The sequence below is a fragment of the Gymnoscopelus microlampas genome, assembly GCF_963454915.1.
Source record: "Gymnoscopelus microlampas genome assembly, chromosome: 21".
NCBI lineage: Eukaryota > Metazoa > Chordata > Actinopteri > Myctophiformes > Myctophidae > Gymnoscopelus > Gymnoscopelus microlampas.
Window position 1 is genome coordinate 14260435 of NC_139958.1, and position 144179 is coordinate 14404613.

Sequence of the window (144179 nt, forward strand, 5' to 3'; positions counted from 1 at the left end):
AACCCCAACATCCCTATTCTGGAGGGAACATTCGCCAAAATAGCAGATTACGAGCTCAACACCAAGTACAGTGTCAACAACACCACGTCCGTTTTACTATATAAAGTATACTATAAAGGGTCTAAGTGGTTAAGGGTGTTCTGAAATGTATTAACTAACAAGAGCTTGTGACTTACATAATAACTAGAACTATTGGATCCATTGGAACACAGATTCTGTTTTTTCCATTTCCTGAAAAGTAACGTTTTTTTTTAACATGCAAAGGTTTCCACCCGACAGCGAGTCAGCGACAATATTGTCCACGGTCCAGGAGTTGGTGTGTGTGTGTGTGTGTGTGTGTGTGTGTGTGTGTGTGTGTGTGTGTGTGTGTGTGTGTGTGTGTGTGTGTGTGTGTGTGTGTGTGTGTGTGTGTGTGTGTGTGTGTGTGTGTGTGTGTGTGTGTGTGTGTGTGTGTGTGAGAACTTTATTGGCCGGTTAAAGCAGCAACAGCTTGTAGTATTTTGTTCACGTGGCCAAAGGGCCGGGCATCTTTGTAGCTATTTATAAAGTCCAAGAACTTTGACATTCCTTTCCCTCTTCCTCTGCTAACCTGATTCTGCTCCGTTCCACTGTGTGTGTGTGTGTGTGTGTGTGTGTGTGTGTGTGTGTGTGTGTGTGTGTGTGTGTGTGTGTGTGTGTGTGTGTGTGTGTGTGTGTGTGTGTGTGTGTGTGTGTGTGTGTGTGTGTGTGTGTGTGTGCGCGTGCGTGCATGCGCTCCCACCACAGTGCTCCAGCAGCTTTCCTTTGTGTTATTCCTCCTCCCTGTTAAACATCCGGAAACCAGTAGTGGTGCTAAAAATAGCACTGAGTACAACTAAAAATAGCTTTCTCAGGCTGTACTGCGTGCGTGTGTGTGTGTGTGTGTGTGTGTGTGTGTGTGTGTGTGTGTGTGTGTGTGTGTGTGTGTGTGTGTGTGTGTGTGTGTGTGTGTGTGCGTGTGCGCGTGCGTGCGCGTGTGCGTGTGCGTGCCAGAGGAGGAAGATAAAACATGTTTAAAAAAAAGGAAGAAACGAGAACAGAGTTTAAGTAAGCAGTGCTGACCTCCTACTCCCTTTCAGTCTCTTGTGTTTTTTTGTTTTCTTCCTCATCTTCACCAGTGCATCCATGAATCAGTCACCGTTGTACTTTGTAGTTCCACAGTGGGATAGTTCACACATTTAACCAGTGGTGGAAGAAACTCACATGTTTTACTGAAGAAATACTATGTTACAAGTAATAGTCAGGAATTCAGAGTAAAAGTACAAAAGTATTTGTCAAAATGTACTTAAAGTACCAAAAGTGAAAAAACTCGTTATGCAGAATGTCCCGTTTCACAAGTTATCAAATGTCTAAAATCCTTTGAAAATTGCAGATCTACAAGCTCTTAACGCGTCGGATTACGTAAATGTACGTATATTTTAGGTCTCCATGCATCGTTGTTTTTTTTTACTAATATGTCCTCTGTTACTATAGAGTTTTTATTATAATATTTTGAGTAGTAGGATTACTGTTTTGTTTAGATTTTTGTTAAATGCTTCACCCCAAATAGATTACTCACTCTATGAAGCCTTGAATTCATGGGATTTCTTTTTTGTTTTTGTCGCATTCCTTATCCTATAATAATCCAATATAAAATAGGAGACCAATCCTAACAAGAGCAAAACTATTTTAAAAACATTTTTCTTTGAACCCGGATCATCAGTAGGCTCATCAGTGATTAACACTGTGAGAGTTGTTTTGGAATTTATATCATTCTTCTATATCGTTTTGCATTGGTCTCCTACCGCAGCGGTCACCGCAAATATTGAATTGCTGGCCCAGGAATGCGACAAAAACCAAATAAATCTCCATGAATTCAAGGCTTCATGAGTTGAGTAATTGATCAGGTTTTAATGATCTTGTCACCGCATCAGATTAATTTGATAAAACGTAGCTCAGTGGATATAGCACTGACATCCTGCAGACATATTTTGGACTTGCGGTTCAGAATACCCCCAGAATACCTCATGGATGTCTCCTCCCTCGTGTCCAAGAGGCTTCTGTGATTTATAATATATCAACTTAACTCTTTAACTGCCAGAGTTAAAACATCGTCTATAGCTGCCCTTGCCAGCGATTTAGAGCGTTTTTACTAACCTTTGAAAAATCATAGAATATTATTCTTCACAACGATCCACGCGGCGATCGCCTCGAAAGATGTAGGGGGGTCTTGGAGAATCTGGGGGGGAAAAGCATGCCGTCGCTTTGATCCGTTCTATAGTTACGTATGGGCAGTTGAATGTAAAGCATTTAAAAATGTGATTTTTATAAATCCTATCATAATACTAAACTAAATCACGTGATTTCTTGGAGTACTCTTTTTGGATGACCCTGGGATCATTCACAGGCTGCGGAAGAGTGCCCTCTATCATAAACCTCTGAAAACACCACATGACGAGAATCTCGTCATTGGCGGTCTGAGCCTTGGAGTGAAATGACGAGAAATCTCGTCATTGGCAGTCATTGATAATCACATGCTCAATCTCGGTCAGGTGATTTATTTAAACCACCTTAAAACATGACAGGACGTCATGTTGCTTGCTCTGTGCGTCAGACTCTGAGCCCTGAAATGGATACTGATGACCTGGCAGCCCTCTGACCCTCAACCCGGCAGCCCCTCAGGGGTGAGCTCCCTCTCCTCTACTCCTTGTTTGCACACTTGCCATCATCCAACGTCATCCAACATCATCATCAAGTATGCTGATGGCACACGGCGGTGATGGTCCTCCTGATCATCCATGATGACGAGTCAGCCCACATAGGGATGAAGTCAGATCACTGACACACAATGGTGTCATGAGAACAATCCTCGCCCTCAATGTCAAGAAGACCTACAGGAGCTGATTGTGGACGAGAGGAGGCTGAGAAGAGAGCTCAACCCCATCGACCTCGATGCCGTTGCAGTGGAGAGGGTCAGGGACTTCAAGTTCCTCGGCATACATATCGCTGAGGACTCAAAGCGAGCTGTATACTCCCTCAGACGGCTGAAGAAATTCAGTGTGAGCCCCTGCCCTGCATGCTCAAGATATTCTACATGAACCCCATCGACGAGAAGCATCACCACGGCACCTGGTATGGCAACTGCACCGCTCTCGACCGCAAAGCACTACAGAGGGTGTTGCAGATGGCTCAGTGCATCGTAGGAGGTGAGCTTCCCTCCTTCCAGGATATATATACAGTATACAAGAAGCGGTGCTTAGCCAAAGCTGAGAGGATTATCAAGGACACTCACCACCCCAGCCACAGTCTGTTCATGCCACTGCCGTGGCCGCAGCCAGGCAAGCCATGCCTATGTATCAAAAGCCATTCCACCAGACTATGGCAGCGCTTTCCACCTGTCAACCATCAGACTGTTGAACAAGCGCTGAGCCCTGTCGCCTGGTTTAATTCCATTCAAGGCTAGTGAGGAGCGCCCTACGACTAGCGAGACATACTGTATTACTGTATACTTCATGGCGCAACGGTATTGCGCGCCGAGAATAGCTGACATACAAGCTCACAACCGCATCTCGGATGCGACCGTTGTTTGGGATGCAAGTTTGATGGGATGTAAGTTTTGATGGGATGCATTTTTACACGTGAGTTCTGTGGCCCCTTTTCCATTGCATCTTATGAGCGGTTCATTTGGTGCCGGCCTGCGCGGGCATACTGGATCTTATCGGTGTGACGTTGTCTGATAAGGGGTCTATATGGATCATTTTTACAACACAAATCCGGTACGGGGGTCCCTGGCACACTATATTTTCAGATGGGGGGGTCCGCGGACAAGTACAAATTAATTTGGGGGGTTCTCCTTGACATGAAAATGTTTTAGAACCACTGGTTTAGGAAGGAAGCTCAAATAAGCAACACTTTAGAAACAAGCCCCCCCAAAAAATACACAACCACCAATATTTACAATTAAGCGACTTCACAGGAAAACAAGCCACTTATAATAAGCAGACTTGGCAACACTGGATAGAAGGTCTGTGCAAAACAATTAAGACACAGCTGAGGGTCTAAGAATATAATTTTTCACAGTAACTGTATCATATCAATGATAGAGTCCCTCATATCACTATGCGTCCCAAGTATTAAAGTTCCCTGGCATCACGGCTGGACATTTTATTCTGTATCTGTCACTCATGCATCACTGCTATGTTCCCATAGCCTGCAAGGATGCCTTTCCAAAGTCACCGAGGTGCATGGTCCCAGATGGCAATCACACTTAATCCATGTAGCGTTTGGAAAAATGTCCTTCCCATACCTGAAAAGGACTGTTGCTAGAATTGTTAGTTGGTTGCTTAACAACAGCCCAATCAATAGCTACAGTTTGGAAGTCAGGGAGGTTAGGCTGTTATTAGAGACCGTCTCATTTCGCGTTGTCTTCTCCCCTCCACACTGTCTGTCTCTCTGAAGTCACACGTTAGGTTTATCAGAAGAGAGAACTCACACAAGATACAGGATGAACAAGTTAAATTGGTAGTGATGACACAAAGAAATTAGCAGACAAAATTGGAACTGGAATCCTATAAAAATGAACCTGATACATTTGTACTCTCTCCTGATTGGCTGAAATTTGGCAAGCGTATTAAAGAGCTGGAGAGACAGGGAAGCCACTGTTACTGAACAAACACTTTATATAAATGATTACTATCACAATATAGTGCGTTAAACTTTTAACAAAAAACTTTTAGTTTTAACCAAAAAATATCACTTAGGCCTACCCTAGCTACCTTTAATACCAAATCGCGTACACACACACACACACACACACACACACACACACACGTGTATATTGTGTATCAGTGACTTTGAAGTAGAAGACAGGATAGTGTAGTTTCTGTCAGTGTTGAGGTTTAATGGATGGACCAGGCTGATGAAGGGTGAGTGGGTGGGGGGTGGTGCTGGTGGTGGGGGGTAGGGGGGTTGTCGGGCTGATGGGGAATTTGGGGGGCGGGGGGGCGTACGGCAGTAAAAAATAGCCTTCTACGGTTATCCCTCAGACCCCCGGCCGGTGGCCTCGCCCCCTCCTACAAGGAAAACAGGTGGAAATTACTTGAACGAGTGGGATAGTTGCACTGCACCAGCCGCTGTGCTCTATGCGCGCGCATGTGTGTGTGTGTGTGTGTGTGTGTGTGTGTGTGTGTGTGTGAGAGAGAGATAGAGTAGTAGAGTAATGGGCTGTAGAGTGGCTCTACTGGAGCCAGACTACATAGTGTACATGCTGTACATACACACAATGATGATTATTACCAATACAGACTTTAGACAACTTACTGTAGTCTGTAGGACCGCTCACACTGAGCACTAGAACTACCAACGATGACTACAACTATTAAAAATATAGTTTTAAACATGTTCTAACTCAAGTGGATGACAGAGTTCACACCACAACTATAACAAATACAACCGTAAACCATATAGTTATAGTTATTATTATAGTTGTAGTGCTCATTGAACACTGGACCTGAACACAAGTTATTTGAATGTTCAACCGATACTTGTTTAGTCAAATGATTCTTGTAATTCTCTATAGTCAGTGAATAAAGTGGGTTTTATCCCGTTTCCACTCATTTTAACATTCCTGTCTTTACCTTTAGGTACATTTTGTAGTCCCTATTAATATATATTTTTTTACTTCATAAAATGTGTTTTGTTTTGTTTTTGTAAAGTCTCTTAGAGTACCTAGAGAACTAGAAAATACTAAGGTACCTAGAGTACCTTAGTATTTTATTTGAATAAGGGTCTGTGAATTCAAAACAACATTGTGCTGTATAGTTGTAATAGTTAACTATGATTCTATGTTCAAATGTCGCTTTTACTGTTTAACACTACAGCCACATGGTTGTATTTTTGGTCAGGTGGCGCCCTCTTGTGTTTGGAAATATGAGGGATGCTTATATGTCATTTATTTCATAATTTTCATGTTTAAATGTCATTTATTCGCATTCCACTGGAGCCATGACTCTATTTAATTTGATTATTTGAGCACAGTAGTAGCCTATATTTTAATTTATAAGTTTAACCACTTTCAACCTGGTTTCGAGTATGACATTTGTTTTTGTCCTTTTTAAAAACAATTTCTAGATCTACAAGCTAACAATCTGCTATTTTATTTACCATGTGACACCAGTAAATCAGATCTTCCATAGATACAAGCATGTTTCTAGTGTATGTGTTTTCTCATGATAATGATAATGAATTTATTTGTACATCACTTTTCTAAACCATTTACAACAGTAGATGTGTCATAGGCAAATAAATCCAAGAGAAACACTTAACACAAAGGTGTGTTTTCAGAAGCCATTTGAAAGAGAGCACTGATTTTGCTCAGATCCTCAGCTAGGGCGTTCCAAAGCCTAGAAGGGCCCAGTCTTGCCTTACCCCTTATGCCTAAACTTTTTAGACATCTTTTACTATTTTGAAAAGCATTTTTAAATAGTTCAAATACAAGCTCACAACGTGTCGATGTAGATCGGCTATTTTAATTTCTTTTAAGGCGGCGCTTAAGATAGGGTCCCTAGGTGCCTTGGCCGCAAAGGCCTGATTACCCCAGGTATAGCGAGGCGAGTCTTAGGAGCAACCAGGAGGGCCTTACCTGAGGTTATAAGGCCGCACACCGGCTTCTAGGGGACCAGCCTGTCCGTAATGTGTGTGTTTGTGTCTACCTAACAGACTCTGATGATGTTCACTGTTTCTTTGTGTCTCTACCTAACAGACTCTGCGTAAGAAGGGTCTAAACGGCTGTGACAGCCCCGACATTGAAGCTGATGACTCTGCCGGCCAGAGCCCGGAGTCAGAGGAGAAATACCGCAAAATCAACGAGGACATTGACCTGATGATCAGCAGACAGAGACTGTGTGTAAGTTGATCTCATCGGATTTATTATCATTGGTGTATTTAACTTCATTTTGGATTCATATCACATGATCTATTTGCAGTGGTTCTCAAAGTGGGTTCCGGGGACCCCCAGGGGTTCCTTGAGGGGGTTCCAGGGGGTCCCCAGCAAAATTTGTTCATATAGCATCAAATCACTTTAACCACTTTAACCCCATATTTGGTATTTGAAAATAGCCGATCTGCCTAGCTTAAAACGTGTTGCAAGCCTAAGGCTTAAGCTATTTTCAATTTAGGGGTCCTTAACATGAAAAAGTTCTCATTTAGTTTGCAATCTGTAATCGTTTCATGTGTTTAATCCATATTATTTCTGTGTGTCTGTCCAGCAAGCCCTGCCACCCTCCAACTACGACATGGGAGTGTCCATCCCGGGCAGCAACAGTGGACTGCTGTACTCTCACCCTGCCATAGGGGGCGCTCTGTCCAACCACAACCTGCTGCCCCTCAGCCACACCCACCCCTCTCTGCAGCGGAGCAGCATGTCTCCACATCGATCCCCTAGCACTGGAAATGCTGGTATGAATCAGTGTTCATTTTGCCGACTAAAACTACGACGAAAAGTTTTTGTAAACTACCTTTTTTCACTGACAAAAACTAAACAAAAAGTAAGCTATAATGACTAAAACCATGACTAAATAAATTGCCGATTTCGTCAACAAATAAAAACTAGACAAAAATGTTAGGGAGGGACTAGTGGAGAAGAGATCCAGTAGAACTAAGACAAGTCCTTTTATGCCTGGTTGCGGCCCACCCATCTGACCACTTTACATGGCAGCCGTAAAGTGGTCAGTTGGGTGGGCCGCGAACACCAGTGGATTAAATACAAAGGTAAAGGTGTTGAATAACGTTGTGTGTCTCCTTCTGTAACTTCTCAACAGGACTGATGGGGTCAGAGCTGCCCAACGTGGTGGTCTCCAGTGTTGGTAAGACTTTAACTTATTCATAAAGCTATAATAACCCATCATATTAATGTATCATATATTGTAGCTTAGTTTGAAAATCACTTTTACACAATGATAGAGGACTGTGTACAGACTGGCAGAGGTGGGACCAAGTCCCTATGTTGCAAGTCCAAGTCGAGTCTCAAGTCTTTGCTCTCAAGTCCCGAGTCAAGTCCAAGTCAACACAGCCAAGTCCCAAGTCAAGTCCAAGTCCTCAGCTTTTTGTTTCGAGTCCCACACAAGTCCTTAGCATTTTGGTTCGAGTCCCACACAAGTCCTAACCTTTTGTTTCAAGTCCCAAACAAGTCCTAACCTTTTTTTTCGAGTCCCAAACAAGTCCTAACCTTTTGTTTCGAGTCCCAAACAAGTCAAAATGTTAATTCAAGATATGTAAAGATTTACATAAATCATGAGCATTTTTCACAATTTGCATTTGTTTTAAAACATGGGTTCTTCCAGGCCAACAGAACGCAGATACTGTACTTTTAATATCCTCCTTGAGGACAGGGTTTAAAAGGGCCCTTTTTAATGAATATAATGTAATTTTGTACAATCTGTATGGTAGAGTATGTTACTACAATATAACTTATACAATCAGGGTGGTTGTATTTTGTCTCCCTGCTCTTCTATTGAGACATTTAGATAATGTCAAAGGCCATGTCTCATCTAGACACAGGATCTGACACAAATTCAGTGTATCCTCTGATCAAGCAGGCAGGCTCTATTATCACGATGGTGATAATTCAAATCCAGGGTAGAAGAGGAAATGTATATAGCGCTGAAGTGGTCAATGTATGTTTTGTATTAATAACCAAAATCTACAAAGTAATTGGTACCTAAAATTTTCAAATAATTGTAGTGGAGTAAAAGTAGGCTAATATCTGCCTCTCATATGTAGTTGAGTAGAAGTAGGTAGCTGATATATTGCACTTTTACCTTAGCGCTAGGTATACTCTTGGTTGCTTGTTTTTGCAGAAAATGCACTTAAGACTTTTGGTGATTAGTAGTTTCGTTCCCTACCTATGTTGAATGCACTTACTGTAAGTCGCTTTGGATAAAAGCGTCTGCTAAATAATGTAGAAGTAAAAGTACTGAAAATTGCAAATACTTCAGTAAAGTAAAAAATAAGTCAAAATTGTACTTAAGTAAAGTACTTGAATAAATGTACTTAGTTACTTTCCACCACTGGTTATAGTTTGCACTTAGCACGCAGTAATGTTAATGTGAAGTATAGGTCTTGCCTTGCATACTGCTTTTCTCGTCTTGTCTATCTTTAAAACCGAAAGCTATAACTGCTGGAGTTGACATTTTATTCCACCTGGCTTCAGTTCCAGCAGCGACGGCAGGAGTGAAGCCGGTGTGTTGTTTGTTTGGTAACGTGCAACATGTGGGCCAGTGTTGCCAAGTATCGGGAGAGAAACAAGCAAACCGACTTCCAAAAACAAGCCAAAAACAAACCAAATTTTGTCCAAAGGTTAGGGTAAATAAGCAGCTTTGGCAACACTACACTAGGTGTCACTGACGGCCGGGATTTCTGACTAATAACATTATAGTTGATGCACACTTTTTTAAACATTTTTGGCTTGCTTAAGTGACTTGAAAGTGACTTGAAGGTGACTTGAAAAGACTTGAATTTTCAAGTCACGAGGGCTCAAGTCAAGTCAAGTCTCAAGTCTTTAGTGTTCAAGTCAAGTCAAGTCTCAAGTCTTTGGCATTCAAGTCCCAAGCAAGTCCAAGTCTATTTTTGATTTGGTCAAGCAAGTCTCAAGTCATCAAAATCGGGACTTCAAGTCAAGTCGAGTCTCGAGTCTCGAGTCCAAGTCCCCACCTCTGCAGACTGGTGATTTTTTTTTTAAATGAAAGTGCATACTGAAGTGAAAAATGTGTGCATGCCGTGCACAAACTAAAACTGCTCATTTAATTTGGCCTAAATATCATATCTATATGACCAAATTTGGGCACGGTTTCAGCCCCATCAAAGCCCTATTGTTGGGGATGTAGGCCTACTTGTACATCAAGCTACCTCACACTACAGAAACAGGAGATAGGCTCCTGCCCCTGTGGGCCACATGGCTCTGAAAAGCTTACTTACTTATAATTCAACCCTGCACCTGCCAAGGGATGTATATATACCTTCTTATCCTATATTGTACCTGTAAAATAATCAAACCTCTCTCTTTCTCTGTTTCATCAGGAAATGGCAGCTATAGCAACCACTGCAGCTCTCCAGGGATCATGTCTCAAGTGGGCGTGTCTAAGAACATGCACGCTAAGAGCCCTCCCTCTCTCAACATGAACCGCAAGCCTGACCTTCGCACACTGCTGCCCCCCACCGGCACCAACAAGAACAACATGCCAAACATTGTGAGTTTTCGCTGCACCGCGAGAAAGATGGTGTATATTTAGAAGGATACGTCATCCCGATTGTAGACACTAGAGGCGAAATGGCACACAAATGGCATTCAAAATGTATGCGGCGCGGCCACTTAGGAGACCATTAAATGGTCTCCTAACTTGGCGCCATCAGACGGCAGGGTTCTCGCAAATGTCCTATGTTTACCGGTGCTAGATCTCACGAGAGTCTGTTGCTAGAAATGAATTAGCATTTTTGCTAAATCCGGTGTACTTACATTACATTGATATGTATTGCTCATTAATATGCGGTGTCTAAATAATAAAATAAAGTCAAGTAAAAAGTTGGGAACCGCTGTTCTGCATAGTAAAATCCCAGTGTTAATGTGACTCCAATGAGATGGCACAAACTTTGAAAATCAAGACTTTGTTTGATTAAAATCTATTGAAACATAATTTAAACAATAGTTGTGAGATAGGTGTGAGACATGTTGTATCTTGCTCTAATGACTAGATTAGATGTCTAACGGCCTGTCAAAGTAGAAGTGAAATAAGTTAACCTTTTACATTTTGTTTGTTCTTCCTATAGAATCAGAGAATAAATCACTCCCAGAACGCTCAGACGCTGGCTTCTCCTGTGGTTTCCATATCCCAAACTCTCCCTGGTCAAGCGATGGGCGGGTATCCCTCAACACTGACCAGTTCCTATGGGACAGGTGGGTACAACAACACAGAGGTTTTTAGTGCAGCAGTTCATTTCGTAGACTATAACTATGACGAAAAAATGTTCGTCGGCTACCTACTTTTCCTGACTAAAAATGTTTGAGAGGGACTAGAGTAAGTCAAGTAATTTTATGCTTGGTTGTGCGAGTGTCACACTCAGAAAATAGCCGATCTGAGTTTGTAGATCAGCTATTTTCAGCACACAGCTAAGGCGTCATCAAGGCCTGCCAACACAAGATTAAATCAACTGTAGATTTAGTTGACTCAAATATTGTAATATTTAGTCTAACTAAAACTAGACTAAAAATAAAACATTTCAGATGACTAAAATATGACTAAAACTAAATAGAACTTTATTCAAAAGACTGACTAAAACAAAACCAAAATTAGCTGTCAAAATTAACATTGGAGTGACGTTGTTGGTACAGTGTTTGGTATTAAGTCCATGTGTGGTGTTGTGTGTGTACAGAGTACTCTCTGGGAGGTGACATGTCCTCTCTGTCTGGGTTTGGAACCTCTGGACTTGGATCAGCGACACACTGGCAGCAACAACACTTACACACTTTACAGCACTCAGCACTAGGACACATGGGGTAAGATACACGTGTGTGTGTGTGTGTGTGTGTGTGTGTGTGTGTGTGTGTGTGTGTGTGTGTGTGTGTGTGTGTGTGTGTGTGTGTGTGTGTGTGTGTGTGTGTGTGTGTGTGTGTGTGTGTGTGTGTGTGTGTGTACTACACACGCCTAGTATTTTCGACAACTTATTGTTTCTATGATGACATGCCCAGATTAGGGATGCTATAGGGGGTTTCTTGTCATTAAGAAGTTCTCTCTCCTCTCTCCTCAGGAACCTGTGCCAGAACTCCAACCTCAACGTTCCCTCCGGCCACCAGAACCTCCACATCAAATCTGAGCCGGCGTCCCCTCCCAGGGACCGCAGCGGCATGGCCAGCAGCATGCTGGGAGCTGGAACCACAGTGGGCTACCCGACCGGTCGGGGACCGGCGGAGGCGGGGCGTTCGCCGGGCGACAGCGCGTCCAGCTGTGGCAGCTCCTACGACGGCAACGAGGACCGGGAGGAGCATCACCGGGTGAATGACAACCTCCTACTGCAGCCTCTGTCCAACCAGGAGGAGCAGCACAGTCCCTCAGTGAAACGCATGCGTCTGTCAGAGGGCTGGGCCACATAATGAGACCCTGGCCCAGTAGGCCTACTGTATGCACAGTAAAATCCTTAGGGGGCTGTGTCCACAAGGGAGCGCCTTTTGAGTTGGCAGTGCCAGTCTTCCATGTATTTCTATGGCAAAGACAATCTGCCATTGTATTTCTATGGTAAAGACGCGCTGGTGCGCTCCTCTTCCCAGCGCCCGACCATCGCGCTTCGACGCTCCCGACGCCCGGAGTTTTTTTGGTGCAGCGCCCTGGGCGCTTCAAGCTGGTATAACACTTGGGGTGCTATATAAAGAACGAGGCGTCTCTTTAGAATATCAACGTTTTACTGTCTTCGTTCAACGTGTACAGAACCGGCAAAATCTGCACAACTACAAACCTTTTTTCTTCTCTCCACTCTATCCCTCTCTCTTGTCCTCCCGCTCTCCCCCTAGCGCTAGACAGAGGAACTTTTCAGTTTTACACTGGAAACAGTTCACCTTTTGGAAAGGAGGGCCGGTCGTTTGGTCCTCCTGATTGTATATGTAAAACCCCGATAATTTACAATCCGACGTTGAATCGTTACCACAACCACGAGAAGTCCATGTTTACGTTGTTTCTGCTAAGTTATTTGTACTAGTAACGCAGGTGACAGGACGTTTGAGCAGTGAGCACCTCAATGGTTGATAGGTTGGAACAGCGCGGGCATCACACTGTGTGTGAGCGCTATGGACATGATATCCAAAGCTGTGTGTGAGCGCTATGGACATGATATCCACACTGTGTATGAGAATTGTGGACATGATATCCAAAGCGCTCTTCAGCTCAAAAGACGTTTACCAATGGAACCAAATGGACCCCATTGGTACACTCTTCAGCGCTAAAGCTGCAATCCAGAACTTATGAATACAACATTATTTTAACCATCTGTAAATGATAAATGGTGCATTTATATGCAGAGGTGCCTTTATCCAAAGAGCTTTACAATTTTCATTAATACATTCACCCATTCACACACTGACAGCAGAGGAAACCGTGCAAGGCACCAACCAGCTCATGGGGAGCAGTTAGGGGTCCGGTGTCTTGCTCAAGGGCACTTCTTCGACACTAACACAGGGGGAATCGGGGAACCGAACCGGGAACTTTCCCATTCCCAAGAGGCCGATCTACTTCCTGAGCCACTAACGCCCCCGTATGGTAGAGTAGGTGTATACAATATAACTAGCACACGGTGGTCTCCCCCCTCCTCCATTGAGACATTTAGACCCTGGTGTTTGGTAGGAGGACACCTACCGGTTGACAAGTACTGCCGGAATATTTCCCCTAGGCAAGACTCTTTAATGGGAGCAGCATTAATTACGTATGATTTCAGGAGATGTCAGTTTATGTCCAAGACACATCTGTGATATTGTGACATATCAACTTAACAATCACATGCTCATTCTCCGTTATGTTATTTATTCAAACCACCTTTTAAAGCATGACAGAGACGCTAGCGTCCCGTGCCTTCTTGCGCCTGAGCTCCAAAATGGATATTGACGACTGTTACTGCTGTCTGTTGAGCAGAGACACATTTAGAAAGCGAGGAGGCTATGGGTTCATGACCATTCTTACTTATTCTTATTGAGCAATATGAGCAATTTAGTGTAGGCCACTTATTGAAATGTAAATGCATCTCTTTTTCTCACCCTTTCTCTCCATCCCTCCATCCCTCCCTCTCTCCTCACCGCTCGTCTCCGTACAAATAAAACTCATCCGATACAATAGGTTATATGAATAATCTGGACCAGGTCATTTTTTTTCCAATGCTGAGTCTCTCAGAAATGTAATCTTCCATGTTGAACATAAGTGTTGCGTTGAATTTGGATGAGTTTTCATTGCGAGCAGCCTAGAGTGTGCGCATTGTGAATCCACTGTACGCGTGCGTTTTAATCCAAAATAATGCACTCTCATAATAGTAAGGAAATATCTGCGCTGTCACAGCAGTGGATTTAAGACCAGCTTAGGGCTGGTCTAAAGCGTATTTAATCATTTTATGACTTTTATCATTGTGCCTAAGATTAAGATGCACAAAGGACATTTTGGTAATTAAACAACGTGGGGCACTGAGAATGACTTCTGCGTTGGTTGGAAACTTGCGATGACTCCTAACGTTCCGGTTTTTGCACTGCTTCGCGCTGGCTGCAAGATAGCTGTGCCCTAAGGATTTTACTGTGTCAAACCATAGTTGGGACAGGGTTGGTTTTGGGAGTTTCCTTACTGTGTTGTTATGATCATATTCTTCTTGTGCTGAGTGGGAGTGCTACTGTATACGTATAATGGTGACTTGTATTTGAATTGGAGTAAAAAACAGTGTGAGTCTCTAATGATATATTTTTGTTAGTCGGTATTTTAGACTACATTGACATCAGGATGTCATTATACTGGATTTGGTTGGAGCTGGGAAGGATATATATGATGCTTGTTTTTTTGTGTGTGTGCAAGGGCTATAAGTACAATAAAGTTAAATGCACATTAGTATACGTGTGCACGTATATACAATAACAAACCTAAAAGAAAATAAGTAATCCTGGTACTATGTAAGATTGAGCTACAGTATAGCTTAGTAGAACAGGTAAATAACTCAAGTAGACAGCCTGCAATTCTGATCGACTTGTACAATGGGTGAAAGGTTGGTTCACCCTTAAGCCTGACTTATACTTGGTCGTATACGACTGAGTTATAAATTAGACATTGCATGTCATGTTGCAGGTTCAACATATCTGTGTAAAAAAAAATGCATTATGGATGGACGGGGTTCTGGGGCAAAATGTAAGACAAAGAGAGAGTAAGAGAACGAGTATACAAGAGAGTCGAGACAATAGTACAGAAGATGAAAGATGAAAGAAAGAGTGAAAGAGAAAGTACTGGTGAGGGATGAGGAAATGAAAGCCATTCGCAGCAGGTTGCACTGAAAAGTAGCAAAAAGGACAAATCAAAGAGTTCACTTGATGTGAATCACTTCTTAGAGCTTATGTTAGCAAATTTATGAAGGTGTCGGCAATCAGATAATTATACGATGTTTGAAATGTTTGACTTTATTTTCATATGACAAAAAAAATAAGTATTTGTGGCTTTATTATATAGAATAAGCCAGTGTATGTGGATATAACTTTGCAAGTCATCGGCAGAGTTTGGATCAAGAACAATATATACTGACAGACAGGACAATGATGCATTTTGTTTTGTTTTGTTTATAATGTAATTTTTTGAAACCTTATCTCTAATAGTTGAACCAATTTGATGAATATTTTAAGAAATATCTGTGAGATAAGAATGTGTTTATTTCTATTTAATTAATTTAGGCAATTATCAAAGGCAGACAAGCAAGTGCAGGTGCACGTCATTTTCTATTAAATGTACGTATTATGTTTAGTCAGATTTAATGTATGTAAACTAATTTAAGCTACAAAAGTTCCCCAAAAGCAACCATGTGCCTACAGATATCAGCATTCTCTCGAGTCTGATTTATACTTCGTTGTACGACGGTGTCACACGCTGAAAATGTCCGATCTACAAGCTCACAAATGTAATGCATCACGATGCATTGTGAGCTTGTAGATCTGCTATTTTTAGTTAATGCAAATTGAATTGTTGTAGGCCGAGATTTGATGTAATGTAATTGTGACATTTTTCTGTATTAACTTTGTGATGATTATTAAAGTGGTATACAATGTTTCTTCATGTGTCAAAGGGCATTATGAACGTCTGCGCATCAGCATAACTACATCAGTGGTCCGCGGACCCCCAGGGGTCCTTGAGGGGGTTCCAGGGGGTCCTGCATCAATTCTTTTTGATATAGCATCAAAATCAGTTTTAAGCACTTTAATCGTATACTGTAAATAAGATATTTGAAAATAGTATCTACAAGCTCCACAATGTCTCGTTTTGAGCTTGTAGATTGGCTATTTAAAAAACGGAATCTTGAACATAAAAAAAAAATCACACCTGTGTGAAGGTAGCGGCGCCTGTGATACATTTTGTCATCAATATGTGTTTATAATGTGTTTATAGCCATGTTCTGACCAATCAGAACGTTTATATAGAGATCTAATTCTATATTCATGACATCATAGTGATGTCATGAATAGTAACATAGTGATGTCATGAATAGTGACCAATCCCAACGTTGATGGACCTGACCAATCAGAACGTTGGCGAGCCTGACCAATCAGAACGTTGACGGACCTGACCAATCAGAACGTTGGCGAGCCTGACCAATCAGAACGTTGACGGACCTGACCAATCAGAACGTTGACGCAAAAGCCAGGTATAGAGGGCTACTATCCGCTCTATACCTAAAGGTATAGAGCGGCTAGCGCCGCTAAAAACACACACACAAATCTTGTATAGGGGGTCCCTGGCAGAAGATCTTTTCAGATTGGGGTCCGTGGCCAAACACATATTAATCTGGCGGGGGTCGTTGACATGAAAAGGTTTAAGAACCACTGGTGTACATAACAGAACTATTCATTATTTACATGTACATATATATACCTATTTATTACGAACATCTACACATCATCATAGCTATTCAGTGTTTAGTACAGTGGTCCTCAAACTGTGAGTCTAGACCCCCAGGGGGCAGGTCCCCAGATGATTTTGGGGCGGGTCCCCAGATGATTAGCTTAATGTGCAACATTGTTTTCTCACTCAACAGTAAACAAACCAACATACAGTATAAGTCCATACAGGGAACAGATATGTGCACATTTCTAAAGTGACAATTTAAAGACTTCTAAGACCTTTTTAATATCTCTAAAATGGAAGAAGAAAAAAGACCTTTAATGCATCAAAAGTAATCAACAGACTGTACTGTAAAAAACATGATATTGACCATGATATTGACATGATATTGACATGATGTTGACCATACTGACCATGATATTGACATGATACTGACATTCTTGATATTACAAAATATATTTAAAAACTGTGGATAAAATAAGACCAAACTACAAGGTTAAAGCTGCAAATAAAAAAATAAAATAAAAAATAAAAATAAGAACATTTTCTCTCCTTTCCCGGATTTGAACCCGGTTTCCTGCGCAAGTGCTGCAATTCAGGGGATAAATTACATATTTATATTGTATTAACATACTCTACCACACAGATTTAATACAATTAGATTGTATTCGTAAAACAAAAGTTACATAGTATTTCGTTGTCACTTGCATTTTCCATGCCAGCGTGCTGCGTGGCACTAGCAATAAGGTCAAGCGTTTATAAACAGAAGGTTCTAGGTTCAAAACTCAATAAACAACTAAAACAACTATGAAATCAAACTGGTGTGATAGAAAAAAAATGGTTCAGATGCCTCAATAAAAACAAACAGCCATTCAAACTGAAGACAGGGGGGCCTCAACTAGATAAAACAACTGTCGGATGAAATTCTGCGACACAAAAATAAAATGCTTTAAAAATGTGATTTATTCAAATCCACCTTTTCTAATATCGTCCCTCTGCATGTAAACTCCAGATCTGTATCTAAATGCTAACTAAAGTTATGCACGCTTCTGTGGTGTGGGGGTTCTTGCTTCAAAAAGTTTGTACCTGGCTTTAATCTTCTTGAGAGCATGTGTTATGACCCTATAGGGTCATATATGTATTTTCCTGTGTGTTGCCTGTGTGTGTAGGTATGTTTCCCTCATATTGGTGTGTGTGTGTGTGTGTGTGTGTGTGTGTGTGTGTGTGCGTGCGTGCGTGCGCGCGTGCGTGTGTGTGTGTGTGTGTGAGAGTGTGTTTGTGAGTGTGATTGAGTAACTGAGTACCAGCTGGTGTGAATGGTGAATGAGTGGTGGCTGAGTGTGACTGGCTGATTAGTAGGTGGAGCCTGCTGATGATTGGCTCATGTGACCAGGCTGGGGACTATAAGTATGGCTGTCCTATAAGCTTCGGTTATTTTCCTCCTAACCAAGTTCCGAACACCAGTAGTTTATTTCGTTCCTCACCAGTCACCGAAACAAAGCCGTCGAACATAAAAGGCTTGAAACGAGGGTCCACCTCCACCTCCGACTCAGCTTGGATGTGATGCAAAGAAACAGACTCAATCAACCCAATGCCTGTGGGAAAATTGCTATTAGGCTGCCCCCTTTTTCTCGTAGCAATCAAATGGCCTGGCTCTCAGCAATAATAACAGTCGTGGTTCTCGGTTGCTGGTGTCATGGTTTTACGCGCCACCTCGGGAGACCTTCTTTCTGGTGTCGCAGTAAAACCATAACATGTTGGGGCAGAGAACACACTTTTATGAGTTAAAATACACTCATCAGCCATGACTGCACCTTTGGTTAATGATAATACCTTTTGCACATTAATATACGCCACAATTCGTTCGGGCAGGCATTTCTTAAATTCTTCAAGCAGAATTAATTCCCGCATCTCAGTCATAGTATTGATTTTAGAAGCCTGGCACCACTTATCATATAATGTGCTTTTCTCGCACGCAAAGTCCACATAACTCTGGTTATGTAAGTTGTGTCTCAGGCACCCCTAGACTGGGGCATAACAGCATACAAGACAAGTGATAAATTATGAACCATGATGGCACAGTACCCAACTCAAAGCATAGAATCTGCAGAAGTAGTGTAGTGGTTCAAATCCACCTTTTGCAAGAGCCTGCAAGTAAACTCCACTCTGTATCTAAATGCTAAATTGTACTTGGCTCAAATTTTTCAGTGAACGCAAGACAATGTTTAAAGTATAGAACGTTGTGGTACAGTAGTAAGATATTGATATTTGCAACATAGAGTCTGCAGTAATAGATAGTTAAAATCCATCATTGACTACCTGGCTCTAATCTTTCACTGAAAAGCACATTGAATTCTTGGTGAAATCCTTCTTTCCAGCGTGGCTTAAGATTTATCTGTTTATAAACCGAAGTTTATTGTTTATTTAACAGCATTTGGGTTTGAACGAACCGTTGAACGCGCGTCTCCATCTGGATTCCAGGCTACACCTGGCCCTCATCTCGAAAGAACTCTTTTACAGGTGGCATCAGAGATGTTGAAGGAGTTTACACAACATCAGTGTGACAACAAACTTGTTTTTATTGAACTGCAAATACTAGCAGAGTTCTGATACACCTTGATCACATTCAAAGATCATTCTGAAAAGACTTATCTTATTTTATTAAACTGAAGCACAGTTTCTTTACATCTAACATAAAAAGGTACTGGATTTAAAGATGTATTTACTTAACATAAACATTCAATTGAAAGTAGAAGAAACACTAGAATGATCAAAAACATGACATTCGTTTAAGATGAAAGTAGCTTCCAGACAGCAAATCACACTGTACAAACATAAGTTTAATTATCTAAAAGAAAATAGCAAACAAAAAAATATAATTATTTTAAAAACAAAGATTTCATGAAAATAGGTTGATAAAGCACAAGTTTACATTAAAATCAAATTGAAAATATACAAAGAAAATAGTTAAAGGCAATGCAACAGATAATTTAAAGCAGCACTATGTAACTTTTTAACAACTATATAGCATATTATGTCCCACAAAATTACAAAGTTACATGTTTAAGCAATAACAATCATCCTTCCATAAATATATAGACTCAGGGGGGGTCCCTGCTAGGGGCTTGACTGTATTACTAGGTATAGGGGGAAACGAGTTTCATCCTGGCATTTGCCAAGGCACCAAGGCAGAACTGCCAGTAAAAGAAATTGGCCAATCACAGCGCTATATCAATGTTATTTGTGTCCAAAGTGGCCACTGATACCCCAAACTACATAGTGCTGCTTTAAAACTCTGGACATTCAACTGATGTGGAAAAGAAAAACCAAAAAACTATGCTGCTTGACCACACCACTCCACAAATAGCCTACAGGGACATCACAAATATACATTTAATTTCATATTTAACAATAGAAACGTGTCCACAGTATTGCAAATATAGGTTTTGAATATAGGCATTTACAATGTACATTTATGGCCAATATTGTACCATGTACAGTCAATACTGTACAGTAAGTACAACTAGCAATTTCATCTATTTACTTAAATGTTAAACGGGTGGGCACAATAAGCTAAAGCTTCAGCCTACACCGTTTTGGTCTGTTTCACTGATTCATATCAAATGAAGGCATTGTATTAAATTGCTATTAATGACCAATGGCCTTTTTGTTTTTACTTTTCTCATTTTAAGTCATTTGCATATCATATCATTATATATAAAAATAACTAGACAACAATATCTAGTTGTCTAGATATTGTGTAGTATGTACATAACTGACGTTGTGTGGCTCATCTGTTGCCTTACCTTTAAAACTACAGTTGTCATCAAAGTGAATAATCATATCTAAAATACACGTTATACACGTTATAGTACAAGTTATTGTGCTAGAATGAGGCAACTGTAAAATAAGGTGTTCTGCATACATGTTCTGTGTGTACGCACACGTGCGAGCTTGTGTGTGTGTGTGTGTGTGTGTGTGTGTGTGTGCGTGCGTGCGTGCGTGCGTGCGTGCGTGCGTGCGTGCGTGCGTGCGTGCGTGCGTGCGTGCGTACGTACGTACTGTACGTACTGTGGCGGTCCGCCCCCTGATTTTATTTTCACGTCACGTTCATTCACTAGTTCCACTCCCCATTTTCAAAACTGGTCAACCTATCACCTCCCTTCTGTCTCCGCACGCTCTCCACCCCGCTCCCTTTGAAGTGCAAACCCGGAACTCACCTCGCTGGCTCCGTCACTGTCTGTCTGTGTTTGTTTGTGTAGCGTCTGTGTCTCACAACTGAAGAGGCTGCGTCCATTCGGCTTTGTGTTGGCCTATGCTAAAGTGTTTTTTAGCGTCCGTGCGTCGCGAGTACAGTCCGCGTCGGGAGGACCTCCGTTGGATCCGCGAAAACGAAACCAACAACAAACGAGACAAACAAACAAAGCGGACGTCGGCGAGGCGACAACAACCGCGGATCAGGACCGGCCATTAATCCGGGATTCCACGCCACGGTACCAAAGGTAAAGGGGAGCCTGGTTGCTGGAGCTAAAGTGTTCTTTGGTGCATATAGACCAATTATTTGTTTACTAACATTGAGACTGGACGCACAGGTGATTGTTTCACGCAATCAATTCCCAACCTGTTGTTTTGGGGTGCGCTGGTTTCAGCACACCCCAACCCCCTCTTGTGTGTTGGCTAGTGAGGTGCGTGAATTGAATTGAATTGCGTCCTAGCAAGACCTGATAGAATGGGTTTCATTGCGCGCATACGGGTTCTTATCAGTGTGACGTCGTCTGTTAAGGGGTCTATTAACAGGCGGAGCGCGGAGGTCGGGAGGAGTTTGGAAGGGGGTTATTTTTGTTTATTTTGGGCGTGAAACTGTTTTCTAAGCAGCATTTATTTTTGGATTAACTGAGCTATTAACTGTGGGTATTTTTGTGCGTGGAAGTGGAACTGAACTGAACTGAGTTGAATAAAATCCTACAAGGTACTTTTTGAGTTTAAACAAGGACTGCACTGTGTGTTATTTTCTTTAATGTGAATGGTATTGAAATTGAGTGTTGAATTGGGTCTTTTCCTCTTTGTGACGTTGTGGTGTGTAATGTAAGGGTTCATGTTGTACATGCAGGTTGCCTGACTGATATAATATGTATCCTTGTGGTTGGTTCGCTGTAAGGTATTCACTCTAAACAATTTGTCGGTTGAAAAGCCGGCTGGCAACCCAAGCAAATGTGAATCTAAAGAGTAAACCGCTACAGTACGTACGTGCGTGCGTGTGTGTGTGTGTGTGCGTGAGTGAGTTTGTACATGGCTATTGCATTTGTATGGTTATACACATTTAAATGTTACGCTGCATTTACTGGTGAAGATCCATGTGACTTTATCCACGTGTGTTGGGTTGTCCTAACGTCTCTACCCCTAAGGAAGGAGCTGAAACAAAGAAAATAGATACAGCAAACATTTTAAACAGGATACTCTGTCATTGAACCTGCAGTATAATATGTAGTCAGGCATTTTATCTACTGCTTTTCCTTAACTGTGGAATATAAAACGGCGTATTCACCTCTCATTCACTTGTCAGAGTTTTGTCATTCATTAAGTTTAATTTTCATTCCATCTCAACAGATCACAAGATATCTCTGTTCATTGGAAATTCCCTCAACAATCACTTGGCCTCAAAATATAATTAATTCTGGACTCTGATGTTATTAATCAGTGTTGTCATTTTTGTACAAACTATATGAGAATACTTAAAGATCAGTCCACTGAAAATCTGGTTTTAAAGAGTTTTGTTCAATGTGAAGTCATCCAAAATATTATAACTGCTATGGCTGTGAAAATATGATGAATTCACTTTAAATCTCCTCCTGGTTGTAGAAATTTGTAAAAAGTCAGATAACCAGCTTCTGGTAATAATTTATGTAATTTAATGTCATCAGATTTGATTGAATCAATGAATTGTCATCATGTCAGCTGCAGTGTTGATCAGTTGGTGAGGTAGTTACAACAGAAAGATGCCTCTCTAATATATAATTTTGAGTTGATGCTGTAACTCCAATGGATATCATTCTGTTCTCCAAAGGTGAACTTACTTGTAAGCAGTGGGAAACACAATTAAAGGGAGGGGGAGAGGGGAAGAGATTTTTTTATATTAAAAACCATCTTCACCCACATTATAATGGCATGTGTTGACACTGTGTTGTTTGATGTTATCTTAAACATTCACCAAACTATAATGAATCAATGTTTTAACAGACATATGATAAGATAAGATAACCTTTATAAATACCTGATTGTTGTTGGTGGACACAACAACAGCAGCAGTAGTTCCAGGTACTGAGAAAATAAGAGCAGCATGTCATAAAAATATCAATGAAACCAGTATGGACAGGTACTGATGATGTGCATACAGTGCAGTGTAAAACAGAGTCTCAGGTATAGAACGAATAAAGCACAAGTTTATACAGACCTGTAGGAAGTGATCGGATCAATGATGTATACTGATGACAAAAATTATGCCATCATTATACGTCATTGATTCCTTCCTTTCTTAACAACATTGTAAGGCTGGGGATCAAAATAAAAACTGTTCTAATTCTTTCACGAGAAAGGCTTGTGAAAGAGGTGGTGACAGTGTCACAGAGTAAACTAACTGTCCTGTGAACAAGAAGTTACTGTGCTCAGCAGGGGGGAGCTAAAACCTTTCTAACAAATCAAGTGATATACATCTGAACCTGTAACAATGATACACCTAATGTTAATATTCTACAATAACATGTGTGGAAGATGGAGGAAAATGTGATTAAAATAATTTAGTTGGATATTTAAAAAGTAGATACTGTAGCCTACCATTTCCATAGTCGTCAGAGTGGTTGATTACGCCATAGATACTTGTGTTGCCTAAAGGTAAACAAATAAGCATTAATGAGATATTTATTTTGTTATTTCACACATGGTTTTAATTTAGTTAATTATTCTGCTAATTAGGACAAATTAGCAAAAGATCTAACTGGCAGACTGTAATGCACATCTAATTCTAACACACAGAGAAAAAAAAGCGAAGAAAAAAGCTTTTAGCAACTGACCTTCATCGGGTAACAAGTGAGGTGAAGGTCAGTTGACCGAAAGTTTGTTCTTTATTAAATAAACTTTTGTAAGTGAAGACAGTGTGTATAACCACCACTTCTTTTCTCTACGTTAGATGTTCTCAGCTACGCACCTGTAGGTGCATAGGAGGTGTGTGTGCAAAACAACTTTATCTGCTAAATTTGAAATTCTACATGAATTTAGATTCGAAACAGCTATCCTTGTCAGAATAACTTGTCAGAAGTGTCCTTAACCGGCACTCGTGTGGCTCAGGGGTAAAGTTTGAATCAGTCGTGGTGCATCTGATTTGCACGAGTGTCTACTGGTTCAAATACTGACCGTGCTGCAGTGGACAGTACGTATCATCATGTGCCACACTTTGATTGGTCCTGTGGTATGCAGCTGAGCCCTGATTAGCTCCCTGAGACTGATTGTGTCTGTAATTAAAAGATATTGAGTAGAAATGAAGTAAACAAGATGGAATGTATTGCTGTTTATTTGTTTATTTATACAGATCCCCATTAGCTGACTCCTTAACATCAGCTAGTCTCCTGGGGTCCAAGACATTAATATATATTAACAACAAAATAAAATATCACAGTTTATCACAAAGAAATACTAAATACAACAACAACAAAAATCCTTTTTATGTTATTGTATGTTTTGAGTGTACAGTATATGAAGTCGAAGTTTCCTTTTAAAACGGGCTTTTTCTTTGGTGTTACGAATGTCACTTGGAAGATTATTCCATAGTGCAATTGACCTACAGTATAAAATGCAGCTCTCTTCATGGAATTGGACTTCGGTAGAGGTAAAGTTATCTGTCCACCTCTAGCCCCACAAGTGGAATATGTGTGGATATTTGAGCAGTAAGTTATATTATTATTACAAAACATTGGAGTCTGGGTGTTAATGACTCTATGAAAATATGTAAGTAAACTAGCAGATAGTCTTTCTTTGACACTTGGCCAAGTAAGACTTTCATGCATGTCTTTCACAAGTGTCATGTTGATGAATATTAGGCAGAGATCAGTACTGTACTTACCTGACACTACATTGATCTGTAAATGAAAAAAAAAGTTGTACATAAGTTGAATGCATAAATCTTTGAACCTTTAAATTGCTATGCTATGATACTATTTTATGCAGCGTTGCTCAGTGATTGTAATCTAGATGTAATCCATTTAATGTGTTATGTTGCAGTGACACCTTTAGATGTTCTGTATCGACACAGCAGGACCAGAAGGATGGTCAGTAGAATCACAACAAGAAGTCCCACAATCAGACCCACGACAAGTGGAGAAATTAGTTCTCCAGTCACTGCTAGCAAAGAGAGGTTATTATAGACAGATTTCTTATTTACAAACATAACGTGGGTGTGTGCAAAACCGCTTTGACTGACACACACTACAGCTGTGTGTGATTAGAGTCAGGTACAGTATAGCAGCGAGCTGCAGTGCATGATCACATGACCTCAAGTACAAGTCCATCACAAACTAAAGAAAGATGTGATCCAGATATGCTGTAAAGCAGAGTTTCTCAAACCTCCGGTCAGGACCCATTATTGGGATGATTTCTTTTACAATTATTATTTAAAAAAAATGTAAAAAAGGAAATTATAGATTTTTCTTTAGATTTATTTTAGAATTATAGACTATAGATGTTCACTACTTCTTAAAATTATATTTTTATGTTGATTTTTTACATTGAGGTACCCTTTCCATCTCTAATTGTAACATAGCACTATCTTTTAAGTATACTCACGTCTCACTGCCATCCAGCTCTGTGGTGACTCTCCTCCAGAATAGTTACACTTGTAGAAGCCCTCATCAGACTTAGATACAGCAGGTATGATCATCTCTCCATTGGTTTTAGCTTGGACCAGTTCTTCATTTCTATAAAAGTCCAGGTTGGAGAGTGACAAGTCTGTTTTGTGTTTGCAGTGAAGAGTCACGGAATCTCCCTCATTCACAGGGTGAACAGGACTCAACAGGATGACAGGACCATCTGTAAAACAGTTAACACGTTAAAAACAGTCCACGTGTTAGGATTCACACTGAGCAAATGTAAAAGCATGTTTTTGATGGAATGCTGCAGTATTATTAGGTAGTGAATGAAGTAACTGGACGCACCATGAACTGTGATGTTGACAGCATTGCTGTACTCTCCCAATCCAGACTCACACCAGTACACTCCGCTGTCACGTGTATATATGTTTCTGGTCCATGTAGATCCATTCATATAAAGTCTAGCCAGTTGAACAGTGAACCTCTTCATGTTCCATTCAGTAGAGTTTCCCTCACAGCTCAGTGAGACAGACTCACCGATGAAGTGCTGAGTGCTGTTGGAACTCACGGTGAGAGAAGCTGAAGAATGAACATCTAAAACAGAACGCAGGACAAACACAGGCACATCAAAAGGACATTTGAATTCAGGAAAAAGAAAGAACATATATTAAACACCCAGAGTATCCTTTTTGTTAATAAAGCATTGAATGGTTTGGGGCCAAAATACATTTCTGATCTTGTGTTACTGCCTTATGCTACCTTATACTGACTCACTACTGCCTTTTGAAGCCTTGTTTTATAGAATAAAAGAGAGTAATGGACTTCATAATTCCTACTAACTCAAAGCATTTGAATGTTTCTGTACAGTTCGGCCTACATTTTGATGAAAGCAGTGATAACACACAAGACTGATTTGATATAATTTTTCAACGTTTTAAACTTTAGAATCTAAAGTTTAGATGGTTGCTGTAACAACTTCACCATTAGGACTAAATGGCCCATAATGCCAGTTGAGGAAGCTAAGTAATAGGACTGGATGTGTGTGCCAAGTTTTGTGTATTTTGTGCCCGGGCAGGCAGATTTCCTGTTTGGAAGAAGTTAGAAGAATCAGAATACAAAGGGGACCGGCAGCGTACAGTAGTAGCCCAGCCCCAAAAGGTTGAAAACAAGATCAGAGAATGTGAAAGAACTACAAATACAAAATGGGGGAACTGAGGAAGAGTGAATGATGAATGATGAATTATGAGTCATACTCACCACCAGACCACACAAACTGACGTTCACTGTACTCAGTGTAAAAAACTGGGTCTCCTCTCGCAGCTTTACACGCATATTGTCCTGTGCCTGTAGGAGCATGAATGATGTAGGAACCTTCTACAGTTCCATTGTCGCTACCAGGTAAGAGCTCTTGAGTGTAGGAGTTGTCTGGTGGTTTAGGAATGTCCCTGTACCAGTAGAAACTCAAGCCTGCATATGATTCTTCACAGTCACAGCTCAGAGTCACTGAGGCTCCAAGAGTCAACCATCGAGCAGACAAACTCAGAACAGGCTGTGTGTCTGTTGGGAAGCATATTTCTCTGAATTATTATTATATTTTATTTGACATGATATGTGTCTATAGAGAATATTGGCATTTCATGTATTGCTTGGAGGCTGCACAAAAGACAGTTTTCAAGGAGTGGGGACTATTCTATTCTATTCAAGTGTCACGATATTCCGTTAGAGACATTTTCTATATATAATGAGATATATTCTGACTTACATGACACAGACAGTTTAACAGCATCACTCCATCCTGTTGAAGAGTGCAGGCCATTTTTGGAACGGCCCCTACACCAGTAGTCTCCTCTGTGAGACCAATTGACACGGTTGATCCTGAATTCAGCCTGGTTCTCTGGTTTCCTTGAAGAGCTTGTCTTCCATTGATAAATCCAGTCCGTGTCTCCTCTCTCCTGTATCTCACACTTGAGAGTGATTTTCTCTCCCCAGAATAACTGAGAGCAACTGGGCTGCAGGATCACAACAGACCTGGCCACTGTTTACATTAAGAAACACAAATTAGCATGCAACATGACTGCATATAGATCTGCCTGTCAAAGCCATTTAAATTACTCACGGCCAATTGTGTTCATGGATATTGAATCACTGTATGCTGTGTAGTAAACTGGTTCTCCTCTCCCTCCTCTGCACCGGTAGATTCCATCTTCTGACACTCTGATTGGTCCATCAGAGTATTGTTTACCATCTTGCATGATCAGTGAGTCTGTGTAGTTTTGGTACCAGTAGAATTTCCATCCAGTTGAGCCCTCAACAGAGCAGGTCACTGTAACACTGCCCCCTACTGGTATGTCTGTTTGGTCAGCTTTCAGTGTGGCCTTTGGTGGAGCTGTTGTTCACATAAAAAGGAAACACTTTAAACTAGAACAGACAGTACCTGGATAAACCATGGGTTACACTGAGTTTAATAGCCTTTTAGAGGAATGTTTCTCTAAAAGCATACATTCTTTCTGTAACAGTAGGAATACAGATGACGAGGTTACTTTCTTTGACAATTGTGCTAATACAAAAGGAATAGCTTCTGATGAAGACCAAAGCACATCAGTCTTGAGGTCCTTACACACAGCGCGACATGTGCCCAAAAATATACTTGTGTTCATGTCATGAGCGGATAAAGCAACGTTTTTGTCTAATGTATTATTGTTTTTCTTGTTTTGTTTTGTTTTGTTTTTTCAAAATGAGGTAGATTTTTCACCTCAAGCGTTAACCTGATGCAAAATATCTGCGGACACGCTTTGGGATTGTTTATTCATCATGCTGCTGGTGCATAAAGATATTAGACTGGACTGTATTTAAAAGTATAAATACACAAAGTAGAATTAATAATAATAATAATAGATTTTATTTATAATGCACTTTACATTTGTAAACATCTCAAAGTGCTACAGTAGGCGCATAAAAAATAGAGCATTTGAATGGAATTAATAATAAATGAGATATATTCTGACTGATTGATTGATTGATGCACTGTATTTAGTAAGACATGAGAACAACAGTACATGGAAGAACAAATTCACAATACAAGGTCTACTAAACAGGAAGACTCATTAAGCACTGAGCTTGTTTAAGATGAGATCCCCATGCACACAAATCATGATGACTTACATGACACAATCAATTTAACAGCATCACTCCATCCTGTTGAAGACTGCAGGCCATTTTTGGGACGGCCCTTACACCAGTAGTCTCCACTGTGAGACACAGAGACACTGTCGATCCTGAATTCAGCCTGGTTCTCTGGTTTGTTTGAAGAAGAGCTGGTTGTGTGCCATTCGTAAATCCAGTCCGTGCCTCCTCTCTCCTGTATCTTACACTTGAGAGTAATGTTCTCTCTACTGAATAACTGAGACCAGTTGGGCTGCAGGATCACAACAGACCTGCCCACTGTTTACATTAAGAACATTTACAAATTAGTAATTACCATGCAAAATTACTGCATATGTGTTTGTATAGACATGTACAGCAATGATTCTAAACAGAATAAAACAAGACATACAGTAAGAGTCTAATAACAGCCTGGTTTCCAATCTTTAGCTGTCAATAGCAACTTATTAGTTGTGCAAGTCTTGATCAAAGTTGCATAAATCACAGTGTGGTGTTAAAGGTGGTTAAAACAAAAAGGATTGTGTTAAAAGTTGCCCTATATTCTGATAATAATCAAAAATAATAAAGAGTGTTTGGTCAGTAATGGGTCTCCACGTCTCTCCAACACAAAAAAATATGTTTTTAGGTGGGTCACCAATTTCATCCAATCAGGAGAGAGAACCATTTTATCAGCATACATTTATAGTGTTCCAGTTCCAATTGTGTCTACTGCTCATTTCCCTGTCATTACTTCCAATTTCACTTGTTTATGCTGTATCCTGTATGAGTTCTCTCTCCTGTCACATTTGAGGACCACATCATAAACATGGACCTCTATGGAGGCCTCCCACAGGTCACGGACAAGGTCACGGAGACTGGGCACTGTGTCGGGCACCCAGACCTGAACTAGCAGTGCATTACTTTCATTTTTCAATGAAACAACATTACTGTTCATTTTCAGCATGTACTGTATAAATGATTATGAATACACATAGACCAACCATATTCTAGATGACCTTTAACCAAGCCCAACAATTCTAATTGTGCAATACATTTTTAGCTAACAGTATTTTATTTTTTATTTGTTTAAATAACAAAGCAAATACAATTACCAACTCTGTCCATGGTGACTGCGTTACTGTATTCAGTGTAGTAGATTGGTTGTCCTCTCCCGCCTCTGCACCAGTAGATTCCACCTTCTGACACTCTGATTGGTCCATCAGATGTTTGAACACGTTGCTCGATCAGTGACTGTGTGCTACGTTGGAGTTGGTAGTAGTATTTCCATCCAGATGAGCCCTCCACAGAGCAGTTCAGTGTGACACTGCCCCTTACTGGTATGACTGTTTGGTCAGCTTCCAGTGTGGCCTTTGGTTTATCTGTTGTTCACATAAAGAGGAAAAACTTTAAACCGCAAGATAACACTGAGTTTAAATGTGATGTGAGTGATACATCTTTTGTTAAAATAAGTGTTAAATAGCTCTATATTAATAATAATAATAATAATAATAATAATAATAATAATACAAATAATAATAATAAAGCTTTATTTATCTATGGCACCTTTCGAAACACAGTTACAAAGTGCTTCACAGAGAAAAAGATAGAGAAAAAAACATTCAAAACAAAAAGACATTACGCAGCAATGCAGTAGGACACAATGGGTAAAAAACATTTAGTGAATAAAAGCAACTTTATAAAAGGGAGTTTTCAGGAGGGATTCGAGCCGGGCACAGACTCTGCGAGCCTGATCTCTAGAGAGAAGGCATTCCAGAGAGTCAGAGCTCTGAAAGCGGTGGTCCGATCACCTTTTGTTTTTTCTGGGAAAATTGGATGTCGAGGAGAGCTTTGTGTGAGGACCTCAAATTGCGCTTTGGTTCATATGGCTCGAGTAGGTCGGAGATATAAGATGGGGCCAAACCAGAGATGGCCTTAAAGGTAATTATTAACATTTTAAAATCAATTCTGAAAATGATTGGGAGCCAATGTAGGGATGCCAGAATTGGTGAAATTATATGATCGTACTTTTTTGAGCCTGTCAGGACCCGGGCTGCAGCATTCTGAACCAGCTGTAACCGTTGAATCGACTTATTGGAGAGACGGGACTACAGGGAGTTACAATAACTAGTCAAGGCGTGAATAAATGAATGTGTGAATTAATTTAGTTAAATCGGGGTTGGATAGGTAGGACTTGAAGGGCCATCTGTCCGCCGTCTGTTTGTCAGTCAGTGTGTCTGTGAGCAGCTAATCTCTGGCGTGAAAGTTTGCACATACACTGCACAAGATGTATGTGTCTGATTTTTCAGATTCCATTCCAATTGGTTATATGACTGGCTTTCAAAGTTTCAAAAGTTCGATTCTGATTGGCTATACGATTACCTTTCAAGGTTTGCGGGAGAGGCCCATTTTGCACAAAATGCCACCAATCATGAACGCAATGTCCCATCTGATCTGCTCCAAATCTAAATCCCACATTTAGGGGCCTCCAAACACAGAGTCAAAAGCCATTGCACGTTGACCCATATGGCCGCCACGCATGCTCCCCATGGTTGACACAGCCCTGGGTAGGCAACCCGGCCTGGCGAGGATCTGCACCCAGAGGAGCGCAATCTTCTAGTGAATTGAATGAAAACACTCCAAACCCATACCTAAAGTTAACCATCTGTAACCAAGTGTAAGGATGTTTAGCCCTATTAGGGGTAGGGCTCTAAGGATGGCTAGGTATAGCTCTGTGGATTGTGCAGTTGCAAATAAGATATCTCAAACATGACCGTCTGGATTGTACGGCCATGGAATGTGATGTGCAACTTCATGCTCCCCAGAGGATGTCCCCAACTGACATGGTTATCCACATTTTTTCCTCTAGCACAGAATCTAGGCTATAGGGCTGTTAATGTGGCTTTTAGACTATTTCAATGGAAACAGTTGTGTGAAGAAAAAAAACCCAATAGAATTTCCATAAAGAGCATGCCATACCTTTAAAAGAAATAATGACGGTATTGCTGATTTTGGACTGTTGTTGGTCATGCTTGCGTCGACCTCTACACTTGTATTCACCACTGCTGTAGTTCTCAGAAGGCTGCATTACATATTCTTGTTCTTTGCTGTAAATCTTGATTTTGTTATTGTACTTCGACCATTCATATTCCCAGACAGAGTCACGTCCTTCCTGTATCGTACAATTCAGAACACGAGTCTCTCCAAAGAAAAGGTCAGGCCATGGGTGTATGCTGAGAACAGGCACAGGTTCTGTAGAAGTAACACACACACACAGTTAAGTTGAGTAATTCTTTATTGATCCTTGTGGGAAATATAATGTATATAATAACTCAGTGGTTCTCAACCTTTTCAGATGGCGTGACCCCCCAAAATAATCAAAGAGTTGAGGCATTACATTTAGTTTGACTCGTTTCCACAGATAAATATTGTGAAAATAGCAGATCTACAAGCTCACAACGCCTCGAGGCGTAATGGTCTTTTTTATTTTCTTTCTTTTTTTTTATTATAAAAAAGGCCTTAAAAGTCCTTAAATTCTGGGGGCCGCCCAAAAAAATCACATTGGGGACCCCCCTGGGGGTCCTGACTCACAGGTTATGAAACACTGTCAAATAACTCACCAGAGACAGTGATATAAACTGTGTTGCTGTATTGTGTGTAGTATGGCGGGTCTTTTCTCCCTCCCCGACACCAGTAGCTTCCACTCATTGAGACACTGGAGGGATGGAATCTGTAGGATGAGCTGTCTGACACCATCACTGGTTCAGAGTTTGTGTTGTCTCTGTACCAGTAGATCTTCCATGAAGCTGTACTGGCTTTCACAGTACAGGTGAGGGTCACAATCACATCGTTTGACGTCAGTACATCTGTTCTGTCTGATGTCAGCGTAGTCGTTGGTTTATCTGTTATTTAATGACATAGAAATAAAATAGAACTGTTTTATAACTAAAGGGGTTCACGCTCGCACGTGTGGCACACACGCACACGATGATGATGATAACTAATAGTAGTGAAAAGGTTTGATAAATAATGAGTGCCTAATAACAACCAACTAATCACAGCTAATGGATAGAAAATACATTGAGGGAAAAACTACTAAAACACTATGAAGTAGCCTACATTCTTTTTGGCTGCCATCAGGCTAATGAACAAGCACTGAATACACTGCCTGGACTATATGGCCACTTGCCTGTTGCTAAATGGACCTACAGTATGACAATGCTTTTTGCACTTGAGCCATGTATGCTGCTATATTGACCGTTGCACCTTCATGAACAGTAGTTTAGTTTTAGTATAGATTTTGTATTGTTTAGCTTAGTTTTTAACCGGATCACATCAAGGTGTTTTAACACTGAGTTTTTATGTGTAACTCTTGAAACTGTAGTTGCTGTGTTGGTTTTTAGCGCACAATCAATTTCACGTGCCTTTTACTTTGTGATTGGTATTGCTGATAATAAAGTTGAACCTTGAACCACTGAGGAAATGTCCTGAGAGGTCAACGGTCACATTGCTAGAAAATAAAACGATTCAGTGATGTCATGTTCATCATGTTTTATCTTGAGAAATTATTGTCAATAATGCATTTAGTATGTCCTGAAAAGATGTCCTGAGAGGTCATAGGTCACATCAACAAAAAAAAAATCATGTTTTATCATCAGTAAAAACACATTTAGGTCATTTTGAATGTAAGAACTCTCACCAGCCTTATTTACAACATACCCTTGCAATTCATGTGTGTGGAAAATGGAACATGTATTGGAAATGCTTTCTATTCTTTTCTGTGTATGTATATTAATAACGTAACATTGTCACAAAGAGCTTAATACAAAACTGACAGAAATAAATGTAGTAATTGAGAGGAAGTGCATGACAAGTGAATAAAGAGAATAGATAGAAAATCAATCTTCACCTTGACTGTGTCCGTAGGAGACGAAGTTACTCATCAGCACTGAAATATATTTGATGAGACAATATCAAAAAAGCAAGCTTCATTCTTTTACTGTATCCAAACTCAGCATCTTAACTTTAACAGAATGTTGTTTCTTTCACTGAAATGCATGGTTGAAATTGTTGTTCAATAGACCTATAGTAATAATAGTGATATACTGTGATGTACTCACAGAGTAGTTGAATAGACCTACTAGTTATATTAGTGATATACTCACAGAGGAGCATGCAGGGCCACATATGACCCATCCTCTCGTGGGATGAACACCTCTGAAATACCTTTCTACTATATTCACACTGAACTAATATAACGTACTGCTGCGTGAAACAGAGAACTAATATGAGGGGGAGCTTTCAAGCCACGATCTCAGCATATTTTTGTGGATTCAGATCTGATCTTCCTTCCTCTTGAGGTTTAGTTGAATATGTGAGTTGCTTCATTGCAGGTCTAAATAGATTTGGTCGTGTCGTGGTGGTTTAGATATAGAAATAAATATCTTGCATTAATCTTTCGTGACGAGACTCAGTGTCACTACATGGTCATTCACAAATTTAAAAAAAGATAGCACAAACTTGTCTTGTATGTCTCTCCATTTCTGCATTATGTACTTTTGACCTTGACATCTTTTAAACCAATAGTTCACCATGTGGTTGTATCTGAGCATTTAGGTTATTTGAAAATAGCCGATTTACAAGCTCATATTTTTATACATTTTATTTGAAAACTTGTGAAATGGGACATTCTGCATAATGAGTACTTTCTACTTTTGGTACTTTAAGTACATTTTCCTCTCCATCACAATAGTGTAGTTTGGTGTAGTTTTTTTGTGGCAATACTTTTATATTGCTACGTGATTCTACGTCTAACTAGATTAATAATGTATTATTAACGAAAATTTGTGAAATTTTTATATCCTTTTTGATGCTTTCTTCTTTTCTCTGGCCAACCTTTTTTTTGTATAGTTCATTGATTACTTTTGATAATAGTAATTATTCTTTTTTTCTTTTTAGAGGTATTAAAAGCAAGGGTCTTAAGTCCTTAAATTGTCACTTTAGAAATATGCAGATACCCTGTATACACAGACTGTGTGTTGGTTTGTTTACTGTTGAGTGAGAAAACAATGTTGCACATTAAGCTAATCATCTGGGGACCCCCCAAAATAAGTTGTGGAGCCCCCTGGGGGTCCCGACCCACAGTTTGAGAACCACTGCAATAGAGAGTAAATTCATTCAGTGAGAACTAGGCTGGCAGATTCTCACTGGCCACAAAACGGAACAAACAGCCTGGATGTCAAAACCACAGTATCTGACACTACATTTATTTTGAGCTTGCATGTGCAAAAAAAATTGTGACATTTTAATTTCCTTTTTGATGCTTAAAAAAACGTTTCTTTCTTGGATTAGTAAACATATTTATCAATTGTTTTTCAGTTTTGTTAAATCAAATTAGGAAACTAAACAAAACAGAACATTGTTCTGTTTTGTATTTAAATGGGGTAGGCAAAATAAGCTTTGGCTTCAGCCTTCACCTTTTCGGACCATTTTATGGTGCTTTACTGGTATGTAGGCTACTGTAGGCCTACTATACTTGTTTGTCTAAAAAAGACAGAAATAAACTGAACTAAAACGAAACACCAATAAGCGGACAATCAACTGGAATGGCAACACTGGACCCTTTTAAGTCAACGCTGAAGAGACACTTGTTCAATTTACAATTACAATTTACAATTTACAATTTAGGTATTTAGCAGACGCTCTTAATCCAGAGCGATTTACAGTAAACACAAGGTAATACATCAAATGCATAGAAATAGTAATCTACTAATAAACTAATACATACGTTTAGGAACCGGAATCGTTAAAATCCTAAATGAGCCCAACCTTGAGACCATGTTACCACATGATGTCCAACGTAATAAACAACAGGAGAGAGGGAGCTGGATTTGAATCAGTTTGCTGATTGAATTTGCTTTTTTTTAGAGCAATTTTGAGCCAAGATGGCAGTTGTTACGTTTAGGCCACATAAAGTGGTTATCTTTACCTTTTAACCACCAAAACTAGCGATACATATTCCTCTAGCACTCATGACCTTTGTCCAATACAAGCTAACAAATTAACTGAAAAAAAGAAAATAATTTAAAGCCATACCATGTAACTTTTTTCAATTAAACAGTAAAAAGTTGTTTTTGATATATTCCACATAAATAACCATTCCACATAAATGTGTCGTTGATCACTTCTCTCAAGTGAGAGAAGTGATCAACCAGTGCATAGAAATAGTAATCTACTAATAAACTAATACATAAGTAAACCAAGAACCTATCATCAGTCTAACCATAGAATATCCAACAAAAAAATCAATAAGCTGTACATTGAAACTATACACACTAGGATGCCAGGTCAACAATGACCTGGCACAGTGGCGGAACAACTGAAAGCCGGGCCGGGAGGCAGAGCACAGTGATCAGGCCCCCCCCGTGCCACCACGCACGCGCGCTGCGCGCGCGTGCGTGGGTGCACATCGCGGAAAATTTTGCGGGTTTGGGTCGGGTCGGGTCACCTTTAGGGGGGCTTTTTGCAAGCCCCCAGAACCCAGTGCTTGCATTGAAGCGAAATGGACATGCTGGCCATTCGTAGGTACTGCAGCTTAAACGGAATGGGGCCACTGTGCGAAAACTGTTTCGACCAATGGGCTTGGCTCACGAGCTTGCGCACACGCTTGCGCACAGGGACGCGCACCTCTGTGACGTAAAACGCGTCACTTCTGTGACGCAGAACGGATCACAGTGGCCCCAAATAGGCTACGCCCATCACACTTTACAACCCGGAAGAAGGGGTGAATTCGCTTCACGCGCTGGGTGAGCAACTCAATGCAAGTGGACGGGAGGCGATATCCGGTGCCCTCTCTATTATTTTTAACTCTATGGCTTTTTGTCACTTTAATATTATTTTAATGATGATAATAATGCTTTAATTAAATGAGAGGCGGAGAGGCGCCGCGGAGAGGTCGCGGCCCCGGCCCGGTCGCGGCGACCGGGTCGGGGCGGCCGGGCCCTCCAGGGTCGCGGGCCGGGAGGCGGCCGCCTCCCTTGCCTCCCCGGACGCTCCGCCACTGACCTGGCATCTGTCTACATAACTATCTAAATTACATTTAGCCTTTGCATAAGCCTGCAAGGGCATCAAGGCTAGGGCCAGTGCTACGGCCTAAAATGGAGTCTGAAGAGGTGAGTCTTCAGATTACGGCGGAAGATTGGGAGTGAGTCTGCAGTTCTAACTGCAATCGGGAGTTCATTCCATAGTTTGGGAGCCAAAAGGGAGAAGAGTCTGGGACATGTGGAGCGTTTTAGCGAACGTTCTGACAGGTTCACACAGGATTTTGGCAAATAGTTTGTTCAGTTATGTTGATGTTAGCATCGTTGTTATTATTATTATTATTAATAATCTGCAAAATGACAAGATGATGTTCCAATCCTTTGTGTAAGAATTGTAAGAGTTGAGGCATTAAATTCTGTTTGACTAGAGCTGATCTACAAGCTTGTAGAGCGGCTATTTTCAAAATGTTTGCTTCTTTTCTCTGACCAACCATTTTTTTTAGTATAGTTTGTTGATTACTTTTGATTATTATATATTTTTCTTTTTAGAGGTATAAAAGTCCTTAAATTGTCACTTTAGAAATGTGCAGATACCCTGTATACACAGACTGTGAGTTGGTTTGTTTACTGTTGAGTGAGAAAACATTGTTGCACATTAAGCTAATCATCTGGGGACCCCCCAAAATCAGTTGTGCACCTCGGAGTCCCGACCCACAGTTTTAGAACCACTGCAATAGAGAGTAAATTCATCTGTTGACTCATTCTATAATGTTATAGTTACTTTAAAATGCATTGAACAGCATTATGAGTGAAAACACATTATATAATAAGCTACAACGTTAACAACTCATTCAGTGCCAGGCCTTTTCAAGCTTGTTGATCCCTGTGCCAAGGAATAGGCTATTATTTTACCTTTTCAATTGGTCACAGAGTGTTTGTCTTCAGTGTGATTGTTCCCCTGATGGTTGCTAATCACTGAGTCACTTCAGGTGTGGTTTCACAAATTTCAACGAGGTCATTGTGACCTCGTTGACATTTGTTTTTGATGTTTGAAAGTGCCATGCCTCACTCAGAAATACAGCATTTACAATGGGAGGAAAAATTCGATTTTTTTCTCCGTTTCACTTTTAACAATGAAGTGGATGGAGCAAAAACTTTTCGAAAATGGTTTTCTCCTAGTTCCTTTGAGATTAAAAAAAAAAAAAAATATCCCCAAAAAAGAAAAAAAAGGTGACGTCAAAAGACGTCATTGGCACTAATGGCCAACTGAAAACGGCCGTCAAAAGACGTCATTGGCATTGAATGAGTAAGTGAGAACTAGGCTGGCAGATTCTCACTGGCCACAAAAGGGAACAAACAGCCTGCATGTCAAAACCACAGTATCTGACACTACATTTAATTTGTGCATGTGCATTTATGCAAGAATTTGTTTGTAAATGCATTAATTTCTGTAGATGTGCATGTGTGTTCATGCATGCTCTTTGCATTACTACCATACAAGAAGAGTGGGCACTAAGGAAGAGTGGGCACCTCTATGTACATTTTACATTTACAAGTTATGTAAGTATACATGATGTGAACATGCACGGTACATCATTGTCAGACCTACATTTATCCTTAAACTTCATGTTTATGCCCAAAATGATTGGACATATTAGGCCTACATGTTTTGGAGCAATTTGTAGAAATATGACTTTAATTGTCGAATGTTCAAGCATGTTCTTATCATGTATACTTTATATTTCTTTAAAAATAAATCCAAATATTAGAATTTCTTTTAGACATTGTGTAAAGAATAGCCAATTTTACATCGAGTTGACTGCCCACTCTTCCTGTTACCAGATACATCAGAGTGGGGTATAAGGAGGCATAATGAATAATGACCATGGACCACAAAATAGTGTGAAGTTTCACATCATTGCATGACAGGAAGACAGGCGTCACTGTACAACCGCAGTGTTTGTGAAAAAAAACATCAAACTAGTCTTCTTTGCTTCTCTCTGCAGATGGATTATTCCACAGTACAGTACGTATTAAAGGACCACTTCAACCATTTTCAACCTATCTTCATATAAATGGTCCTAACCAATGCTCATTATAATATGGTACCATTTCTGTCTACTCACTGTGTGTCTCAGGGGTGGGCTGTGACGGTTCAGAACCCTGCCTACCAGTGACATCATCGATGGGGAATCGAAGCAAATAGGTAGGAACTGCAGGCTTTCTATTCCTGGAAATTGTCGCACACCAAACAGCTTGTACAGTAGATCTGCTATTTTTGGCATGTGACAGTGTTATACGACTAAGTGTAAATGGGGCCTAAATCAGAGCACACACACCACACCAACAATGGAACATGTGCCTATGGCCGACGGTCAAACACTACATGACAAGCAACAGAGTAAAGTAAACAACTTTTAATAGATTAGTATAGAGTACAATGAACAACTACATGTCATGTCAGTTAAAGGTTGCACTTAAGCACTTTCAAGCTGGCGTCCCTATTTTTGGTCATGATGTCATCACAAGTGAAAATATTTTTTTGTTTTTAAATTCCCAATAATAAAAAAAATTTAAACACCATTTTTGAGTCAGTATTATTGAACGCCGTACTACATTTTGCATTAATTGCAACCTTTGGTCTGTCTGTTCTGTGTGCAGCTAGCCCTCATCTCGAAAGAACTCTTTTACAAGTGGCTTTAGAGACAACATCAGTGTGAAAACAAACTTGTTTTATCATTATTCTTAAAAGACTTATCACAACATTTTGTTAAGCAATGTTAATTCAAAATAAATTAAAAATATACTGTAGAAGAAACACTAAAATGATCAAAAACATGTTAAGATGAATGAAAGTAGCTTCCAGACAAACATTAAAAGTTTAATTATGTAAAAGAAAATACTAAACAAAAAATATATTATTATTTTAAAACTAATATTTAACTAAAATAGGTTAATAAAGTTTACATTACAAGGTTCAAAAAAAGATTTACTTAAGTGCAATTAGCCTACTCATGTACTGTAAATGTAATTAATTACTGTCCACCACTGGTGAAGATCCATGTGACTTTATCCACATACGTATGTCATGTTGGGTTGTCCTATCTCTACATATAAGGAGCAGAAACAAAGTTTAATTAATTGAGTAACATTTTCATTCCATGTCAACAGATCACAGATATCTTGCTCTCTTGCTCACTGGAAATTCCCTCAACAATCACTTATTCTGGACTCTGATGCTACTAATCAGTGATGTAATTTTTGTACAGTGTGATACGAAAATACTTCAGATCAGTCCACTGAAAATATATTTTGTCAATCTTGTATTTTTAAATGGTTTGTCCAATGTGAAGTCTTACAAAATGTTATAATTGCTATTGTTGTGACAATGTGATTAATTCCCTTTGACCAACTCTCCTCCTGGTGGTAAACATAATTAAAGTGTTTCAGATAACCAACTTGCTGCCTGGTAATACATTTAATATCTAAATCTTCATGTCAGCCATGCAGTGTTGGTGAAGTCATTACAGTAAAAGCAGAAAGAGGCCTCAGTCTCTAATATATCATTTTGAGTTGATGCTGTAGTTGAACTCTAATGGACATCTTTTCCCCAAATATTGAGAGTGTGATTTTATAAAATAAAAAGATAAAAAACATATTCACACACCTAATAATGTCGTCCAGCTCTCCATGTCACTGTGTTGTTTTCTGTGATCTTAAACATTCAACAAAAGTATAATGCATTTTCATTCCATGTCAACAGATCACAGATATCTTGCTCTCTTGCTCACTGGAAATTCCCTCAACAATCACTTATTCTGGACTCTGATGCTACTAATCAGTGATGTAATTTTTGTACAGTGTGATACGAAAATACTTCAGATCAGTCCACTGAAAATATATTTTGTCAATCTTGTATTTTTAAATGGTTTGTCCAATGTGAAGTCTTACAAAATGTTATAATTGCTATTGTTGTGACAATGTGATTAATTCCCTTTGACCAACTCTCCTCCTGGTGGTAAACATAATTAAAGTGTTTCAGATAACCAACTTGCTGCCTGGTAATACATTTAATATCTAAATCTTCATGTCAGCCATGCAGTGTTGGTGAAGTCATTACAGTAAAAGCAGAAAGAGGCCTCAGTCTCTAATATATCATTTTGAGTTGATGCTGTAGTTGAACTCTAATGGACATCTTTTCCCCAAATATTGAGAGTGTGATTTTATAAAATAAAAAGATAAAAAACATATTCACACACCTAATAATGTCGTCCAGCTCTCCATGTCACTGTGTTGTTTTCTGTGATCTTAAACATTCAACAAAAGTATAATGCATCACTGTTTTACACACCTGACTAGTGACTACTACAGACATAAGATATCAACTTTATCAATATCAATACCTGATTGTAATTGGCGGACACAAAAGCAGCAGCAGTTCCAGGTACTGAGAAAACAAGAGCAGCATGTACATCACAGCAAAAGATAATACAGTTCAGAACAACCAGTATGGTCAGGTACTGATCACGTGCATACAGTACAGTGTAAAACAGAGCCTATATGGTAGAACAACGCTTGTGCAGGTTGCACAAGCGTTTATACTGATTCCAGAGTTAGACTGTAGGAAACGATTGGATCGATGATGTATTTTAAAAAATGACCCTGTTTGTTTCTTAAAGGTCTGGGGATCAAAATAAAACACACTTTAGACAACTTTTCATTCATGGAAATGCCTGTGAACGAGGTGATGACACTGTCACACAGTAAACTAAACTTTAGATTGAATACTTACTTATTAACAGTTTCCAAAAAGTACAGAGGTACGATTATACAATGGTGCTAAAAGGATAACACAAAAAGCCCTAAGGGCTTGTTTCCATTGTGGTCCATGTGTATTGAATTCATCACTGTGCTGAACAGAGAACCTACCCAACCCAATAAATTCAATTTAGTTCATCATTCTGCAAATTAGGATTGGTTCAAAGAGTATAATACTGTACCATTTTCATAGTCTTCATCAGAGTGGTTGATTATGCCATAGACGCTTGTGTCACCTAAAGGTAAACAAATAAGCATTTAATGTGGTGTTTATTTTTGTTATTTCAAACATAGTCTCAATTTAGTTAATTATTCTGTTAATCAGGACAAAGAAACACAAAATGACACCAGGGGCCACATGTGGCCCTTGGTGACAAATACATATTAAATTGGCGGATTGACATAAAAAAGTTTGAGAACCACGGGTTTAAACAACATTAGGAAACAAGCCCAAATAAGCAACTACGCTTTAGAAACAAGCCCAAAAAAACCACAGCCACCATTATGTACAAGCAAATCTACAGAAGAACAAGCCCAAAATTGATTATAATAAGCAGACATGGCAACACTGGATGCAGGCAGAATATTGAATATGCTGCAGCCTTTACTGTGTTCAGCAGGGGGTGCTAAACTATTTCTAACAAATCAAGTGATATACCTGAAAATGATGCATAGTACCCTTATTTTTAACTCTGGAAAACTCCATTTTCATAGTCATCATCAGCGTGCCTGATCACGCCATAGACACTTGTGTCAAACGTGGATTCATGTTAGTTCATCATTCTGCTAATTACGACAAAGTAACACAAAACTAGTTCCAAGAATGGCATTCATGAATGAAGATGTATTTTTAATTTGAAGTTCTAAATTAATTTAGATTCAAATTAGAGCCAGATGTCCCTGTCAGAAGAATTTGTCAGAAGTGTCCTTAAGCAACATGATTAGCTCAAAGACTGACCATACTGCAGTGGGCAGTACACATCATCAGGAGTCCCACTTTGATTGGTCCCCTGGTCTGCAGGTGAGCCCTGGTTGGTTCCCTGCGGCTGAACAGGACTGTAAATAAAGATATATCATTAACAGAAAAAAGTTTAAAACAAGATGGAATGTACAGTTGTCATGTTGATGAATAGACAGAGATTAATACTGTACTTACCCAACACTCCATGGATCTGTGTAAAAAAAAGGTTCTACCATAAATATTTGAAACAAAACACGCAGGCCACACTGTTTAGACATTTTCTCCTCCATCACAAAACCTGTGAATGTGGTGGCACTTAGCCTGGTTCCAGACCATAGACCCCGCCCACTCTCTGAGTGAGCTCCACGCAGCTTCAGGCTGATAATCAGGCTAGGCAACACTGTCACACAGTAAACTAAACTGCCCTGTGAACAGAGAACCTAACCCCCCCACCCCACTGAGAAGTTAAGGCTGCAGCAAACTCCAACCGACACTGAACTTTGTTAGGTCAATAAGAACAAAATTCAGATATTTAAGCAAATAATTGAAGTGCATAAATACTATACCGTTTTCATAGTCATTAGCGTGCCAAATACCAGAGACACTTGTGCTTCCTAAATGTAAACAAAAATAAGCATTAATTGTGGCGCAGATATTTGTAATTTAAAATGGATGGATTCTATTTAGTTCATTATTCTCCCAATTAGGACTAAGCAACACAAAACTAACTGACAGACTGTAATATACTTCCAAAAACAAGATGTCTTATTTATTTTGATTTATTTTTAATTTAAGTTATACATTAATTTAGATTCAAATTAGAACCAGTTGTCCTTGTCAGAACCAACATGATTGGTTCACAGACTGACCTTGCTGCAGTGGGCAGTACACATCATCAGGAGCCCCACTTTGATTGGTTCTCTGATCTGTAGGAGAGAACTGATTGGTTCCCTGAGACTGAACAGGTCTGTAATTAAAATATAATAATATATTTAGCAGAAATTAAGTATAAAACCAGATGGAATGTACAGAGATTAATACTACTTACTTACCCGTCATTACATGGATCACATACAGTATGATCTGTTTGAACAGTATAGGACGTGCACGCTGTGACATAATGAAATAAAGCATTCATTATATAATATTGCACATGCATGTAGAATATAGACAAGATATTGCACACGTTATGCTACACAGGTGTTGTATACAGTATTATTATTGTGTTTTAAGGTGTTGATCAACACTTAATAGGCTGTGTGTGTGCGTGTGCGTGTGCGTGTGCGTGTGCGTGTGTGTGTGTGTGTGTGTGTACCTCTGCATTTCTTCCAAAGACACAGATGCAGAATCAGCAGAAAGATGGAGACTCCAGCCAAAATCAGGGGGTAGAAATACGGAGACAGGTGATCTGGTTGGCCGTTGTCTTTGGTGGCCGGAGAATCTGAAGCTGAATGAGACACATCTGTAGATTCTTCTTAACCACTTAAACCCTAATGCTTGACCAGGTTCCCTCCAGGGCTATACACTACTAGTAATTCCCTCTAAACTAAATGTCTTAACTGAAAATAGAAGACAAAATCTACAAGCCCAGAACGTGAACTTGTAGATGTGCTATTTTTGCTGAATGTTTGCCCCAGAATGGTCAATAAGAACAAAATCACGTCAAATATTTAAGCAAATAATTGGATTTGATAAGCACATAAATACTGACATAGTCACTAGCGTGCCAAAAGCCATTGACACTTGTTTCCTAAAGGTAAACAAATAAGCATGAATGTGGTGCGGATATTTGTAATTTCAAACATTGATTCAATTTAGTTCATCATTCTGCAAATTAGGATTGGTTCAAAGAGTATACTGTACCATTGTTATAGTCATCATCAGAGTGGTTGATTATGCCATAGACACTTGTATCGCCTAAAGGTCAACAAATAAGCATTTAATGTGGTGTTTATTTTTGTTATTTCAAACATTCTCAATTTAGTTAATTATTCTGTTAATCAGGACAAAGAAACACAAAATTACACCATGGTGACAAATACATATTAATTTGGCGGTCCTTGACATAAAAATGGTTTGAGAACCACTGGTTTAAACAACAAAAAAAATACACTGAAAATGGCCGATCTACAAGCCACAACGTATCACAACGTGAACTTGTAGATGTGCTATTTTTGCCGAATGTTTGCCCCAGAATAGGGACGCTAGGGTTCATATGGTGAAACACACATTTGAAGGTGATGTGATTTGCTTTTATTTTCAATTCTGTCTCATGAGTAGGGAGTAAGCATCATTGCAAATCCTAGCTTGCATTGACCGGTCAACTGTCATATCAGACCTAGGGGTTATACAGCACAACCTCTCAGTACTTTTATCAGTCCTCATGTAAAGTGTGTGTATGCGATACAAGGATCTCACCTCTCACATCCATCCAGCTCTCTGGTGACTCTCCAAGGTCAGAGATGTGACACTTGTAGAATCCTTCATCAGACTTGTTGACATTGTGGATGGTCATCTGTCCTGTAGACTCAGTCCTGATGAGGGATCCATCTTTATAGAAATCAGCTGGGAGGTCAGAAGATGATTTACTAGCTATCTTAATTTTCTCCCAGCACCAGCAGTGCAGAGTGACATCACTTCCTTCCATCACAGGAAGTACAGACATTGCCAGGATCACCTCTCCGCCATCTGAACAATGATAAATAACATCAGAATAGCAGAGCATTTGACTGAGGTTACATCCCTCTGAACAACACTATCCCAACATGATGAGGTTTGAACATGAAAGACTCAACAGAACACTGAATTATAATACAAAAAAGAAGGTTGATTTATCTGAACGTACCAATCACTGTCATATTAACAGTGTTAGTCTTTCCCCCTGAAGACTCACACCAATAAAGTCCGCTGTCAAAAGAACGCTGCAAGGATTTGACAAGACATCCTGTGGTGTTCATCTTCCCCCAGTAACGACCACCATCACACTCAGAGGTTTTGTTTTCGATGCTGAGCCTCTTCACTCTCCAGCCAGTAGAGTTAAACTGTCTGTCCTCACAGCTCAGAAAGACAGACTCATATTTAAAGAACTGAGACCTGTCAGGACTGAATCTGAGAGAGGCTGTGGAGCAGAGACAGTTGATTTCATGTACTGTATGTTAAAATCCAAAAATATATAATTATATAAATATGTAATATATTATCTGTTGATAATTGCGGATTATTTGAACAGCTGTCTCATAATATCACCAATGTTTTGAACTTCTGCTGAGAGAGAGACCATGGAATTGATCATGAGACAGACAGACAGACAGACAGAAATACAAAGACAGACAGAGTGTCAGTGAGTGCTTTACACTAAAGGATACTAGCATGGATTTGGAATAGTTGAATTACAACCTCCCCCTCTTGTTCTCTCTCTCTCGGATCAATGATCTACTCATAAACTAACATACTCCATGTTTCTTTTCAATAAATAACTTTAAATCTATGTTGTTGAAGGTGATGTGGTCTTTCCTAGTGGAGTGTGTATCAACAGGAGGGTTGGAACACATCACAATGGCTTGTCTCAAACTACCCATAATGCAATGCATTGAAGTTGTCTCACCATCTGTTTGAGCAGGTCCACAGCAGACGAGGAGATACACCACTGTGTGTGAGAAAGAGAGAGAGAGAGAGAGAGAGAGAGAGAGAGGGAGGGAGGGAGAGAAAGAGAGATACAGTGAGAGAGATACATACCGTAGATCTTATCTTATTTAAACTGTTATTCAAAGCTCTAATCTTTGTTTAATATTCAATCATATGATTGTCTTGCAGCAAACAGGTGATCTAGAGCACATCCACAGAGAACAAATGATCCACACACCTTTAATTCCCTGAAATATGAGTAGATCTAATTCAAAGAGCAATCTACTTGTCTTTGTTTGGTAATCTTTGATTGGAAAGCACTTTGGGTCAACTGCTGTTGCTTTTAAATGTGCTTTATAAACATGAAGACTTGATTTGTGTTTTATGTGTTGCCTTTAATGTGTAACAGAGTAAAAAAAATGTTTTAATGTTCAGTTTTTATGTAAATGTTTGTATATGTGGTTATGTTGTAAGATTTTGTACTGCTACCTGGACAGGGCTCCCAGGAAAGCAAATAATATATATTTATATTTAGCAAATCAAATTAAAAAAAAGCTGAACATTGCTATGCTATGTGTCTGTCTATAATGCATAAGCATACTTATAATGCATTATAATCTGCTTATAACAATGTATAATTATTATTAATCGAACTCATAAATACTCATAATGCTTTATTACAACAATAATCATAACACAGTATACATTATTTTATAATATGCATGTATTATATTATTTGTAATACATGCTGGACACTCGCAAACTTTATGGGGCAAGGATCATATTATTGTAATTAAGTATTATTATTATTATCAAAGTAATGACATTCCTGAAGGTGTAGGCAAGAACTTTGTGTTGTTCTAGCATAAATTGAAAACTATTTATTTTACTTTAGTTATAATTGTACTATATTACAGTGATTATATAATGCATTATAACAATCATTATAATGTATTACAAGTATGATAATTAACATCCTCGCCAGTGTTTGTGGAAAGAGCAAATGTTCTCTGATGCTCGACTAAATAAGGTTTTATGGTTAATGTAGGCTGAAATAAGATAGAAATAAAGTATACTCACATGATGTATAGGTTGATGCAAAAGTCATGCTGACAAACTGATTGAAACTGAGTGAGTGAGTGATAGTTACGTTGTTTGACAAAGACCCTTCTTCTGGTGGGCTGAAGGGTCCATTTCCTGTGTGGTATAGACACTCTGCCACCCACGCACACACCACACATGCACACACGCACACGCGCACACACACACACACACACACACACACACACACACACACACACACACACACTGCCCCAAATTACCACATGCACATTCAGAATACTGTTTATTTGATACTTTTTAACGTCGCTCCTGTGTCAGTATATTGTTTATAAAAAACGTATAACAATTTTAAGTCACATGCACAGCCTGGCAGAAGTTGTGTATTTGGGTGCAGATGTGTGTGTGCGTGCATGTGAGTGTGGACATAGCGCACACAGGCAGAGGCAGGTGACCTTCAGAAGTTGAAGCAGGTTTACAGCTGTTAATGACACAAACAACAAGTCCAGTAACAATCTCCCATACATTTAATTTAGATGTCATCATCTGGCTAAGGGAAACTACCTATCCAAGGTTGTCAAGGAAGTCACACTTCAACCACCCTCAATCTCAACACCAGAGCCTCTCAGGGTTGCATGCTTGGCCCTCTGCTTCCTTTACACATATGACTGTGTGTTGCCAGGAATAGCTCCAACACCTTCATCACGTTTGCCACAATGGAGGTGACCAGTGACGAGAAGGCCTACCTGGAGGCGGCATTGTGGTGCAAGGACAGCAGCCTCTTCTAGAACATCAGTAAAACTAAGCAGATCATGGTGGATGTCTGTACACTGCAGCAGAGGACCGTCCTACACCCTCATTTTCATCAGTGGAACACCAGTAGGAGGGTGAGCAGGTTCAAGTACCTCACTGTGTACATCATCACTGAGGTACTTGTCATGGACAACACAAACTGTGGTGAGGACGTACGTATAGGCAGCACCTGTACCACCTCAGACAGCTGAAAAAGTCTCACAGAAGGTCCTGAAATCCTTCTACTCCACTGATTCTCAACATCGGGTCTGGTGACCACCAGCTGCTCCAAATGGACCTTTTTGGGACTGTAACTCTGAGTGTACAAATGGAACCAGTGAGGTCACACTTAAGGTACGAGAGCAGGTGCTTGAGCAGCACAAAAATAATGATGTGATAGTTTGTGATGATGCAAAATGGGAAGCGCCTGAGATGCCTCACGGCTCAAGGCTTAGAAAGAGTTTTATTTTTTTCAGCTGTCATAGCCCTAAATTAGGACAAAAGACAAAAACATACGAATTGGAACAGACGAAGTGACTCTCATTCTATCTACAGCATATGCCTCCTTTTTGCACATTTGATTGAACACTGCTGCTATTGGATAGATATTGTATTATATTATATATTAAGATAAGAGCCAGAGATAAGCTACTGTACCTGTCTAGGACAAGACCCTAACACTAAACTCTATTTACATTACATCCAGAATGTTATATCATTACTGTATTTTTTTTATTGCATTATCTACATACTACTTTTTTCTTATATGGTATTCAATTGTTAGCATATTAGCATAATTTTGTGGCACAAGTCCCATCAAAATTCCACTGCTTGTACTTTGTTAGTGACAAATAAAACCTGGATGCTGTAAAGATCTTCAGTGACGAAAGCAGGTTGTGTGAAAGCATACAGTACATTATTCTGCTAAAAACCACAACGTTTACTGCAGTGGAATAGGCTACTGTAAAGCACAGTACAGATGAACAAAGATCAAGAGCTTCCTGTCACACAACCCTAGTTTCCACCAAAACGTGTAACCACATATGAGAACAGAAACGTTCAGCTGCAAATTGTACTTCTAAGTATGACGGTGTTGCACACCAAACAGAGCTACAGTAGATCCGTCGTTTTGGCATGCGACAGTTGTACCCTGTACGTTGTAGCCTACTGTTGTAAATGGGGCCTAAGCAGTAGAGCACAAACACAAGACCAACAATGGATAATGAATGAACATGTGCTTATGGTCGGTGGTCAAAAACTACATGACTACACGACATGCAACTGAGTAAAGTAAACAACTTTTAATAGACAAGTAGTAGAGTACAATGAACAACTACATGTCATGTCAGTTCAAGGTTGCACTTAAAGCACTTTCAATCTGGCGTCCCTATTTTTTTCATGATGTCATTACAGGTGAAAAAACATTTTCAAATGTGTCACGTCATGCTTGTAGATCAGCTATTTTCATCATTTTTGAAAATGTGTTAAACTATCAAATAAAGCGATTAATCACTTAAATACTTTTTAAATATATCTATTTAAATGAAAATGTGCTTATTTTTATTTTACATTTTCACCCATAATGCCATGCCAAAAAAACAGGGACACTACATTGAAGGTGTGTTAAGATTTGCAAACGGTTAAGCATGTACTTCAGCATAAATATGGCGCCCCCGTGTGGAGCTCCGAGGGTATAACAATATATCCCATGCTAGTATCAAGTACTATCCTACATACACCCTGCCAGAGAGCAAACACAGTTAACAAAATGGACATACTGTACTGTACACCTGCTACTTCAGTATAAAAACTGGATGTTCAGACTAGGGCTGGGATCCGGAACCCGATCCAATATTGAGGACACGGAATCGGCTCCATCACATTTGGAACCGTTTCCGGAACCAAACGTTTTAATTTCAAGGACCACCATAACTCTGAGAGTTCACTCTCAGAGTTACAGACCTGTAAGGGTCTATTTGGAACCCCCTCAAGTAACCCAGAGGGTCCCTGGACTTCACTTTGAGAACAACTACAATAACATGTATGCAATACTGTATGTATGATTGAATTTGTATTTATAAAAAAATTATAATGGAGGCCAAAATTATGTAGATTATTTTTTTTAAATATAGGAATCGTTAAAGGGAACCGTTAAAGAATCAGACGTAAAGAGGGAATCGTTAAGGAACCGGAATCGTTAAAATCCTAAATGAGCCCAACCCTAGTTGAGACCATGTTACCACATGTTGTCCGACGTAATAAACAACAGGAGAGAGGGAGCTGGATTTGAATCAATTTGCTGATTTAATTTGCTTTTTTGTAGAGCAACTTTGAGCCAAGATGGCAGTTGTTACGTTTAGGCCACATATATAACAACACAGTGGTTATCTTTACCTTTTAACCACCAAAACTAGCGATACATATTCCTCTAGCACTCATGACCTTTGTCCAATACAAGCTAACCAATCAACTGAAAAAAGAAAATAATAAAGTCATACCATGTAACTTTTTTTCAATTAAACAGTAAAAAGTTGTTTTCGATATATTCCACATAAATAACCATTCCACATAAATGTGTAGTTGATCACTTCTCTCAACAACACTACTTTAGACGTGAACGTCTGCCGGTTTCTGTCCCCGACACTCGTGTCAACATGACGCAGGCACTTGGAGGAAGTGCTTTGGAAACGCAAATGTTTTACTTAATTTATATATTTATTTGTATAAGTTAATACATACGGTTTGTTTTGTTTCTTTCCAAGCTAACATCCGCTGGCGGACTAGGCTTTATTCCCAACTTCAAACTCAACTTTAGTGTCACATCACAGGTTTACAGGTGTAAAAACAAAGTGGGTACATTTTCTTTGTCGTTACAAGCTCCCATCATTTGCAGTTTTCAAGACAGGGGAAAAGAACAGAGATAGAGCTCGTGTTGGGGGGCGGTGCTTCTGTGTTAGTTTTTAATGGACTTCTGGGAATCGCAGTTCGACCTTACACCGTTATGACCACGTAGCTATCAGAGGTGTCGCCAAAAAGACTACAAAAACCAAAAGTTACACAGTATGACTTTTAATGACTATGAACATAAACATCAACAGTGACTTTAAAACTGCGGCGACAGTTTTAAAAAAGGGGAGAAAAATCAATCTCTTCAGTTTGGAATGGTATTCTCTACAGTAGCAAAAAATAATAATAATAATAATAATAATCACCTCAATTCGATGATATCATACATGGATTTGTAGGCCAGAGAGCGATATTAAACCGTTGAGTGGTGTAGAGTAGAGCATAGCATGGCCTATATTAAGAGAACTAGCAGGCAGTCCACAGTATTTTACACATGCCCACCAAGACACCCTGGCAGCCCGCTGTATATCAATGCGTTGGATTGTGTGTGCTTGCTTGCGTGTGTATGTGTGTGTGTGTGTGTGTGTGTGTTGGGAGGGAGGGCATTAGGGAGTGGCTTATGGAGAAAAAGGAGGTTGCAGTTGAAAGCAAAAGCCTAAAGGCCTGATTTATACTTAATCGTGCGGTGGTGTCCGACGCCCCCAAAAATAGCTGATCTACAAGCTCACAACGCGTCACGTGGGCATTGTGATAAAAGTAAAAATCTGACCATTCTTACAACGAATGAGATCCTCGGCTAGCGGCTTGGCAACATCTTCAAACAATTCCATTTGAGAGGTTTTAATTCCAAACACCTGAAGGAGTTACTGCGTCTCGTTACACTCTCAGCTTTAAGGCCATCAGGAGCTTGCAGCGGAACTGTGATGTTGCTGAACCATCTCAATACAACATTCCTCATGAGCTTCTAGATCGTCTATTTTCGGCGCGGACACCGTAGTACGACTCAGTATACGCGTTAAAGGCATAAAGAAAGAGGGGGTGACATATAAAACTTTCTCTGGCCAAAGGGGTGTGTGTGTGTGTGTGTGTGCGTGTGCGTGTGCGTGTGCGTGTGTGTGTGTGTGTGGAGCAGAAGCAGGTGATGGCATAAGGAACTGTGTAAGTGGTACATGGAGATGACCGGGGGGAGTTTCTCCAACTGCATGACATGGGGGACATTTTGAGGGCAGTTCTGGGGGACAATCATGGGGCGCCTGCCCCCATTTAGAAGGTCTTCCTGTGGATGGCACGCGCTCTGTCCTCCTCGTATTCTCTCTTCGACACCCACATCTTTTTAAAGGTGTCCAACGACGCCAGAATGGAGCCGCTAGAGATGAGGGGAAAAAAACATGGAAGGAGAGGATAGATGTGATGATAAATCCTGAACGTATGCATTAGCATTTCATAGTGTCGTACTGTCATATCATTTTTTAAATCAGGGTCGGTTATTATGTCCACATTTTTTAATAAGTAACACAGGCTTCACACAGGCTTTCGGCAGCTAGTTGTTTATTTTGTTGATGTAAAGTATTCTTGGGTTTCATGACAGGTGCTATATAAATTCAAGTTATTATTACAAAAACGATATTGCTTATTTTGGTGCCTGAGCTGTGTGACTGCTAAAATGGCAGTTTTTAAAAAGGTCCGTTCATTTTAGATTTACTTGTTTCTTGTTCAGTGTATAATTAAAGTTAAATGTTCTTTTCATATTGAAGTTTAATGTATATATATTGTATTAAATGTTTTATTGATCAAAACATAATTTGTAGTTATTGTATGTTATTTGTTTGCTTGTAAGTTAAATGTTATATAGAAACCTTAATAAAATGTATTTATTTTCAAATTGATTAGAAACTGAAAGGCAGAAATGCCATCTTACCCGATCCAAGTGGAATACAGCCTCTCCTGAGGAGCAGAGATCTGGACACAAACACACAGCACAGGTCAGAGGTCACACACATTGATACAACATTCAGTAAATACAGTAGCGTTGAACGGTACTAATACCAAATGAACATGATCAGACAAAAACTTTATTTGCTGATCAGATTATGGTACAAAACTAGGGTGGGAGAACCCTAGTTAGTTTAGCCAAATCCACACATAGTAAAGCTGCAATGCATTACTTTTATTTTGTGAATAAACACCTTATTATTTACCAATCTGTATGGTAAGGCAAGGCAAGGCAACTTTATTTATATAGCACTTTTCATACACAGGGCAATTCAAAGTGCTTTACAGAATAAAAACAAAATCATAATACAAAGTGCAACATTGCACTTTAAAAAGAAATGGAGAATATAATAGATACAATTAAAATAAGATAAAGGAGCAAAATAAATACTCCCACCTTTTATACAAAACATGATAATAATAAAAAGTGACATTGTCATTTAAGGACCAGGCAAGACCTAGCTATTCTTAGCCATCATTGGGTAGGGTAAGCAATGTTAAATAAATATGTTTTTAACATGGACTTAAAAACAGCTATGGTTGGGGATTGTCTAATGGAAGCTGGAATATTGTTCCAGGTTTGTGGTGCATAGTAGTGAAGTATAGTAGAGTATCTTCTTTTCCTTTCAGGGGTCTCCAGACTCTCCACAGCAAATCATCTACCTCTATCTCACCCTGTCCTCTGCCTCCTCTTCTCTCACACCAACTAACTTTGTGTCTTCTTTCACAACATCCATAAATCTACTCATTGGTCTTCCTCTAGGCCTCCTGCCTGGTAGTTCCAACCTCAGCATCCTTCTACCCACTCAATAGTCTCCCTGCTCTTCTATTGAGACATTTACATCCTGTGGTCGGCTAGGACACCTACTAGTTGACAAGAGGTATTGCATGAAATTCAAGGCGGAATTAATCCTCTGCTCAAACTAGCTTTCCGTTATAGCTCAACAGTTGACATTTCGGCGCTTGTGTGGGGTGTGGGGGGGGTACCCCAAATTCAAGTCCCAGGTAGGACAGGAAAGTGACGGATCACAGCTTTAAAAAGTTTTTAGCTGGGATGGTTCAATCAGGTGTACACCTACCTTGATCTTGACGTCTTTGGGTGCGAGCTTCTTGACTTCAGTGAGCAGTCTTTCCCCAAAGCCTGTAAAAGACCATTTATAATTGTGCTTTTAGGAGATGCTCTCTTACTTACAAAGCTCAAGGTGATAATTGATGATATCTCATAAATATATACATACTAAACGGTCAAGAAGTATTTCAGTTCTAAGCAAAGCAAAGCACGTTCTGGACTATAGATCACTCCGCAATGTCAACTGTTCCCTGGTTTTACCAAATCTAAATTACTGTTTGGAGGTTTGGGAAAATACATATAAATGTTCACTTCATGCAATAACTATTCTTCAAAAATAGCTATAAGCACATTACATAATGCTGGATATCGGGGTCATACTAATATACGATTTTTAAATTCCTTTTCTTTTTTATTCATGGCTCTTATAGAATATAAAACTGCCCAAATAATGTATAAATCAAGGAATAATCAAAATATTCAGGTAATGTTCTCTGGGGGGGCTATAATTTGAGGCGAAGTTACATTTAAAAACCTGCGGTGCTCGGACGACATTAAAAAAAACGTTCTGTATCTCAATCTGTGGAGTTAAGCTATGGAACAGCATGAATGTGGAACTCAAGCAATATTCAACCATGAACCAGTTAAAAGAAAAGGTATAAAGAATGTATTCTAATGGAGGTATAGGGAGGAAGAGTTACATTAACAATCTATGAGATTTCTAAGAAATTTAAAATAATATGAGTGTGTATGGTGTAGAATAGTGTATGTCTTCAAATGTTCCACCAACCTTTGATGAGTGTGGAGCCCCCACAGAGAACGATGGTGGAGAAGAGCGTGCGTCGGAGATCCATGTCAGACTTCTGGATGGCGTAGGCCAGGACTTCATGGATGCCTGGACTCTCATCTCCTATCAAGTCAGGCCTGAACAGCAGCTCTGGTGCGCGGAACCTGGCTGGACCGATCTATGAGGGGAACAGGGTTTTAGGAATTTTCATCCATGCAGAGAGACAAATCAGGAGAACATCGACTTTGTTATGGACCTTTCTCTGTCCCAACAACACAGTCTCGCAAGATCTATCACCAGTAAATATAGGACGTCCGCGAGAGAGTCTCAATTCGCCTCCAGTGGCAAAATAGCTTAGGATCTTAATTTAGGATGCTTAATTTAGGATCTTCCTAAATTTAAGCATCTTTGGTAACACAAAGAGAGGAACATGCTATTCCTCTCAGTTCAGCTCCCTACTGAAACATAGATCATAGATGAATGATTCTCACAGTGGTGGTGGGAGGGAACTAGGGCTGTCACAATCATAACATGTTTCTTGACCATTAACTGTCACTCGAATAATTGTGATTAATGATTTCAATTGCGTTTTTGGCATTGAGCATTGGAACATACATTTCCGTTTGGCTTATGGTCTTCGCAAAAATTGCACAGGGCAGATATTAGAAATAACTTAAACACACAAAGACATGTTTTTTTTTATGTTTGAACATTTTGGAAAATGTTTCAACATAGAAACGATTATGACAGCTATGCAAAATTATTGTGATTAGGGCAAATAATTTCGATCAGGCGATTATGTAATAATTGTGATATGCTTAGCGCTGATCTTAGTGTGTGATACTTACATTTAATGTGCTTCCATCGGGGAGTATGTACTGAGCCTTCTCTGTTTCTAGAGTCTCATCCTTCTGAGGGTTGAGGGACAGATAACAGGCCCTCTGCAAAGATGGACACAAAGCTTTGTGAGGAAATGTTGTTCTAGACCAGGGAATGTCAACACTGATGAAAACATAAGGATTTTATAAATACAGTATATATATAGTATATAAAATATATACACAAACTGACACATATACCGTACAAGGCGTACATACACAAATAGAATTGCTGGAGTACAAGGAAAAATCGGATTTGGGCTGCATTTGTGAACATCGCCTATGTAAAGTCTATCACAGGTTAAAATGAAAAACATATCACCTCTACCCGTTCATTTCTCACCTCTTTGACGGTGCGGACTACCTCAAACTCTGCAGAGGTGTTGAAATTGTAGCCCTCCTTACGTAATAGCAGACGAAGGTAGCGAGACACGTCTCTTCCAGCAATATCCACACGCATAATGGAGTGGGGGATAGCGAAGCCCTCATAAATGGGCACAACGTGAGTCACACCGTCACCAGCATCCAGTACTACACCAGTGGTACGGCCTGTGGCGTATCTGCAGGGGGGGGCAGACATCACATGATAGTTTTATACAACAGACCAGTGTTAATTTTTGACAGCAAATTTTGATTTAGTTTTAGTCATATTTTAGTTATTTGAAATGTTTTACTTTTAGTCTAGTTTAAGTTGACTAAATATTTAAGATTTTAGTCAACAAAATATACAGTTGATTTAGTCGACACATTTCTTTTTTGGTATAATGCCTGACTTATACTTAGCTGTGTGCCGGCCTTCACATTTGAAGTTTAAAAGAGTAAGAAAGAATTAGAAGTGGAAAAAAGGATTATAAAATAAGCATTAAAAAAGTCTGAAAATAGCAGCATGTCAAAATCAGTATTTTAAGAGATCCTAAATGACATGTAGTGCATTCGCTATAGTGCAAGTCAGAATCATGAAGCTTAGATAGTCCAACACGAAGTCCTGAATCCCATTACATGAGCATCAGAATGGTGCACGTCGATAAGCACAGGCCACAGACTTGGCTTTCGTTCCTAGTTTGGATTGGCATTACTAATTTTAGAAAGAATCATCTAGTTACAAAAATAGACTAAAAGGATAAAAGCAGAGCACATGAGTGGGAAAACAAGGAATAGAGATGCTTCTATGTACAGTAGGTGTACTGTGTACTGCTATCATGCTCTGTGGTGTGAGTAAATATGCTGAGCAGGCACAGTTGACCTCGATTTTGGATCAAGATGGCAACGGGTGGCGCAGTGCCTGCCTAACACTGCGGAGGTTGTGGGTTCGAAACCACCGTGGTGGTGAATCCGGCTTTGTCGAGGGTCTATACGAACACAATTGGCCCGTGTTCGGGGTTGGGACGCCTGGGGGAGGGTGATATTTGTCACCGCATGTAATCCTACGGGCTGGGGGGTGGCACCTGTTAGCAAGGAGTGTTGGGCGGGAGGAGTAGGACGAAGGGTCTACTTCCTCCCGGTGGGGGCTCCTCACTGGCAGGTGAGTCAGTAGCATACAACAGCAGTGACAAGACAGAAAATGTGTGGGGAGGAATCAATTGGCACGACTAAATTGGGAAGAAAAGGTGCAAAAAGCTAAACAAAAAAGATGGCAAGAGAAAAAGATCTAAGTGACTAACTATGAAAGACTGTTTGTTACTGGGGCGTGGACGGCAGGATATTCACTCAAAAAGCCTGCTCGACTAGTGTTTCAATATGAACTGAATATGAATCTGCATTTAAATCTATGGGAAAGACATCAGTAAATAGGGTCGGATATTGTGGTTGAGAGCTCACATTCAATGACCGAGAGAGAATGGGAATGTCAAAGCAGGACATGATCAGACTGTGTCAGCAAGAACAGTCCGTCCACAACAGCATAGAGAGGGATATTATAGTAGGTATGGTTACAGTGCATGAACCCCTCATTACAAACCCAAATGTACATTTGAGAGTTCAGTGGTGTAAAAACCACAGGCATTGGTCTACAGATGTGTAAAAAAAAGTGATATGATCAGAGCTTCATTCACCCCAATATAATCCACAAATAAAACCAGCCCAGCCACAATGTACTTAGTAGCGATACTGTGGTACACATACTTTTTTGGCTGTACCTCACTAAATAAAATCTAAATGCCGTAAAACAGGCTATAGACATACATACATGATCTATAATTAGTCATTTATCCATAAAGCAAACTTACAGGCTAAGAACGGCCTGCATTGAGATGAAGAGAGCAGGAACGTTGAAGGTTTCGAAAAACACCTCTGCAGCCTTCTCCCGGTTTTTACTAGGGTTGAGAGGAGCTTCAGTTAGCAGCACAGGATGCTGCAGACAGACAGACAGACAGACATTTACATAAGGAGATTAGCAATAGTAGAATGATAATACTGGGAACATTTTCAAATGCAATACCCTGATATTGTGAAGCAAATTGAAGGGGTGTGTGTGTGTGTGTGTGTGTGTGTGTGTGTGTGTGTGTGTGTGTGTGTGTGTGTGTGTATGTGGTTATGATCCACAACGCTGTATTAACACATTTTGCTGGGGACCCCCTGGGACCCCACTTTGAGGACCACTGATCTATTATGTGACATACTAACCCATATTTGGGCAAGGTGTCATCATTAAATTAAAATTATAAAATTAAATTAAAGTTAAATATTTCAAGAAATACACAGGAATATGTGGCAAAGCAGCATGGAGGTGCTTCCTTGGCCTGCTGGTAACGTACACAAGACATGTGGTGCTGATCGGTCCAGCGATTCGTGAGATTAACCCCAGACAGACAGACAGACAAACAGACAGAGAACATTATCCCCCCTGCCTTTTGTCTGGTGGAGATAATGAATAGCGTAGTGACTTTCAAAAGGTTGAATTACATACCTAACAACTTTAACCACATGAACCCCAGCGTCCCCATTCTGGGACAAACAGTTGGCGAAAATAGCAAATCTACAAGCTCACGGTGTTGCGAGCTTGTAGATTGGCTATTTTCAGCGAAGAGATTTGGTGTAATGTTGGTGGTCAAATATATAGTATATATTGGGTGGAATGTTTCTCCACACCGTTCCAACATGAATGGCAGGGAAGGATGTTTAACAATACAGACTAAGTACATTTGAAAGTAGATTTGAAAGTAGATCTCAACAACTCTCTCAACAAACCTTTTTTTGGAAGACAGGGCCAATCTCTGCTAATGGCTACAAGTCAACATTAGACTGGTACTATCATGGTCCTTTAAGTATATCAGCAGATAGAATGGATAAGGACCAACCTCTTCAGAGAAGGTCTGCAGCTGCTCCTTAGAGTAGACATACTGCCAGATCCTCTCCATGTCGTTCCAGTCGTTTACAATTCCATGTTCCATAGGATACCGCACTGACAACAAGCCCCGGTGCTCCTAGGGACCAACAGGGGAAGGAGAGAGAAAGGTCAACCGGGTAAGAAACACAGTAACATACTAGTCATTTTGATAGCCATAACGTAATCACATGAACCCTGGTGTCCCTGCTCTGGGGCAAACATTCGGTGAAAATAGCAGATCTGCAGATCGCTATGTTCCCCGAGTTCTAGGTTCCCCAGGTTCTATGTTCCCCGCTTTCAACCCTAACACTAACCCTAAGCTAAGCGGGGAACATGGAATATAGATAGAACATGGGGATGACGCCGCTTCTAGTATGGATGCATGACTAAATCCGTCATCATAACATTAGAAATGTAATATCTGTAGTATAGAGCCTGAATGGAGCCCCGGTCAACGAACCAGGACTTAATTGGTTAAAAGGTATACAAATTCCATTTTTTTCCTTAACAACGACAGACCCTGTACAGGTCCATGGTGCACGTGTGGCAAAACCAGTGGATAATTAAGTTATGTGGTGGTGTGTTTCCCACGACTCTGGCCAGCAAGCTGTCCTGGACATACAATGAAAACTGAGGACAGTCATGGATCAACTGCAATGGTACATGTGTGGAGGCTGAATAACACCACTGCACCATGGCAACACCATTGCACCGTGGCATATAACTATTCTTCATGCTCGTCTAAATACATGTAATGGGTTTGGGTCATAAGAGGAACATAGTGGACGTACATCCGATCTGGGGGCTTCACCTCGCTTATGGCTTATATGTTCAACCAGGATACACACTTCTGAGCCTGTTCTGCAAGGATTGACCAGCTGTATTGTGAATACAGCAAATTAATATTGTTCCACTAGCGTGAAAGTTTTCTTCTTTTCTTTTAACATACGTAAACGTTTAGAGATTTGTCAAATTTTTCACATCCGTGGCACTTCAGTTGTGCATCCAACTCAATGATGCACTAGTGGTTTCAAAGCTTGTGAAGTGCACTGCGATGCATTCATTTGCATAGATGTGATGTCATGGCTACAGTTCAACGTGGATAAATGCCAACAGATTGTACACATTTAGAAATTCCCCAAACAACTCCATCCCTGGTATTAATAGTGCTTAACTATGCAAATATCGCTTTCTTGGCCTATATCATCATCATCGTTTTTTTACGTCTGGAGACTCCCGTCCAGAACAGGGTTCGGCCCATATATTATTATGCATAAATGAACTATGACACAATAACAACATGATCAATACAGTATGTCAGTACATGAATTACTTGTATTTCTGTTTTTAAGAGGTCAAGAAAAAACAAGTATACAGTAGGTTTTGAGCACTGTAGTTGGATGCCTAAAATGTATTTTAGTTTCCCATACTAAGAGGGTGAAATTAATGTATACAAAAAGAATTCCACTGGTTCTCACAAGCCAGACAATCAAGGTCAGTGTTGCATAGTGAAATTGTTGCTGAAGTGCATACATTAAAACCAAGACTGAACCAGGTTTTATAATGCCAAAGTATATTTATACTTTGGCAGAATGTTCTGTGCGTTCACTTGTGTGCTAAAAGAATGACTTTGAAGACCTGTGTCACTGTACAATGTAAGTCAACTGAGGAGTCTATTTTGGATTATTCATTTTTATAATTAGAAGATCAGAGACTTGGAAACTTGGAAAGAGAGACAGTGGGGTGTGGTACCTCTGCTTTGGGTCCAATAAATAGATCCCCCTCCAGGGCTCCTGCCATCACGCGCACATGCTTGGGACGGCCCACACTGGGACAAGGAGAACAAGTCAAACATAATTCTAAATAACATGAATTTATAGATTTTCATAATTAGGAAAAATGCTGAACGTTCACTTTGTTTACCACAGTGATATGAAGGCTTATTGACAACTTACTAGTTGGGGAAGCAATATTTGGGGATCTGGTCGCCTGCAAAGCCAGCCTTGATAACCCCCGAGCCCTGAAGAGAGGAAAACAGTGTGCATGATTCAAGGTGGTATATTTGTCACTCATTCATTCATTCATACATACGGGTACAAGCACAAAATGCTGGGTGTGCCATGTGTTTACATAACAAAGCAATATATACATGTTTTACCCATCATTTCCCTCTATACCAGCAGTCATCAGCCACTGTAGAAGTGCGGTGGTATTTACCTGCAGAAACACATTGCCCTCTCGCTGTATTTCTGTGTTTTCACTGTTTTGGGTACCCCAAAAACCTCGTACCAAAACAAACAGTGAAAACACCAAAATACAGCGAGAGAGCAGTGTGTTTCTGCAGGTAAACACCACCACACTACTACAGTGGCTGATAGCTGCAAAAATGATAGGTAGAAAATATATTTATTGTTTTGTTAATGTAAACACAGGCATACTGTGCCTTTAAGAGACAGGGGGTAACCCCCCCCCCCCCCCCCCCCCCCATTGGTAGTAATGGGGAGTGCACAGAATATGGGGAGACAATAATTTTGTACGGATGATGATGAATAAGCACCATAGTGTGAGTAAGCATTGAATGCTTGGTCTGATCGAACAGTGAAAGTGTGTGTGTGTGTGTGTGTGTGTGTGTGTGTGTGTGTGTGTGTGTGTGTGTGTGTGTGTGTGTGTGTGTGTGTGTGTGGGAGGGGGGGGGTGTCATGAGACTCAGCTTGAGGCAAGGAGTCATCAGTTCCCACCATGTAGGACAACACCAGCAATATTCTGTGTGATGGTGGAGCCATAGGAATCGTATCAGTCTCTCAGGTATTAAAGCAGTAGGTAACCGGAAAACTGGGCACTTGACAGAATTTGGACCGTTTTTTTTGGGAAGGGGGGGGGGCTTTTGGGAAAACTTGGCACTGTTTTTGGGGCAAATTGGCCATTATTCGGGGACAACAACAATGCACTATTTTGAGGGAGAAGAACTGGGCACTATTTTGGGAGAACTGGGCCCATTTTGGGAAGAACTTGGCACATTTCTTATCACTCCTGAACAGTGAAGGTGCATGATTAACATTCAGTGTACAACAATTACAGCTAAATGCATTTTGCCCTCCATAATTGTGTAAAAAACACAAGATGCTGTGTCAACAATACATATTATACACAATAGATACAGACAGACAGGCAGACAGGATTTGCACAAGTCCACAGCTCAAAATACATCTTTTGGGAACACAAGTCATACTTAATGTGACATATATGTCAATATTTTTTTGCTATTACACTACTATATACTAATAGGTCCACAGAGATATTACTGAAATGTTTCCCACTGACACAATAGATATAGATAGACTGACAGACAGACAGACAGACAGGATTTGCACAAGTTCACAGCTCAAAAAATACATATTTTGGGAAAACTATTCTTGCTTGATGTAACACATATGTCAATATTTGTAAACATTACTATGTACTAATAGGCCCACAGAGATATTAAGTGAAATGTTTCCCACTGACACAATATATAGATAAGACAGACAGACAGACAGGATTTGCACAAGTTCACAGCTCAAAAAAATATTTGGGGAAAACAATTCATGCTTGATGACACATTTGTCAATATTTCTTGCTTTAAACACATAAGTGAAATGTTCCCCCACTGACACAATCTATGGACACAATAGACACAACATGCTAGCATTAGCTGTGTTATTAGCACGGCTAGCTTATCGCAAAGCAGCCCCTGAATGCTGGCGAAACGTCGCTGTCACGGTAAGCTAACGTTGTTGTCATTATATTAGCTGTAGCATCAGATTCTTCTGACAACCCACTCGTTAAAAGCACCTGATAAGCACTGTATTACTTGATACGCGGGCGGTGAACAGCGAAAAATAGCAGATCTGCAAGCTCACAAAGCGCGGCTGGTGCAACGCGTTGTGAGCTTGCAGATCTGCTATTTTCCGCCGCTTGGCCTCGGTTAGGTTTTTTAGGGTGTGGATCCCATCATGATATCATCGGCATAATATAACAGTTATAACTTACGTTATCGATCACAACGGGCTGGTTGGCTAAGATGTCATAGGACTCCATGACGATCAGAACCGCTGTCTGTCAATACGTTATGTGTTATTATTTATGATGTTTGTAATCATATGAATAAACAGCTCCGGGTAACAGACCACTAACTAACACAAGCGTCCCGTCACCGCCGGTCCTTTCTCTACAACCTCATCTTCTGTCGCGATGATGACCACTCTTGACTGACGTGGGATGCTGTCCAATCATAGCCGTACTTGGTTTGACCGCATGACTGGGACCTGACTTGGACCACTGCTGGGGCCATGTTGCTCTGCAGCGTGAAGATCTGGTTTTAAAGCGGATGCGGAAACGGCTTTATCAAGTAAATGTACGTGTAGTGGTTTGGCGGATACAGTAGGTGGGCTTTAAACCGGATGTGAGCCCCGAGCAGCAAGTAGACACCAGAGGCTTGCTTTCCACAGGTTTGTAAAGAGAGAAGTGGTAGGATTGGTCAGTACAACTTCCCGGGAGATTATTTAACCTTTTTTCTCTTTTCTTGTTTTTAAAAGTCTCAAAGTGATTACATTACATTACATTACATTACATTACATTACATTACATTACACTACATTTACATTACATTACATTACATTACATTACATTATATTATATTATATTATATTATATTATATTATATTATATTATATTATATTATATTATATTATATTCCATCCATCCATCTTCAGCTGGGGCAACAGTTCCACCAGAGAGCTCCAGCCTTCCCTATGAGCAACACTTCTTCCTGAGGGATTCCGGGGCGTTCCCAGGCTAGTGGAGATTACATGTATATTACAGTATATTACATTATATTATATTATATTGAACAATTTTGTTATTTTCATTTTTATTTGTGTGTGTGTTCATTCATTCACTCACTCATTTATTTATATATTTTCTATAATACCTTGTTGCTATGAACCCAAACCAAACAATTAAATATTTGAATCTTTAGCCTGGTTTTATTTTGAAGGCCCCTAGTGGAAGTGTTTAATTGTGTGTAGAGAGGTTGACTTCATAATGTTGACACTAAGCGGCGCTGCTACCAGATAACTGATGGAAACTATACAGAACACAGCACAGATTTATCACTTACTGTAAAGGTACTTATTATTTGAGTGTAATAATCCTAACTCTCAGTGAATCACAGACTATATAGAAGGAGGTCATATGGTTTATAAAACCTGTGTGTTTTTAAGGAAGAACTTTTATTTAGATAGAAACCTACAGGTCATAGATACTCGCTGTCTAAGGTTCATTTAAGTTTCTAAATACCCTGTTAGTGTTGTTTAATTTGTGACATTATTTGACATAAATATTAGTATTATTAATCTGTAAAATCCTGGTTAAACCACAACAACTTCAGCCTGTTTATATTAAGTCGTACGACGGTGTCGCGTGGCGAAAATAGCCTATCTACCAGCTCACAACAACACCAGCACCAGTGGTGTAAAGTAACTAAGTACATTTAGCCCAAAGTACTGTAAGTACTTGAGTACAAATTTGAGGATTTTTTACTTTACTGGATTATTAAAAAAATTCTACATCTCAGAGGCAAATATTGTACTTTTTACTCCACTACAATTATTTGAAAACTTAAGTTACTGGTTACTTTGTAGATTTTGTATTATTATTACAAAACATACATTAACCACTTCATCCCTATATACTTCGGCTATTTGAAAATAGCATATCTACAAGCTGTTGCTTTGCGGCGCGTTGTGAGCTTGTAGATCTGCTTTTCAAAATATTTGTATACATTTTTGAACACTTGTGAAATAGAACATTCTGCATAATGACTACTTTTACTTTTTGTAATTTTAAGTACATTTTGATGCCAATACCTTTACCTTTGCCAATACCTTTACTCAAGTAAAATTTTAATTCTGGACTGTAAAGTTTTTCTATATTGCAGAATCGATACTTGTCTTTGAGTAAAAAAATACTTTTTCCACCACTGACCAGCACCATGTGTTGACTTGGAATGGATAAATGAACACTTTTGACATAAAGACGTGTTGGTTGGTCTGTCTTAATGTTTGTGCTTGTGTTCAGTTTGGTGTCTTCAGCCTTTCACCTACAGCAGAGCTGACCTGTCCTCATTATGGCCTCCTGTGCAGATGACTCACCTGAGAAGTAAGAGCACCTTCTGTCTGATTTATGACCTTTATCTGCTTGACCCAGTATACACACATGTGGTGAATCACTCATATATACGTAAGCATAAATGAAGCATAGTGTTAGTTCATGCAGGACACGGAAGTCTTGCACGCCTCAGCTGTAATCGGCTGTCAGTCAGAGTCAGAGTGAACATCAGCCTAGCCTCCTATTCCCCATTCACAGCTCTGCTGGTCATTACGTCACACATTCATACTCCAATCTGAGGTCACGCCTTAACAAAGAGGTTCCTTTAAATACGGCTTTGCATTGCTGCCTGCTTCACTGCTGCTTAGCTGCCTCCTCCACCACAGCCTCCACCTTTTGATCGGAGTCTGGCATAGGCTCAAATACTTGTGATATTTTATCTGCTTATTCAAACTAATATGTCAATGTATTGCTTATTGTTTGATATTGTATCCCTATGGGGGTTTTGCTTAACATTCCCTGATTTTGCTTAGCATGCTGCTTGGACAAAATTCAGGGAATATCTCCAAGAGCGGAGCCTTTAACGCCAAGCTTAACTGTATTCCATTTGTTGCAATAAATGGTTAAATCTACTTTGACGTGAGCGTTCCTGACTGAATTGATGCCCGTGATACGATGACCATCAACTACTTTATCAGAGACTGCATGACGTCTGTGGCACTGTGCACAATGATACGAGATGCATGTTTTATTCCTATCCATTCTGTTCTTGTCCTTGTCTCATATCTTCTGGTCACGTCATGTGTCCAATACTGTATATACATTCTCTATGTGTGTATAAAACTTCAGAACATGTCATGTGATACTGCCTGGTATCATCATGTTCTCCGCGCACGCAACTTAACTGAAACATCTCTTACCACCCTTAGTTAGAGGGAGACTCTTTAGGGACCACATGTCATTAACATGTTGTTAACATGTAGTTCAACGTGATATGCTGCATTCACACTGGCAGCTACAAAGATGCAAAGCTACACAGCATATTTGTATCTTTGTAGCTGAAGTTGAAACCAGCTCAACTCTTTTTGTAGCTTTTGTATCAGCTACAAGCGTCGGATGTATCTTTGTATCTTCATGTATTGTATCTTCCATTGAAAATGAATGGTAAACTGTATCGCTCTGCCAGTGTGAACGCAGCATAAGTGTGGTAGTAGTAGTGGTTCTCAACGTGTGGGCTGGGGCCTACCAGGGGCTCTTATACGGGTCTGTGACTCTGAGGGTGTACAAATGGAACCAAATGGATCATGGTGGCGTGAGGGTCCATTTGTTTCCATGTACACTCTCAGAGTTACAGACCTGTAAGGGTCCATTTGGAACCCCCTCAAGTAATCCAGAGGATCCCTAGGGACCTCACTTTGAGAACCACTACAATAATATGTATGCAATATTGTATTTATGATTCTTTTTAAATGTATAGGAATCGTTAAAGGGAACCGTTAAGGAATCGAACAGTTAAGAGGGAATCGTTAAGGAACCAGAATGGTTAAAATCCTGAAGGATCCCAAAACCCAACCTTAGACCTGCCATCATGTTTGCCATTGTTTTGTTTCTCAGGCACTGCTGGGTGTGTTTTGCCACGGAGAGAGAAGACCACTGTGCAGAATGGGTCAGTCCCTGCAGGTGTAAAGGCTGTACCAAATGGATCCACCAGAACTGTCTACAGCGCTGGCTGGATGAGAAGCAGAAAGGAGGTGGAGGAGCTATCTGCTGCCCACAGTGTGGCACAGAGTACCGCATCGTCTTTCCCAAGATGGGTGAGTGTACTGTAGACCCAGGTCCCATACCATAGAAAAATTAAATAATACACTTGTATTTTACGTGTCAAATCACCATATCACCAAACAAGTTAATTGCGCGTCACATATTTTCTTTCCATATCATGCACCCCTCATATACAGTGAGGTTTGACATGTGTACTGTGTATGTATCAAGTGTTTAATAACTGTTCTGTGTTATTGTGTTCTGTATGTATCAGTGTTTAATAACTGTTCTGTGTTATTGTGTTCTGTATGTATCAGTGTTTAATAACTGTTCTTCTGTGTTATTGTGTTCTGTATGTACAGTATCAGTGTTTAATAACAGTCTTGTGTTATTGTGTTGTTCAGGCCCGTTGGTGTATTTCCTTCAGCAGGCAGACAGGGCACTGTCACGGGTCAGTCCATTTGCTGCTGTAGGGGTGGTGGTTGGAACCATATACTGGTCTGCGGTCACATACGGAGCTGTGACTGTCATGCAGGTGATAACAATGACAATAGCTGATCTACAAGCTCACTGCAAGACCATTGTATGATGAAGCAGGGCATTCACTTACAAAGAAATCATAAAATGTTGATATGAGATTATGGGTTTTCTGCCCGACAGCGACAATATTAACCATGGAATAATCTAAATGGTAAATGGAGCATTTTGTATTGCACCTTTATCCAAAGCACTTTACAATGTGCACTACATTCACACATACATTCACACATACATTCACACACCGATGGCGGAAAAAAACATGCAAGGACACTTTGACATTAACGCAGGGGGAGCCCCGGATTGTGATTTGGTTAGATGGAAAAAAAGCTGTCCAAGTACAGTTGAAACTCAGGTCCGTTTTCACTAAGACTATAGAGAGTTGAAGTGGTTTCTATTGTCATCGCCAGGTGGTGGGCCATAAGAAAGGTCTGTATGTGATGGAGCGAGCGGACCCTCTGTTCTTGTTGATGGGTCTGCCCACCATCCCAGTGCTGCTGGTGCTAGGCAGAATGATCCGGTGGGAGGACCTGGTCCTGAGGCTGTGGCACAAACACTGTTTAAAAAGACAGCAACTGGCTCCAGGTTGGTACTGAGGAAAAAAACACGAAATCTGAAAAGTGTTCACGGCCCACCCATCTGACCACTTAACACAGCAGTTTTTTCGGCTGCCATGTTGGTGGCCAGATGGGTGGGTGGTGTGCATTTTCAGAGCATGATTAATCAATCAATTGTGTTACTACTTGATCCAAGTACACTACTTGGATACTATCCTTGGGACTCAGTAAAGGTAATTAATTTAACTTTTATTCCCAACACAGGACGGCACTTACCCCGCCAGCCTGCGGAGGGCGCCAATGCAGGAGATCACCTGTCTGTGTCCCGCACTCTGTGTGGCGCTCTCATCTTCCCCTCCATCGCTAGCCTGGTGGGACGGCTGCTGTTTCGACGAGTGACCTCCAACCTCCAACGCACTATCCTGGTGGGTGTACACTGTACTGCATGTTAGTATATTAGAGTGACCACTAACCTACAGCGCACTATCCTTTTGGTATGTTAGAGCAGTGGTTCTCAAACTTTTCATGTCAAGGACGCCCAAATTGACACTTATTAGCCTGCGGACCCCTGTTTCAAAAGATATGCCAGGGACCCCCATAAGAGAAGATTTTTTTACAGCTCTAGCAGTGATTCTCAACCATTTTAATTTCAAGGACCCCCAGTTTGACATGCATTAGGGCTACAGACCCCCATTTAATGGCATTTCTATCACTTGGACCGCAAGTTATATTGTAAAATCTATGTCAATTTAACTCTGAGAGTGTACAAATGGAACCACATGGACCTGTTAGGGCGGTGTGTGGTCATCACAACATGACTCACTTAAAAAAAAGGTTAAATTCCTTTTTTTTAAGTCCATACTGCTATTCATAGGGCTTCACATGTGTCATGTGTTTCGCTAGCCAATCACAGTCCTGAATTTGCAAAGTCAGCCAATCACATTACAGCTAGTGGTGATGACACTAGCTGTAATGTGATTGGCTGACTTTGCAAAAGTATAGATTTGCATTGACTGTGGAAGGGTTAGGGTTGTAGACTGCGTTGTAGACTATTGGCCAATCAAGGTGCAGGATTGGTCAGTGTCCAAAACTCACTTATAGGGGGCGGTTACACCGCCCCAAAAATCTGTATAAACACTTAAACCCTATATACTGTACATCAACTATTGTCCAAAACATTTTGAAAAACTTTGCAATACACATTTTAATATTTTTGAAACATTTTAACAATACAAATGGGTGTCCCTGGCACAAAATATTTCAGGTGGGGGTCTGCTAATTTGGGGGTCCTTGACATGAAAAGGTTTGAGAACCACTGTTGTACCCATATGCTAGCTGTGTCGGCTGGAAAGATCAGCTGACTCATTCCAACCTCACTGAAACCCTACTTATATTGGATGAATTATTTTCATGCAAATTAAATCTTAATGAGACTTAAAATAAGTAAGTGATATGGTTTTAGAACCCCACAAAGCTAATTTATCAGTTTCAGTTTTTTGTTTCATCACTTTCAATTATTTCACTTGTTTATCCTGTATCCTGTATGAATTCTCTCTCCTGATTGGATAAAATTGGTATCTTGACCTTAAAATGTACTAGTGCTGGAGAAACGGAGAGACCCCTGTTACTGAACAGACACTCTATATAGCAATGATTACTGTCAGAATATAGAGCCTTTATTGTAAGTATTGGTGTAAGCTCAGGGGTTGACACTAAGGTCTCAGAGGCACTTGCCCGTTGGGCAAGTACAGGTCAAGTTCTACTTGCCCAAAGGTCATGCCCACTTGCAGGAAAAGTAAATCAAATTAATTTTAAATCCAATCGATAACTGCCGAATGCCGACAGTCACTTTGAAAGTCTGAATGAACTGCTGAATGGTAGCATTATTTGTTCTTTCATGAATAACCAGTAATATTTAATGAAGTCGGTTGCTTCCCCATTCAAATGCACTTGCCTGTCGGGCAACCTGAAAGCAAACTCCACTTGCCACAGGCAGTCGGGCAACCGTTAGTGTCAACCCCTGAAGCTACTTAGCTATATAGTCCATTTTAAGTGAGACTACTAGGATACTAAAAATAGATAACCTGTGTTTAATATTAATTATGCTTCACCGTTTTGTACGCTGGCCCTGTGTTCCATTCAGCTGTGTAATTGGGCACTCTCCTCTCTTCCCTGCTTTGTCTCCTCCAGGGTGGCATCGCCTTTGTGGTGATGAAGGGAGTTCTGAAGGTTTATTTCAAACAGCAGCAGTACTTCATTCAGGCTAACCGTGTCATACTAGATTACCCCGAGAAAGACGGCCACAGGCAGAGCGAGGGCCAAGAAGAGGACACAGAGGACAGTGGAAATGAATAATACTTTATTTTTATTTTATTCATAAATTTAAAAAATATCTATTTTGAAATATTTTCGGAAAAAGCTAAACATATTACTATTTTTGAAATGGGGCTCAAGTGGTTTTAAGTGATCAATCAAGCAAGAAACAAAGTGTGGGGCATGAATGTGTGCAAAGGAAAACATGGAATTGAATTGAATTGAATCTAGATAAATAATAGCATTTTGAAAATAGAGAATTCAATAGTTAAATATTTAACAGGGAGGCCATTCTTTCCCGTTTAGATTCAAGATGAAAAGATTCAAGATATATAAGTATATAAATATATATACTGGATATACAAGAGTAAAATTGTTTGGTTTTGGTTCCTCAGTGTTGTAGCAGCTATAATAAAGAATGTTTTTGTTATTTTTGTTATATATAGAAAATTCTAATTTTGAACTTTTTGACTTATAATGACACAAATCCTCAGCCAAAAGCATGTCAACTTCTGAACATTTCAGTGTTTAATTGCAGTGACATTTGGGGCATGCTTAGTTATTTTTATTTGCACTGTTCATGTAGATGTGCTCCTAATTCTGTTTTTGTTTGTTTGTAAAACATGCCTCTAAAACATTTAGCAAGAGGTTCATGACACAACATCCATCTGATCATGTGTTTATTACAGAATGCATAGATTTGATTTGATTTCATGTCAATGAATGAATGATTGAATGGAATAAAGCTGTCAAACTGATGTTATGTGAAAACTCCTGTTATTCTTAATGAGAGCAGTCGATGATGTGATATACCTGCTATATCTTTTAACTGAAATTAAAGCCAGCACATTTGTTTTGTATAGTAAATATTAAGGAATGCGTGCAGGTTATTGTGTTTGTGTGTGATTGTGCATGTGACTGATTTTATGGTTCTACTCTACTGTGTCATTGACAGATCATTCTTTAAAGGCCCACTTGCAGGTTGCTCTGGTCTTCTTTTTTGGTCAGGGAGAAGTAGAGGTCTTTGGTGTAATGCTGAGCTAGGTGTGTTACCAATACAATGTCTGTCACGTTGAGGCCTACTGTATCCCTAATATACTTAGTTGTATGACACATTCTTTGGACAAATTATGTCATTTGGGGGTGTGGGAGGTGCAAACAACACGCCTAACAGCGTTGTTTTTGTGAGATGGGCCGTAAACAATGATATCCTTTTCTGTCCTACTGTATAACTATGGTTAAGTTTACACCTCCAACACACTCACGGGACATCAATCCCTCTCCATTTGGTTGATTAGCTTAGCTACCATCTATGGCTAATCACTCTTGTCACTCCTGTGTCAATGTGGCGAAGGACCACTTCACCAGAAGAAAAAAAGTTGATGCTTAATGCTTCCCATCTTCCCTACATCAACACAATTTTCTCCCCGTATCCCTTCTTGTCTCTTTTGTTCGACAGATGTTCTGCAGATATATCTTGGTCACTTGTTCTCATGTTTTTGTCACTTAGATTAGTTTTTGCCTTACCACAAATGTTAAGAATGTTATTTAGATAGCATGTTGTTTAAAAAGATGCTAGGTTGAGGTTCATTGTTTACCTGGTATCCTACAGTATAGTGTCTATGAGGCACTACATTGTTCTCTGCACTCTATGTGATTATTTAACTTTTTTTGTTTTATGGAGTTCATGCTTTCTCTGCTTATTCCGATATCGCGTTTGTAAGTCAGTCTGGATAAGAGCGTCTGCTAAATGCCTACATTGTATAATATAAATAGTAATTGTAGCCTACTCCCCACATTATCATACTCCTGTGTCGACGGGGTGAGGGACCACATCAGTGACTCCAAGCAGACTGATTGTGGTGGCTTGGGGCCCCAGAAAGGAAATCGCCATAAATGCTATAGTTCGAACATAAAAACAAAATGGATGTACAGTAAGTGTATGGTAGTACCTACTCTCAGAGTACCTGGATGCAGTCTATGATATCATCAGTAGGCCTACTATGATGATGTCAGGCATTTCCGTACTTGGGCATATTATGTCAGCCGTATTATGTCATATTATGTCATCCATATTATGTCAGCTGCAGACAAACAGCCTCGCAGATGCACGTCCGTGTGTTTTACACCCAAATAATGGAGTACAGACATGCATCACACAGTACTGGGATCGTAGTGACCTGTCTGAGTGTCTCATTCATAAAGGAGGTTTTGGACAGAAGACTTCATGTAAAGGTGAACACTTTCACATCTGAAAAAATTGCTCAATTAAAAAAGTTAGCTCCAGTGAACGTCGAAACCAATACAAACCAAGTCAGTCGCTGATATTAGTGCAAATGGCCGTGTACAGGTGCAGTTTCCTCGCTCTACTGTTCTTTCTTTGTCATTTATCTTTGCTTATTGTCGCAGATATTCAAAAAACGAACCCTGTTAGTGAGACTGGCATCTTTGTGGATAATAATCTACAAAGACAGCTTGCAGTAGTCACCGAAACAAAGCAGCAGACTACTGAATGGATAGCAAGCGAGGATGTGGAACTGACTCATGACGATGCCCCAAGTGACCAGAAGGCCACTTATGAACCTAAAGTTGCTCACATGCCATCCGCACCGCCGACTAAAGATGAATTTCAGGAAGAATTGGTTATCAGACCGCTTCATTCCGGGGATATTTACGCCAGCTTCCAGTTCCGCACCCTATGGGACACAGACTTCACTGGAGGAAACAAAGTCTCCCACTACCGTCTGTTCCCCAAGTCGCTGGGCCAGGTGATCTCCAAGTTCTCAATTAGAGAGCTCCACATCTCCTTCACCCATGGCTACTGGAGGACTATGCAGTGGGGGCATCCCTTCCTGCCCTCACCTCCTGGGGCTGAACTCTGGGTCTGGTTCCAGGACACTGTCACTGATGTGGACGGTGCATGGAGGGATCTGACCAATGCTCTCTCAGGGATCTTCTGTGCCTCTCTCAACTTAATTGACTCAACGAACACCATTCAGCCTAGTGCCTCCTTCAAACCACTGGGTGTGGGCAATGTCACAGACCACAGCTTCCTTCGCTACGCCACCCTGCCACGTGAGACTGTCTGCTCTGAAAATCTGACCCCTTGGAAGAAACTCTTGCCATGTGGCCCCAACGCTGGTCTGGCTGTCCTGATGAAGGCAGAGAAGCTCTTCCACAGTAGCTTCTACTCCCAGGCTGTGCACATTAGACCTGTGTGTCAGGACTGGCCGTGCAAAACGGCATCCTGGGAGCTCCGGCAGACACTGGACGTGGTGTTTGATCTGCACACCTCAGGACAGGGCGAGCGAGAATGGTCTCTGGTCAAGATGTTCTCTCGCAACCTCACAGACGCCTGCCCGCTGGCCTCCTCCAGTAAAGTCTACATCGACATCACTGACCACCCCCAGAGGGAGCGGTTTGAGCTGACCCCAGCCCATCCCCTGCTGAGCCAGGCTGTAGTGCTGGGCGACAGGAGGACCTACTCTGTCTACGACCTGACCCAGGCGTCCACCTTTGGCTCCCTGCGCTCACTCGACCCGCTGCTGCGTTGGAAGTCCACTGACGGTGACAAGCTGCGCCCCTTCCTCCATGGCGAACGTTACATGGCCGGCTATGGGCTGCAGACGGGAGAGATCCACACTCTGATGTACAACCACCACCCTGACAGGGCCTTCCCTGTGCTACTGCTAGACACGGTGCCCTGGTACCTCCGCCTCTACATCCATACGCTGTCTGTCACCAGCAAGGGGAAAGACACCAAGCCCAGCTACATCCATTACCAGCCGTCTAAGGACCGTCAGAGACCACACCTTCTGGAGATGCTGGTTCAGCTGCCTCCCAACTCTGTCACCGAGGTCACTGTGGGGTTTGAAAGGTCTCTGCTGAAACGGACTGAATACAACCGGGACTTCTGTGTCGGGTCCTCCGTCATCAGCGCTCTCGTGCCCAGCGCTGTTGCCATGGATACAAACAGCACTCAGGACCGCCCGCTCTTCAGCAGATTTTTCCCACGTAAAGAAGAAGAGTCCGGCTACTTCATGCGAGTCTACACAGAGCCTCTATCGGTCAGCCTTCCCGATCCAGACATGACCATGCCTTACAATGTAATCTGCTTCACATGCATTGTTCTTGCCTTTTGTTACCTCTCACTTTATGATCTGCTCACTCGCACGTTCCAGGTAGGAGAGCCCAGTCCAGGTCTAGCCAAACAAATATACAACCTAATCCACATGGTGGTCAATTTCATCCACAGGATGAGGGGCGTACCACCACCAACCTGAAACGTGCTGACTCCCCCCTTTCCTGAGCAGGTTAAGGTTAGCCATAATGCACTGGTAATGTGACATTCAAGGTTCAGGGTTCAAGGTTGTACTTTATTGTTACATCTTGTGTACAGGTACATAAGAGTAAAACTTATTTTGGTTCGGCTTCCTTCAGACAATGTAGCAGCATAAGTAATAACAATAGAATAAAGAAAACGTAAAAAGATTTAAAGAAAGAGAGTACTCGTTCAAGCACTGGCATGTTGTTAAGAAACAACTTTTAAATGTGGAACTTTCTGTTTTTAAAATAATACACTGAATTTATTTTGAACTGGATTGAAATAGAGTCAGTATTATTTCCCCCCTGCCTGTTAGTAGGGAAGCATAATGTTATCTACTGTTGATAATGTGGGCTCTGCTGTTGTCTGTCAGGTGGATGGATCCAAAGCTTTGTTCTGTGTTGCAATGGGGGAAAGTATACGAACTATATAGGCTTAACCCCAGTGTTGGTTGAATGTTTTTGTTTGTTTGTTTTTGTCATCAATAGTATATGCATTTGAAGCCATAACTCTACTATAGCCATTAAACAAAGGAACAATAAGTCACTAAGTCTGAGACATGAAAATGCTATTTTTCAGGAGAATAAGGCACAGGGGACATATGTGAGTAGTAGCATAAAACAATTGATCTGAGTTTATTCATTGAATGAACTAATTTAAAAAGGAATTTAAAGTTGGCTATGATGTTGACAGCTTAAAGGCATACTACAGTATGACATTTTCCCTGTGTTTACATAACAAAACAATATATACTTTTTTTTACCCATTATTTCCCTCCATACCTCCACTATCTATCTATCTATCTATCTATCTATCTATCTATCTATCTATCTATCTATAATACAGTACAGTATCTGTCCATCCAATAATCACTACTGGGTGACGTCACGATAGCTCCCTCCAATTTTCTACTCAACCAAACAGGTTCCTCTCCGGCCTCCGTAGCTGTTGGGGGGCGTTTCTTCAATGAGCGCTTTTTGTACTCTGCAACTGCACCAGCAAGTTAGACATGAAGACAAATGTGACTTCCGGGCTTTGTCTTCAAAATAAGACCCATTTTCAGGTACACACACACACACACGCGCACACGCACGCACGCACGCACGCACGCACGCACACACACACACACACACACACACACACACACACACACACACACACACACACACACACTGACACACACACACACACACACACACACACACACACACACACACACACACACACACACACACACACAGAGTCATACCCTTTTGAGCCACGCTAGAAAATGTTTTTTTTTTGTAGTCTAATCAGAACCAGATTGCCAACATGAATGTTACTGCAACTGGCCCACAATGTGTCACAATGGCTAATTTCTACACATTTCCAGAGCTTCCGATATACAGCCTGTATGGCTCAGTGTTCATTTAACTCTGAGAGTGTACAAATGTGTGTACATATTCTACACCTGAAAGGGTCCATTTGGTTCCATTTGTACACTCTCAGAATTACCCGTAAGGGTCTGTAACTCCCCCAAAGAACCCTTGACCCCTGGGGGTCCATGGACCCCACGTTGAGAACCAGTGGCCTATCCTATACAGACTGAGATCACTATTTTCCACACATTGCTGTGTGGGTCAGAAGCAGGTGGTTGGTGATTGAGGGTGCTGACAATGTTTAGGCCACCATCTGTTAGACCTACCTATCTGACATTTGACTCCCTGGCCCACTCTGGGCTTCAGAAACGCCCATATCAAGTGTGTTTTACGATATTTGGAAATCTGCATAATGGGGCAGCCAAACAACCCACAAACAACAGGCCCTTTAAAGTGGTTTATGAACAGCTTTCATCCGGCTACCATTAGACTATTGAGCAAGGCATGTCCATCGCTTGTCATCAGACTGGCCTTGAACTTTTGCTCTTCCCGGTGTTTTATATTTGTTGATGATATTGTATTTTGGTATTATTTTTATGCTATGTTGATGAATTTAATACATAGGACCACAATGGAAACAAGCCCCCAGAACGTTTTTGTGTTATCCTTTTAGCTCAAATCTCTGACTGAACCTGCTGTTTACATTTCTGTCAAGTAAAGTATTCAATCAATCAATCAATGAATCAATCCTCATCATGGCCCTACCTGTGGATTATACCAGTGGCAGTGAAAGTGACCTTTTGTGGACTATGTGGTTGAACCTGCCACATAATGATACTCTGCACCTTATCTCATGTAAAATGTGCTGATATACTTCTTGCACCACCTTAATGTCTATCTCTACACCTGTAAACCTGTGATGTGACAATAATAATAATAATAATAATAATAATAATAATAATAATAATTTGTTAGTTACTGATGCAAGAACAGGCTTCTATTTCAGTGTGCTATCTTTCTAGTAAGAGAAAGGCTGTATAGTTAGTAGCTTGGAATCCCCATAAATGATGTATTTGATAGGCAGTTTTGAGGTTTCTGAACTGTCCACTGTGGACAGCCCACCAGAGTTGCCATATCTGCTTGTAAGCGACTTTGGGTTTGTTTTTCTGTAAAGTTGCGTTTAAATATTGGTAGTTACGGTTACGTTTTTTGGGCCTGTTTCTAAAGTGTAGTGCTTATTTGGGCTTGTTTCCTAATGTTGTTTAAACCAGTGGCTCGCTCTTAAACATTTTCATGTCAAGGAACCCCCCCAAATGAACATGTATTTGTCCACAGACCCCCCCATCTAAAACATTGTTGTGCCATGGACCCTGTACCAGATTTGTGTTTAAAAAATACTACACATTTGTCAAAAAAAATAAATCTATGCGCCTCGTTGTGAACTTGTAGATCAAATAGCCGATTTTCAAATAGCCGATGTATGTACAGTATAGGTTTGAACTAAAGTGCTCATGTGGCCATCACTTCTTTTGGGCTTGTTTTAATAGACCTGCTTATTTCTCTCGCAAAATCTGATAACACTGCAGCCCAACTCTGACACTAGACACAGAGCGAGTAGACATAATGGGACCCTCTTAAAGGCTAATGAACATTAAGTGAGGCCAAATTACAGCCTATATAATGTTGAAAATGGTGACATGCTCCATAAACTAAAATGTAGAATCAAACCACACGAAACCCATGCCTAAACTTAACCTAAACTTAATTAATTAACATGCCTAAACTTTGTTTTTTTCATAAGCAGTTTTGTTAGAAATTGTATTACCGATTATCTGGTTATTTTAGTAGGCAAACGTATGCTTTAAATTTGAAGGAAAATCGGTCAATTTCCGGCGTTTCTGTCGCCAATTGCGCCAACCTGACGAACCGTCCTCTGGTTGCTTGCTATTCTCATTACTTTTCTCAAAGCTCAGTGATAAAGTTATATCCTTCATTGTTCCGTTTGATATGTAAGTTTTTCAGAGAGGACACTTTAATTCAACACGACAGGATAACATGTATTTATACAAAACAATCACCCTTACACTGACTGACAGTAATCACTTGCAGACGGGCTACCAACAAACCGAGCTACACTGTGACTATTATTATTTCGCAACGACCTTTGTTGTGCTTTAAAAGTATTTTGTGGAGCAAAAAAATACGCTCATTCTGTTTGAGTCGGTGCAGTTTTGCGAGGACATTATTTGTGTTTTAATTTTTCCATAATATGTGTGCAAAGAAAATGTAAGATTGTCTCAGCCCAGAATAAAGGCAACAACCACGGGGGGCGCTGTTTCCCCCTCGCTATACTCATATTAGAGGGGGAGTGATAGGTCCATGCAATGGAGCAAAATGGCGGATCATGTGCAGGTAACCAGAGGTTTATGTTTTTGTAATGAACACAATTATCGATAAGCGTTACAAACGAGCCGGTGCATGGATTAGGACACGTTACTGATTATACGCAGCCGACGTGTTCGCCCGTGTGTGTGTGCACGGGGCGGCCGTTTGCTGGTGCTGTTGGTAGTAAATAATAATAAGGAGGATGCGGGGTGCTGTGTGTTGACTTGTGGCCTGTCATCGTGCAGAGAGAGAGAGGGAGAGAGGGAGAGAGAGAGAGCTCAGCTTATTGCATTAACATTGTGCTACCTAGTTTTAGCCGCAAGTTTAACGTAAAACGAAACGCCGGACACCTTATTCGCCCGTGCGACGCCGCAATGTTTTATTTTGGCGACGTTGACGGTGTGAACAGGGTGGGGGGTGGGGGGGCGACACAACACAACAATGGCCATAATTATGTCCGAATAGTTATCCAAGTAAACAATATAAAAACCAATCCGGATAGATTGTGTAAATGGGCTGGCCTTTCTTGGACGTCGCTAAGGATGAGGAGAAAACATGTCACATCGTCGCCCCGCTATACGTGGTGGTTGCGATGATGTTTTGCGCCGTTTTTACGCATTTAACGGGGAAAAAAGTATAAAAAGGGTGGGGGGGGGGATCCCAAATGTTGGGTTGTTTGTTTGATGCGCATTCATTGTGCTGCGAGGAGGGAAGTTTGGCTCTCTACCAGTTGCGCGAGCCACCGTGATGGCACGAGACGTCCAGTCCAAGCTTAGCTCGCTCGCTCGCGCACCCCGAAAATAGCCGATCTACAAGCCTAACGACGGGTCCTTGGGGCGCGTCGTTAGGCTTGTAGATTGCCTATTTTCGGGCCACGCGACTATATAGTTTAAAATCATAAGTAACGTCCACCACCCGACCGTTACCATACCACCACCACGCGCTATGAACGTTAGCCGTTGGCTCAGTGGCTCGCGCTGCTGACGGAAAGTTCTCCCGCGCAACAACAAAACCATCCTGGTTATGGTGGTTCTTTGTGTTTTGGTTTCGAGTGCCACTCTCTTTATGTTTCAGAGCCGGTCTATTTAAGTGTTTAATATTGAACATTCGGACGCTTGTGTGTTGTGTGGCTTCTGGTAATGTTCACATGTGGTGTGTGTGTGTGTGTCTCCATGGTTGCTGCTGGCAACATGGGAGCCTGTACTGTAGTGTAGTGTAGTGTAATGTGCTTCCAGGTTTTTTTTCTCCCCCTTTTCCTGGACACATGTTTTGGCTAAATGTTGCTATTGTAATGTGAGCTGGTGGCTTTTGATAACAAGCCAGGTGCCACAAGATAAACAAAGTGCATTTGTTATATTATGTTGATGTTGTTTTTATTGACAAAAATGCATACAATACAGTACATATTATACATATCTGTTAAAAGGTTAAAACACACAAAAACAAAAGCCTGAGGGCTTGTTTCCATTGTGGATGTCCTTTTTTATCCGAACATGCTCATGCAATGCTTAGGGACACCGTCTGTCATCATGTCTGTATATTTGTTATGAATATGATGTGGAAATGCCTGTCCCTGGTTGACTTAAAATGATATAGGCCAATAAGCAGACTAGATGATCATTGGATTTAAAGGCTTATTATTATCCTCTCTAAATCCAATGCCACTTTCATTCATGTCTGAGGGACTATTACTGGCTGTATGAGCACATGTCACGATATTCTCTGAAATTCATATTATGTGGCCAACAGAACATAAACACTTGGAAAGTTAACATTATTTACAGTCACTTGGTGGGCTATTCTTAGCCCTATTTTGTCTTGTTGCAGAGCTGGGCTGGCTTGTGTTAGAATGTTGCTCATACGTTTTAGTCACAGATGAGGTCTTAAGTCTTCACTCTTGTTTATAATAATTTATAATGTACTACTTTAATGTCATCTTATGAGCGGTTCCCTGCGATCATCAGTCTAAATGGAACAAAAATGTTTTCACATTTTGTGGCATTGCCTGGTGACTCTATAATTCTTAACATCCAACCACAACCACCACAGCTAAGAGGATGGTAGGGGGTAATCCATGGCACATATACCGTATCTATGTAGACCCGTAAGGGTCCATTTGGTTCCATGTGTTTCCATGTGTACACTCAGAGTTCAATTAATACTGAGCAATCTGTACATCGGAAGCTCTGGAACTGTGTTGAAAATAGCCATTGTGACATATTGTCAGATTGCATATCATGGTGGACCAGGTGCACTAACATTCATGTTGGCAATCTATGTAATTTTGTAAATTTAAATGTAAATTTATCACAAAGGTTTTAACAGCTCCAAAGTGTAAAAATATAAGCTAATGCATTTAGAGTTGGTGGCTGCAGATGATGTCACTAGGTGGCTCTGTCAGTCACAAGAGGAGAGAGAAGTGCTCTCGATTTAAAGGCAGAGAAATATTTGTGCACACAGTGAATGAAGTTGTAACGATTGCAACAATGGCATTAAGTAGGGGAAACCTTAAGGGCTGTGTCGGTATACTGTAGCAAATTTATTGATGGCAGTTTCTCCTGAACTACCTACTGTATGTAAACAGTGCATTCTGCATGTGATATCAGCGCTGCCTATTTATATTGTTGCCATTATGAGACTACTATGCTTGATACTTCACTTAATCATCATAGATTGGACAGCCTATTTAAGATGGTCTCCCTCTCTTGTCTTCTAAGATGACCTGATGAAGGTCGCTGTGACTATTACCATTACTTTCTTAAAATGTTGCATTGCTACAGACCGTGTGCGGGGAGTCTTTCTTTCTATCTTGGTCGGCCTTTGGTCTTCTCTGATGCACCTGTCGATCTGTAGGTGGTGCAAGAGTTTTGCCAATTTAAATTAATACAACAATTTGGCATACCCCCTAGATGCAGAATGAACTAAAGCATACTATGTTGCTTTTAAGTATTACTCATAGACAAAGTTTTACTCCTGTCTTGTTTAGGATATGCTATTGAGGAGACATTCTTTCTCATTCTGTGAAACATCTGCACTGTTGAAAATTCCATCTGTGAGGCTGCAATTGGAATGGTTACTGTAACATCATAATCTACAGTATATGTTACTGTAAAGTCAGACAATGGGGAATATCTACATTTCCCAGCATATCGCAAGTAAACTGGTGATCAAATAATGAATTACAGGGGGAAATATTTTAACTTATGTGTGTCTAAAAACAAAACAAAAAAACGTGCATGCGGTGCCAGAGAAGAGCACATTTTAGGTGTGCTGTACTATAGAAAAACAATGTTTATTTTCCCCCCTAATTTGTACACCTAAATTATTTTCCCATGGTGATACTGGTGTTTTGTCAATGATTTTTTTTACAAATCGCCTTGTTGATTCCTGCCACATCATAGCGTTTTAGTCAGCCCGATGTCCCATAGTTTGTTCACAGGCACACAGATCCGTCTGCTCCAGAGCCTCCGCCGCACACCTGACGTTCACAGCTTGCGCGTTCAAAGTGTTTCAGGGGGGCGTAGCCCCCCGAGACTCTAGTGCTGACTAAAAAGCAGGTGTTAAAATAAAGTCACCGGAACTTTTGACGCGGAGTGCGAGCGGAAAAAGAGAGAGAACGCACCTGTCACACTAGTGGGATGCCCGGCTAGGCTTGAATATAATTAACCAAGAATCAACTTTATTGTCACATCACAGGTTTGCAGGTGTAAAGAAGTGGTTGACTTTCGTTTTTGCGAAAGCTCCGTTTAGTTTTCCAGACAGGGGGAAGAAGGGAAAAGGAGGAGGGAGAGCAGAGAGGAAAAACAATCGAACTTTAAATAAGGATGTCAAAGAGAACACAAAAAAAAATCTAGATATATCTACATGTATATACACATAGCATAAGACAAGCATATACAATACAGTATGTACATGAGGCATAAGGTGTGAAGGTGTTAAGACATGGGTAGATCCGGCAGGTATGTGTATGATGCGGATAATGCAGCTAAGAATGAAGTCTTTTTTGTCAGATCTGCACATGACTGCTGACATATGCGGACGAGGAAGTGAAGTATAGAAAAGATAAGGTATTCTTGCTGCTAGGGTAATGTCACTGCACTGTAGGATAATGACTTGTAATGCTTAATTTAAACTCCACTGTACTGTTGGTGTCACTCGCTGAAAATGAGCACAAGCTCTCAATGCGTCTTGTTGTGAGCTTGTAGATCGGCTGTTTTCGGCACACGACACCGTCGTACAACAAGTGTAAACCAGGCTTTAATCTCTCCTGATGTGTAGTTGTGTACATAAGTCATGAGTTCTGCTAAATCAGCCTGCAGTCCACTATACTTGATTAACCACAGCACTAATGTCTATGCTATGTACAGTATATGCTAGCATAATGCAGTGGTTCTCAAACTTTTTCATGTCAAGGACCCCCAAAATGATGTATTTGGCTTCGGACCCCCATCTGAAAAATATTTTGTGCCAGGGACCTCCAGAAGCAAAGATTTGAGTTAAAAAAATCTTTGCTTAAAAATATATATATATTCAAAGATTTGTGCAAACAGTTTTTTGCCCCTAAAATGTTTAATATTAAAATTGTGAAATATTCATTATGAAACTGGCAGGACAAATTAGGCTATGGCGGACCAGCGCCGCAGTCTAGTTCAGGCCAAGGACCCCCTAGTTGAGAGAGGTGAAGCTGGGACCCCCACTATATATTGTATAAAATTGTGCTGCAGATGAAACTTTTTCATAGATTTCATAGATGGCTTCATTGACTATCATCAGTGTTGTGTATAATGTAGATCTGCTATTTTTGGCTACTATTCCACAGAATATGGATCCCCCTCCCCGTTGAAGGTGTAGTTAATGAATGGGAAACACTATTAACTCATGGTGTCTTGTTAAAATGGGTCACGTGTTGCACCTGCTCACTCTGATTCACATTCAATGTGACACCGGGATGAAGCTAAAAACGACATTTGACTTGGCAAACTGCATAAATACTGTATGTCAGGTCACTCAGGTGTCAAGCACATGTACACAACCAAGCAGTAACAGTTGATGTTTGTATGCTTCTATGCCTCCTTCATCAATAGAATATTAATCTGAATCAGAGTCAGGATGCAGGTCACAAAAGGCAGTACACAAATGAGTACCAGTTTGACACATAAATGCTGGTAGGATGATCAAATGACTGCAATGCATGGACCTTTCTAACTGTAGTTACGTGTTTGTTTGAGTACTCTTCACAAAGGTGACTTGACAAAAACCCTATTCGAGTTATCTGGGGACTAGGGCTGCAGCTATTGATTAGTTTCTTAGCGATTGTTCTATTGATTGATCAAATAATTGAGAAACAGTTTTTTTTAAAAATATATATATTTTCATATTCAAAAATATTGAAAATAGCAGATCTACAAGCTGTGCTATTAAATTTATTTTTGACTATTTTGAATTTCTGTTTATAGATGAATTGATTGGTCGATTAAAAGCGTAACAGTATACCCCCAGTCATTTGTAATTATCACAGACATAGCATCCAAGTGTGCTCATGTTAGAAGGCATCCATCCAGGCACGTTCCAAACAACAGCGGGCAGCCGGGCCATGGAAAGTAAAGCCTTTTGACGTGGGGTTTTGACAGTTGATAAGTTGAAAATAATAGCACATGACTCAGGTGGTCCAGTTATTAGACTCGGCTCAAGATATCCAAATCACTGTTATGAAACTCAAAGTGCCTCCTGGGGAGGATCTGAAGCGATGGATCGTTAAGTCAAGTGTCACTGTTAATTGTTTGTGGCTAAATGAGAATTGACTTGTGAAGGGGTTTCCACTCTGTGTTATGCAACTTAGTGGATTTTAAAAGTAGGTGTAAATTTGTCTGGGGGGTTGGGTGAGTTTGAGCAGGAGTTGGAAGGTGTAACAAAATGTCATGGAGATGATGATGCTGGTTGGGTTTGGCAACTCTTATCTGTACGTTGCAGAGTTGTGCTTTTGACAGTCTTGGGTTATCTTTACATGTTTTACACACATTGTCCATCATTCCTTACATGGCCATGCTCTCACAAAAAATACCCAAGATGCATGCTTAGTTTGCTTACCATTATCAAAGTCCATAAACAACAGAAAGGACTCTCACACTGACAAACAAACGTTGAGGCTCTTTGGATGCAAAAATCTAGAAACTTTGAATTACAGAAGTGTAAAAAGTGAGTGAATTACAGAAGTGCAAAAAGTGACAGAGAGTGGACGTTTCGGTCCTCGGACCGTCATCATCAATTTAATGCTGGCTTCTCGCACCTGTCTTTAGCCTTAGTAAGCCTTGAGTTTAGATCGCAAACTTTTCTATCTTATTATCCATTATCAAATGTAACCCAGCAAGAGCCTTCCCCCTCCACCCACCCATATACTCTCTCAATCCAAGACACTATTCTCCCACTCCCAGACCTGATGTCCCCCCTTTATCATCTCAGCAGTTTTATCAGTAGCATCTCCGGTCTCACTGTGGCTATGTATGACTCGGCACTTCTCCTGCCTGCCTTCGAATATGGGTGGGATTGAAGAAAAGATAAGAGTCTTTTTCAAGCATGTCATTTTTTTATTGGTGCTGTCAAATGAATACATCGTGTTGAATAATCGTTGACTTTTTTTGGGGGTGGGAAATACACCATTTATTGTAAAATGTATATCTGATTATTAGTAGGCGTGGCTACTTGGCTGCTGCGCAATGTTTCACGTGGTCAGCTCAACCAGAGCAGTGCGTGCTGCTGATGGTCTTCAACGCTGGACAAAGCATGGGGCCGGGGATTAAGTGGTTAAGGGCCCCTTGCCCTGAGTCTGAAACACTTCCGCATGACGCTGACATCGTTGACAAATCTTTTGTATCTTTATTATTCTAGCATTTTGCCAACCAGCCTCTCCAGCATTAATTACATCCATGACGCTCGAGGGTGCTGTCACTACAAGCTGTGTTTTTAAATGGTTAATCACAATAACAAAATTTCGCTGTATGAGATGAGTCATATTGAGTTAAATCCCAAAGTAAGCTGGAAATGTGTTTTTATTTTCCGAGAATGGTCAATCTGACCCCAAATCTGCCTGATGATCCTTTAGTCTGCAGCCAGCTGTAGCAGTTCAAACATCTGGACTCCAAATGACAGTTAGGAGACAATAACTGCCTACAGATCTACCACACCGTCGAATAAGGGTTATCAGAACGTGTGTGGAGTTGTAGTAAATACTATAGGTAGGCATGGCAGTTTTATTTGTATAGCACATTTCAACAACAAGGCAATTCAATGTGCTTTACACAGAACATCCAGCAAAGAAAACAATGACATTAGGAATAGGATGCATAAAACAAAAGAAGTGAAAGAAATAACAGATACACTGCAAGAAGAGAGAGAAAACATTAAAGTAACTCAGTCAAAGGCAGCGGCAAACGGAAAGGTCTTTAGTTGTGTTTCAAAAGAAATAAGAGTGGCAGCAGGCCTGCAGTTTTTTGGGAGTTTGTTCCAGATATGTGCTGCTTCCCCACGTTTATTTTTGGTTTTAGGAACAGAAAGCAGACCTTTCCCAAATGACCCGAGAGATCTGGATGGTTCATGATATCGTACAAGATCAGAAATGTATTTTGGCACCTAAACCATTCAAAGCTTTATAGACCAACAGCAGTATTTTGAAAATAATTCTTTGACACATTCTTTGAAGGTAGTGTCCTGCTGATTTCAAACACCTCGTCTGCTTTCAAACCGTTCACCTCGCCACCTTATTTTGATGAATCAAATCTTTGTCTGACATAATGTAGATTGTAGAACAATCGATTACGAATACTGCTCAACCCAGGTTTGCTATTCAGGGCGTGCCATTGTAGCCTATAGGTGACATTTTTAAGAAATGTTCAAAATAGCAGATCTGCAAGCTCACAACGCATCACATTGTAGCACGTTGTGAGCTTAGTGTTGAATGTATTCTTGTTGTTGTTTTTTTATCCAGGGGAGGTTTGCTGAGCCCAAATGCTCTTTTTCAGCAATGTCCTGCCACGCACGCACGCACGTGCGTGTGTGTGCGCGCGCGCGCGCGCACACACACACACACACACACACACACACACACACACACACACACACACACACACACACACACACACACACACACACACCTAGAAGCTTACCAGTACAAACACCACAGCCTTTACACAGTTGGCCACTGAGAAGCAGTTGGGGGTTCAGGGCCTTGCTCAAGGACACTTCAACAGTGTTGAGGTGAGGGAGGGGTGAGTGTTGTTGGTCATTAAATTCCCCAACCATGTTTTTTTTTTTCTCTTCCTGCCGGTCTGGGGAATCGAACCGGGAGCCTTTTTATCAAAAGCACGATCCTCTTAACATTTTAGGGCACCGCTGTTTGGAATTTCAACCAGGTCATCATCAGCATCCTTTGAATGTGATGACGGAATTAAGCAGACAGTTATAACAGTGGCAGTGGTAACATTAGCTGATAGAATTTATTTTCTGTTGAAGCCGTTTTGAAAACATTCCCAGAAATAGTGAAGTGAAACGTAAATTGAGCCTTAATGTTAGGCTGTTGAAAATACCACAGTCTAACTGAAATGGGAAATTAAGTCTCTGGTGTTCAGCCTTACACCAATATGGATGACTTATCGAATTCTGTGACTGGCTTGTTGTGATAGTGATTGGTTGGATAGGATGAACCAATTGATCACCAAGAACTCCCTATTCAGGGTTAGGGTTAGGGTTAGAATGGGTTAGTATGTTGGAATGTGTGTAAAGACTGTACATGGTGGGTGGGGTGGAGCTCTTGTTGAAAATGCTGATTGTTTCATAGGAAATCAAACGGTTGTGTGCAGCGAGTTGTTTCTGTTTTCTCCATGATGGTTGTTTGGCAAAGATGTTTCAGTTGCATTTTGAACCGATGCTTTTAAAACAAGCTTGTAAATGAACTTTGCTCCTTTTTGATTCAGTGCTTGAACGTTGTATTTCTTGTTGCAACGGGTAGCGTCTCTTTTAATAGGCAACCTGGGTGTAAACCTCTTCCTTTTGATTGGTCCGTCAATGAAAACAGTCTCTCCCCATAAAAGCGTTTGTGACCGGGAGGTTTTAAGATGACGGATACCAAAGTATTTATTCATGACATGTTGGGTGTAATAATTGTGTGCTTGAGAAGTGCTGCTGTCCACTTTGTTGTGACAGGAGCTCTTGTCACTGAGATCTCTCACACAGATCTCATCATAAAGCTAGTCCCACCATGTCCAGCTTGATCTTTTTTTATTTATTGATTGAATACTTTATTGGTCAGGAATGTAAACAGCACATGGTACGTGGTATTAAGGCAAAAAAAAAGTCCTGGGAACCTGTTTGCGTTGTGGTCCGACAGATCTACCACACCGTCTGATAAGTGTTATCAGAACGTGCGTGGAGTTGTAGTAAGGCAGTGTCTACAAAATAAGTCCTGCTGATTGCAAACACCTCGCCTGCTTTCAAACTGTTCACCTCACCGCCTTATTTTGATAAATCTAATCTTTGTCTGACATCATTTAGAACAATCGATTACTAACTGCTCAACCCAGTGTTGCTATTTAGGGCGTGCAGTTATAGCCTATAGGTGACATTATTCAGAAATGTTCAAAAGTCTCTCACAAAGCCCACCATGTCCAGTTTGCTGCTTATGTTTAAGAGCTTCTGTTCAGCACACCTCACCACACCTGTACATTCATTTATGCCACAGATCCCCCCCATGATTATTGGAATGCAGGATATTTTTCTGCAGGACATGGGATGGGACGATAATCGTTATTGTTTATCGTGATAAAAAAACACTCACTATAACCGTATCGCAGAGATTTTAATGCATGCGTCATGCACTGGGATCAATTCACCTTTGCCGAGCTGCAAATCCGGTATCACTTAAACCCTCTATAATTGGAAAAACGGACCTGTAAAGAACGTACTTGATATAGTCTTTTCTTTACTGTCTACCAAATCTCTTTGCCAAAAATAGATCTACAAGTTCACAACGCGTTGCGACGAAGCTATTCTGGGCAAATGTTCCCCCCAGAATATGGATGCTGGGGTTCAAAAAAAGTTAACAAACAAAGGTTAACAAAAGTGCCATTTTGATTATCGCGATAATATCCTAAATCGCAATTATTTTGGTCACAATAATTGTTACATGATTATTATTTTTTTCTCGCTAGATGTAGAAAGGGCTTATCTCACTAGATGTGTCTACTGCCCTGGTAGTACCCAGGGTAGCATATATGGCTTTCTTCTCTTGCATTGTGTCTGTAAGTATACAATACGTTTCTGTGTATGTGTCTTTCCAGGGCCTTGCCCAGCTGGAGATCCTATGTAAGCAGCTATACGAGACTACCGACTCAGCTGTCCGACTCCAGGCGGAAAAAGCTTTGGTGGAGTTTACCAACAGCCCTGATTGTCTGAGCAAATGTCAGCTACTACTGGAGAGAGGCAGTGTGAGTTACTCATAGAATTTATTCCATCACTGTCACCTACTTGGCTACTGTGGCATCACTTAGAACTGCACAATATATCATGTATTACACACAATATATCATGTATTACAACATCATTTCTTGTTTAATTTGCATAATATTTCACCTCTGTTTGTTTTTTTCCTTTTTATAGTTGAACTTATTTGATCAGTTCCAAGACTTAAACTGTGTGTGTTTTCTCCACAGTCGTCATATTCCCAGCTGCTCGCTGCCACCTGTCTATCCAAACTGGTGTCTAGAACTAGCAACCCTCTGCCCCTTGAGCAACGCATTGACATCCGTAAGTTCTGTCACTCTCATACAGAAGCAAATCGTTTTATCTACTTAACCAGGTTGTTTCCATCCAGTTGAGTTCATTTGCACTGTTCAATTTAAAGCAATAAACGGCTATGCAATAGGCTCTTATGCATTAACTGTAGTCCCAGTGCACTGAAGGTGGCCTAACCATTTCCTTCGTTTTACGCGTTTCCGGTTTAAATCTGCTGCAGAGCCATGGGTCATGGGGAACGGGGATCCCACCTTCAGTAAACTACAGAGGAGCCTATTACACACAATCATAACTCAACAGATGACTAGTTTTAAAGTAAAAAATGTACTTCAACGTCACTTCATTGCCACATCACAGTCAGGTTTACAGGTGTAACAGTGTGGGTGAATAACGTTCTTGTGCAAGCTACAGATGAATTGCAGTTATATGTTAAATGAATTGTTGAATTATTAGTCCGCTATGGACAGTTCCTGAAAGGGATAGTACACAACAGTCAATATTAGTGTATTAGGGGGTGCCGATGGCCTAGTGGTTAAGGCGCATACCACATATAGGCTCTAATGCAGCCTGACAGTTAGTCACGGGTTCGATTCCCCAGCCTGATGACCTTTTCTGAGTGTCACTCCCCGTCTCTCTCTCTCTCCTTGTCACTGTACTATCTGAATAAAAGTCCCAAAAATATATTTTAAAAAACTATATAATATTGGTGTATTTGCATGTTTTGGTATGTATTTGTTATACAGCAGTTTGTTTGAAATAAGTGATGATTATAATGTTGTCATTGTTGTTGCTAATTATAGGTCTAGTCACAGTTGAATGTTTATTAAAGTAGATGTTTTGTTTCTTTGTTGCTGCAGGGAACTATGTGCTGAATTATCTGGCAACGCGGCCAAAGTTGGCTGCGTTTGTGACCCAGGCACTCATTCAACTGTACGCCCGGATCACCAAGCTGGGCTGGTTCGACTGTCAGAAAGACGACTATGTCTTCAGAAACGTCATTGCAGACGTTACACGATTTTTACAGGTATTTTTATATTTTTAAGGCCCAACCCTAAACCTCAATGTAAACTGTAAATGTATCATGAGAGGGTGCTGCATGGTTTGATGGACAGAATGAGTATATCTTTAATAGAATGAAATGTGTTTGTGCCTATTTCTGTCTGTTAGGCTTTAGTTCAGGCTGCAAGCCAATCCGATGTGTTTCTCAAATACGTTTTCTTACACTATTATTTACAAGTGATCAGATCGGATTTGTTTATTCAGAGAAAAAATAGCTTTTTGGCGAGTGACACCGTCGTAGGACCAAGTATAAATCAGCCACCTAGGGAATGTGCTTCAAATCTGATTCACGGAAATCAGTTTGCATGTGGTTTATCGCTTTTCAGACATGATCAAAAACGATTTGATGATTCCTGGCATTGGCCTGACAAAAATGGATGAATTGAAATATTCAGTGGTGAGATTTTATTTAGCTTTCAACCATTTTAACTGTATTATCTGATCTTGTACATCTTAGCAGGACAGTGTGGAACACTGCATCATAGGAGTCACTATTCTCTCCCAGCTGACCAATGAAATCAATCAGGTAACCTCCCTCTCAATGTCCTCCACAATCAGTTATTGTCTTTATATTGTGCATTATATTGTGTGTTATACTGTCCTCTTTTTAGTTATTATAATATTTATATATTAATATTTATGTATTGTTATACTGTTTCTTTATATTGTGTGTTATAACTGTCTTCTTTTTATTCATTCCCAGGCCGACACAACACATCCGCTGACGAAGCATAGGAAGATAGCGTCGTCATTCAGAGATTCCTCGCTCTTTGACATATTCACTTTATCCTGCAATTTGCTCAAACAGGTACGTACATGTATTTAAAAACATATATTTTAATCTAAGAAAAAGGGAGAGGTGGTAATAAGGGAAAAACAAAAGCAAACAATTATTGTCGCTGTTGGGCGGACACGTTGTGTAGTGTGTATACACTATATAAAATGTACCTTCTGCTTCGGTCGAAGGATAATTGGGAATTATTTGTTGGTGTCGTCTGGGAGTGTTGCATGTTCTTCCTGTTCCCATTGCATTATGGTTGTTTTTATCAATTTGATTCTTGCAGGCATCAGGGAAAAACCTTAATCTGAACGATGAGTCTCAGCACGGCCTGCTGATGCAGCTGCTGAAGCTAAGCCACAACTGCCTCAACTATGACTTCATAGGAACTTCTACAGACGAGTCTTCGGACGACCTCTGCACCGTACAGATCCCCACATCATGGAGATCAGGTTGGTAGCTGCCCTGCCTGGGAGGGAAAAGGCCCCGTTTATCCACTTAACCCATTCAATCCGGGAACACATCTACAAATGTCTTCTAAATCCTAACAGTTTTCTGAAAACAGTGTGTTGCTATAATATCAGTGGTTCTCAAACTTTTTCATGTCAAGGACCCCTAAAATTAAATGTATTTGGCTGCTGACCCCCATCTCAAAATATTTTGTTCCAGGGACCCCCAGAAGCAAAGATTTGAGTTACAAATGTGCGCTTTAAAAAATATATATTCAAAGATATTTGCACAGGTCTGTTACTCCGAGAGTAACTGTTCCAATTTCAAACCGTTACGCTGTACTTGCACACCAAGTACAGTGCAACTAGGGTCCCTTTTAATAACGTATATTACTAAGTGTTTTTTAATGAAAGATTTCCTGACATTTTGTATGTTAACGTTTCCTTCTTGTCCCTGCAGCGTTTCTCGATTCCGCCACCCTACAGCTCTTTTTCAACTTATATCATTCCATCCCTCCATCCCTCTCCCCGTTGGTAAGCAATGCCAAATTAGCATGATGTAAATACATTTTATCCAAAATTAAAGTTTACAGTTTGTCATAAACTGTGTGTGTGTGTGTTGTGTTTGTGCAGGTGTTGTCGTGTCTTGTTCAAATAGCTTCAGTTCGGCGGTCTCTATTCAACAATGCAGAACGAGCAAAGTTCCTTTCACAGTTAGTGGATGGAGTTAAGAGGATACTAGCAAACCCACAAGTACGTACTGTACACATGCACACTTGTTGTACACATCTCATTTACATGGTATCTCGTCACTGTCGGGCAGAAACCTTTCTCCAGCTTTCACCTTTTTATGTTTTTTTTTTCATAAATGAATGCCCTACTTCATCATACAAGAGTGTCTCACAAAAGTAGTCAAAATGGCAGATTTACAATTACGTTTTGATTTAACTTCATTTGCATTGACGTGTTTTTAACGTGTGGCGTTTCAGTGTCTGCCGGACCCTAATAACTACCATGAGTTTTGTCGGCTCCTGGCGAGGTTGAAGAGCAACTACCAGCTGGGAGAGCTGGTCAAAGTAGAGAACTACCCTGAAGTCATCCGCCTCATAGCCAACTTCACTGTCACCAGTCTGCAGGTGAGTCAAAGTCATCCGACCTCATAGCCAACTTCACTGTCACCAGTCTGCAGGTGAGTCAAAGTCATCCGACCTCATAGCCAACTTCACTGTCACCAGTCTGCAGGTGAGTCAAAGTCATCCGACCTCATAGCCAACTTCACTGTCACCAGTCTGCAGGTGAGTCAAAGTTAAGGTAGCTCTCCACCGCACCGGCAGCGGAAAGTGTTGGAAAGCGCCCGTTGCTGAAAATCTGCTGGTGGGTACACTGTCAAATCGGTTCGCAAGTTGTAGGGAAGCGTCGTATTTCAGCAGGCTTGTTGTTGAAAAAGACATCAAGCCATTGATAGGCTATTTTTTTTTTACGGTGCCGGCTCTCTGGTACTTTTTTCCACACTTTCCAACCGACTGATCTCCCGACTTCATTCGACTTTTCAGTCTGTAGTAATCTGTAGTAGTCTGTTTGGTGGAGAGCTACCGTAATCCGCCTCATAGCTAACTTCACTGTCACCAGTCTACAGGTGAGTGGCTGCTGTCTGTCTAACAATCAGTGGTGGAGAAAGTACTCAACCCCAGTACTTGATTAGATTGAACTGCTTGCAACTACTATACACTAAGGTGTATGAAAATGGCACCAATATGTTTACTTAATGCTTGCCCCCCCCTCTCTTTTCCATGTGTTTTCCAGCACTGGGAGTTTGCTCCCAACAGCGTCCACTACCTGTTAAGCTTATGGCAGCGGCTGGCTGCGTCCGTTCCCTACGTCAAAGCCACTGAGCCTCACCTGCTGGAGACGTACACACCTGAGGTCACCAAGGCCTACATCACCTCCCGCCTGGAGTCTGTCCACATGATCCTCAGGTAGCACCTTCATTCAGTCCATGGGTTCAAGGTGTTCTTTATTGTTGTTAAGTCTGGTGTACATTTACGTAAGAGTAAAATGTAATTCTGTTTGGTTCCCCAGACATTGGTAGCGTTAGGAATAGTAATGAAAAAAAGCAAACGTACACAACAAGATTTTTTTTATTCACCCAGGGGAGGCTTGCTGAAACGCCCTGCTGCTACACACACACACACACACACACACACACACACACACACACACACACACACACACACACACACACACACACACACACACACACACACACACACACACACACACACACTCACTCTAAAGCCTGGTAGCTGCCCAGTCCAATCACAGTCTTACACTGTTGGCCACTGAGCAGCTCCACTCCAACAGTTGGGGGTTCAGTGCCTTGCTCAAGGGCTTTTCAGCAGTGTTGGGGGGGGGGGGGGGGGGGTTGTGGGGTGAGTGGTGGCCATTCACTTCCCCCACCCAGATTCTTTCTGCCGGCCCGGGGAATCGAACCGGGAATCATTCAGTTACAAACTCGCTCCTCTAAACCTTTAGGTCACCGCTGCGCCAAAATGAAATAAACATGATTGCTCAATGTAGCTCATGGAAATAAGTTCCCTTGAGCAAACGGAAGGAGAGCGGGTGTAATGGCTGATGGATTTGTAATTTCAAAACAATGCCTTTTCTCAGAATTGGAGCATGTTTTGCAATTATGATGTTAATAGTTTAAACGACTAGTGTTTAGTAGAGGCAGCATCATTTAATGCAGTGGTTCTCAACCCTTTCTGGATCAGGGCCCACTTGAAAATCCCATCTGACCCACTTAACATGGCAGCCTTTTACACTCCGCTGACCACCTACTCTTAACCGCCTGCAAATAATGGCTGATAAACCAGACCTGAAGGAGATCTCTGGATTTGACAAGGCCCTTTTGAAGAAGACTGAGACATTAGAGAAAATCGTCTTGCCCACCAAAGAAGTCATTGAACAGGAGAAGGCAGCATCATGAAGACATCCTCTATGCACCGTACAGTCCACGAGCTTTGGCTTTTTTTGGCAGGCTGTCGTGTTAAGTGGTTGGTTTAATAGACCAGTCAACTAGCTGCACACATCTCTAGTATATAGGGGTGTGTAGGGCTCTAAAACATATACTTTGATATACTAACCACTGTTTTGAATGTTATTGAATCAGAATGTGAAACCTCTTGTTATTAATAATAATATATATGTTTTTATTTAATAATCTTACTGGCCTTGCAACACGTTGTGCAGTGATCAGCTTAATGTTAAATAATGCTTTGTGTCTTTCAGTGGAAGTACACACAACACAACAGCAGGGAAGGCCGTCTCTCGGCTAGATAGTTATTGGTAGCAGACAAACCATAGTGTATCAGATGGGGGTTGGATCAGGTTTTAATTTTCGTCTGGGCAACAGTACTCTGTCATTTTATGTTTACCGTTGTGTCTTCCCTTCCATGTGTGTGTGCGTGCTGCAGAACATTGCAAGGATTTTCCTGTTTATTCAAATGAAATTGGGTACGAAATGTGCTCTAATCAAACTAAATATATTACAGCCTTATCCAATCAAAACAAAAACCCAATTTTAAATTCCTCATAAGAAGCCTGTTATGTCACGCTGCCTCGCTGGCTGGCACACACAGTTTCTGTGTAGGAGATGAGAGCTGAGGGTTGTTTCTGAAAGTTAAAAACACCTCTTGTCTGGGAAGAACTGAGTCATGTCTTTTTAGTTGCCAATTATTTGTACCCCTTTGTTTTCTTCTCCCGATTTAGTCATCATGCCAATTAACTCTCCCCACACATTTCTACACACCCTACTGGCTCACCTGCCAGTGAGGAGCCCCCACCGGGAGGACGTAGCATCTCCTCCGTCATACTCCTCCTATTCAACACCCCCCCCACTGACAGGCCCTGACCTGGCACTGTTCTGTGGAGGGTGTAGTCAACCCCATGTCTGCTCTGATCCAAATGGAGTCACCTTACCCAACACAACCTAATAGTGTCCAGTGGAGCACCCAGGTTGTGGGAATAGACAGCGTTACATTAAGCTCCCTGACCCTAAACACAGGAGCTCCTCAGACCTGTGTGTTGAGTCCTCTTGACACACACTTAACAATATTATCGGATAATCAAAATATGCTTAAAACTTAAAATGGCACTTTTGTTAACCACTAGAACCACCAGCATCCCTATTCTGATGCTCACCAAAAATAGCCGATCTACAAGCTCACAACGCTTGTAGATCTGCTATTCTTGGCGAATCGATTTGTGAAGAGTGAAATAAGAGCGTACCAAATGCGCTCTTTACAGGTCTGTTTTTATCAGGTGTAGAGGGTTTAAGTGGTACTGAATTTGCAGCTCCACAAAAGCTAATTCGTCTTAGTCCTAGTGTATGACGGTGACGGATGACAATTTGACGATGAATTTAAATCTCTTTTTTTTTATCACGTTAAACGATCATAACGATTATCGTCCCATTCCTACAACCTCGCCTCCATGTCAAGAAGACCAAGAAGCTGATTGTGGACTTACAGGAGGCCGAGAACCAATCTACATTGACAGCATCGCAGTGGATCGGTGTCAGCGACTTAAAAGTTCCTCACCATCAACAATGTCTGTACTGCCTCAAGGCCCGTTCATAGTCCCTAGATGTGTCTAAACGTACGTCATGGGGTGAGGCATTCCGTCCGTTCTTTACGGACACATACATGGTTCGCTCACGTTATTTAGGAGAGAGAGATTGCACGTACCCAATGTTGCCATGTCTGCTTATTATAAGCGAATTTGGGCTTATTCTTCTGTGTAGTTGCTTGTAAACAAACAAGCAATTTTTTATTGGTGGTTGGGGTTTTATTTGGTCTTGTTTCTAAAGTGTAGTTGCTTATTTGGGCCACTTATTATTTAAACCAGTGATTCTCAAATATATATTGTAGATCTGCTATTTTCATGTGGCCTAGTCGATTCTTTTGGGCTTGTTTTCATAGACCTGGTTACTTATTTCTCTCACAAAATCTGGCAACCGGTTGTGTCACGCTACAATGCTATGAAACTAGCATTGTAGCCCAGTGAAACTACAGGCAAAACGTAGTGAACGTCCGTCGGGCTGACGGTGAATGTCGACTGAACGGACGGAACAACTGGAGCCGTAAGTGACGGAGGGGGAGTAAAAAACGACAACGCAAGGAGCGCCGGCGCTCGTTACGTATCCTTACGTCCGACTATGAATGATACTTCAGATGGTTGGGAGAAATTTCAGTGGTGAGCCCCCGGCCTGCATCCTGAAAACATTTCTACAACAGCTCCGTCGAGAGCATCCTGACGGAACTGCGTCTCCACCGCCTGGTATGGGAACTGCACCGGCCTCAACCACAAAGCTTACAGAGAGTGATGCGGACCGCCCAGCACTTCATTGTAGTGATGGGTAGTGCTGCACGATTATTGCTCAAATGTGAATCACGATTTTCCTCCATAAGAATTGAGATCACGATTCTCACACGATTCTCTTGTAAATATAAAAATATTAAGCAAAAAAAAAAAAAATCAATTTTATTTTTTTATTTTTTATTTAATATTGAAAAAAAAATCGCCATAATTTAAAATCGAGATTGTATAGGTGTCTGAATCGAGATCACGATCTTTTTTTGATTAATTGTGCAGCACTAGTTATGGGTCGTTCATGATCGATTCGTTCAAAATAACTTGTTCATTGCCGTGAACAGGAACAAACTAGTTCACTTCCTGAAACCATTACGTTCACGTTCATGCCCCCCGTCCCCCGTCCCCTCCCCCCGTACACAGGACGGGAGAGCGGGCTGTTCCCGCGACAGACAGACAGCGGTGTGGTTGAGTTGTTTTTCACTAAACAATAGCGCTACTGAACGCTGAACGTGAACGAATAATTTGAACAGATCATTGCCGTGAACATGAACAAAATCGTTCGCTCACTGAAATGAACGTATTTTCCCACCACTACATCATTGGAGGTAAACTTCCCTCCCTTCATGTAATACACGATAAGCGATGCATAGCCAAGGCTGAGTGGATCATCAAGAACACTCACCGCCTGTCAGCCATCAGTGCAACACGCACTGAAGCCCTATTGCCATGTCAGCCTTGGTGACATAGACCGTCACACAGGCATTATCACTTAATGTACTGTATATCATTGCTGTCCATGAGATGGCCGTGGACCCTGGACCGTTCCTGGTGGAAGAAAGCCATGGCGAGGATCCAGTCCAACTGGAAAGCAGACTTTAAACGGATGATGTATGTGACTAATACACTCCATGGCTACTGCACTGTCACTTATGTATACACTTACATAAGTGATTGTTTGATCAAAATCATTGGATGTACGAGGACATAATTTCAACCACGCTTTTACACCTGTAAACTTGTGATGTAGCAATAAACTTGGAAGTTGAAGTTGATTTGCTATAAGCACAGCCCCAGGTTACACAGTCAAATCCTCTGTGTTAATTTAACTGAGTATACAAATGTAGCCAAATGGACCTGTATTGGTGAACATCATGGTGACGATGCTATAAACGGAGGCACGCAGTGACTAACTTTATAGGGATCAAGAGGGCTAAATGCCAGTACACCAAGAAGATCACCCGGCCATCACAGTCTCGACAAAGCTCCACTATAGGTCTGGCCCTGGGATAGTGACCCCTCCCTTCCAGATCAGCTCAACGACTTTTATGCTTGAGGCATACCTCCCCCAAGCCAGTGTGACTAGGATTAACCCCCCCCACAAAGCTGTGGGGACCGTATGACAACAACATCCCTGGACAATGATGAGATGCACTATAGAAAGGAGATGTCTGCGACAACAATACCCTCGCTGTAAATATGAGATGGAGATGGACGGAGATGGTCAGTGACTTCAGGAAAAGTGGCAGTGAGCACCCTCTGCTGACCTGCTGATCAATGGTGCTGCCCTAGAGAGTCAGGTGTGCACCAAGTTTCTGGGAGTGCACTTTGTATCAACCTGACCTTGTCTACCAATATCACAGCTCACACCAAGAAGGCCCTTCTGAGGAAGCTGAACACTCCCCCACCCATCTTAACCACATACTACAGAGGTACCTACAGTACCATCAACATTCTGACACACTATCGCTGGCTGGTTTGCAGTGGATAGCGAAGACTGTGAAAAAGATAATATAGTAGGTGTCTTTCTCACGGACATAGCTGGCATCTGTGAAACCCGGTATGTCCGAAAGGCCTCCCAACATTTCATCTGACTGCTCCCACCTTCTCTTTGCACTCATACCATCTGGAAGGAGTTTTTTAGAGCATCTATGTGTCAGGTCTGCTGTCTGTAGAACTGTTTCTATCCCTAAGCCATCAGGACTCTGAACACTCGCTGAATACTGCCCCCCACCATTGATCTGAACTGCATCAGATCTCTCTCGCTCTCTGTCTGTCTGTCTTTCAGTGCTCTTTTTTTAATGATGTTTTTACTTTTTAATGATGTCTTGTCTGTTGTTTAAATGTATTTTGGACTGGTGAGGTCGGTATTTTGCTACCATGAACGCTGAGTGTGTGTTATGGAAGTGACAATAAAGAACCTTGAAATCCTCTGTGTTAATTTAACTCGGAGTATATGAATGTAACCAAATGGACCTGTATTGGTTTGCGATACACAGAGCCAATTCTTTGGTGCTAATTTAACTTTGTGTACAAATGGATAAAGGGGGAAGAGAGTAATACAGCCATGCAGTATGCTGCAAGACTGCATTTGATTAACCAACATACATTTACAGTTTTACTGTTATTGGAGAAGATTATGAAGATCACTCTGTTCTACATAGAGCCTAGACTGAAACACACACACACGCGCATACAGAGAGCAAACAAAACAGGAAGACACACAAGCCTACGACATAACAAACATTTATAAACATGACCACAGACCCTGCACACCTATGACACGTGCACACGTGTGCATGCGTAGGGTTATGTAACCATGATGCCATACATCAAACTGACCACACAATTAAATATTAATCGTTGAACATATTGTATTCAAGTGCCACTTTCCTGGTGTGACAGATGCCACATCAAAGCACTGTTAGATTATTTACAATTTGTCCTAGAGAGTGAGTGCACGTTACTTCGCCAGTGCAAAGCTCGATTTATCCTTTGTTGTATGAAGGTGTCGCGTGCTAGAAATAGCCGATTCACAAGTTTTATAATGCATAATGGATATTATTCGTTAGCTTGTGGCTATTTTTGGCGCGGAGCATAGAAAATATCAAATGAAGCATAAAGTGTGTTATTTATTTTTGAAAAATCGTGAACATTTGTGCAAATCCTTCAATATATATATATATATATATTGTTTAAAGCGAACATTTTTAACTCCAATCTTTGCATCTGGGGGTCCCTAGAACAAAATATTTTGAGATGGGGGGGTCCGCGGCCAAATACTTATAATTTTGGGCGTCCTTGAGCTGATAAAGTTTGAGAACCACTGACAGAACATACGTTTTTCAGAAAACTGTAGAAGTCATTTTTAGAATTGGCCTCAGTTCTTAATAGGTTAACAAATAAAGGACATGATACAATTTAGATGGAACACACACACCTGGAAGGACAGAGACAGAGAGGTGTAGTTGGAAGTAAAGGAAAAAGGTGGATTAATTAATAGAGATTTTCAGACCAAACCAACATTATTTGAATTGGCAACATAAATTTGTACACATTTTTGCTGCTCAGGCCAGTTTTTTTTTGTCTTGAAATGTGTCCTGTATTGTGTGCATATTGACAGAGACGGTCTAGAAGACCCTCTAGATGACGCAGGCCTGGTGCAACAGCAGCTGGACCAGCTGTCAACCATCGGCAGGTGTGAGTACGAGAAGACATGTGCGTTGCTGGTCCAACTCTTCGACCAATCGGCTCAGACGTACCAGGAGCTCCTACAGTCCACCAACTCCAGCACGGCAGACATCACTGTACAAGAGGGTGAGTGTTTTTTTTATCTGTGATGCATGTCATTTAGAGTAGAGTCTGGGGGTCCCCACCAAAATGTGTTAATACAGCATCACAATAATTTGAACCACTTTATCCATATTTCATACGTTGGTTGTTGGCTATTCAAAAATAGCAGCTATACAAGCTCACAGGGCGTCATTTGTGCTGAGCTGCAAGCTGAGCTTGTATGTATGCTATTTTCACTAGTTTGGAAAGTGTGCCTCTTTGGTATCAAGCTAAAATGTTTGGTAATTCACTGATATATACAGTACAATACTGTAAAAAATTATTATGCTGATACTCGGCTGTGTAATATTTTTGCACAGCCCTTCCTTCCTTCCATGTGTTGACACACTGACAGCTGTGCTTTTGCTGTTCATCTTCTACACTGGAAGCATCTTTGAAGCCATTTGAGGCGTGCAAAGGATGTGCACGTTCCCATTGAAACAACTCTTGTCTTGCTTCGTTTGTTTAATGCCTGTGGTCTATTCTATTTCCACCTTGTGTGTTTATGTGATGCGCGGAAGTTCAGAATGAAAATACATAATTGAATACAGAAGGCCTTCTCTATTTGGTAGTAGTTACAATATTTTAAACATTATTGCACAAAGCATAACTTGCTTTCATCCACTGTAATTATCAGTCCAACGTTTTTTTGTGACCTTGCAAATCGGCTATTTTCATTATTCATTGTACAAGAAGTATTACTGTATAGGGCTTAAGTTGGTTTACATGTCTGAAAGACGTGCACGTAGTAACATCTTTTCTCAGATGTACCGTAAGAAGGGGGGTGAGGAAGAAATTATATTATGCTATTATGGTTGTTATATATAACCTTTATTCCAGTACATTATGTTGTTCATCTTATGTTATTCATCTTCGTGCCCTATGATACATGATATTTTACATGGTGTAAGAGCCAAGATGTCTCTCTTAGGCCTGATAGCTATTGTTTATGGTGCAGCTTGTCCTTGTAAATTACATGGCGGTATAACTATGGTCTGATTCCTTGTGCGCGAGGCAGAACGACCGTGCACCCATTGTACATCTGCCCTGTCCACCCATTTATTAAAGCACCAACACCACCACCTTCTAAGTAGTGCCTCTGACCTCGTTCATTTCCAATTACTGATTGACCGTGAATTCCACCACAGGGGGGCTCCAAGGAAAACAGGTTGGGAACCACTGCACTGACCTCCTGCTGCCAAGCAGTATCTTTGCATTGACTCCAGTAATGGGCTTCTTGCCCATCACTGCATCGGATTGTTCATTCTGAAGTATGAAGCACTGGCAAACAGGGCATTTATAAACACTGAGCAATGCTTACTGCTATGATCTCCTTATCAGTTACTTTGGTCAGACTTTGAAAATGTTAAGAAGAAGAATACCAGCACTAATTAAGGATGGGATCCTTTTAGGATTTTAACGAATCCAGTTCTGTAACTCTTCCCTCTTTAACGGTCCGACCCTTACAGGTCTGTTAACTCTGAGTGTGTACAAATAGAACGGGTCCATTTGGTCTTTGAAATTGAAAAGTTTGAGAACCACCGGTATTGTAATTGTATAGCAGACGTGAAGTCCACTTACCAGCTCTCGGAGTTTGATAAAAGCCGGTTCCAAATGTGATGAACCGATTCCGGTTCCTCGATGTTGGATCCGGTTCCTCCGGTTCCCGATCCGAACCCCTCTTCTAATGCTCTGCCTCCCTGTGCAGGGCGGTTGACATGGTTGGTGTATATAATCGGAGCTGTAATCGGAGGACGGGTATCGTTTGCCAGTACAGATGAGCAGGACGCCATGGATGGAGAGCTTGTATGTCGGTAAGAATTCACCAAATACCGTATCAGTTTGGGGGTCCTTGACATGAACATGTTTGAGAACCCCTGTGCTAATCAGTGTTAATTTTGTCGACTAAAACTATGACAGAAATTCGTCGACTGCCTTTTTTCACTGACAATAACTAAATAAAAACAAGCTAAAAACTAAGATATGATGACTAAAACTATGACTAAATATACTGACAATTTCGTCAACAAATAAAAACTAGAATGTTAGGGAGGGACTCGTGGACAAGACATCTAGTAGAACTAGGACAAGTCATTTTATGCTTGGCTGTGCGTGGGTGTCACTCCGAAGATAGCTGATCTACAAGCTCACAACACGTCGCTAACGCATTGTGAGCTTGTATATCGTCTATTTTCATTATAAATCTGCCAAAATATATTTTAGTTGACTAAATCAACTGTAGATTTTGACAAAAATCTTATGATATTTAGTTGTTTTCCCATGTGTATAAGACTTGACTTAAAGTAAAAACATTTCAGATGGCAAAAATATGACTAAAAATAATTTTATTCAAAAGACTAAAGACAAACTAAATCAAAAAGTGCTGTCAAAATGAACACTGGTGCTAATGAAGAGGTTTGTGTTTCTCCGCCACAGGGTGCTCCAGCTGATGAATCTGACAGACTCGCGGTTGGCGCAGGCCGGGAACGAGAGACTAGAGCTGGCCATGCTCAGCTTCTTTGAACAGTTCAGAAAGATCTACATTGGTGACCAGGTGCAAAAATCATCCAAGGTAAGTAAATAAATAAATAAATACTGAACATAACATCTGTTTGCTGTTGCATCAGCTCGTACTAGGAGCAGGCAGAGCATACTTGTCTGAAGTATGTGGATATTTGCAGATGCTCTTAGTCTCAAAACCTGTCAAATGAGTTCGCATTTTCTCGATGAGTTCTCTCTCTCTCCAAGTGTATGTTTTTTTTTGAAGAGGACGTTTCTTGGTTAGATGCCTGAAATAAAGTCTGTAAAGTAAATATGATGGCATTCTTTCTGTGTATTAAAATGGGATATATAGCGTACATGATGTAAATTGCTCTAAATGGCAGAACTCATATAAAATGAAGTGAACATAGTAAAGCGCTTCATATTTTCATATTTCCATATATCATATTGATAATTAGTGTGTCTAGACATATGTACGCTACATTATTGATGGAGTCAAGTTAGTCCTAAACAGCATCAGTCTGCTACTAGTGCTCTGTGGATGCTGTGTTGTTTATTAGCTTTAAATCCCTTGTTCATCAAAGCACTAACCGACTCACTGACTGACTGAGTGTGTTCTCTTTGTTACCGGGCAGAATCTGCACAGTGTGAACAGCCCAGATAAGTGGTCGAACGTACACAGAGTAGCTTGCCCCCAAATATGTGTCTGGTGGTTTTGTCGGTTTTGTCTTAGCTTCCCCAACCCCTCAACAGAACTTGATTCAACCTCATGGGGGTATTAATACAGTCAATACTAGCGTAGTGGGATGTAAAACTTTGGTATGGTGTAAAAAACGCAACTTATATTTGACGGGTCCATTTGGTTCCATTTGTACACTCTCAGAGTTAAATTAACATTGATTTTACAATATAAATTGGGGTCCCAGAGATAGAAATGCCATTAAATGGGGGGTCCGTAGCCTAATTCATGTCAAACTGGGGGTCCTTGGAATTAAAATGGTTGAAAATCACTGCTAGAGCCATAAACATCTTCTCATATGTGGGTCATATCTGGCATATTTTTTCAAATGGGGGTCCGCGGGCTAATAGGTGTCAATTTGGGGGTCCTTGACATGAAAAAGTTTGAGAATCACTGCTCTAGGCACTGTGGTTTGGCTCCAGGCCTGGTAGTAGTTTCCTAGCAGCAATCTGTGCTATTGTGAGTTGTTTTCCCTTGTGTATAAAGTCATATTTTTTATAGCCACTCCGTTCTAGAATTTGATGTATGACAATGTAGCTTATTTACTACAATCGTTTTTTCACTAATATATGTAACAATACCACAGTTATTGTCATGACAGCAATATGATTATCTCTCTTGTTGTCCAAGCTATCTCTGCGTTTAGGAAGTCAGTATTGCACACATACACAGGTTTGGCCAGATCTACTACACAATGAATATGAATCTCATGTAGGCCTCGTAATGTATTCCTGTAATTATGATGGACATTGAATCAGAGCAGGGGAGTCTAACTGGCAGGCTGAAGGGGTCCAGTCCAGCCTGTGGGATGATTTGGGGATGGGGGGGAAAAAAGTGTCCCCCAACTGCCGATGTGATTGCCCGTTAGAAAACCTCTGATTTATACTTTTAAGTTGTACGTTGGTGTTGCTTACCCAAAATAGCAGATCTACTAGCTTGCAGCCTGTTGTGTCCTTGTAGATCGGCTATTATCGGTGCACGATATGATGTGCAGCTAAGTACTTAATGAGGCCATACACCTCATTGTTGTCATTGGAATGAGAACCCTTATTTGAATTGAATGTTGAGGTGTGTGTGTGTGTGTGTGTGTGTGTGTGTGTGTGTGTGTGTGTGTGTGTGTGTGTGTGCGTGTGCGTGTGTAGCATTAACACAGATGTTCTTGAGTTGACGTGTGTGTGTGTGTGTTTGTTTGTCTTTCCAGCTTTACAGGCGGCTATCAGAGGTTCTAGGCCTCAACGATGAGACCATGGTACTTAGTGTCTTTATTGGAAAAATGTAAGTAACAACAAAACATCTTTATAGTTTAGTGTAACTGTCAATCATTCCCCCTACATGTGTAATGATATAAATATACAGTATGTATAAGCTATTTTGCATTTATCACATCAAAAGAAAATGTGCACACATCCTGAGTTGTGAACATAACTCTCTAATATACTAATTGTTTTATTATAATAAGTATGGACTCATGTGTGACTGTGTGTTTTATCTTTATTGCAGCATCACCAATCTGAAGTACTGGGGCCAATGTGAACCAATCACCTCCAAAACACTTCAGCTTCTCAATGACCTCTCTTTAGGATATCCTTGACGTGTGTGTGTTTGTGTGTGTGTGTGCGTGCATGTAGCAGGTGTTGATAAACATTTTAACTACGCTAATTATGTCACAGAGGGAACTTGGACCATTAATTTGTAGACGCTGCACTGTCTACAAGCTCACACGCAGTGGTGGAAAAAGTACTTTACTTAAGTAAAAGTACCAATACTGCAATATAAAAATACTCTGTTACAAGTAAAAATCCAGAATTGAAAATTTACTTGAGTAAAAGTACAAAAGTATTGGCTTCAAAATGTACTTAAAGTACCAAAAGTAAAAGTACTAAATATTTGAAAATAGCAGATCTACAAGCTCACAACGCGTCGCGATGCGACGTGTTGTGAGCTTGTAGATCGGCTATTTTCAAATAGCCTAGGTATAAAATAGGGCTAAAGTGGTTAATGTATGTTTCATTATATCATAGTTTATATCTGAAATGTAACTAGTAACTAAAGTTTTCAAATAAATGTAGTGGAGTAAAAGTACAATATTTGCCTCCGAGATGTAGTGGAGTAGAAGTAAAAGTATTGGAAATTGGAAATACTCAAGTAAAGTACAAATACCTCAAAATTGTACTTAAGTACAGTACTTAAGTAAATGTACTTAGTTACTTTCCACCACTGCTCACACGCGATGTGTAGTGAGCTTGTAGATCGATGTACAGAGACAATTCACGTCCAGTTTTCTAAGTCTAGAGGGTTTAAATTGTTACCGTTTATGAGTGAGTATTCTCCTTAACGAGCTGTGTGATCACGTACAGCAGTGTGAGGAAGCTGGTGAAACTCAGTGCTGTTCAGTTTATGTTGAATAACCATACGGTAAGAACATGCATCACACACACAACACTTATACATGTTTAGCGTTATCTATGCTATTTGTGGGTTCATCTGAAGACATGTTGCGCTACAGCAGTGGTTCTCAAATGAGGTTACGTGTACCCCTAAGGGTACACACAGATACTACAAGGGGTCCCTATAAAGTCCACTTATGTTAAAGGATAAAACATTGACAAAGTCTGTGTGAACCTGCTGATCCTTACTGTGAGCCAAATTAAATCCAACTGTTAATTGAAGACAAGCCTATAGTTATTGTCAACATAATTACATCAAAACTGGACTTAGTGAAATGTTATGGCCACAGTTTAAAATAAATCTGCTCAGGAGGCACTAATTGCAACCCATTTACTCCCATTTCTTATTTCTAATATTATATCCTTCAAAAGTTAGGTTATGATTCATTCATAGCATCATATGCTAGCTATGGTTTTCTCTTGCCGTTTTCTAAGCAAAAATGTTATAGTAGGGTAAATGGGGTACTGAAGCAAAAAGAAAGTAGTGATTCTTCTTAACCTATTTTATTACGAGGATCCCCAGTTTGATTTGGATTAGGCCACGGACCCCCTTTTGATTTTCATCTCTGAGACCCCAATCTACACTAAAACCCTCAGTGTTCATTTAACTTTGAGAGTACAGATCCATTTGGTTCCATTTGTACACTCTCTCGAGTTACAGAACCGTAAGGGTCCATTTGGTTCCTAACAATATAGCTGGGGACCCCATGGAACCCCCTTCAAGGATTGCTGGGGGTCCCCGGAACCCACGTTGAGAACTACTGCTCTACAAAAGAATCACACATCAAATCTGCGATTGTGTTCTAATATGACGTCATGTTATGATGTCATATTCATACTGATGTCAGATCATGTTATGATGATGTCATGTTCCTGTCATGTCAGAGTGAGCACTTCTCATTCCTGGGGGTCAACAACCAATCAAATCTCAGCGACATGCGCTGTCGAACCACCTTCTACACTGCCCTGGGACGTCTGCTCATGGTGGATCTAGGTAACCACACACACACACACACACACACACACACACACACACACACACACACACACACACACAGCCATCATCAAGTACGTCTAAACAAATTTCTGCATTATAATATTGGATGTGTTAAAGTTTTCGTTTTTTGTTTGTTTGTTTAACTTTTAATATATTCTTTACCCACTGTGTGAGTGATATCTTTTGTAACAATACGTGTTAAAATAGCTCTATGTTCTGACAGTAATCATTGCTATCGTGTGTTTGCTCAGTAACAGGGGTTAATGTGTGTATGTGTCTAGGTGAGGATGAGGATCAGTTTGAACAGTTCATGCTGCCGCTCACAGCTGCGTTTGAAACCGTGGCTCAGATGCTCAGCACCAACACCTTCAATGAACAGGAAGCTAAGGTAAGATCCCTCGACACACTACTCTTCACAATGCCTTCAGTTCTCGCCCTGATGAAGACCATAACTGGTTGAAACATGTTGGCGTTCTTTATGTATTAAAGTTTTTTTTTAACTCTATATCCTCTCCTCCACTTTTTGAGTGCTCGGATCTCCTCTTCTTTTTAAGCCTGCCTTCCCGCTGATCCTAGAAGCAACTAAAGCATTTTTTTTTTATCTCCGTTGAGCACCCTGTTGGCTTCTGTGTTTTTTTTCTCTTCACATTGCCTCTTGACTGTTTAATAATCACTGTAAAGCACAGTCTCTTGTGGTTGCTTGCTTTAGTGTACTTATTGGTTTGTTGCTCATTAGGACAACATTCACACACAGCCTCTTTCTCTCTAACAGTGTGTGTTCCTATGTCTCTCTCTATCATTGCAGAGGACTCTGGTGGGTTTGGTCCGGGACCTGAGAGGCATTGCCTTTGCCTTCAACGCTAAGACCAGCTTCATGATGCTCTTTGACTGGATGTATCCTTTCACAACAGTGTTCATTTTGTCCACTAAAACTATGACGAAAAATGTCCGTCCGCTACCTTTTTTTCACTGACGAAAAACTAAATAAAGACTAAATATATTGACAATTTTGTCAACAAATACGTGACTAAAACTTGTTATGGAGGGACTACTAAAGAAGAGACCCAGTTGAACTAAGACGACTCATTTTATGCTTGTTTGCGCATGGTTGTCATGCTCCGACACACAGCTAAGTATAAATCAGGAATTACGGTGCCATCAAGGCCCGCCAAAATACATTTTAGTCTACTGAATCAACTATAGATTTAGCTGAGTAAAATCTTGGTAAAACATTTCAGATGACTAAAATGTGACTAAAACTAAATGGAATTTTATTTCAAAAGACTAAAACTGAATCAAAATTTGCTGTCAGAATTAACACTGGGACCAGGTTCATAAGAGAAGGTTTATGTAAAACATGATTCAAGATTTCTCCTTAAGATTTTCCCAAATGTTTCAGAAATATGTCTCGTTGTGAGCTTGTAAATCAGCCATCTTTTGAATTGCTGAAGCATAAAAATAACGTTAAAGAGGTTAAAACAAACAAAAATTCTGATGCCATATTGACTCATTTTGCTGGAATACTGGGGACCCCCTGGAAACCCCCCTCAAGGGACCTCCTGGAAACCCCCTCAAGGGACCCCACTTTGAGAAGCCCTGCTTTGTCAACCTGTCACTCTGCTTGACAACAGCTTCATAACACTGTCATTAACATCCGTTTTTAACAGAAAGAAGTCTTTATTTCTCTCTTTCCAACTCCAGAGTAGACGGACAGTCGTTGCATTGTCCTCTTTGAGGGGAAGAGTTCCAACAAGGCAGCGTGCTGTTTGTCCCCAATCTTGTATATCCATTTAAAACGCATTAGGACACTTCGTTCCAAAAACCTCACACTAATTTAGTTTCCACTGAAAGGCAGTGTTTCTCTACTTAAAGCTGATATATCACTGTGTGATGCAGCATTTTAAATTTAGATGAAAATACTGCTACACAAGAGTTCACCCAATACTAAACCACCAAAAGAATATTACTTGGATATATATCAACATCGACCCCTAGTTAAAATAAGTACAACAGTTATGCAATTTAGACAGATGCTAGGTTCATCGTTTACCTAGTATCCTATAGTTTCAATGTGCAGATAACATTTTTTTTTCAAAGATACATTTTTGGGGCTTTTATGCCTTTGTTGATAGGACTGACAGGAAATGGGGAGTGACACGCAGCAAAGGCCATTGGGATCAAGACTCGAACCCGCAACGCGCTGTCAGGCTACATTGTAGCCTGACCGCTACGCCAGCGGTCCGGGCCTCGGATTACTATTTTGATAGTAATTTGTTAAGACTGGGTTACTCGTGATCCTAGTTTACCGAGGCACCACACTGTCTCTCTGCATTTGATGTGTGTGCTTACCTTGCTTATTGTCGTCAAGTCGCCCTGGATAAGAGCGTCTGCTAAATGCCTACATTATAAATCGCACCCTGATTTTGTCTTGTGTTCATTGCGGTAATTATCAATAAGTAATTTTCTTTCTTCTATAGATATTGTGGCAATTTTCAAATATTTTTACATCTATGTAATAATCATAAGTTAGAAATGTAGGGCTGATTGTTGGTCGTGATTATGATTCCAGTGAACATCTAATTTAATTTAGTTGATATGAGATCTAAAAAGTGAAATGGCGCCGCTAAAGTAGAATCACTTACCCACTTAACCAAAGTTTATTGTATGTTAGTGTCACATGGCAAAAAATAGCCAATCTACAAGCTCACAACACGTTGCACCGCGAGTCCGCGACACGGTGTGAGTTTGTAGCTTGTAGCTATTTTCACTATTTTTGAAGATCTAACAACATTCCCATAATAAAGACACCAGGTTGAAAGTTGTTTATAAGCCAGTGGTCAGGAAACTGGGCATCATTGTCACTGTGTTAACCACTTGAATCCTTGTACCAGTCACCAGAAATAGCTGATCTACAAGCTCACAGCACGTCGCAAGCTTGTAGATGTGCTATTTCTGGTGATGAAATTCCGTGTAGGAGTGAACAACACAGACCAAGTACAGTTGCAACTTGGTCTGCAACTATAAACTCAGTCTGTTTCTTTAACCCATTAAGACCTGAGGCCGATTCTACAAATTCTTAAAAATCTTTTAAGATTTGCACAAATGTTCACAATTCTTTTTAAATAGCAGATCTAGTATATTTGCATTTTTTAATAGCCAAAGTATAAAATATGATTAAAGTGGTTAAAATTATTGTGACACTAAAATCTAAAATGACACGGATGCTTTCCCGGTTTAGTGGGTTAAGTTAGAGGGTTTAAATGTCCTTCACTCGGCTTCACTCAGATATCCAGCCTACATGCCCATCCTACAGAGAGCCATAGAGTTGTGGTACCACGACCCAGCATGCACCACGCCTGTCCTCAAGCTCATGGCTGAGCTCGTTCACAACAGGTAACATATCTGTCTCCATTCGAAGTACTTGACGTCAAGTTTTCTAAATGAAAAACATTTTTTACAGTTATGGGTCTCTCCAGCTCTTTTTGTAAACAGAAAATGTATTTTCAGGTTGGGGTACCAATTTTATCCAATCAGGAGAGAGAACTCCCTCAAAGATACGTTGTCAGCTTCCACATTTTATAGTGGTCCAGTTACAATTTCTGTTTCATCACTTAAATGTTCACTCCTTTATCCTGCAATCCTGTATGAGTTCTCTCTAATGATTGGATACAATTAGTATCAAATATCTCTTACACCCCCTTTAACAACTACATACTTTTATGACCGGGGTCCCCCAGGGGTCTATACTTGGTCCCTTCCTTTTTTCCCCCTCTGCAAATGTCTTGGCTGAAAATAGCCGCTTGTGAGCTTGTAGATCTGCTGATCATTTTCGGTGAATGTTTGTCTATTATGGCATGCCCAGAATAGGGATGCTAGTGTTCATATGTATCCTTTATTATACAACAAGTGAGACATCTTTGGTCTTTTTTTTTTTTTTTTTTTTAGATCCCAAAGGCTCCAGTTTGATGTCTCCTCACCCAATGGCATCCTGCTGTTCAGAGAAACCAGCAAGATGATCACCACCTACGGTATGTTTAACCTTCAACCACTGTCCTCTCTCTCGCTCTCTCTCTCGTTAATAATTTCAGTGGTAAAATATTCATAAAACCCTCAGACAGACTTACAACTTGGGCGTGTTATTTTTATTAGTCTTGCATAGCCAGACGATTGGAGGTCTCTGCATACTGACATCTAACTTCAATGTCGGGGCTAGAACACAGAGACTGGGTTGGAAACTATTTGAAGATGAAAAAATAACAACATTGCAGAAATATCACAAGGACTTGAGAGCAGTGCTTGATATTGGGACGATATCAGGAGTGGCTTCCAAAGCACTAGGTGTAGGTTTGTTTTTACTGGTTTTGTTTTGATCAGTAACTAACAAACGGATCAGATGATCACTAGGCGGGGATCAAAAATCCAAAATAGCAAAAATTGCCGCTCTACCATTTTCGCAACCATTACATGACACTGTTATGCGACAAAGTATAAAACAGGGCGGAGGGAAAAAAAACATTAAAAAAATGAAATCTGGGGAAGGACGGTTTCTTCCCAACAAAGACAAAATATCACCATAGTTTTGCCATTGTCTACCTTCATGGCAAAGCTCTGCAAAATCCCGCCTTATAAAGGGCCGTTCACACTGAGCACCATAACTATAACGATTAATATATCGTTCACCTTTTTTTATATAATAGTTGGTGTGAACTCTGCCATCCACTTGACTTAGAACGATTTTTAAAACTATATTTTTATAGTTATAGTGCTCCGTGTCAATGGCCCTTAACTCAACAATGTCGCACTTCGTTCTGTCCTTGTCTTCCTCTCTGCACAGGGAACCGTATCCTGACCTTAGGGGAGGTACCAAAGGACCAGGTGTACGGGGTGAAGCTGAAGGGAGTGAGCGTGTGCTTCGCCATGCTGAAGGCCGTGCTCAGCGGCAACTACGTCAACTTCGGCGTGTTCCGTCTGTACGGCGACGACGCTCTGGACAACGCCCTGCAGACCTTCATCAAACTGCTGCTCTCCATTCCCCACAGTGACTTACTGGTATATACACACTGTTTCTAACCCCTCCCACAGTTGACTTACTGGTATATACGCAAGGGATAATTGACATGTAGCTGTTCATTATTAAAAAATACATCCTAATACATAGAATAAAATACATTTTTGGTTACTGCATTGTCTATTTCTCGCTTCAAGAGAGAGAGCAACGTTTATTTGTAAATGACATGGAGCGTTTGTTTACATGGCTCTGGCTGTCATGTTGGATACAGCATAAAATCAAGCAGCGCAGGTTGATATGAGCAGGTGCTCTGAGTCTTTCATTAGACAGTGGTCTGTTATAGAGCTCATCGGTCATTATCCAGAAATAACACACCGCTGAATTCAGTGATTGACCAATCAGAATCAAGTATTCAACCAAGCCGTGTAATAAACACTGTTACTAACCCTTCCCCACGGTGACTTACCGGTACTGTAAACACACATCTTACTGTTAGACTGCCCATCCCCCACAACTAGTATATACACATCTTAAAAAGGAGGGGAAAAGGGGAAAAGTCACACACTCTATCTCCACATGCAGTGATTTATTTGATTGACGTTTTGGCCTATTGGCCTTCCTCAGTCAGCATCAACATTTGTTGATTCTCAGGAAGGCCTCTGCTACTCTCTGCTGGAAGTGCTGACTCATGTTTATGTGTGTGTTTGTGACTCAGGACTATCCGAAGCTCAGCCAGTCCTTCTACTCTCTGCTGGAAGTGCTGACTCAGGACCACATGAACTTCATCGCCAGCCTGGAGCCTCATGTGGTCATGTACATCCTGTCCTCCATATCAGAGGGGCTCACCGCGCTGGGTAAGACATCTGTCACAATTATTACATGATAATCGCCACATCGCAATTATTTGAGATGATTGCATTTATATTTTGTAAAACCTCATAACGTTTGTTTCCTTGTTTTAAAATGTTCTTACAATTTCAAGCATTATTTCGAAAGCATGAAATTATTTAATATGTCAGTAATTTCTTTGCGCACTGTATTTAAGTAAATTATTTGTTTATTTTATTGTTTACAAAGTATTTATACAGCCCTACACACCGCTCTACTTTTGTGTACAGGACGACGACGGGTGGTTCTCAAACATTTTAATGTCAAATAGGCACAATTATTACATAATCGCCTAATCGCAATTATTTGAGCGTGCGTTAGTATTACTACAGTTGGGAGGACCAAATGTCTCCATAAGTATAGTCAAATTTGAGAAATGGGTTGTGAGGACCATTTTGCTGGACCTCACAAGAAAAATGGTGGTTTTATGGTTGAAAACATTTTTAGAGATACATTTACAATTAGAAAAAGATCCAGGTTGGGGTTAGGTTTAGGATTAGACATTTAGAAGTTAGCTTTAGGGATTAGAGGTAGAGTTATATATTATATAATATGATTTACACTTAATTGCGAGCAGGTGTCGTGCAGCCGAGAAATAGCCGAGATAGTAGATCTGCATTTTTGTTTTTGGCTTTAGGCTTACGTTGAAAAAATGGCAATCAAAACGTCAAGTCTTAAAATGTTGATGTCCGCACAAGTATAGTAATCCAAATCTGTGCGTGTGTGTAGATACGATGGTGTGCACAGGGTGCTGTTCCAGTCTAGACCACATCGTCACCTACCTGTTCAAGCAGCTCTCCCGCTCCACCAAGAAGCGGCCCGCTCCCATGGCGTCGGACGACCGCTTCCTCCACATCATGCAGCAGCACCCCGAGATGATCCAGCAGGTAGAGATGTCTCCTACAACCTACTCCACTGTACTTGAACCACTCACAAATAGCCGATCTACAAGCTCACAGTGTGTCGCGATCGTCATAGACTGTAAAGAGAAAAACAATAGAGCGTCGCACTTCCCGCCCACTTCCAGTTGCCGGAAGTAAATACTCAATGCATTTTTCCCATTGACTTTTCCGAAAATATTTATATAAATTAATTTAAGCCTAGAATCAAGCTATCCAGGATGCTGGTGAATCATGACCATAAAACGTTTGATTCTGTGAAAAAACTTTTTTGAAAACGGCAAAACAAAGGGTATTTATTAAACATAGTATATCATATCATTAAATATAAAATTAAAAAAATCACAGAATAAAAGTTTTTATGGTCATGATTCACCAGAATCCTGGATGGCTTGATTCTAGGCTTAAATTCATTGATATAAATATTTTTGGAAAAGTCAATGGGAAAAATGCATTGAGTATTTACTTCCGACACCCGGATTCTGCGCAACTGCGATGCTCTATATGGACGAAGGGAGTCTGTTTGTTAACGCCACCCCTTGGTTCCTACAGACCCGTTTTGAAGACACTATTTAAGCTAATCCACCATCTTCACCCGAAAAACTCGGAAGGGCAGCAAAGGCCGCACTCTCACATCGCATTGGGTAGGGGGATGGCTGGTTGAAGCAGTCATACCTCTTGAGTATGCATGTAGCGATTCACTCAACTCACGATACGATTCGAATCACGCTACGATTTTTTTAACACAAAATTTGTTTCCAGACAAATGACCAAAACATGTATTTTTTTTAATTATTTCTCTTACACAAATCCAGTATTGTTCCATCAATTTTTTAACAATACTGTGTTTTCTCTTATTGTCTTTCCAATACAGTAGCAAATGACAAACACTTTTTTTTAATCAATTCTCTTACCTTTGTAAGAGAATCCTGTATTTCTTCTTTTTTGTCCTGCTATTTGCATCACAGTAATTTTTTATTAAATAGATTTAAATTCTCACCAGTTTTAATCGATTTTAATCGATACATGCCTACTCTCGAGTCCAACTAATTGAGCTGCAGTAGATGTGACTGCACAATTGATGCACACAGGATAAATCAGTCATCCCCACATCCCCACATAGTGAGAGAGAGAGAGTGAGAGAGCGCCTCTGTCATGACATGCTGTTATTTGCTGTGCTAGATTCTCATGTTCAGATCTCTAGGAAGCTTGAGTTCTTCCTCAGATCAGCCAGGTCCTCAACAAGATGCTTCAAAAACGGTTAATCCATCGTTGGCAGGAGTCTCCCAGGGTTCTATGCTGCTGTAGTTCCACTCAATCAATCAATCAACCAATTACACTTTATTATAGACACATGGTCCATAGCAACATTTAAAAACAATAACAGACAATACAAAAACAAACGGAGGGCGGACAGAGTCTGTTAAATTTCTATTTTCTATTTAAAGGCTTACACGCCAATGGTTCCATAATTTAGAATAAAACCTGACCGAACTCAGTGCAGGGTTTGTCAGTTGTTGAAATGACACTGTTGGCAGAATCAGACAGCCCACACATACATTTGCACATGAGGTTCCACAGCACAGCCGAGCAGGTGGGCACACCGATACTGACAAACATTTGGCTTGCACTGCTGCATCGATTCGTGGCACTTTAACCCATTCAATCCAGGAACGCATCTCTGTCATTTTAGATTGCTTTGGCTATTCAAAAATAGCAGATACGAGCTTGTAGATCTACTATTTTTGAAAAAATAAATCATGAAAAGGTGTGCAAATCTTTGAATATATATGTTTTTAAAGTGAACATTTGTAACTCAAATCTTTGCTTCTGGGGGTCCCTGAAACAAAATATTTTACACCCCCCCCCCCCCCCCCCCCATCTCTTGACGAATATTCACCTATTTTTGACGAATGTTGGCCTATTATGACATCATGGCCAGAATAGGGACACTATAGGGTTGAAGTGGAAAGTAGCTCCTCAAGAATTTCAGATTGAAAGGGTTGAGTTTCAAACGGCGCCTGTTGCTTTCTTTTCAGATGCTGTCCACAGTTCTGAACATCATCATCTTTGAGGACTGCCGGAACCAGTGGTCCATGTCCAGACCTTTGTTAGGCCTCATCCTACTCAACGAGAAGGTAAAACACTTTTCAAAACGGAGTTACAGAGTGCTGTACAGAACAAAGTAAAAAGCAACAAATAACAGAGCAGAATCAGCAAAGGTTTCACGCGACAAAAAGAACAGGTCTACAAGCTAACAACGTATCACGGTGCAACGTCTTATTAGATCTATTATTTTTTTGTCACGTGGCGTCCTGTTTACATTTAGGCCGCACCCACGCAGCTCGTGCAGCGCAGCACTATGTTTTACCAATGTTAGACATGTTTTGGGACATGTTTTTACATGCAATGTTATTTGTACAGCACTTTTCAACAACAAGGCAATGTGCTTTACACAAAATGACAAGCAAATGAAGCTGTAAAATGACAATACAATAAAACAAAGGAAGTAAAAATAACAAATACAATTACGGTGCATAAAAGAGGGAAAAGGAATAATAACCCAATCAAAGGCAGTGGCAAACAGAAAGGTCTAAAATAAATAAGAGTGGCAGCAGACCTGCAGTTTTCCGGGAGTTTGTTCCAGAAAGGTCAGAGTCAGAAATCACACCCCAGGCCACAAATAGATGTGCTTACCAATGTGAATGATCTTATAGGAACAACTGTGTCTTGTGATGAGCATATTTACAGTGCATCTATGCTTTTCTACTGTTGTGCGTCCTGCAGTACTTCGCTGACCTGAGGAACAGCATTGTGAACAGCCAGCCTCCGGAGAAGCAGCAAGCTATGCACTTATGCTTTGAGAATCTCATGGAGGGAATAGAACGCAACCTGCTAACCAAGAACCGGGACAGGTCAGTGACACACACACACACACACACACACACACACTGTAAATTTTCGATATATCGTGCAGCCTTAGCGTCGGGAGCACTGAAGCACTGGGAAGAGGAACGCACCACCAGCACGTCTTTACCATAGAAATACTGTACACGTCAGATTGGCGCTGCAAGATTAAGTCAGTATAATATTGATACTATAAATATCAGTTTTGTTAATTGCCAAGCCCTAACATGACGTGTCAAACTGTGTGTGTGTGTGTGTGTGCGCGTGTGCAGGTTCACCCAGAACCTGTCAGTGTTCAGGAGGGAGGTCAACGACAGCATGAAGAACTCCACATACGGCGTCAACAGCAACGACATGATGAGCTGACATTCCACACCTCCTCCGCAGTCTTACTCCCTTCCTCCTACTCCTCCTCCTCCTCCCTCCTACCTCCACCGCTCCTCCTTCTCCCCGCCCCTCCGCCGCCCCCTCCACAACCCCTGGCTTCATCGCCTCACCCCCCCTCCTCAACCCCCCTCGGGCCAGGATGCCCGGGGAGAGAGCCTCCTCCTTTCTTAAACCCCCCAGAGTACTATTATTATAGCTGCTGCATGGGCAACAGCGGCCACATGGGGGCGATATCGATTGAAATAATCAAAACGAACCATCTGGCATCACCTCTTTTATGTTGCACCAATTCATTCCCTGATTCTGCCCCCCACCCCCAGCCCCACCCCCCCCACCTTTTTGATATAAACATATATAAATATATACGGGGAGGGGGTGGGGGGGTTGACACACAACTTCTACGCACTCTGGAAAGAGGGAAACCACGGACCGGAAGACGATGCGAGGGGGGCTCCGGAATGGAATGGAACGGGGGGTTGGGGGGTGGGGTTTAAACATAGTAACCTGCTTCTGCCTGCCTTGTATAGAGAAAACAACACACAAGTGTAAATTTTTTTTCATAACATTTTGAACAATGTTTATAATAATAATGATGATGATGATGATTGAATTTAAAAGAAAAATCACCAGAAAAATGTGTGACTGAGCTTTTTACAGTGTAGTGAGTTTAGTGCAGCTGTCTTTAAATGTGGGAAGCAAGCTTTTCACAGCTAGGGGGAGCTGGAGACACCAACGAACGAACGAACGAGAGAGAGAAAGAGAGAGAGAGTGCGCCGACTGAGTTATGGAGTAGTCTTGGATAATAGAGTGCTTATTACGTATGCCTGGTTTATTCTTGGGTGCACGCACCCAATATATAACAATCTAAAAAAGCTCAAAGGTTTTGAGGTTGTAGATTGGCTATATTCAGTGCACAACGCCAGCACGCAACTAATCATAAACCAGGCCTTATACGGTCTTTACACACCGGTGGTGATGAAGAATAAACTATTATGAAACTTCTAAAGTGCGAATGTTTCGCGTCACACAATTATAGTTGATGCCTTTATTTGTAAGAAATCAACCTCTTTCCGAATAAAAAATAAATGTGTCGCTTTATCACCACGTAATGGCGATCCTGTGTGATTGTACTCATGACACAAACAGTTGAAAAAGAAATAGATATCTCGGGGCGAATTAATCGCGCCAAAAAAAAAGATACCCCCTCCGGTGTGTAAAGACCTCTAGGCTGGGGGGGGAGTTGGGGTGAGGAGGAGAGACCTACACTAACTTGAGGAGGTGAAGGATTCAGATTCAGAGCACCACCCACGTTGTACATTTTTCTCGGCCTCTGGGTTGGAGTTGATGTAAATAGCCACTTCCCTTCTTACGACTGCCGGCGGCATGGCGGCCCGGTCCGGCCAGGAGGGGGGCGCAACTCGCTGACTTTGTTTCACAGGCTCTTCGGCCCCCTTTTTTTTCCCCTCCGAAGCAATCATTACTACCACACGAGACCCCGACCGTGCCCCCTCTCTACTAGGTCTAATGTGCATACAGAAACACACACTTGCTTGTTATCCCCTTTTTTTAGCAGTCTGATTGATGTGCAAGCAATATGGTAATAGCTCCATTTTACCCTCTGGTAGGCCAGGTGGCAGTTTCCACCATTTTGTTTACACTCCTCTCTTGGATCGCTGGGGTCCCCAGTTTATGGAACCGACCGCGTTCTTTAGAACTAAGGGTCCTGCAGTGGAGTCCTCTTGTGTGCGAGTATGATAACTGTGTGTGTGTGTGTGTGTGTGTGTGTGTGTGTGTGTGTGGTGAAGGGAAACAAAATGGCTCTCTGCTGCCTGGTGACTGAGTGTGTGCAGTGTCCCATGGTGCTGTGACTGACTGCTTAGAACCTCTGATGGTGTTTTTTGGGGGCCCAAACCAGCCGGAAGTTCTAGGCGGCTCCCCCGCCTAGAAACGAAATGCCTTACGTTTATGCTCCGTCGCACGACGAAAATAGTAGACCTACAAGCTCACGATGCGTCGCATTCGCGATACATAGTGAGCTTTGTAGGTCTGCTATATTCGGCCGCCGTGCGGCGGGAAGTGTGAAACGGGGCTTTTAAGCTGGAACGCCGGTTCACGTCGTCAGAGCTCACCTGAAGGAATTTACCGATTTTAAATGAAACTTAAGAAACATATGGCGTCGAATCCTAACGGCCGGGAATACAGAACAGTATAAAGAAAGAAAAACGGGGACGGGAGTATAACTAGCAACTTTGTTGTTCCTCTTCTACGATGTTGCTGCTAACTGTTTGTGTGACGACTAGCTCATTAACCATGCCAGCACTCATGGATGTTCATTTTGAGTTTCTTAATTTTTTTTTTTGGTTTGTTTGTGTCCCTGATGTGAATGTTTTGGGTACATAGAGTGAATAGCTGTTGGACTTGTTTGGATGTCTGCTACTTATAGTGTAAGCATTGTGACTGCAAATAAACCTCGTTGGTTTGTACACTTTGTCATTGTCTCATTTCATACGATAAAAACTAAAACACTTTCTGAAGCTTGTAGATCATGGATTATAAAGTTCTTAGTCGCCACAACTGATTTCAGTCATTTGGATTCCATAGAAGCCAGCACACCTATGAAAGCATGACGCACACCGAAATAGCAGATCTCACAACACGTTGCAGCATGTGTTGTGAGCTTCTAGATCGGCTATGTTTGGTTTGATTTTGAGATAAAAGTATTTGAAGTGGTCAAACTAGCAATAGAATACAAGCTTAGATTTAGAAGCATCTTCCATGAACATGAATGGTCTCAGAAATCTGTGTTTTTTTTTCTCAACTGGTCATTACATTTTCAGTCATGAGAATGTACTTTGCTTTACTCCATGAGGTGCAAAAACAGCTGAGGATTGCATTGTATCAGCAGCATTAACACTGATGTATTCAATTTTGTTTCTCCCACTACAGGATTCTGTTAAAACCATTTGAACCACAGCATCCATATTCTGGGGAGAATATTGGCCAAAGAAAATGGCGCAATGCGACATGCTTCTTTTTGTAGACGGACAAAAAAAGCGGTCCAAGTACAGAGACGACTCGGGTCCAGTCCAAGTCTAGATATAAGTCTAGCCATCAATATATTTGGTGGCCGGAGTCGCCCAGGTGTCTATATTAAGCCCCCCTCCTTTATTCCCTGTACCAAATGTACAGGGAATAAAGGTTGATCTATTTTTGATCTAATAAACTAACACTTGAACATTGTGAGCTAGGGCTCATGGGGTTAAGTCCTACTTAAACATTGTAAAACTTTGCAAAAGAAATAGCAGATGTAGCAGTTGTGCTGCATTGCAAAATGGAAATGAAGCGCTAGAGCATATTCTCAAAAAAATAGATGCCAATAGATGTACAGTACTTGATTGGGAAGAAAATTGATGAATCACATTTGTGGCCTTTAGGCATGGAACCTGAATGGTGACAGAGGTTGCTTGCCCTTTGATTGAATGGTTGCATCTGAAAACCACATACAGTAACGTACTGCATACTATACAGTATGCTATTTTCAGCCTACTGTTTAGTAGACACTAAACATTAGGCTGAAATAGCATACTGTAGAATATCAGCATGTGGTTTCGGACGCACACCTTAGTGGTATTTACATAATAGTGAAATAAGGTATCTGCATTTAATCTTCCATCCTAAGTAGCCTAACTATAGCAGTGGGCACTACAGGGACAGCGCCTCCGGGGGAGAAGTTATGGGTAAAGTGTCTTGCTCAGGGACTCTTTGCTGAGGCCTGGGATCAAACCCAGGATCTCTGGCTACCCAGGCAGGGTCTCTAACCATTCAGCTATGACCATACAATTAAAGCATGTTAAATAAGAATATTGAAACAGGCAGAGAGCATCTCACGTAGGCTACTATTCTATTTAGTAGCTAAGGTTTCGTTCATATAGGAAGTCATTTGGCATACTAAATAGTATATTTGATTTTGGATGCAGCCAAAGTCACTGGTTCTGAGAGTGAGTTGCAAATCATTGACAGTTAGGAACCGAATGGACAATGGTAAAAAAAAAAAAAATCCGCTGATCACAATGGCAGTATTTGATTGTTCGGGTTATTTATTTCTGAAAGAACTCTGTCTAGCTAAACTTTCACAGAAAGTACAGAAAGTATTTCAACTTAACTGCACTAACTGAGGGCTAACATACAAATGAACGGTACAGTAGTTTACTAGTCGATGACACATCTGCAACATGTGGCTGGGTGATGGTGTGGTGGTTAAGCATCAGACTAGAAGGACCTTCTAGCACAGCTAGAAGGTCCTGGGTTCGGTTGCCGGGGACGCTGGGGGCGTGTCTTCTCCTCCGCGTCACCAGTGCCCATACCCTAGGTGGGGTTGGCGAAAGGGCCTACTCTGTGTGGAGTTTGCATGTTCTCCCCGTGTCTCCTAGGGTAGTTAATACCCTCACAAAAACATGTAGTAATCCTGGTCACTATAACTGCCTCCCCCTGATCAGCCGGGGCGCCTGATGGAGGGGAAGGGAACTGGTTGGAATAACGTGTTCCTTCCACGCGCTACGTCCAACCAGGGAAACTCCCCCCTGTCAGGTGACAAGAAGGTCAGTTGGCTCTCATGCATTGAAGGAGGCATGAGCTCGGCCCTGGCCTCCCTATGCTGGTGGGGGGAGTGTAGTGCCCAGGATCACTTAGCAAATTGGCACCGGGTGAAAAAAGGGTTACAAAATCGAGGGATACATTTATTTTTTTTTTTTTTTTAAGCATCAGACTCTGACTGATCGGCTATTTTCAGTCAAAGCTTTCCTCATAATAACACAAAACAGAAAATACACTAGTATTGAGCCCTGAGGCTCACCGGTTACCCATATGGGGTTAAGTTAGTTTTAATAAAATGATTTAAACGTTCTTTGTGAGTTTCCTCATTTTGTTACTAACTCAGCCGTTTGCAACACTCTTGGTTGGTTGTTGCAATAAATGCATTACATTTAAGTGGTTGGATTCAATTTACGTAATTTGTTATCCCTGAGTCACTAGAATACCTCAAAACGAAGTATGGAGCTCGGCCTATAATTGATCATTGATTTGATTGATATGCTGCATGCCATGAGTGCAAAGTGGTATTTTCTTAAACTTAATTGAGCTAATCAAAGAGGATCTGTAGTCATAATACAGCACTGTTTGAGGAACTACTGTATAGTTGATCACTTTACAGAACATAATGTAAAGCAGGCTAAAATAATGATGTCAACAAGGCAGGGATGTTAGCTAGTATTATTATTATTATTACGGGGCCAGGCTTCCAGCATGGACCCGTATTGTTATTCGCATTATTCCATTTCTTCTTCTTCTTCTTCTGCCGTTTTTGCCAGTTCTGGCTGAACCGTGCATACGCTTTTTATGAAACTCGGCCATATGATAGATGGTCATGAAAAACGATCAAAAAATAAATCTCACAATCTTTCGTCAAAAGGTGGCGCTATAGCACTCAGTTGAAAATGCCAACTTTGAACAGGTACAACTCATGCCCTGTTTTACCTACAGCCATAAAACTTCAATACACACATGCGTCTCCTCATGATGAACAACTTTCACCCTCTGACTTTTGACCTCTGACCTTTAGATCTCCCACCATTTCGAATTATATGAAAAACAGTTAAAACCTATCTCCTCCTGGGATTTTTGAGTAATCTGCACGAAACTTTTTACACATGAACTTTGGACCTATACCAAAAAACGTTTGCAAAATATCTTCCATAAGTGAAAAAATGAAGCTTTAATGAGCCAATGAATATTGCAGTTTTATGACAATTATTCATCTGCCCCTAACACATACATGCAGACTTACCATTCTTTGAAACTTTGCAAAAATGTAAAGGGCCATTCCAAATATCACTGAAACCAATCTTACTCCAATTGGTCAAACGGGGGCGCTATAGCAATTTTTTGAAAATTGAAACTTTAAACAGGCAAAAGTCATGCCTCGTTTGGCCGACAGCCATTAGACCTGCTTACACATGTGCCTTGACTAATGAGGAACACATCTATCACGTTAACCAGTAAGCACCGCCCTTATATTGTCCGCAATCTTGAGCAGTTTGAAAAACACTTAAACCGAGGATTTTTCAGCTATTTGCGTGAAACTGTATCATGTGTGTGATCTCCTTTCACAGGTTCTTGTCTGTTGGTGGCTTCTCGCTTAAATGTGTGCCCCACAACCTGAAGGTCACCAGTTCAAGCCTCACTTGGTGCAGACTTCATCTAAGTTGCATTTCACACAACATGACTATCAATGAATACATCTGCAATTGTTAAAGATAACATGAAATACTTAATTGAGTGTTTTTTACATACTTCATTGTGAAAATAGCTGATCTACAATCTCACAACTTTTCAGATAGCAATGAGAGTATGTTTTTTCAATGTATAACATACTTCATTGTGAAAATAGCCGATGTACAATCTGACAACTTTTAATGGTTTGTGAGCTTGTAGATCGGCTACTTTCACTAGTTTTGGTTCTGAGGAGATGTACAATTTCTTCATTGGTAAATGGTTTGTGAACGAGTGATCTTTGTGTTAGTGAAACAGGGGCTTGGGTCATGACAGAAGGCAAGAGTTTGTGATCCTCAACAGACAATATCAGCCTAGACAAAGCTATAGCACTATAGGTAGTGTTGCAGCTACCTAAGAGTGCCTCACGATCGCAAGGTTTCCGGTTCAAGCCTCACTTGATGCAGACTCATTTAAGTTGAATTGCAAAAAACATGACTCAATCTATTCCGTTTCCATGGCTCTCTCTCTCTCTTCAATCTATTCCGTTTCTATCTTCAATCTATTCCGTTTCCATGTCTCTCTCTCTGTCTCTTCAATCTATTCCGTTTCTATCTTCAATCTATTCCGTTTCCATCTCTCTCTCTCTCTCTCTCTCTCTCTCTCTCTCTCTCTCTCTCTCTCTCTCTCTCTCTCTCTCTCTCTCTCTCTCTCTCTCTCTCTCTCTCTCTCTCTCTCTCTCTCTCTCTCTCTCTCTCTCTCTCTGAGGGTCGGCCATAGCTGAGTGGTTAGTGAGCCCGCCTAGGGAGCCAGAGGCTCTGGTTGACCCAGGTACGGTTCCAGGCCAGGTCAGCAAATGTGTCGACGAAATGAAATTTGTCCCTGAGCTAGACTCTTAACCCCTAATTGCTCACAGGCCCTCATTGGAAATAAGACCGCAAGGACTTTCATGAACTGACCTGTTAAAGGAATTATCATTTCTCTTTCTCTCTCCTGGCCCCGTATTATCGCTGCTTGCAGCTATATTTATTATTATTATTAATCACTGATATGCAGCCACAGCCATTCATGGCTAGTTCCTTGAGTTTTTGATATGCAAATCACAATGGCAGTATTTTATTGTTCTGTGAAGGTGGGGGGTTCTTTCTGAAAGATAATTTCTGAAAGATAATTCAAAAGTGCTGGACTATTTCAACTTAACTGTACTAATTGAGGGCTAACATACAAATGAACGGTATAGTAGTTTACTAATCTAAGACACAAATATAACATGTGGCCGGGTGGTGTGGTGGTCTAAGCGTCAAACTCTCAGTGGAGAGATTCTATGTTCAAATCCCAATTCTCTTCTAGGTCTGTGCTGAAGTATTTCAATTTACATTGACTGCTTTGAGGACAGTCAGGGTATGATTATGCGTTATCAACAGATAAGATAAGTAATGAATGAAGTGTTCTTAACTATATACTTTATCGGCGAAAAAAAGTAGTCCGTGGTTGTTTGAAAAAGTAATGTCTCAAGCGGGAGACGAACCCAAACTCCCAAAAGTAAAAGACTGGAAGTCTAATGATAAACGAGGTGCGCCACTGAGGCCGAACCTGATGAGGGGTATTTGGGGTCAAATACAATGTGACACACACACACACACACACACACACACACACACACACACACACACACACACACACACACACACACACACACACACACACACACACACATGGCTGTTATTGTCACTTTGGATCATTAGATTAAACATTTGGTGGCTGTAGAGTTTTCAACTAGTTTCTCAAACAGTGTTGTATTTCATTAGTTTAGAAACATTTTAAAAACACAAATATTTTATGGGGTCCACATCCACGGCCAAATACATTAAAATGGGGGTCCTTGACATAGAACAATGCATTGATTTTTTTCAGCCAGCAGGTGTCGCGAAAACAACATGAAACTTACTGAGGTCTGGCCTGGACCTCGTGTAGACGTCGTAGGCACGGCGTATCGGCGTAGTGTAAAATGTCTGGTTGGTTTTTGGGTTTTTTGGTCGTTTCTGAGGTCTGACCAGGACGTCGTACAGACGTCGTATGAACGGCGTGTCGGCGTTGTTGTATGGACGGACGTCAGTGTTGCCATATTTTGTGAGAGAAATAAGCAAACAGGTCTAGGAAAACAAGACCACAATTATAAGCAACCTACCTGCATATGCATCGCCTATTATCTACAAGCTCACAACGCGTCGCTTGTAGATCTGCTATTTTCAAACACTCTTGCAATAAAAATGTGCAATATAATATTGAACTTTTTACTTTGACCAAAAATAAATATTAACTATGACCCAGATTCGAACTGACAATCTTCTACTAATGGAATCTCAGATTTTCTCTTGCGCCACAAGGTATTTAGAATTGTCTTGATATATGTTTAAAATTAATACCTCAGACCTTGAGAGAATGATTGAATCTGCAAATACATCCACTCATGATCAGGGTTCATTGTGAGGGTTCATTCTTTTGGAATCCTTTGAAAAAGAGATGCTGCATCTCAAGGGGCTTAGGCTGCCCTCCAGTGGAATTTAAAAAATACAATAAAATATGACACAAGTGATATTTAGTTTATTGTTTAAAAACAATCTGTTGGAAAATCCTTACTCTAAACCCAAGAGAAGCTAAAACCAGCTAAAACCAGCTAAAGCCATCATAAGCAGTTTTATGCAGTTTTTTTTTTCAGCAGGGACCGGTATATATGTATAAAGCAATAAGCCACTAGAGGTCACTGTTTTTATCGTAGCTTTTGCAATGGCTGAGAGGCGTAGTGTGGCACGACCATAGTTATAAGACCCTAACCCACATATAACTGCTCATCCCACAAAAAGAATCCTTGGGGTCCCCCCCCCCAGGAATTTTTTAACAGAGTAGATGTAATTTCCAGTATTCTGGTGGATTTTGAGAGTTTGACACCCTGGAACCCCCCCAAGGACTCCTGGGAGTCCCGGACCCCATTCTGCTTAACGCTTTTTGAAAGGTCTGAAAAACAATAGGCCTACATTTTAAGCGCCATGTACTGTTATGTACTGTCATGTACTGTTCTCATGTCTTACTAAATAAAGTACATCAATCAATCAATCAAACACATACAAAAAACACAAAAAAACACTAGAGGCCAAAATCGTCCCCCCAAAACTTTGTAGTGAAGTAAAACATTTTCTCCACCATTGTGTCACTACCGAAACGTTTTTGTGTCACTACCGAAACGAAAGTTAAATCCGAAAAAATCACTTAGTGTGGAGGCCAAAATCGTCCCCCCAAAAACCTGTTAGGAGTACGTTTCAGGCAATTTAGAGTTGATTGGTAGTACTTTGTAGTGGAGTAAAAAAAAAAATTCACCATTGTGTCACTACCGAAACGTTTTTGTGTCACTACCGAAACGAAAGTTAAGCACCCCATGCATTGTGGATGCGGCAAAGGGAAACGAGTACAGGCTACTAATCCTACATACTTACTGCTAGTAACCCCATTCATACTTTAAAATGTTCATCTTACTGTGGATATGTTTGCCTGAAAAGGAATCTTTGAAATGTTTAATAGTTTTAGAATTGTACTCCTTTAAAAGTTCAGAGATTTAGAATGGAGGTCGATGGACGAATTTGGGACCTCAAAAAACACTTTCACCTAGAAACTCCATTCACAGTTAAAAAATTCCACCTTACTGTGGACATGCATGCTTGAGATTTTTTCTTTTGAAATCATTTGTAGTTTTGGAGATATTTAACTTTAAGCGCCCCATTCATTGTCGATGCGGCAATGGACATTTAAAGGCAGGCTTACAACTGCATACTTACGCCTAGTAACCTCATTCATACTTTAAAATGTTCGTCTTACTCTGGACATGTTTGCCTGAAAAGGAATCTTTGAAATGTTGCATAGTTTTAGAATTGTACTCCTTTAAAAGTTCAGAGATTTAGAATGGAGGCGGATGGAAGGTTAGGGTTAGGCTATAGGGACCTCAAAAAAACACGTTCACCTAGAAACTCCATTCACAGTTCAAAAATTCCACCTTACTGTGGACATGCATGCTTGAGATTTTTTCTTTTGAAATCATTTGTAGTTTTGGAGATATTTAACTTTAAGCGCCCCATTCATTGTCGATGCGGCAATGGACATTTAAAGGCAGGCTTACAACTACATACTTACGCCTAGTAACCTCATTCATACTTTAAAATGTTCGTCTTACTCTGGACATGTTTGCCTGAAAAGGAATCTTTGAAATGTTGCATAGTTTTAGAATTGTACTCCTTTAAAAGTTCAGAGATTTAGAATGGAGGCGGATGGAAGGTTAGGGTTAGGCTATAGGGACCTCAAAAAAACACGTTCACCTAGAAACTCCATTCACAGTTCAAAAATTCCACCTTACTGTGGACATGCATGCTTGAGATTTTTTCTTTTGAAATCATTTGTAGTTTTGGAGATATTTAACTTTAAGCGCCCCATTCATTGTCGATGCGGCAATGGACATTTAAAGGCAGGCTTACAACTACATACTTACGCCTAGTAACCTCATTCATACTTTAAAATGTTCGTCTTACTCTGGACATGTTTGCCTGAAAAGGAATCTTTGAAATGTTGCATAGTTTTAGAATTGTACTCCTTTAAAAGTTCAGAGATTTAGAATGGAGGCGGATGGAAGGTTAGGGTTAGGCTATAGGGACCTCAAAAAAACACTTTCACCTAGAAACTCCATTCACAGTTCAAAAATTCCACCTTACTGTGGACATGCATGCTTGAGATTTTTTCTTTTGAAATCATTTGTAGTTTTGGAGATATTTAACTTTAAGCGCCCCATTCATTGTCGATGCGGCAATGGACATTTAAAGGCAGGCTTACAACTACATACTTACGCCTAGTAACCTCATTCATACTTTAAAATGTTCGTCTTACTCTGGACATGTTTGCCTGAAAAGGAATCTTTGAAATGTTGCATAGTTTTAGAATTGTACTCCTTTAAAAGTTCAGAGATTTAGAATGGAGGCGGATGGAAGGTTAGGGTTAGGCTATAGGGACCTCAAAAAAACACGTTCACCTAGAAACTCCATTCACAGTTCAAAAATTCCACCTTACTGTGGACATGCATGCTTGAGATTTTTTCTTTTGAAATCATTTGTAGTTTTGGAGATATTTAACTTTAAGCGCCCCATTCATTGTCGATGCGGCAATGGACATTTAAAGGCAGGCTTACAACTACATACTTACGCCTAGTAACCTCATTCATACTTTAAAATGTTCGTCTTACTCTGGACATGTTTGCCTGAAAAGGAATCTTTGAAATGTTGCATAGTTTTAGAATTGTACTCCTTTAAAAGTTCAGAGATTTAGAATGGAGGCGGATGGAAGGTTAGGGTTAGGCTATAGGGACCTCAAAAAAACACGTTCACCTAGAAACTCCATTCACAGTTCAAAAATTCCACCTTACTGTGGACATGCAAGCTTGAGATTTTTTCTTTTGAAATCATTTGTAGTTTTGGAGATATTTAACTTTAAGCGCCCCATTCATTGTCGATGCGGCAATGGACATTTAAAGGCAGGCTTACAACTACATACTTACGCCTAGTAACCTCATTCATACTTTAAAATGTTCGTCTTACTCTGGACATGTTTGCCTGAAAAGGAATCTTTGAAATGTTGCATAGTTTTAGAATTGTACTCCTTTAAAAGTTCCACCAGGAAACCTGGTTTCATTCATTGTCGATGCGGCAATGGACATTTAAAGGCAGGCTTACAACTACATACTTACGCCTAGTAACCTCATTCATACTTTAAAATGTTCATCTTACTCTGGACATGTTTGCCTGAAAAGGAATCTTTGAAATGTTGCATATTTTTAGAATTGTACTCCTTTAAAAGTTCAGAGTTTTTGAATGTTGGCGGATGGAAGGTTTTGGGACCTCAAAAAAACACTTTCACCTAGAAACTCCATTCACAGTTCAAAAATTCCCCCTTCTGTGGACATGCATCCTTGAGATGTTTTACTTTGAAATGATTTGTAGTTTTTGAAATATTTAACTTTAAGCGCCTAATGCATTGTCAATGGCAATGGATATTTAAAGGGAAAAGGGTACAAAGTTTTCAAGGCTAAGTTAACAGAACAAGTCAGAACCTCTGTGGTGCAGTGGTTTAGATACAGGACCTGCAACCAGAAGGTTACCGGTTCAAATCCAACCAGGACAGGTCTCCAACAAATACCTGACTCTTGCACCTTTATCTGATCTTTCACTGAACAGCGTGTAAGACACCATAGAAAGTATGTACCATGATGGAGCAGTGGTTAAGATTCAGGCCTTACACACTGAAGGTCCTGAGTTCAAATCTCGCAAGGACATCTTTCTAACTTTTACCTGGGGCTTTTACCTTTATATAATCTTTCAGACAAATTCCACGCAAGTCAACAGAACATGTAAGGACCTCTGTGGTGCAGTGGTTTAGATACAGGACTTGCAACCAGAAGATTCCTGGTTCAAATCCAACTGGCACACTTTTTTTTCTTTCCCAAGACTCAAGACCCAAAAGAGTCTTGAGTCGAACCAATTACTCCCGCGGAGACATCAAATTTCTCTTTTGGGCCATGAGTCCCAAGACTCAAGGCCCAAAAGAGAAATTTGATGTCTCCGCGGGAGTAATTGGTTCGACTCAAGACCCAAAAGAAGGTGAACTGACTGTAATGATTCAAAATGTCATATATAGAATAGAAACCCCATTCAAACTTTAAAATGTTCATCTTACTGTGGACATGTTTGCCTGAAAGGGAATCTTTGAAATGTTTAATAGTTTTAGAATTGTACTCCTTTAAAAGTTCAGAGATTTAGAATGGAGGTCGATGGACGAATTTGGGACCTCAAAAAAACACTTTCACCTAGAAACTCCATTCACAGTTCAAAAATTCCACCTTACTGTGGACATGCATGCTTGAGATTTTTTCTTTTGAAATCATTTATAGTTTGGGAGATATTGAACTTTAAGCGCCCAATGCATTGTCTATGAGGCAATGGATATTCAAAGGGAAACGAGTACAGGCTACTAATCCTACATACACACTGCTAGTAACCCCATTCATACTTTAAAATGTTCATATTACTGTGGACATGTTTGCCTGAAAATTAATCTTTGAAATGTTTAATAGTTTTAGACCCAAAAGGGTCTAGAGTCGAACGCATTAGATCCAAGTAGACATCATATTTCTCTTTTGGGCCTTAAGTTCTTGGGACTTAAGGCCCAAAAGAGAAATTTGATGTCTACTTGGATCTAATGCGTTCGACTCAAGACTCTTTTGGGTCTTGAGTCTTGGGACTCAAGGCCTTAGAATATCTGTAGCTTATGATGTGGCCATAGCTGAATGGGTAGAGTTAGTTTGCCTGGCAATCCATTAAATTAAATCCAAGTTCGATCCCAGGCCTCAGCAAAAGTGTCCCTGAATAAGACAATTAAAAGAATAGTACTAGTACTTATTTTCTATCAATTACACACTCCATGAAGCCTTGAATTCATGGAGATTCTTTTGTTTTTGACACATTCCTGAGCACAGACAAATTGGTTGGATGCATGGCGCATATAATAGGCTATCGCATTGTAGATTAGTAGGCGATAATTACAATATTCACTATACACTCCTCATGTTTATCTCTGAACTTTTAAAGGAGTACAATTCTAAAACTATGAAACATTTATAATAATAATATTCCAGCACTGACCTATAAAAGGATTAGGATTTGAACATGGAATCTTTGCACTGTGAGCCTGATGCTTAGACCACCACACCATCACTCAACCACATATTGCAGATGTGCCTTAGTACTGAAGAGGTAGCAGGTCAAAAGATGAAAATCCACAGAAAACACCTCTCCCCCTGACAGAATGACTGAATCTACAGATACACCAACTGATTAACAGGGTTCATTATTACACAACTGAGGTTTAGGTTGTTGTTTAAAACCATCTTTTGGAGGAAATAATGTTTTCACCCACATTTCTTTTTCCATTAGAAAAGATTAGTTTTAGCCTCAGTAAGGTCATTCAAATTCATTCATTGTCATATATTAGTAAAGTTTTAGATGACCAAAACTATAGCAAGTTTAATCACCCAAAAACAAAACTATAGTGTATTTTTACTAGGATCGCTACATTAAAATAATTAGTGACTATACGGTTTTCAACTAGTTTCTCAAACAGTGTTGCATTATGACCAAAGTTCCTCTTTGATTAGCTGAATTAAGTTTGAGAAAAATACCACTGTACACTCATGGCATGCAGGCAGCATATCAAATCAATGATCAATTATAGGCAGAGCCACATACTTGTAAATTGTATTCACTTGTCATGAACAGAATATATATATATATTTTCTATTTCTTTTTTTAAATAATCAGCTTCTGTCTTTCGATTTCTGGGTGGGTGGGCCGCTAACGCTTTCAATATTTTCAAGAAAAGGTTGAGAAGCACTGGTCTAAGCCACCTGAACATTTGGGCAATTAACTGAACAAACTAAAATGACACAAGGAATTAAGGTAAGACAGGTGTTTATTTATGAAATTATGTTGGCTACCATGCATGCATGTTTTGATATGGTCTTTTAATTTGTACAGGTGACATTATCTCAGGCTAAGGACAGAACAGCATGGTTACAATCATAAGGTAAGACATTTATTGATCCTGTGGTCCAGTGGAACGCATGGGGGCAGGGGGAGTTAGGGTACAGCGGTTCCCAAACCTTTCAGCTGGAGACCCCAAATTTGGTGTCTCCCCACCAGGACCCAAACTTTACAAAAATACATTATGAATTAACAACTTAAGCTCTACTGCTATTTTCACCATTTATTAAAAAGTTGTTGTTTTTTAATTTATGGATTTAAATAATTTAAAACAAATTGTAGGGAACATAAAAAAGGGGTATTTACTCGCAACCTATAACATGGAGGTCCTTACAGTCGATTGTTTGGGAACCACTGAGTTAAGGGGTTAAGTGTCTTGCTCAGTGGCATTTCGACACAGACTGAGCAGACCGGAGGGGAGAACCGAACCGGTGAACCTTCCGATTCCCTGACGGCCTCCTCCCCAAATAATAAACATAATAAAAGAACAACAACAGTGATACAAGAAGGCAGCAGGCCAGTGGGACTGTCAAAATCTCAATCACAGAGTAGAACTTTAATGTAGGAAAAACTAACTGAAAGTACAGCAGCACAACTTTGCTGTCAACATTGTCAATAAGGAGAAAAAGCAAGGGATTGTTCCGATAACGTTACTGCATTGTATGAAAGACTGACTTTACAACCATCAGCTGATGTGATTTAAAGGTAGGGTAAGTGATGTTTTCTGGTTAAAACAAAAGTTTTTTTGTTAAAAAGGTTAAAGCTCTATATTGTGATAGTAATCACTGCTATAGAGTGTTTGTTCAGTATCAGCGGTCTCTCTGTCTCTTTAATAAACAGAAAATATATTTTCAGGTGGGTCCTTTTTTTTTATTTCGTCCAATCTGGAGAGGGAACCAATTTATCTGCGTCTTTTATCTGACAATTAAATATTGTCTGATCATTTCTTGGTGTCATCACTTCCAATTTCACTTGCTTATCCTGTGTCCTGTATGAGTTCTCTCTCCTGATTGGATGAAATTGGTATCCGAGACCTGAAAATATATTTTCTCTTTACTGAAGAGCTGGAGAGACCGCTGTTACTGAACAAACACTCTATAGCAATTATTACTACCAGAATATAGAGCTATTTAACAAACAAACGAAAATCACTTAACCTACCTTTAACTACAGCGGTGAATCTCCCCTTTCAAATGAAGGAGGACTAAACCTGACTTGATATTTATGCTTTAAATTAATTTCATATTTACAGGCCGATCTCAGTCAGTGACTGATAGATGAAAGAAACAAATGCGTGTCTAAAGCTGCAATCGATAACTTGTCGTGAATAAAACGTTTATCTGTATGGTAGAGTATGTCAGTACAATATATAAATACAATATAACTAACGCAACTGCGGTAGAAATTTCTGCGCTCAAGCGAGGGGAGACTCTGGTTCGAATCTCCGATGGGAGATGAAAGTTACCGATTGCAGCTTTAAGTCATTTTTAACCAAAATCAAATGAGACAGTTTTCCGGATCTTCGACCCGGTCCACAAATCGTATTTTAGGCTTGATTTAATACTGTTGCGCATTGGTGTCGCACGCCGAAATATAGCTGATCTACAAGTTTGTAGAACAGCTATGTTGTAGATCAGCCATTTTCGGTGCACGACAGCAGGTGCACATCCAAGTAGAAATCAGGCTTTTTACACCGCTTATAATAACTTTTAATTCCTATGAAAACAATACAGGCCTGGTTCCTTGGTTAACGGTTACATGGCTGTAGAAGGCGGTCTGGGAAAGGCATTGGGATAATGTTAAGCTAGCTCTTATTGGCACTTTTAGCATTGAAAATAGGGCTGTTGAAGCCCTCTCTGTTGCGAGCTATCTCAACGGCAAAGAACTGGATCCTGGTAGCTGAAAGAGAAGAGAAAAAAGAAACAAGAAAAGTTAATTGTAGTAGCATCTCTTTCCAACGGTATCCTAACGTGTTTTCCTGGATAACGGCGACATACCGAATATCGTGTTCTCCTCTGTGTAGTCTTTCTCACAGTTCAGGCGGAGAAGAGTACCATAGTTGAAGTCGTCAATGACCCCGTCAAACTGGTTACAGAACGGACGCCACTTCTACACACAAACAACGCAGGTTAGTCCACAACGGCAAGGAGTCTCTGAAGCCTGAACTTTTAACGGAGTGGCCGCATGTATTTTCAGAGCACGTTTGATTTAATGATTAAAGACTGAATTCAAAGTCTCAGCACATAAACGGACAAAGTGGGTTATGAATTCTTAGTCAACAGATCAACTACTGAAGATATCTCACAAATATTTGGAGTTCCATCGTGGCACTCAACCCAAACCTCTACCAAAATGTAACTGTATATTTTTTGTTGTTTTGTAAAAAATGCATAAATAAATGAATATTCCAAGTCAGTGGCTAAACGTCTACCTACTAAAGACCTGAATGCCACTGAATTAAGAATATCTTTCTAAACACACCTCTTTTCCCTCATCAGACTTGAGCTCATCTGGATTGAGCAGTTGAATGTTGAGCTCACTGAAGGCTTCCCTGAAGGAGGTGTAGATCTTATCATCCACCTTGGTCAGCTTCAGAAACTTTGGGTCAACTGATGAGATGAGCTGAGGAAGAGAGGAGGGAACAGAGTCATTGCAGTAATATACACACAGCAATTCCAACTTAAAACGTGTTTATTTCAACTTTGACCCAGATTTGATTTATTGCTCATAGTCATAATCATATGATGAAGCTCTTAATACTTTGGTTGCCGGGGGGGTCCCCCAGGGGTCTGTATTTGGCCCCCTCCTTTTCTTCCCCCGCTACACCAAATCTCTTTGCTGAAAATAGCGAAGTCCATCTACAAGTTCATTGCGCGTTGTGAGCTTGAATTTTCACAGAATGTTTAGACTATTATGACATGGCCAGAATAGGGATGCTAGGGTTCACGTGGTTAAAGTCTGTACAATCCTGATTCCCATACGGCCACTACACAGTTCTCGTTCTTGTGACCGACAGGTACAAGTTAATAATTGTCACAGGTTGTCTCAGATCCATAACTATAAGTAATGTAATACTATAACCATGGATTTTCCCATGCACTTCTGGACAAATAATATACAATCACTGCAGAAATATGATCTCGAAAGATAGTCAATACTGAGAGATACATGACATAAGTAGTGTTGCAGCTAATGCCAAGTAGACCTCTTATAAATGTGATGTAATGAAGTGAAAGCAGTCTTACATTGAAGTAGACCTCTGCGTGGTTGTAAGCTTTCATCGCCCACATCACCTCCAGCTGGGGCTGCAAAACACAAGGTACAAGTTAACACCTCAACACTGTTACACATCTACACCGTTACACATCTGATCCTTTGATGATCGAAAAACAGTACACAGTTTCTCAACGTCTGGCCCGAGGCCCACCAAGGGTCCAGGTGGACCCAAGACATGTCTGTTGTTTGTTTTTCCATCTTTGGGACCCCAATATACACTGTACAATTCTCAGTGTTAATTTAACTCTGAGGGTGTGCAAATGGGGTGTTCCATTTGCACACCCTCAAGAGTTACAGACCCGTAAGGGTCCATTTGGACCCGCTGACGGTCCCCGGACCCGACGTTGATGACAAACACTGATCTAAAATGTACAATTACAAACACACACAAAACACAGTAACAGTCACTGGACAGTGAATGCTTGACAATAAGTTTCATAACAACATATATCAGTGACATTAACACTTACATCATTTCCATAGGCATCAGCTGGAAGAGAGAGTGCATGAGCAGCTGATGACATGCCCTCGATACCCTGTAACAAGACGACATACAGTATCACCACAGTCAAATATTTGCCAAAAATGTATAGAAGACAGACAGGTGTAGAGACATACGATTAATCACGTAGGCATGTGGAGGTGTATGGGATCTAATGCCATGATATATTATGTATGTGTAATGATGACAAGCACGCATAGTTATTAGGAAATAACCAAATATGTATCTGCTATCAATTTTCTCAACAACAAAAGCAGACCTCATTTTAATTGCAGGTTTATTTTAGGACTATCATAAACTGATGAAAATATTGTTGATGTTTGAGTGAATAACTATGTTTGAGAATCCATTCTAGGAGGTAGCTACAGTATAAGGTAGTGGTTTGACATTCACCATAGCCGAATCTGCCTTAGCATTACATTAAGAATGCATTGAAAAGGTGTGTTTAGCCCTAAACTAGGTGACATGCAGTGACACAAACTGAAAGGTAATCAACTTAACACAATTAGTCCATCTTATGCTTCAGTGTCTTGTGAACATCTGTGTTCTGTTGTGTAGTAAATATAACATATGTGTGTTCTGCTGTGTAGAACATAGAACATCTATGTGTTCTGTTGTGTGTGTATATGGAACATCTGTGTTCTGTTGTGTAGTAAATAGAACATCTATGTGTTCTGCTGTGTAGAACATAGAACATCTATGTGTTCTGTTGTGTGTATATAGAACATCTGTGTTCTGTTGTGTAGTACATAGAACATATGTTCTGTTGTGTTGTGTACTAGTACATAGAAACAATGTGTACAAAGAGTGCCCAGTTCTCTTGCCTTCATTTAGAGCAATATTTTTTAACAAATCAGCTGCTGTTGTATAAAATACAATATATTTAATTGCACGTATTGTAATTATAACATGCATAATGTTACTGTAGGCTTTCCTTTCTCAAACCACACGTGTTTTCAAGTCCATAACAATAAACGTGTTTGCTGTCAACAGTATTTACTCGTTATTAATTTATGTTACTAATTAATGTAATTATATCGTCAACACGTGGATGTTATGCATTTAAATACAGACACAAATACATAAACATAGATGTTTATATTATTATCTCTCACCAGAGATGAGAGTGAGAGTCCATTATTCGACGCCATGGTGCCTGATCTATGCTGCGTTTTACGACGGTGTCGCGCACCAAACAAAAATAGCAGATCCACAAGCTCACAACGCGTGGCGGATGTGACGCTTTGTGGGCTTGTAGATCTGCTGTTTCCTTTAAAGGGCCACAGCCTTCATTTCGGTGTTTTTTTCCTCCCTTCTTCTTCTTCTTTGGGGTTTATTAACGGCAGTGAAACCACATCCTTTGTGGTTTCACTATACTGCCACCCTCTGGTGGTGTTGGTTAACTCAACATCTGGGTCAGGACCCCACATGATTTTTGGGGGGTCCCCAGGTGACAGTGAAGTGATAATAGAGAAAAGTAAAAAAAAAAAAAAACATTAAGCAAAAGTAATAAACAAAAAAATGTGAAAATAGCTGATCTACAAGCTCTCAAAGTGCTTGTCAGGGTGGGGGGTCCCCAGTTCAAATATGATTATTTTGGGGGGTCACAGCCTGAAAAGGTTGAGAACCACTGTAACTCACCAACAGTATGGTCCAGTCTGGATTTTTCATGTTTCATGTATCATCATGTTAGAAGAAATCTGATCAGATTATGTCCTGCCTTGTCCACTTTCACCACACAATTTAAATTTAATTCAAAGGGGCTGTATTATTATTGGCATGAGGAAACATAGGCCTACATGTACATTGCCAAAGCAAACATGAAACAAAACAGACATAAATCAAGACAATGTATGTACAAAAATGATTAAAATAAGAATGGAATAAAATAAAATAAATAAAAGGGAATAAAGAGATGTGTAAACAGAGCTGTGTGTGTCACATACATTGCATTAGAAAACTAGCTCACAAGAACCAGGATAATTGTGCATTTGCTGTTAGGATCAGTTTAACTTGGAATAAAGCTTTCTGGAACAAATAGTATTGTTTCAAGGTTTAGCTGCCATTGGCAAATAGTAGGCTATATACTGTACACATTTAAAACCAGTGGTCTTCAAACATATTTCACCTGAAGGACCCCCAAATTATATAGGCTATTTTGGCCGCAGACCCCCATATCTGAACATATTGTGCCAGTCAGTGACCCCAAAATAAGGGAAGATGTGTGATCTTAAATGTTTCCAAAAAATAATTAAACATTTGTCACAATTGTTCAAGATTCGTTTTTTCTCCAAATGATTCAGAAATAGCAGATCCACAAGCTCACAACGCAACTATAGAATAGGGTTAAACTGGTTGTTACTCATTTTTGCTGGGGACTCCCTGGAACCCCTTCAAGGACCCCTTCAAGGACTTTGAGAACCACTGATTAAGCTACTGATTGTAGCTTATATTTCCTTCGGTTAACAAGTATTATGTGAGATGCTATACACATAATTTATGTATAGCTATAATATTTAGAAGTATGCACACTGCACTTTCAAAGCACCTCAAATGGTGCTACTTATGTAACCTAATTTCTTTACCATACTGCTTGCCTGTTATTCTTTAGGATAATGCTTTCTGTTATTGTTGTTGTTATTGCTATAATGTTGAGGAACCCAAAATAATTGTAATCTTGTGTAGCTATTAGGCCTATAATACTTATGTAAAATGTAAATCTTGAATCATTGATTTGTGCTGCCCTCCTGTGGCTGAATGGGAACATCGCACCCTCTTTTTGCTTTAATATTCAATTATTTCTTCAAATATTTTGAATGCACATTCCATTATATAAGAGGTAAATTCTGGAATTTCCACTTTTGAACTAACTCCACAATGTGCTCATCAGCAGTCGTATAGAGCTTTTGTACCACTGAGTAGGCCTACTTTACACAGAAGGACACGATAATAATAATAATAATAAATAATAATTGTAAAAAGCCAGACTATTACGCAGTGTCATGACATTGTAATTGTTCCCCTTGGCTTTCCCACAAAATGGACTGATCCATGATGTTGGTTACTGAGCAGCCCTGAAACATGACTGTCATATATTATATGACAGTCATGGATTAACTTCAACCTGGTGTTTGCTTGTTTTCCCCTTTTGGCCCGTACATCTACATAAACGTTCAGATCTCAAATACAAAGGGCTTACCCCATGGCCACGGATGTTAGAATTATGTTCGTGCCCTCAGAAGTACCCGTATCTTTCGTATTGAAATAAAAAGCATTTTACTCCGATTGGTGGCCATTTTCTCCGTATTTCCTCCATCTGCTTTCAACTACGTGACCCTATTGGTTGGGAGGTGTACTGCACATTGATACATTATTTATTTATTTAACTCTATGAGAAAATGGCCAACAATCAGATAAAAATGCATTTTATTAAACAACACGGAAGATACGGGTACTTCTGAGGGCCCGTGCATACTTGTAACAGCCATGGCCATGGGGTAAGCACTTTATATTTGAAATGTGAACGTTTATGTAGATGTACGGACCAAAAAGGGTTAACGTGCAAACACCAGGTTGAAGTTCATCCATGACGGTTGTGTGACAGACGACCGTCATGTATCCATGGCTAGCTACTGAGCAACAGGGAAACCATTTCCTCCGCCTGCTGCTGTAGCCTCTTAACACCACCAGAGTCCAGACCACCACCTTCAATCACCCCCACCCCCCACCCAGTGGCACCCAACCACCCACACACCCACCCACCCATCCAGCCTCCATCCATCCAGCCGCTGTACAGACGACGCGCGTCACGAAGCGGCTGCTGTTTATTGCGACTCTGATCCTGGATTTGTTTTCTTATTTTATCGTTATTGTTATTTATTAACCCGGCCTGCGGAGCTGCTGATCCAAACACACAGCAGGTAAGAGGATATATTTAAATATTGTTTATTTTATTTCAACGTTTCTGCTGCGTGCGCACTTGCTGCCTTTCCTTCAGGCACAATTAAGACCCAGTAGGCTGTAGGCCACATGATGTACCGTTAGGTTATGCAGGCCTGCGATGGCTTTATATAGACATCTGGTAGGTATGTTATAGTAGCTATAGGCTGTGATATATTTAACTAAATACATAAAATAAATATTGAAAACCCTGAATATCATATTTAAAAATAGGCCTACATAAGATATATATTTTATAATGTATCATAAATAATAGCCTAGGTTATAGTTATTATAGCTCACAACAAGTCATACTGTATGAACTGTATGAAAGTGTTTTAAGCTGTATATTCACACCTACTGTAAGGGAAGTCAAGGCTAGATGGAAAATCCAAGCAGCACTTTGTTAATTACTCAAATGCTTACTAATGGTATTTTTCATAATGTTCAAACATATGATGTTCTCTTTCAAACAGATTGTCTTGGCCCTTTAGTTTAGCTCCAGTGAGTTTATGACACAGCTAAATGTATGCTTTTAGACAGAAGCAATCTATCCACCTGCAGAGAGTGTGAAATTCAAGTAAACCTCCTAAAAGCTTTTGGACTGTTTATAAATATTGGAAGTGCAATCAACCATGTTTTGTTGCACTCATATCCTGCAGCATCAAAGTGGTTATTTTAAACTAAACAAGCCACTTCCTTCAACAATGTGTGCGTAATAGTCCTGTGGTTGGAAAATGGTCCACTATATTTACTTATTTATCCTGTTTTGATTCATTAAGATATTAACAAAAACAATGTGGTATTTGAGTATCAGTTAGAAAAGCAAGCCATGTTGTGTGCATGTGCATACATTGTAGGATAACCGGAACAGTGGGCCCCTGAGAACACTGGGCACCTTTCTTTATACAGTATATCTATCCATTTTATATTTTATTCCTACATTTACTTTACAAATGAGGGGACAAATACATAAAATACATTTCCAATTAAGTTTAAGGCCTGATATTTCAACAAATACTACAAATTGCTACAAAACCTGTGGATAGCCAGTCATTTTGGGCATAAGCAAGAAGTTGCCGGGTAAGTTTAGGTCTGACGATGATGTAGGGTGCATGTTAAAAATCATGTATACTTTACATTATTTCACAGCATTTTCCAAAACAAATGGATTATTTCTTTTTTCTTACATTTTGGTAAGATGCAGACAAGCTTTATCTGCCCTCTGGACCTGTATCCCATGGTATAAAGTGGTGTCTGATGGCATAAGGCAGGGGTCTTCAACAGGGGGTCCGGGAGCCCTAGGGGGTCCTCAGAGTTACAATATAAGGGGGCCGCCAAATGTTTGTGTGATAGGATTTTTTTTTTAGTTTACCCACTTGAACCCTAGCATCCCTATTCTGAGGAGCACTTTAGCCAAAAAGAGCAGATCTACAAGCTCACAACGTGAGGCTATTTTCGGCAAAGAGGTTTGGTGTAGATAGAAAAAAGAGTGTACAGAGTGAAAGGTCAAGTTTACTGAGTATTGTCGGTTTAAATGGTTAAGTGTCTGAAAATACACATTAACGTGAATCCAACATACACTGATGATAGTGTTCAAAGAAGTCTATGAAGCTATCTATGAGATCTATCAAAAAGTTTAATCTGCAACCAAGAGGCAAACCCCCTTCGCTGGAATTTAAGCTCACTTCCGGGTTCTTGTTCAGCTTGCTGTTCCTATTAATGGCCCATCAGATGTCGCTACTTCACATTCTCCGGTCGCAATACATTATAATCTCAATACGAGTCCATGAGGTTTTGGGTGAACTTTACACTTTTTTTTCAATCGCTAGTTTAAAGTATTTTTTAAATCATCATGATATGCGCTTAGTAAATTATCGCCCCATTAATTAAAAAAATAATGATGAAGTAGGGTATGTTTCTAGGGCTATACTGGTTCTACCAAGTGAAAACCCGCCCTTGCTGCGGTTGCAGCCAATAGCATTCATTTCCGTTAGCATTTCTGACCTTTATTTACGATCTGTAGAAACCAATGGCGTCACATTGTCCATTCATTTTTACGGTCTATGTCTGCAACACAATTTTATACAATATGTTGTGGGGTCCCTGCATCCTCTCTCTCTCAGCTAAGGGGTCCTTGGGCTGAAAAAGGTTGAAGACCCCTGGGATAAGGTTTAGGTGCTCACTGGACCTTTATCCCATGGTATATAGAACTAAGTGTCTGATGGGATACAGACTTCATTGATGTTTCCTTGGCAGCTAAAAGCTCTCAGTAATTGACCTGTTCCCATGGAGTGAGTGCTGAGCTCCTCCCCCACTAACGTCTGTGTCCATGAAGGCCTACATCATGTCCGCTCCGCTCTGCCTCAGAGCGCTGGATCAGTGTCACTGTGACTCCATCAGTGCTCGACACTAACTAAGTACATTTACTTGAGTGCTGTTAGTATACATTTTTGGAGTATTTCACATTATATTCAAGCCTGATGACTTTCATTATACGCTATACATTTCAAATAGAATGATTGTACTTTTGACTGCACTAAACATTTCTAGGAAGGGACTCCTGGGACCCAAACGTACAAACATACATTATGAATGAAACACTTAAGCCCTGTTTCAAATATAGTTAAAATAGCCGATTTGCAAAGTCGCAGCGCAGTGCGTTGTGGGCTTGTATTATTCACCCCCAGTGTGGAAGGCGCACACACACACACACACACACACACACACACACACACACACACACACACACACACACACACACACACACACACACACACACACACACACACACACACACACACACACACACACACACACAACCACATAATTTACACATACATGTGAATTTAAGGACCGCAATGAAAATAAGCCGCTGGCTTTCTTGCGTTTTATCCTTTTGATAATTATGTGACAATGTATGTATTTTTACTGTACATATGTTTATATCAATAAAGAGGTCAAAGTCTAAGTCAAAGTATATCGGCTATTGTATACACCCAATTTGCACTTTTGAGTACTTGAGTATTTACTTGAGTATATACTTTGTCCGCCACTGGACTCCATAGCCATGCCAACTCAATTAAACACTGACTGGTCTGACACAAGACAGTTACTGCAGGACTAGGGCTAGGCACCGTCTCTCTGTCCACTAGAAAGTGTCTTTTTGTACACATTCACACACAGGATTTACACTGCTGCTGTATGTGGATTACAGCACAACTGCATCTGTATAGATTATCTGCTCAACTGTGAAGTATTACTTCAAGCGCAAATCCTTCAACCCCATGAACCCTAGCATCCCTCAGCCGCTTGAAACCCTAGCATCCCCATTCTGGGGCAAAACTATTGGCTATTTTCAGCAAAGAGATTTGGTGTAGAGGAGGGGAAAAGGAAGGGGCCTAGTGTAGACCCCTGGGGGTCTACACTACAACAAAGCATATAGTGTAGGATTTAAAGGCGTAGTTCACCCAAAAAATGACTTATCTTCCATCAGTTACACACCGGTAGGAGACTCAATTGACCTGCATTTGAGTCTCCGTGGACTCTGCTGGTCATCAAATTATTGGCTCAGGAATGCGACAAAAACTAAAGAATCTCCATGAATTCAAGGCTTCATGGGGTGTGTAATTGATAGAAAATAAGTAATGTTTTGGCTGAACTACTCCTTCAACACTGAAAAATATACTGAACTATTGTAGGATATACGTGCCTATATACAAGTTGATAAACATACTGTACTATGTATACTAGCATACAATTGTGTTGACTGACAGTGTGAGTGTGCAAATGTCCCCACAAGTATAGAATCTGAGTAATAGACGTTGTGAGGACAATTTTAGAGGCTTCAGGGTTAGAGTTGAAAATGCCCCTCAAAATTTAAGAAATGACATTCATATACAAACGTGTGTGTGTGTGTGTGTGTGTGTGTGTGTGTGTGTGTGTGTGTGTGTGTGTGTGTGTGTGTGTGTGTGTGTGTGTGTGTGTGTGCAAATTGGTCGCAATTGTTGGTTTGGTGCGATGGTGACATTAAGGACAAGTCCTCATCATCAGAGTGAATTGCTCCCCAGGGTAACCTTCTCTGGAGGGAGGAGTGTGTCGCCATAGCAATAACTGTTGGGGACTGGCTGGGCGTCGGCCTGGCTGGGCCAGCTGATAAACAAGCAGCGAGGAGGACGGGGGGAGTGAGGAGGAGGAGGAGGAGGGTAGCTTCTGATGCAGATGAAGGAGGAGACATTATGGAATAGAAAGAAAAACAGAAAGGAGGAAAAGGAAGTTTCGGTCTTTCAACAACACAGGATATCCTGATAGCAGCAAAGGACCCAAGGAGTGTGTTTTAGTCCAAGGTTCGTCTGCTCAAAGTGTTTTATTTCAATCACAGAGCAGGTCGCTGTCTGTCGGCCGGGAAACCTTGTATGTACAAAACGGTTTAACTTGTCAGAAAATGGAACAAAATAAGCTTAGTTCCGCAGGATCAAATGTAGCTATTACTATTTACAAGCTCTTGTTAATACGTGTGATTGGTTCAATATTTATAAAACCCACAGACAGACTTAACCACATTCACTTTTACT

At 40.5% G+C, this 144179-nt stretch overlaps 9 protein-coding genes across 16 annotated transcripts in view; 5 read left to right on the forward strand and 4 right to left on the reverse strand.

The window, feature by feature from the left end:
- The window catches only part of mef2ca (myocyte enhancer factor 2ca), a 32608-nt gene extending 16793 nt beyond the window's left edge, over positions 1-15815 (forward strand). For both annotated transcript variants that reach the window (XM_084046146.1, XM_084046147.1), the window contains 7 exons: positions 6758-6901; positions 7263-7452; positions 7815-7859; positions 10072-10241; positions 10819-10945; positions 11422-11545; positions 11797-15815. In XM_084046146.1, coding sequence (XP_083902272.1) covers positions 6758-6901; positions 7263-7452; positions 7815-7859; positions 10072-10241; positions 10819-10945; positions 11422-11545; positions 11797-12139 — 1143 coding nt within the window. In that variant the 3' untranslated portion in view covers positions 12140-15815. The remainder of the gene's footprint in view (positions 1-6757; positions 6902-7262; positions 7453-7814; positions 7860-10071; positions 10242-10818; positions 10946-11421; positions 11546-11796) is intronic.
- Positions 15816-21368: 5553 nt separating this feature from the next.
- LOC311037558 (Fc receptor-like protein 5) lies at positions 21369-33868 on the reverse strand. Of its 3 annotated transcripts, none has more exons than XM_084046767.1 (17): positions 33763-33868; positions 33507-33545; positions 32218-32499; positions 31577-31849; positions 29713-29979; positions 28622-28900; positions 27576-27845; positions 27222-27494; positions 26717-27016; positions 25805-26053; positions 25437-25679; positions 24882-24995; positions 24718-24733; positions 24012-24109; positions 23436-23486; positions 22876-22922; positions 21369-22016 (listed from the first exon to the last, which is right to left on the reverse strand). In XM_084046767.1, exons 1-17 carry the CDS (start codon positions 33791-33793, stop codon positions 22005-22007), a joined length of 2844 nt encoding a protein of 947 aa, XP_083902893.1. In that variant the 5' UTR covers positions 33794-33868; the 3' UTR covers positions 21369-22004. The 3 variants fall into 3 exon arrangements, with proteins under 3 accessions (XP_083902893.1, XP_083902892.1, XP_083902891.1); XM_084046766.1 differs by having other exon boundaries at positions 24882-24992; positions 33718-33835; XM_084046765.1 differs by having other exon boundaries at positions 33718-33835.
- Positions 33869-39721: 5853 nt separating this feature from the next.
- LOC311037559 (uncharacterized protein) lies at positions 39722-47190 on the reverse strand. The gene is made up of 15 exons (XM_084046768.1): positions 47120-47190; positions 46020-46061; positions 45261-45533; positions 44834-45103; positions 44279-44332; positions 43731-43862; positions 43468-43525; positions 43285-43382; positions 42982-43029; positions 42611-42626; positions 42413-42510; positions 41637-41690; positions 41040-41083; positions 40896-40943; positions 39722-39743 (listed from the first exon to the last, which is right to left on the reverse strand). The coding sequence occupies exons 1-14, from the start codon at positions 47145-47147 to the stop codon at positions 40896-40898; spliced, it is 1263 nt and encodes a 420-aa protein (XP_083902894.1). The 5' UTR covers positions 47148-47190; the 3' UTR covers positions 39722-39743.
- A 2269-nt stretch (positions 47191-49459) lies between these two features.
- Positions 49460-63010, reverse strand: actr1b (actin related protein 1B). The gene is made up of 11 exons (XM_084047620.1): positions 62818-63010; positions 60744-60808; positions 60541-60616; positions 58760-58885; positions 57689-57813; positions 55807-56023; positions 55434-55526; positions 54589-54763; positions 53809-53870; positions 52656-52696; positions 49460-52103 (listed from the first exon to the last, which is right to left on the reverse strand). The coding sequence occupies exons 1-11, from the start codon at positions 62863-62865 to the stop codon at positions 52001-52003; spliced, it is 1131 nt and encodes a 376-aa protein (XP_083903746.1). The 5' UTR covers positions 62866-63010; the 3' UTR covers positions 49460-52000.
- Positions 63011-63872: 862 nt separating this feature from the next.
- Positions 63873-70861, forward strand: marchf5l (membrane-associated ring finger (C3HC4) 5, like). The gene is made up of 7 exons (XM_084047889.1): positions 63873-63953; positions 64906-64986; positions 66550-66749; positions 67101-67231; positions 67644-67818; positions 68055-68215; positions 69981-70861. Exons 2-7 carry the CDS (start codon positions 64955-64957, stop codon positions 70143-70145), a joined length of 864 nt encoding a protein of 287 aa, XP_083904015.1. The 5' UTR covers positions 63873-63953; positions 64906-64954; the 3' UTR covers positions 70146-70861.
- A 1839-nt stretch (positions 70862-72700) lies between these two features.
- On the forward strand, positions 72701-74386 carry LOC311037815 (GPI transamidase component PIG-T-like; the record flags this gene model as incomplete). Its single annotated transcript, XM_084047104.1, has 1 exon — positions 72701-74386. The coding sequence occupies one exon, from the start codon at positions 72701-72703 to the stop codon at positions 74384-74386; it is 1686 nt and encodes a 561-aa protein (XP_083903230.1).
- A 3691-nt stretch (positions 74387-78077) lies between these two features.
- On the forward strand, positions 78078-119477 carry xpo7 (exportin 7). Of its 5 annotated transcripts, none has more exons than XM_084046148.1 (28): positions 78078-78197; positions 88499-88645; positions 88871-88964; positions 89810-89976; positions 90469-90537; positions 90715-90819; positions 91076-91241; positions 91699-91772; positions 91872-91991; positions 92228-92374; positions 93042-93214; positions 100012-100205; positions 101929-102034; positions 102657-102792; positions 104663-104736; positions 104962-105043; positions 105814-105876; positions 106794-106902; positions 107157-107293; positions 107711-107799; positions 110191-110298; positions 110851-110933; positions 111740-111954; positions 112629-112767; positions 113531-113688; positions 115740-115837; positions 116472-116615; positions 116880-119477. In XM_084046148.1, exons 1-28 carry the CDS (start codon positions 78165-78167, stop codon positions 116971-116973), a joined length of 3324 nt encoding a protein of 1107 aa, XP_083902274.1. In that variant the 5' UTR covers positions 78078-78164; the 3' UTR covers positions 116974-119477. The 5 variants fall into 5 exon arrangements, with proteins under 5 accessions (XP_083902274.1, XP_083902276.1, XP_083902275.1 ...); XM_084046150.1 differs by having other exon boundaries at positions 104962-105042; positions 105813-105876; positions 115740-115838; positions 116488-116615; XM_084046149.1 differs by having other exon boundaries at positions 104962-105042; positions 105813-105876; positions 116475-116615.
- Positions 119478-131799: 12322 nt separating this feature from the next.
- On the reverse strand, positions 131800-136872 carry pbdc1 (polysaccharide biosynthesis domain containing 1). The gene is made up of 6 exons (XM_084046608.1): positions 136782-136872; positions 135635-135700; positions 135134-135193; positions 134370-134510; positions 133886-133997; positions 131800-133787 (listed from the first exon to the last, which is right to left on the reverse strand). The coding sequence occupies exons 1-6, from the start codon at positions 136815-136817 to the stop codon at positions 133693-133695; spliced, it is 510 nt and encodes a 169-aa protein (XP_083902734.1). The 5' UTR covers positions 136818-136872; the 3' UTR covers positions 131800-133692.
- A 2595-nt stretch (positions 136873-139467) lies between these two features.
- Positions 139468-144179, forward strand: part of dmtn (dematin actin binding protein) — a 20242-nt gene continuing 15530 nt past the window's right edge. Inside the window, exon 1 of the mRNA XM_084047105.1 lies at positions 139468-139586. The gene's annotated coding sequence lies outside the window, so the exon portion shown is untranslated. The remainder of the gene's footprint in view (positions 139587-144179) is intronic.

Coding starts and splice junctions, on each gene's coding strand:
- LOC311037558 (XM_084046765.1), bottom strand. CDS start 33,793: ATGGGTCATATGTGGCCCTGCATGCTCCTCTGTGAGTATATCACTAAT. Junction 29,980..31,576: donor CGTCATTATTTCTTTTAAAG/GTATGGCATGCT, acceptor TGTGAACAACAG/ATAAACCAAAGGCCACACTG. Junction 27,017..27,221: donor TGTTAAACTGTCTGTGTCAT/GTAAGTCAGAAT, acceptor GCTTCCCAACAG/ACACACAGCCTGTTCTGAGT.
- LOC311037559 (XM_084046768.1), bottom strand. CDS start 47,147: ATGACTTTTGCATCAACCTATACATCAT. Junction 44,333..44,833: donor GAGCTGGATGGATGTGAGAG/GTGAGATCCTTG, acceptor GTTGACCTTTAG/GCGATACAAGTGTCTATGGC. Junction 41,691..42,412: donor GTACTGCCCACTGCAGTATG/GTCAGTCTTTGA, acceptor GTTTACCTTTAG/GTGACACAAGCGTCTATGGC.
- actr1b (XM_084047620.1), bottom strand. CDS start 62,865: ATGGAGTCCTATGACATCTTAGCCAACCAGCCCGTTGTGATCGATAAC. Junction 52,697..53,808: donor CCAAAGACGTCAAGATCAAG/GTAGGTGTACAC, acceptor GTTTGTGTCCAG/ATCTCTGCTCCTCAGGAGAG. Junction 52,104..52,655: donor CTGTATTCCACTTGGATCGG/GTAAGATGGCAT, acceptor CCTCATCTCTAG/CGGCTCCATTCTGGCGTCGT.
- marchf5l (XM_084047889.1), top strand. CDS start 64,955: ATGGCCTCCTGTGCAGATGACTCACCTGAGAA. Junction 67,232..67,643: donor GAGCTGTGACTGTCATGCAG/GTGATAACAATG, acceptor TGTCATCGCCAG/GTGGTGGGCCATAAGAAAGG. Junction 68,216..69,980: donor ACCTCCAACGCACTATCCTG/GTGGGTGTACAC, acceptor TGTCTCCTCCAG/GGTGGCATCGCCTTTGTGGT.
- xpo7 (XM_084046148.1), top strand. CDS start 78,165: ATGCAATGGAGCAAAATGGCGGATCATGTGCAG. Junction 90,538..90,714: donor TGACCAATGAAATCAATCAG/GTAACCTCCCTC, acceptor ATTCATTCCCAG/GCCGACACAACACATCCGCT. Junction 100,206..101,928: donor AGACATCACTGTACAAGAGG/GTGAGTGTTTTT, acceptor CTCCCTGTGCAG/GGCGGTTGACATGGTTGGTG.
- pbdc1 (XM_084046608.1), bottom strand. CDS start 136,817: ATGGCGTCGAATAATGGACTCTCACTCTCATCTCTG. Junction 135,194..135,634: donor CTGATGCCTATGGAAATGAT/GTAAGTGTTAAT, acceptor TGTGTTTTGCAG/CCCCAGCTGGAGGTGATGTG. Junction 133,788..133,885: donor AGAGGAGAACACGATATTCG/GTATGTCGCCGT, acceptor CTTCTCTTTCAG/CTACCAGGATCCAGTTCTTT.